The 144,179-nt window shown below is 44.9% G+C and overlaps 1 protein-coding gene across 1 annotated transcript; it reads left to right on the top strand.

The window, feature by feature from the left end:
• The first annotated feature begins 33,128 nt into the window (after positions 1 to 33,128).
• Positions 33,129 to 140,642, top strand: LOC129842283 (Fc receptor-like protein 5). Its single transcript, XM_055910767.1, has 9 exons — positions 33,129 to 33,183; positions 35,399 to 35,479; positions 35,611 to 35,691; positions 35,876 to 35,956; positions 36,193 to 36,273; positions 128,407 to 128,682; positions 128,845 to 129,149; positions 130,948 to 130,963; positions 140,365 to 140,642. The coding sequence occupies exons 1-9, from the start codon at positions 33,129 to 33,131 to the stop codon at positions 140,640 to 140,642; spliced, it is 1,254 nt and encodes a 417-aa protein (XP_055766742.1).
• The last annotated feature ends 3,537 nt before the right edge of the window (positions 140,643 to 144,179 follow it).

Here is a 144,179-nt window from a genome sequence, read left to right as displayed (position 1 = left end):
CAACACAACATAACAACATGGCAGCAACACAACAACATGGTAGCAACACAACATAACAACATGGCAGCAACACAACATAACAACATGGCAGCAACACAACATAACAACATGGCAGCAACACAACATAACAACATGGCAGCAACACAACAACATGGTAGAAACACAACATAACAACATGGTATCAACACAACATAACAACATGGTAGCAACACAACATAACAACATGGCAGCAACACAACATAACAACATGGCAGCAACACAACATAACAACATGGCAGCAACACAACATAACAACATGGCAGCAACACAACATAACAACATGGTAGCAACACAACATAACAACATGGCAGCAACACAACATAACAACATGGCAGCAACACAACATAACAACATGGCAGCAACACAACATAACAACATGGCAGCAACATAACATAACAACATGGCAGCAACACAACATAACAACATGGCAGCAACACAACATAACAACATGGCAGCAACACAACATAACAACATGGCAGCAACACAACATAACAACATGGCAGCAACACAACATAACAACATGGCAGCAACATAACATAACAACATGGTAGCAACACAACAACATGGTAGCAACACAACATAACAACATGGTAGCAACACAACATAACAACATGGCAGCAACACAACATAACAACATGGTAGCACCATAACATAACAACATGGCAGCAACACAACAACATGGTAGCAACACAACATAACAACATGGTAGCAACACAACATAACAACATGGCAGCAACACAACAACATGGTAGCAACACAACATAACAACATGGTAGCAACACAACATAACAACATGGCAGCAACACAACAACATGGTAGCAACACAACATAACAACATGGTAGCAACACAACATAACAACATGGCAGCAACACAACAACATGGTAGCAACACAACATAACAACATGGTAGCAACACAACATAACAACATGGTAGCAACACAACATAACAACATGGCAGCAACACAACATAACAACATGGCAGCAACACAACATAACAACATGGCAGCAACACAACATAACAACATGGCAGCAACATAACATAACAACATGGCAGCAACACAACATAACAACATGGCAGCAACACAACATAACAACATGGCAGCAACACAACATAACAACATGGCAGCAACACAACAACATGGTAGCAACACAACATAACAACATGGCAGCAACACAACATAACAACATGGCAGCAACACAACATAACAACATGGCAGCAACACAACATAACAACATGGCAGCAACATAACATAACAACATGGTAGCAACACAACAACATGGTAGCAACACAACATAACAACATGGTAGCAACACAACATAACAACATGGCAGCAACACAACATAACAACATGGTAGCACCATAACATAACAACATGGCAGCAACACAACAACATGGTAGCAACACAACATAACAACATGGTAGCAACACAACATAACAACATGGCAGCAACACAACAACATGGTATCAACACAACATAACAACATGGTAGCAACACAACATAACAACATGGCAGCAACACAACAACATGGTAGCAACACAACATAACAACATGGTAGCAACACAACATAACAACATGGTAGCAACACAACATAACAACATGGCAGCAACACAACATAACAACATGGCAGCAACACAACATAACAACATGGCAGCAACACAACATAACAACATGGCAGCAACACAACATAACACCATGGCAGCAACACAACATAACAACATGGCAGCAACACAACATAACAACATGGCAGTAACACAACAACATGGCAGCAACACAACATAACAACATGGCAGCACCACAACAACATGGTAGCAACACAACATAACAACATGGTAGCAACACAACATAACAACATGGCAGCAACACAACATAACAACATGGTAGCAACACAACAACATGGTAGCAACACAACATAACAACATGGCAGCAACACAACATAACAACATGGCAGCAACACAACATAACAACATGGCAGCAACACAACATGACAACATGGCAGCAACACAACATAACAACATGGTAGCACCATAACATAACAACATGGTAGCAACACAACATAACAACATGGCAGCAACACAACATAACAACATGGTAGCAACACAACAACATGGTAGCAACACAACATAACAACATGGTAGCAACACAACATAACAACATGGCAGCAACACAACATAACAACATGGTAGCAACACAACAACATGGTAGCAACACAACATAACAACATGGTAGCAACACAACATAACAACATGGTAGCAACACAACATAACAACATGGCAGCAACACAACATAACAACATGGTAGCAACACAACAACATGGCAGCAACACAACATAACAACATGGCAGCAACACAACAACATGGTAGCAACACAAGATAACAACATGGCAGCAACACAACATAACAACATGGCAGCAACATAACATAACAACATGGTAGCAACACAACAACATGGCAGCAACACAACATAACAACATGGCAGCAACACAACATAACAACATGGCAGCAACACAACATAACAACATGGTAGCAACACAACATAACAACATGGCAGCAACATAACATAACAACATGGCAGCAACACAACAACATGGTAGCAACACAACATAACAACATGGCAGCAACACAACATAACAACATGGCAGCAACACAACATAACAACATGGCAGCAACATAACATAACAACATGGCAGCAACACAACAACATGGCAGCAACATAACAACATGGCAGCAACACAACAACATGGTAGCAACACAACATAACAACATGGCAGCAACACAACATAACAACATGGCAGCAACACAACATAACAACATGGCAGCAACATAACATAACAACATGGCAGCAACACAACATAACAACATGGCAGCAACACAACAACATGGTAGCAACACAACATAACAACATGGTAGCAACACAACATAACAACATGGCAGCAACATAACATAACAACATGGCAGCAACACAACATAACAACATGGCAGCAACACAACATAACAACATGGTAGCAACACAACAACATGGCAGCATCACAACATAACAACATGGCAGCAACACAACATAACACCATGGCAGCAACACAACATAACAACATGGCAGCAACACAACATAACAACATGGCAGTAACACAACAACATGGCAGCAACACAACATAACAACATGGCAGCAACACAACAACATGGTAGCAACACAACATAACAACATGGTAGCAACACAACATAACAACATGGCAGCAACACAACATAACAACATGGCAGCAACACAACATAACAACATGGCAGCAACACAACAACATGGCAGCAACATAACATAACAACATGGCAGCAACACAACATAACAACATGGCAGCAACACAACATAACAACATGGCAGCAACACAACATAACAACATGGCAGCAACACAACATAACAACATGGCAGCAACACAACATAACAACATGGTAGCAACACAACATAACAACATGGTAGCAACACAACATAACAACATGGTAGCAACACAACATAACAACATGGTAGCAACACAACATAACAACATGGCAGCAACACAACATAACAACATGGTAGCAACACAACATAACAACATGGCAGCAACACAACATAACAACATGGCAGCAACACAACATAACAACATGGCAGCAACACAACAACATGGCAGCAACATAACATAACAACATGGCAGCAACACAACATAACAACATGGCAGCAACACAACATAACAACATGGCAGCAACACAACATAACAACATGGCAGCAACACAACATAACAACATGGCAGCAACACAACAACATGGCAGCAACACAACATAACAACATGGCAGCAACACAACATAACAACATGGTAGCAACACAACATAACAACATGGCAGCAACACAACATAACAACATGGCAGCAACACAACATAACAACATGGCAGCAACACAACAACATGGTAGCAACACAACATAACAACATGGTAGCAACACAACATAACAACATGGTAGCAACACAACATAACAACATGGTAGCAACACAACATAACAACATGGTAGCAACACAACATAACAACATGGTAGCAACACAACATAACAACATGGCAGCAACACAACATAACAACATGGTAGCAACACAACAACATGGTAGCAACACAACATAACAACATGGCAGCAACACAACATAACAACATGGCAGCAACACAACATAACAACATGGCAGCAACACAACATGACAACATGGCAGCAACACAACATAACAACATGGTAGCACCATAACATAACAACATGGTAGCAACACAACATAACAACATGGCAGCAACACAACATAACAACATGGTAGCAACACAACAACATGGTAGCAACACAACATAACAACATGGTAGCAACACAACATAACAACATGGCAGCAACACAACATAACAACATGGTAGCAACACAACAACATGGTAGCAACACAACATAACAACATGGTAGCAACACAACATAACAACATGGTAGCAACACAACACAACAACATGGCAGCAACACAACACAACAACATGGTAGCAACACAACAACATGGTAGCAACACAACATAACAACATGGTAGCAACATAACATAACAACATGGCAGCAACACAACATAACAACATGGTAGCAACACAACAACATGGTAGCAACACAACATAACAACATGGTAGCAACACAACATAACAACATGGCAGCAACACAACATAACAACATGGTAGCAACACAACATAACAACATGGCAGCAACACAACATAACAACATGGCATCAACAAAACATAACAACATGGTAGCAACACAACAACATGGTAGCAACACAACATAACAACATGGTAGCAACACAACATAACAACATGGTAGCAACACAACATAACAACATGGTAGCAACACAACATAACAACATGGTAGCAACATAACATAACAACATGGTAGCAACACAACATAACAACATGGTAGCAACATAACATAACAACATGGCAACAACACAACATAACAACATAGCAGCAACACAACATAACAACATGGTAGCAACATAACATAACAACATGGTAGCAACATAACATAACAACATGGCAGCAACACAACATAACAACATGGTAGCAACATAACATAACAACATGGTAGCAACACAACATAACAACATGGTAGCAACACAACATAACAACATGGTAGCAACATAACATAACAACATGGTAGCAACACAACATAACAACATGGTAGCAACATAACAACATGGTAGCAACACAACATAACAACATGGTAGCACCATAACAACATGGTAGCAACACAACATAACAACATGGCAGCAACACAACATAACAACATGGTAGCAACACAACATAACAACATGGCAGCACCACAACATAACAACATGGCAGCAACACAACATACCAACATGGCAGCAACATAACAACATGGCAGCAACACAACATAACAACATGGCAGCAACACAACATAACAACATGGTAGCAACACAACATAACAACATGGTAGCACCATAACAACATGGCAGCAACACAACATAACAACATGGCAGCAACACAACATAACAACATGGTAGCAACACAACATAACAACATGGCAGCAACACAACATAACAACATGGTAGCAACACAACATAACAACATGGCAGCAACACAACATAACAACATGGTAGCAACACAACATAACAACATGGTAGCAACACAACAACATGGCAGCAACACAACATAACAACATGGTAGCAACATAACATAACAACATGGCAGCAACACAACATAACAACATGGCAGCAACACAACATAACAACATGGCAGCAACACAACATAACAACATGGCAGCAACACAACAACATGGTAGCAACATAACAACATGGCAGCAACACAACATAACAACATGGCAGCAACACAACATGACAACATGGCAGCAACACAACATAACAACATGGTAGCAACACAACATAACAACATGGCAGCAACACAACAACATGGCAGCAACACAACATAACAACATGGTAGCAACACAACATAACAACATGGCAGCAACACAACATAACAACATGGCAGCAACACAACATAACAACATGGCAGCAACACAACATAACAACATGGTAGCAACACAACATAACAACATGGCAGCAACACAACAACATGGTAGCAACATAACAACATGGTAGCAACACAACATAACAACATGGTAGCAACACAACATAACAACATGGCAGCAACACAACAACATGGCAGCAACACAACATAACAACATGGCAGCAACACAACATAACAACATGGTAGCAACACAACATAACAACATGGTAGCAACACAACATAACAACATGGTAGCAACACAACATGACAACATGGCAGCAACACAACAACATGGTAGCAACACAACATAACAACATGGTAGCAACACAACATAACAACATGGCAGCAACACAACATAACAACATGGCAGCAACACAACATAACAACATGGCAGTAACACAACAACATGGCAGCAACACAACATAACAACATGGCAGCAACATAACAACATGGTAGCAACACAACATAACAACATGGTAGCAACACAACATAACAACATGGCAGCAACACAACATAACAACATGGCAGCAACATAACATAACAACATGGCAGCAACACAACATAACAACATGGCAGCAACACAACATAACAACATGGCAGCAACACAACATGACAACATGGCAGCAACACAACATAACAACATGGTAGCACCATAACATAACAACTTGGTAGCAACACAACATAACAACATGGCAGCAACACAACATAACAACATGGTAGCAACACAACAACATGGTAGCAACACAACATAACAACATGTTAGCAACACAACATGACAACATGGCAGCAACACAACATAACAACATGGTAGCAACACAACAACATGGTAGCAACACAACATAACAACATGGTAGCAACACAACATAACAACATGGCAGCAACACAACATAACAACATGGTAGCAACACAACAACATGGTAGCAACACAACATAACAACATGGTAGCAACATAACATAACAACATGGTAGCAACATAACATAACAACATGGCAGCAACACAACATAACAACATGGTAGCAACATAACATAACAACATGGCAGCAACACAACATAACAACATGGCAACAACACAACATAACAACATAGCAGCAACACAACATAACAACATGGTAGCAACACAACAACATGGTAGCAACACAACATAACAACATGGTAGCAACATAACATAACAACATGGTAGCAACATAACATAACAACATGGCAGCAACACAACATAACAACATGGTAGCAACATAACATAACAACATGGTAGCAACACAACATAACAACATGGTAGCAACACAACATAACAACATGGTAGCAACATAACATAACAACATGGTAGCAACACAACATAACAACATGGTAGCAACATAACAACATGGTAGCAACACAACATAACAACATGGTAGCACCATAACAACATGGTAGCAACACAACATAACAACATGGTAGCAACACAACAACATGGCAGCAACACAACATAACAACATGGCAGCAACACAACATAACAACATGGTAGCAACACAACATAACAACATGGCAGCACCACAACATAACAACATGGCAGCAACACAACATAACAACATGGCAGCAACATAACAACATGGCAGCAACACAACATAACAACATGGCAGCACCACAACATAACAACATGGCAGCAACACAACATAACAACATGGCAGCAACATAACATAACAACATGGCAGCAACACAACATAACAACATGGCAGCAACACAACATAACAACATGGTAGCAACATAACACAACAACATGGCAGCAACACAACATAACAACATGGCAGCAACATAACACAACAACATGGTAGCAACACAACATAACAACATGGCAGCAACACAACATAACAACATGGTAGCAACACAACATAACAACATGGTAGCAACACAACATAACAACATGGCAGCAACACAACAACATGGTAGCAACATAACAACATGGCAGCAACACAACATAACAACATGGCAGCAACACAACATAACAACATGGCAGCAACACAACATAACAACATGGTAGCAACACAACATAACAACATGGCAGCAACACAACAACATGGCAGCAACACAACATAACAACATGGCAGCAACACAACATAACAACATGGCAGCAACACAACATAACAACATGGCAGCAACATAACATAACAACATGGCAGCACCACAACATAACAACATGGTAGCACCACAACATAACAACATGGTAGCAACACAACATAACAACATGGCAGCAACACAACATAACAACATGGCAGCAACACAACATAACAACATGGCAGCAACATAACATAACAACATGGCAGCACCACAACATAACAACATGGCAGCAACACAACATAACAACATGGTAGCAACACAACAACATGGTAGCAACACAACATAACAACATGGCAGCAACACAACATAACAACATGGCAGCAACACAACATAACAACATGGTAGCAACACAACATAACAACATGGCAGCAACACAACAACATGGCAGCAACACAACATAACAACATGGCAGCAACACAACATAACAACATGGTAGCAACACAACATAACAACATGGTAGCAACACAACATAACAACATGGTAGCAACACAACATGACAACATGGCAGCAACACAACAACATGGTAACAACACACCATAACAACATGGCAGCAACACAACATAACAACATGGCAGCAACACAACATAACAACATGGCAGCAACATAGCAACATGGCAGCAACACAACATAACAACATGGCAGCAACACAACATAACAACATGGCAGCAACACAACATAACAACATGGCAGCAACACAACATAACAACATGGCAGCAACACAACACAACATCATGGCAGCAACATAACAACATGGCAGCAACACAACATAACAACATGGCAGCAACACAACATAACAACATGGCAGCAACATAACAACATGGCAGCAACACAACAACATGGCAGCAACACAACATAACAACATGGCAGCAACACAACACAACAACATGGCAGCAACACAACATAACAACATGGCAGCAACACAACATAACAACATGGCAGCAACACAACATAACAACATGGCAGCAACACAACAACATGGTAGCAACACAACATAACAACATGGCAGCAACATAACAACATGGTAGCAACACAACATAACAACATGGTAGCAACACAACATAACAACATGGCAGCAACACAACATAACAACATGGCAGCAACACAACATAACAACATGGTAGCAACACAACATAACAACATGGCAGCAACACAACATAACAACATGGTAGCAACACAACATAACAACATGGCAGCAACACAACATAACAACATGGCATCAACACAACAACATGGTAGAAACACAACATAACAACATGGCAGCAACATAACATAACAACATGGCAGCAACACAACATAACAACATGGCAGCAACACAACAACATGGCAGCAACATAACAACATGGTAGCAACACAACATAACAACATGGTAGCACCATAACACAACAACATGGTAGCAACACAACATAACAACATGGCAGCAACACAACATAACAACATGGCAGAAACACAACATAACAACATGGCAGCAACACAACACAACAACATGGCAGCAACATAACAACATGTCAGAAACACAACACAACAACATGGCAGCAACATAACAACATGGCAGCAACACAACAACATGGCAGAAACACAACACAACAACATGGTAGCACCATAACAACATGGCAGCAACACAACATAACAACATGGCAGCAACACAACATAACAACATGGTAGCACCATAACAACATGGCAGCAACACAACATAACAACATGGCAGCAACACAACATAACAACATGGCAGCAACACAACATAACAACATGGCAGGAACACAACATAACAACATGGCAGCAACACAACATAACAACATGGCAGCAACACAACAACATGGTAGCAACACAACATAACAACATGGCAGCAACACAACATAACAACATGGCAGCAACACAACATAACAACATGGTAGCACCACAACATAACAACATGGCAGCAACATAACAACATGGTAGCAACACAACATAACAACATGGTAGCACCACAACATAACAACATGGCAGCAACACAACATAACAACATGGTAGCAACATAACATAACAACATGGCAGCAACACAACATAACAACATGGCAGCAACACAACATAACAACATGGTAGCACCATAACAACATGGTAGCAACACAACATAACAACATGGCAGCAACACAACATAACAACATGGCAGCAACACAACATAACAACATGGCAGCAACACAACAACATGGTAGCAACACAACATAACAACATGGCAGCAACACAACATAACAACATGGTAGCAACACAACATAACAACATGGCAGCAACATAACAACATGGCAGCAACACAACATAACAACATGGCAGCAACACAACATAACAACATGGTAGCAACACAACATAACAACATGGCAGTAACACAACATAACAACATGGCAGCAACACAACATAACAACATGGCAGCAACACAACATAACAACATGGCAGCAACACAACATAACAACATGGCAGCAACACAACATAACAACATGGCAGCAACACAACATAACAACATGGCAGCAACACAACACAACAACATGGCAGCAACACAACATAACAACAGGGCAGCAACATAACATAACAACATGGCATCAACACAACATAACAACATGGTAGCACCATAACAACATGGCATCAACACAACATAACAACATGGTAGCAACACAACATAACAACATGGTAGCAACACAACAACATGGTAGCTCCATAACAACATGGTAGCAACACAACATAACAACATGTCAGCAACACAACATAACAACATGGCAGCAACACAACATAACAACATGGCAGCAACACAACAACATGGTAGCAACACAACATAACAACATGGCAGCAACACAACATAACAACATGGCAGCAACACAACATAACAACATGGCAGCAACATAACAACATGGCAGCAACACAACATAACAACATGGCAGCAACACAACATAACAACATGGCAGCAACACAACATAACAACATGGTAGCAACATAACATAACAACATGGCAGCAACACAACATAACAACATGGTAGCAACACAACATAACAACATGGCAGCAACACAACAACATGGTAGCAACACAACATAACAACATGGCAGCAACACAACATAACAACATGGCAGCAACACAACATAACAACATGGCAGCAACATAACAACATGGCAGCAACACAACATAACAACATGGCAGCAACACAACATAACAACATGGCAGCAACACAACATAACAACATGGTAGCAACATAACATAACAACATGGCAGCAACACAACATAACAACATGGTAGCAACACAACATAACAACATGGCAGCAACACAACATAACAACATGGTAGCAACACAACATAACAACATGGTAGCAACACAACATAACAACATGGTAGCAACACAACATAACAACATGGTAGCAACACAACATAACAACATGGTAGCACCATAACAACATAACAACATGGTAGCAACACAACAACATGGCAGCAACACAACATAACAACATGGCAGCAACACAACATGACAACATGGCAGCAACACAACATAACAACATGGTAGCAACACAACATAACAACATGGCAGCAACACAACATAACAACATGGCAGCAACATAACAACATGGCAGCAACATAACATAACAACATGGTAGCAACACAACATAACAACATGGTAGCAACACAACATAACAACAGGGCAGCAACACAACATAACAACATGGCATCAACACAACATAACAACAGGGCAGCAACATAACATAACAACATGGCATCAACACAACATAACAACATGGCAGCAACACAACATAACAACATGGCAGCAACACAACATAACAACATGGCAGCAACACAACATAACAACATGGCAGCAACATAACATAACAACATGGCAGCAACACAACATAACAACATGGTAGCAACACAACAACATGGTAGCAACACAACATAACAACATGGTAGCAACACAACATAACAACATGGCAGCAACACAACATAACAACATGGTAGCAACACAACATAACAACATGGCAGCAACACAACATAACAACATGGCATCAACAAAACATAACAACATGGTAGCAACACAACAACATGGTAGCAACACAACATAACAACATGGTAGCAACACAACATAACAACATGGTAGCAACACAACATAACAACATGGTAGCAACACAACATAACAACATGGTAGCAACATAACATAACAACATGGTAGCAACACAACATAACAACATGGTAGCAACATAACATAACAACATGGCAACAACACAACATAACAACATAGCAGCAACACAACATAACAACATGGTAGCAACATAACATAACAACATGGTAGCAACATAACATAACAACATGGCAGCAACACAACATAACAACATGGTAGCAACATAACATAACAACATGGTAGCAACACAACATAACAACATGGTAGCAACACAACATAACAACATGGTAGCAACATAACATAACAACATGGTAGCAACACAACATAACAACATGGTAGCAACATAACAACATGGTAGCAACACAACATAACAACATGGTAGCACCATAACAACATGGTAGCAACACAACATAACAACATGGCAGCAACACAACATAACAACATGGTAGCAACACAACATAACAACATGGCAGCACCACAACATAACAACATGGCAGCAACACAACATACCAACATGGCAGCAACATAACAACATGGCAGCAACACAACATAACAACATGGCAGCAACACAACATAACAACATGGTAGCAACACAACATAACAACATGGTAGCACCATAACAACATGGCAGCAACACAACATAACAACATGGCAGCAACACAACATAACAACATGGTAGCAACACAACATAACAACATGGCAGCAACACAACATAACAACATGGTAGCAACACAACATAACAACATGGCAGCAACACAACATAACAACATGGTAGCAACACAACATAACAACATGGTAGCAACACAACAACATGGCAGCAACACAACATAACAACATGGTAGCAACATAACATAACAACATGGCAGCAACACAACATAACAACATGGCAGCAACACAACATAACAACATGGCAGCAACACAACATAACAACATGGCAGCAACACAACAACATGGTAGCAACATAACAACATGGCAGCAACACAACATAACAACATGGCAGCAACACAACATGACAACATGGCAGCAACACAACATAACAACATGGTAGCAACACAACATAACAACATGGCAGCAACACAACAACATGGCAGCAACACAACATAACAACATGGTAGCAACACAACATAACAACATGGCAGCAACACAACATAACAACATGGCAGCAACACAACATAACAACATGGCAGCAACACAACATAACAACATGGTAGCAACACAACATAACAACATGGCAGCAACACAACAACATGGTAGCAACATAACAACATGGTAGCAACACAACATAACAACATGGTAGCAACACAACATAACAACATGGCAGCAACACAACAACATGGCAGCAACACAACATAACAACATGGCAGCAACACAACATAACAACATGGTAGCAACACAACATAACAACATGGTAGCAACACAACATAACAACATGGTAGCAACACAACATGACAACATGGCAGCAACACAACAACATGGTAGCAACACAACATAACAACATGGTAGCAACACAACATAACAACATGGCAGCAACACAACATAACAACATGGCAGCAACACAACATAACAACATGGCAGTAACACAACAACATGGCAGCAACACAACATAACAACATGGCAGCAACATAACAACATGGTAGCAACACAACATAACAACATGGTAGCAACACAACATAACAACATGGCAGCAACACAACATAACAACATGGCAGCAACACAACAACATGGTAGCAACACAACATAACAACATGGTAGCAACACAACATAACAACATGGCAGCAACACAACATAACAACATGGTAGCAACACAACATAACAACATGGCAGCAACACAACATAACAACATGGCAGCAACACAACATAACAACATGGTAGCAACACAACAACATGGTAGCTACACAACATAACAACATGGTAGCAACACAACATAACAACATGGTAGCAACACAACATAACAACATGGCAGCAACACAACATAACAACATGGCAGCAACATAACATAACAACATGGCAGCAACACAACATAACAACATGGCAGCAACACAACATAACAACATGGCAGCAACACAACATGACAACATGGCAGCAACACAACATAACAACATGGTAGCACCATAACATAACAACTTGGTAGCAACACAACATAACAACATGGCAGCAACACAACATAACAACATGGTAGCAACACAACAACATGGTAGCAACACAACATAACAACATGTTAGCAACACAACATGACAACATGGCAGCAACACAACATAACAACATGGTAGCAACACAACAACATGGTAGCAACACAACATAACAACATGGTAGCAACACAACATAACAACATGGCAGCAACACAACATAACAACATGGTAGCAACACAACAACATGGTAGCAACACAACATAACAACATGGTAGCAACATAACATAACAACATGGTAGCAACATAACATAACAACATGGCAGCAACACAACATAACAACATGGTAGCAACATAACATAACAACATGGCAGCAACACAACATAACAACATGGCAACAACACAACATAACAACATAGCAGCAACACAACATAACAACATGGTAGCAACACAACAACATGGTAGCAACACAACATAACAACATGGTAGCAACATAACATAACAACATGGTAGCAACATAACATAACAACATGGCAGCAACACAACATAACAACATGGTAGCAACATAACATAACAACATGGTAGCAACACAACATAACAACATGGTAGCAACACAACATAACAACATGGTAGCAACATAACATAACAACATGGTAGCAACACAACATAACAACATGGTAGCAACATAACAACATGGTAGCAACACAACATAACAACATGGTAGCACCATAACAACATGGTAGCAACACAACATAACAACATGGTAGCAACACAACAACATGGCAGCAACACAACATAACAACATGGCAGCAACACAACATAACAACATGGTAGCAACACAACATAACAACATGGCAGCACCACAACATAACAACATGGCAGCAACACAACATAACAACATGGCAGCAACATAACAACATGGCAGCAACACAACATAACAACATGGCAGCACCACAACAAAACAACATGGCAGCAACACAACATAACAACATGGCAGCAACATAACATAACAACATGGCAGCAACACAACATAACAACATGGCAGCAACACAACATAACAACATGGTAGCAACATAACACAACAACATGGCAGCAACACAACATAACAACATGGCAGCAACATAACACAACAACATGGTAGCAACACAACATAACAACATGGCAGCAACACAACATAACAACATGGTAGCAACACAACATAACAACATGGTAGCAACACAACATAACAACATGGCAGCAACACAACAACATGGTAGCAACATAACAACATGGCAGCAACACAACATAACAACATGGCAGCAACACAACATAACAACATGGCAGCAACACAACATAACAACATGGTAGCAACACAACATAACAACATGGCAGCAACACAACAACATGGCAGCAACACAACATAACAACATGGCAGCAACACAACATAACAACATGGCAGCAACACAACATAACAACATGGCAGCAACATAACATAACAACATGGCAGCACCACAACATAACAACATGGTAGCACCACAACATAACAACATGGTAGCAACACAACATAACAACATGGCAGCAACACAACATAACAACATGGCAGCAACACAACATAACAACATGGCAGCAACATAACATAACAACATGGCAGCACCACAACATAACAACATGGCAGCAACACAACATAACAACATGGTAGCAACACAACAACATGGTAGCAACACAACATAACAACATGGCAGCAACACAACATAACAACATGGCAGCAACACAACATAACAACATGGTAGCAACACAACATAACAACATGGCAGCAACACAACAACATGGCAGCAACACAACATAACAACATGGCAGCAACACAACATAACAACATGGTAGCAACACAACATAACAACATGGTAGCAACACAACATAACAACATGGTAGCAACACAACATGACAACATGGCAGCAACACAACAACATGGTAACAACACACCATAACAACATGGCAGCAACACAACATAACAACATGGCAGCAACACAACATAACAACATGGCAGCAACATAGCAACATGGCAGCAACACAACATAACAACATGGCAGCAACACAACATAACAACATGGCAGCAACACAACATAACAACATGGCAGCAACACAACATAACAACATGGCAGCAACACAACACAACATCATGGCAGCAACATAACAACATGGCAGCAACACAACATAACAACATGGCAGCAACACAACATAACAACATGGCAGCAACATAACAACATGGCAGCAACACAACAACATGGCAGCAACACAACATAACAACATGGCAGCAACACAACACAACAACATGGCAGCAACACAACATAACAACATGGCAGCAACACAACATAACAACATGGCAGCAACACAACATAACAACATGGCAGCAACACAACAACATGGTAGCAACACAACATAACAACATGGCAGCAACACAACAACATGGTAGCAACACAACATAACAACATGGTAGCAACACAACATAACAACATGGCAGCAACACAACATAACAACATGGCAGCAACACAACATAACAACATGGTAGCAACACAACATAACAACATGGCAGCAACACAACATAACAACATGGTAGCAACACAACATAACAACATGGCAGCAACACAACATAACAACATGGCATCAACACAACAACATGGTAGAAACACAACATAACAACATGGCAGCAACATAACATAACAACATGGCAGCAACACAACATAACAACATGGCAGCAACACAACAACATGGCAGCAACATAACAACATGGTAGCAACACAACATAACAACATGGTAGCACCATAACACAACAACATGGTAGCAACACAACATAACAACATGGCAGCAACACAACATAACAACATGGCAGAAACACAACATAACAACATGGCAGCAACACAACACAACAACATGGCAGCAACATAACAACATGTCAGAAACACAACACAACAACATGGCAGCAACATAACAACATGGCAGCAACACAACAACATGGCAGAAACACAACACAACAACATGGTAGCACCATAACAACATGGCAGCAACACAACATAACAACATGGCAGCAACACAACATAACAACATGGTAGCACCATAACAACATGGCAGCAACACAACATAACAACATGGCAGCAACACAACATAACAACATGGCAGCAACACAACATAACAACATGGCAGGAACACAACATAACAACATGGCAGCAACACAACATAACAACATGGCAGCAACACAACAACATGGTAGCAACACAACATAACAACATGGCAGCAACACAACATAACAACATGGCAGCAACACAACATAACAACATGGTAGCACCACAACATAACAACATGGCAGCAACATAACAACATGGTAGCAACACAACATAACAACATGGTAGCACCACAACATAACAACATGGCAGCAACACAACATAACAACATGGTAGCAACATAACATAACAACATGGCAGCAACACAACATAACAACATGGCAGCAACACAACATAACAACATGGTAGCACCATAACAACATGGTAGCAACACAACATAACAACATGGCAGCAACACAACATAACAACATGGCAGCAACACAACATAACAACATGGCAGCAACACAACAACATGGTAGCAACACAACATAACAACATGGCAGCAACACAACATAACAACATGGTAGCAACACAACATAACAACATGGCAGCAACATAACAACATGGCAGCAACACAACATAACAACATGGCAGCAACACAACATAACAACATGGTAGCAACACAACATAACAACATGGCAGTAACACAACATAACAACATGGCAGCAACACAACATAACAACATGGCAGCAACACAACATAACAACATGGCAGCAACACAACATAACAACATGGCAGCAACACAACATAACAACATGGCAGCAACACAACATAACAACATGGCAGCAACACAACACAACAACATGGCAGCAACACAACATAACAACAGGGCAGCAACATAACATAACAACATGGCATCAACACAACATAACAACATGGTAGCACCATAACAACATGGCATCAACACAACATAACAACATGGTAGCAACACAACATAACAACATGGTAGCAACACAACAACATGGTAGCTCCATAACAACATGGTAGCAACACAACATAACAACATGTCAGCAACACAACATAACAACATGGCAGCAACACAACATAACAACATGGCAGCAACACAACAACATGGTAGCAACACAACATAACAACATGGCAGCAACACAACATAACAACATGGCAGCAACACAACATAACAACATGGCAGCAACATAACAACATGGCAGCAACACAACATAACAACATGGCAGCAACACAACATAACAACATGGCAGCAACACAACATAACAACATGGTAGCAACATAACATAACAACATGGCAGCAACACAACATAACAACATGGTAGCAACACAACATAACAACATGGCAGCAACACAACAACATGGTAGCAACACAACATAACAACATGGCAGCAACACAACATAACAACATGGCAGCAACACAACATAACAACATGGCAGCAACATAACAACATGGCAGCAACACAACATAACAACATGGCAGCAACACAACATAACAACATGGCAGCAACACAACATAACAACATGGTAGCAACATAACATAACAACATGGCAGCAACACAACATAACAACATGGTAGCAACACAACATAACAACATGGCAGCAACACAACATAACAACATGGTAGCAACACAACATAACAACATGGTAGCAACACAACATAACAACATGGTAGCAACACAACATAACAACATGGTAGCAACACAACATAACAACATGGTAGCACCATAACAACATAACAACATGGTAGCAACACAACAACATGGCAGCAACACAACATAACAACATGGCAGCAACACAACATGACAACATGGCAGCAACACAACATAACAACATGGTAGCAACACAACATAACAACATGGCAGCAACACAACATAACAACATGGCAGCAACATAACAACATGGCAGCAACATAACATAACAACATGGTAGCAACACAACATAACAACATGGTAGCAACACAACATAACAACAGGGCAGCAACACAACATAACAACATGGCATCAACACAACATAACAACAGGGCAGCAACATAACATAACAACATGGCATCAACACAACATAACAACATGGCAGCAACACAACATAACAACATGGCAGCAACACAACATAACAACATGGCAGCAACACAACACAACAACATGGCAGCAACACAACATAACAACAGGGCAGCAACATAACATAACAACATGGCATCAACACAACATAACAACATGGTAGCACCATAACAACATGGCATCAACACAACATAACAACATGGTAGCAACACAACATAACAACATGGTAGCAACACAACAACATGGTAGCTCCATAACAACATGGTAGCAACACAACATAACAACATGTCAGCAACACAACATAACAACATGGCAGCAACACAACATAACAACATGGCAGCAACACAACAACATGGTAGCAACACAACATAACAACATGGCAGCAACACAACATAACAACATGGCAGCAACACAACATAACAACATGGCAGCAACATAACAACATGGCAGCAACACAACATAACAACATGGCAGCAACACAACATAACAACATGGCAGCAACACAACATAACAACATGGTAGCAACACAACATAACAACATGGCAGAAACACAACATAACAACATGGCAGCAACACAACATAACAACATGGCAGCAACACAACATAACAACATGGCAGCAACACAACACAACAACATGGCAGCACCATAACATAACAACATGGCAGCAACACAACATAACAACATGGCAGCAACACAACATAACAACATGGTAGCAACACAACATAACAACATGGTAGCAACACAACAACATGGCAGCAACACAACATAACAACATGGCAGCAACACAACACAACAACATGGCAGCAACACAACATAACAACATGGTAGCAACACAACATAACAACATGGCAGCAACACAACATAACAACATGGCAGGAACATAACATAACAACATGGCAGCAACACAACATAACAACATGGCAGCAACACACCATAACAACATGGCAGCAACATAACAACATGGTAGCAACACAACATAACAACATGGTAGCAACACAACACAACAACATGGCAGCAACACAACATAACAACATGGCAGCAACACAACATAACAACATGGCAGCAACACAACATAACAACATGGCAGCAACATAACAACATGGTAGCAACACAACATAACAACATGGTAGCAACACAACATAACAACATGGCAGCAACACAACATAACAACATGGCAGCAACATAACATAACAACATGGTAGCAACACAACAACATGGTAGCAACACAACATAACAACATGGCAGCAACATAACATAACAACATGGCAGCAACACAACAACATGGTAGCAACACAACATAACAACATGGTAGCAACACAACATAACAACATGGCAGCAACACAACAACATGGTAGCAACACAACATAACAACATGGTAGCAACACAACATGACAACATGGCAGCAACACAACATAACAACATGGCAGCAACACAACAACATGGTAGCAACACAACATAACAACATGGCAGCAACACAACATAACAACATGGTAGCAACACAACATAACAACATGGCATCAACACAACATAACAACATGGCAGCAACACAACATAACAACATGGCAGCAACATAACATAACAACATGGTAGCAACATAACATAACAACATGGCAGCAACATAACAACATGGTAGCAACATAACATAACAACATGGTAGGAACATAACAACATGGCAGCAACACAACAACATGGCAGCAACACAACATAACAACATGGCAGCAACACAACATAACAACATGGCAGCACCACAACATAACAACATGGCAGCAACACAACATAACAACATGGTAGCAACACAACATGACAACATGGCAGCAACACAACAACATGGTAGCAACACAGTATAACAACATGGTAGCAACACAACATAACAACATGGTAGCAACACAACATAACAACATGGCAGCAACACAACATAACAACATGGCAGCAACACAACATAACAACATGGCAGTAACACAACAACATGGCAGCAACACAACATGACAACATGGTAGCACCATAACAACATGGTAGCAACACAACACAACAACATGGCAGCACCACAACACAACAACATGGTAGCAACACAACATAACAACATGGCAGCAACACAACATAACAACATGGCAGCAACACAACAACATGGTAGCAACACAACATAACAACATGGTAGCAACACAACATAACAACATGGCAGCAACACAACATAACAACATGGCAGCAACACAACAACATGGTAGCAACACAACATAACAACATGGTAGCAACACAACATAACAACATGGCAGCAACACAACATAACAACATGGCAGCAACACAACATAACAACATGGTAGCAACACAACAACATGGTAGCAACACAACATAACAACATGGTAGCAACACAACATAACAACATGGTAGCAACACAACATAACAACATGGTAGCAACACAACATAACAACATGGCAGCAACACAACATAACAACATGGCAGCAACATAACAACATGGTAGCAACACACCATAACAACATGGCAGCAACACAACATAACAACATGGCAGCAACACAACAACATGGCAGCAACACAACATAACAACATGGCAGCAACACAACATGACAACATGGCAGCAACACAACATAACAACATGGTAGCACCATAACATAACAACATGGTAGCAACACAACATAACAACATGGCAGCAACACAACATAACAACATGGTAGCAACACAACAACATGGTAGCAACACAACATAACAACATGGTAGCAACACAACATAACAACATGGCAGCAACACAACATAACAACATGGTAGCAACACAACAACATGGTAGCAACACAACATAACAACATGGTAGCAACATAACATAACAACATGGTAGCAACACAACATAACAACATGGCAGCAACATAACAACATGGTAGCAACACAACAACATGGTAGCAACACAACATAACAACATGGTAGCAACACAACATAACAACATGGTAGCAACACAACATAACAACATGGTAGCAACACAACATAACAACATGGCAGCAACACAACAACATGGCAGCAACACAACATAACAACATGGCAGCAACACAACATGACAACATGGCAGCAACACAACATAACAACATGGTAGCACCATAACATAACAACATGGTAGCAACACAACATAACAACATGGCAGCAACACAACATAACAACATGGTAGCAACACAACAACATGGTAGCAACACAACATAACAACATGGTAGCAACACAACATAACAACATGGCAGCAACACAACATAACAACATGGTAGCAACACAACAACATGGTAGCAACACAACATAACAACATGGTAGCAACATAACATAACAACATGGTAGCAACACAACATAACAACATGGTAGCAACATAACATAACAACATGGCAGCAACACAACATAACAACATGGCAGCAACATAACATAACAACATGGTAGCAACACAACATAACAACATGGTAGCAACATAACATAACAACATGGCAGCAACACAACATAACAACATGGCAGCAACATAACATAACAACATGGTAGCAACATAACATAACAACATGGCAGCAACACAACATAACAACATGGCAACAACACAACATAACAACATGGCAGCAACACAACATAACAACATGGTAGCAACACAACAACATGGTAGCAACACAACATAACAACATGGTAGCAACATAACATAACAACATGGTAGCAACATAACACAACAACATGGCAGCAACACAACATAACAACATGGTAGCAACATAACATAACAACATGGTAGCAACACAACATAACAACATGGTAGCAACATAACAACATGGTAGCAACACAACATAACAACATGGTAGCACCATAACAACATGGTAGCAACACAACATAACAACATGGTAGCAACACAACAACATGGCAGCAACACAACATAACAACATGGCAGCAACACAACATAACAACATGGTAGCAACACAACATAACAACATGGCAGCACCACAACGTAACAACATGGCAGCAACACAACATAACAACATGGCAGCAACATAACAACATGGCAGCAACACAACATAACAACATGGCAGCAACACAACATAACAACATGGCAGCAACACAACATAACAACATGGCAGCAACACAACATAACAACATGGTAGCAACACAACATAACAACATGGCAGCAACACAACAACATGGTATCAACACAACATAACAACATGGTAGCAACACAACATAACAACATGGCAGCAACACAACATAACAACATGGCAGCAACATAACATAACAACATGGTAGCAACACAACAACATGGTAGCAACACAACATAACAACATGGCAGCAACATAACATAACAACATGGCAGCAACACAACAACATGGTAGCAACACAACATAACAACATGGTAGCAACACAACATAACAACATGGCAGCAACACAACAACATGGTAGCAACACAACATAACAACATGGTAGCAACACAACATGACAACATGGCAGCAACACAACATAACAACATGGCAGCAACACAACAACATGGTAGCAACACAACATAACAACATGGCAGCAACACAACATAACAACATGGTAGCAACACAACATAACAACATGGCATCAACACAACATAACAACATGGCAGCAACACAACATAACAACATGGCAGCAACATAACATAACAACATGGTAGCAACATAACATAACAACATGGCAGCAACATAACAACATGGTAGCAACATAACATAACAACATGGTAGGAACATAACAACATGGCAGCAACACAACAACATGGCAGCAACACAACATAACAACATGGCAGCAACACAACATAACAACATGGCAGCACCACAACATAACAACATGGCAGCAACACAACATAACAACATGGTAGCAACACAACATGACAACATGGCAGCAACACAACAACATGGTAGCAACACAGTATAACAACATGGTAGCAACACAACATAACAACATGGTAGCAACACAACATAACAACATGGCAGCAACACAACATAACAACATGGCAGCAACACAACATAACAACATGGCAGTAACACAACAACATGGCAGCAACACAACATGACAACATGGTAGCACCATAACAACATGGTAGCAACACAACACAACAACATGGCAGCACCACAACACAACAACATGGTAGCAACACAACATAACAACATGGCAGCAACACAACATAACAACATGGCAGCAACACAACAACATGGTAGCAGCACAACATAACAACATGGTAGCAACACAACATAACAACATGGCAGCAACACAACATAACAACATGGCAGCAACACAACAACATGGTAGCAACACAACATAACAACATGGTAGCAACACAACATAACAACATGGCAGCAACACAACATAACAACATGGCAGCAACACAACATAACAACATGGTAGCAACACAACAACATGGTAGCAACACAACATAACAACATGGTAGCAACACAACATAACAACATGGTAGCAACACAACATAACAACATGGTAGCAACACAACATAACAACATGGCAGCAACACAACATAACAACATGGCAGCAACATAACAACATGGTAGCAACACACCATAACAACATGGCAGCAACACAACATAACAACATGGCAGCAACACAACAACATGGCAGCAACACAACATAACAACATGGCAGCAACACAACATGACAACATGGCAGCAACACAACATAACAACATGGTAGCACCATAACATAACAACATGGTAGCAACACAACATAACAACATGGCAGCAACACAACATAACAACATGGTAGCAACACAACAACATGGTAGCAACACAACATAACAACATGGTAGCAACACAACATAACAACATGGCAGCAACACAACATAACAACATGGTAGCAACACAACAACATGGTAGCAACACAACATAACAACATGGTAGCAACATAACATAACAACATGGTAGCAACACAACATAACAACATGGCAGCAACATAACAACATGGTAGCAACACAACAACATGGTAGCAACACAACATAACAACATGGTAGCAACACAACATAACAACATGGTAGCAACACAACATAACAACATGGTAGCAACACAACATAACAACATGGCAGCAACACAACAACATGGCAGCAACACAACATAACAACATGGCAGCAACACAACATGACAACATGGCAGCAACACAACATAACAACATGGTAGCACCATAACATAACAACATGGTAGCAACACAACATAACAACATGGCAGCAACACAACATAACAACATGGTAGCAACACAACAACATGGTAGCAACACAACATAACAACATGGTAGCAACACAACATAACAACATGGCAGCAACACAACATAACAACATGGTAGCAACACAACAACATGGTAGCAACACAACATAACAACATGGTAGCAACATAACATAACAACATGGTAGCAACACAACATAACAACATGGTAGCAACATAACATAACAACATGGCAGCAACACAACATAACAACATGGCAGCAACATAACATAACAACATGGTAGCAACATAACATAACAACATGGCAGCAACACAACATAACAACATGGCAACAACACAACATAACAACATGGCAGCAACACAACATAACAACATGGTAGCAACACAACAACATGGTAGCAACACAACATAACAACATGGTAGCAACATAACATAACAACATGGTAGCAACATAACACAACAACATGGCAGCAACACAACATAACAACATGGTAGCAACATAACATAACAACATGGTAGCAACACAACATAACAACATGGTAGCAACATAACAACATGGTAGCAACACAACATAACAACATGGTAGCACCATAACAACATGGTAGCAACACAACATAACAACATGGTAGCAACACAACAACATGGCAGCAACACAACATAACAACATGGCAGCAACACAACATAACAACATGGTAGCAACACAACATAACAACATGGCAGCACCACAACGTAACAACATGGCAGCAACACAACATAACAACATGGCAGCAACATAACAACATGGCAGCAACACAACATAACAACATGGCAGCAACACAACATAACAACATGGCAGCAACACAACATAACAACATGGCAGCAACACAACATAACAACATGGTAGCAACACAACATAACAACATGGTAGCAACACAACATAACAACATGGTAGCAACATAACACAACAACATGGCAGCAACACAACATAACAACATGGCAGCAACATAACACAACAACATGGTAGCAACACAACATAACAACATGGCAGCAACACAACATAACAACATGGTAGCAACACAACATAACAACATGGTAGCAACACAACATAACAACATGGCAGCAACACAACAACATGGCAGCAACACAACATAACAACATGGCAGCAACACAACATAACAACATGGCAGCAACACAACATAACAACATGGTAGCAACACAACATAACAACATGGCAGCAACACAACAACATGGCAGCAACACAACATAACAACATGGCAGCAACACAACATAACAACATGGTAGCAACACAACAACATGGTAGCAACACAACATAACAACATGGCAGCAACACAACATAACAACATGGCAGCAACACAACATAACAACATGGTAGCAACACAACAACATGGCAGCAACACAACATAACAACATGGCAGCAACACAACATAACAACATGGTAGCAACACAACATAACAACATGGTAGCAACACAACATGACAACATGGCAGCAACACAACAACATGGTAGCAACACAACATAACAACATGGTAGCAACACAACATAACAACATGGCAGCAACACAACATAACAACATGGCAGCAACACAACATAACAACATGGCAGCAACACAACACAACAACATGGCAGCAACATAACAACATGGCAGCAACACAACATAACAACATGGTAGCAACACAACATAACAACATGGCAGCAACACAACAACATGGCAGCAACACAACAACATGGCAGCAACATAACATAACAACATGGTAGCAACACAACATAACAACATGGCAGCAACACAACATAACAACATGGTAGCAACACAACATAACAACATGGCAGCAACACAACACAACAACATGGCAGCAACACAACATAACAACATGGTAGCAACACAACATAACAATATGGTAGCAACACAACATAACAACATGGTAGCAACACAACATAACAACATGGCAGCAACATAACATAACAACATGGCAGCAACACAACATAACAACATGGCAGCAACACAACAACATGGCAGCAACACAACATAACAACATGGTAGCAACACAACATAACAACATGGCAGCAACACAACATAACAACATGGCAGCAACACAACATAACAACATGGTAGCAACACAACATAACAACATGGTAGCAACATAACAACATGGTAGCTCCATAACAACATGGCAGCAACACAACATAACAACATGGCAGCAACATAACATAACAACATGGCAGCAACACAACATAACAACATGGTAGCAACACAACATAACAACATGGCAGCAACACAACATAACAACATGGCAGCAACACAACAACATGGTAGCAACACAACATAACAACATGGCAGCAACACAACATAACAACATGGCAGCAACACAACATAACAACATGGTAGCAACACAACAACATGGCAGCAACACAACATAACAACATGGCAGCAACACAACATAACAACATGGCAGCAACACAACATAACAACATGGCAGCAACACAACATAACAACATGGTAGCAACACAACATAACAACATGGCAGCAACATAACATAACAACATGGCAGCAACACAACATAACAACATGGCAGCAACACAACATAACAACATGGTAGCAACACAACATAACAACATGGCAGCAACACAACATAACAACATGGCAGCAACACAACATAACAACATGGCAGCAACACAACATAACAACATGGTAGCAACACAACATAACAACATGGCAGCAACACAACATAACAACATGGCAGCAACACAACAACATGGCAGCAACACAACATAACAACATGGCAGCAACACAACAACATGGCAGCAACACAACATAACAACATGGCAGCAACACAACATAACAACATGGCAGCAACACAACAACATGGCAGCAACACAACATAACAACATAGCAGCAACACAACATAACAACATGGCAGCAACACAACATAACAACATGGTAGCAACACAACATAACAACATGGCAGCAACACAACATAACAACATGGTAGCAACACAACATAACAACATGGCAGCAACACAACATAACAACATGGTAGCAACACAACATAACAACATGGCAGCAACACAACATAACAACATGGCAGCAACACAACATAACAACATGGTAACATGGTAACATAACAATGGTACATGGTAACATAACAATAAAGTGATGATCCTAACTGGCCTAAGACCGGGAATTTTTACTAGGATTAAATGTCAGGAATTGTGAGTTTAAATGTGTTTGGCCCTGGTATTGATATGTAGTAAATAGCCCTGGTATTGATATGGAGTAAATAGCCCTGGTATTGATAAGGAGTAAATAGCCCTGGTATTGATATGGAGTAAATAGCCCTGGTATTGATATGGAGTAAATAGCCCTAGTATTGATAAGGAGTAAATAGCCCTGGTATTGATATGGAGTAAATAGCCCTGGTATTGATATGGAGTAAATAGCCCTGGTATTGATAAGGAGTAATTAGCCCTGGTATTGATGTGGGAGAGCTGGACATAAGGAGTAAATTGCCCTGGTATTGATAAAGAGTAAATAACCCTGGTATTGATGAGGGAGAGCTGGAGATAAGGAGTAAATTGCCCTGGTATTGATAAGGAGTTATTAGCCCTGGTATTGATGTGGGAGAGCTGGACATAAGGAGTAAATTGCCCTGGTATTGATAAGGAGTTATTAGCCCTGGTATTGATGTGGGAGAGCGGGACATATCAGTAAATAACCCTGGTATTGATAAGGATTAAATATCCCTGGTATTGATGAGGAGTAAAAAAACTGGTATTGATATGGGAGAGCTGGACATATCAGTAAATAGCCCTGGTATTGATATCGGAGAGCTGGATATAAGAAGGTTCCTCATTGGTGTAACGGTCCTGACCAGTTTTATGTTGTTTTTGTATGTGTAATTGGTCAGGGCGTTAGTTTTGGGTGGGCAGTCTATGTTATCTGTTTCTATGTTGGTTTTGGTTTGCCTGGTATGGCTCTTGATTAGAGGCAGGTGGTTTGCGTTTTCCTCTAATTAAGAGTCATATTTAGGTAGGGCATTCTCACTGTTTGTTTGTGGGTGATTGTCTTCCGTGTTTGTGTTATGTTTGCACCATACGGAACTGTATACGGTTTGTTCGGTTTATGTAGTCTGTTTCCTATTCGTGCGTTCTGCGTGTCTATGTAAGTTCTCATGTTTAGGTCAGTCTACGTCGTTTGTTATTTTGTATCATTTCAAGTGTAGTTCGTGTTCGTTTTTCGTCTTGTCATTAAATTCATTATGTGTTCAAACTTCGCTGCGCCTTGGTTCAATCCCTGCTCCTCTTCGGATGAAGAAGAGGAGGACAGCCTTTACAGAATCACCCACCACGAACACTGTGACAAGCAGCGGAGTCGACGGAGAAAGGGACGGGAAAACAAGGATTTCTGGACTTGGGAGCAGATAATGAATGGAGAAGGTCCCTGGGCTAAGGCAGGAGAAAATCGCCGTTCTCAGGAAGAGAGGGAGGCAGCTAAAGCCCAGGAGCGGTGGTTTGAGGAGGCAGCAAGGAGAGGTGGCTGGAAGCCCGAAAAGCCATGGGAGCAGCTGGAGGCACTGGGGAGTGCAGAGGCTACCGGAGCGAGGAACCGGAGCTATGAGGGAACGCGTCTGGCACGGAAGCCCGAAAAGCCCGTAAGTAATTCCCAAAAATTTCTTGGGGGGGGGCTAAGAGGTAGTGGGCCAAGGGCAGGTAGGAGACCTGCGCCCACTTCCCAGGCTTACCGTGGAGAGCGGGAGTACGGGCAGGCGCCGTGTTACGCAGTAGAGCGCACGGCGTCTCCTGTACGAGTGCATAGCCCAGTGCGGGTTATTCCACCTCCCCGCACTGGTAGGGCTAGATTGGGTATTGAGCCAGGTGTCATGAGGCCGGCTCAACGCGTCTGGTCTCCAGTGCGTCTCCTCGGGCCGGCATACATGGCACCTGCCTTACGCATGGTTTCTCCGGTTCGCCTACATAGCCCGGTGCGGGTTATTCCACCTCCCCGCACTGGTCGGGCAACCGGGAGTATTCAACCAGGTAAGGTTGGGCAGGCTCAATGCTCAAGAGTGCCAGTACGCCTCCACGGTCCGGTATTTCCGGCACCACCTCCCCGCCCCAGCCTAGTACCTACAGTGTCTACACTACGCACTAGGCTACCAGTGCGTATCCTGAGCCCTGTTCCTCCTCCACGCACTCTCCCTGTAGTGCGTGTATCTAGCCCGGTGCCTCCAGTTCCGGCCCCACGCACTAAGCTACCAGTGCGTCTCCAGAGCCCTGTACAAACTGTATCTTCTCCCCCTGCTAATCCTGATGTGCTTGTCCTCAGCCCGGCGTCACCAGTGCCGGTGCCGCGCATCAGTTGTGGAGTGGGCTTTGAGAATACAGTGTGCCCTGTTCCTGCTCCCCGCACTAGTAGGAAGGTGCTTATCCTTAGCCCGGTGCCTCCAGTTCCGGCACCACGCACCAGGTCTACAGTGCGCCGTATCCGGCCTGAGCCATCCGTCTCCCCAGCGCCATCTGAGCCATCCGTCTCCCCAGCGCCATCTGAGCCATCCGTCTCCCCAGCGCCATCTGAGCCATCCGTCTCCCCAGCGCCATCTGAGCCATCCGTCTCCCCAGCGCCGTCTGAGCCATCCGTCTGCCATGAGCCTGCAAAGCCGCCCGTCTGCCATGAGCCTGCAAAGCCGCCCGTCTGCCATGAGCCTACAGAGCCGTCCGCCAGACAGGAGCCGCTAGAGCCGTCCGCCAGACAGGAGCCGCTAGAGCCGTCAGCCAGACAGGATCTGCCAGAGCCGCCAACCAGACAGGATCTGCCAGAGCCGCCAACCAGACAGGATCTGCCAGAGCCGCCAACCAGACAGGATCTGCCAGAGCCGCCAACCAGACAGGATCTGCCAGAGCCGCCAACCAGACAGGATCTGCCAGAGCCGCCAGCGAGCCATGAGCAGCCAGAGCCGTCAGAGAGCCATGAGCAGCCAGAGCCGTCAGAGAGCCATGAGCAGCCAGAGCCGTCAGAGAGCCATGAGCAGCCAGAGCCGTCAGAGAGCCATGAGCAGCCAGAGCCGTCAGAGAGCCATGAGCAGCCAGAGCCGTCAGAGAGCCATGAGCGTCGAGAGCCGTCAGCCTGCCATGAGCGTCGAGAGCCGTCAGCCTGCCATGAGCGTCGAGAGCCGTCAGCCTGCCATGAGCGTCGAGAGCCGTCAGCCTGCCATGAGCGTCGAGAGCCGTCAGCCTGCCATGAGCGTCGAGAGCCGTCAGCCTGCCATGAGCGTCGAGAGCCGTCAGCCTGCCATGAGCGTCGAGAGCCGTCAGCCTGCCATGAGCGTCGAGAGCTGTCAGCCTGCATAGACCTGCCAGAGTCCCTCAGCCAGGATCTGCCAGAGTTTATCAGCCGGGACCTGCCCCTTGTCCCGGTGTTCCCCCTTGTCCCGGTGTTGCCCCTTATCCTGGTGCTGCCCCTTGTCCCGGTACTGCCCCTTGTCCCGGTACTGCCCCTTGTCCCGGTACTGCCCCTTGTCCCGGTGCTGCCCCTTGTCCCGGTGCTGCCCCTTGTCCCGGTGCTGCCCCTTGTCCCGGTGCTGCCCTTTGTCCCGGTGCTGCCCCTTCTCCTGGTGCTGGATGTTTATTTAGGGGATGTGAGTTTTAGGGTGGGCATTGGGAGGGGAAGAAGAAGACGGGGAGTGACTATGGTGGTGTGGGGACAGCGTCCAGAGCCGGAGCCACCACCGTGGTCACCTGCCCACCCAGACCCTCCCCTGGACTTTGTGATGGTGCGCCCGGAGTTCGCACCTTGAGGGGGGGGTTATGTAACGGTCCTGACCAGTTTTATGTTGTTTTTGTATGTGTAATTGGTCAGGGCGTTAGTTTTGGGTGGGCAGTCTATGTTATCTGTTTCTATGTTGGTTTTGGTTTGCCTGGTATGGCTCTTGATTAGAGGCAGGTGGTTTGCGTTTTCCTCTAATTAAGAGTCATATTTAGGTAGGGCATTCTCACTGTTTGTTTGTGGGTGATTGTCTTCCGTGTTTGTGTTATGTTTGCACCATACGGAACTGTATACGGTTTGTTCGGTTTATGTAGTCTGTTTCCTATTCGTGCGTTCTGCGTGTCTATGTAAGTTCTCATGTTTAGGTCAGTCTACGTCGTTTGTTATTTTGTATCATTTCAAGTGTAGTTCGTGTTCGTTTTTCGTCTTGTCATTAAATTCATTATGTGTTCAAACTTCGCTGCGCCTTGGTTCAATCCCTGCTCCTCTTCGGATGAAGAAGAGGAGGACAGCCTTTACAATTGGAAATAATATGATACGATACAGTATTCAGTAGTAAATCATCTGATGTGATTTAAATTTCTAAATGTTACTGTATTGGATAAGTAAATACATGGCCACACTGATGAACTACTTCTGTGTTGAACAGGTGATCGTGTTGAAGAAGAGTGAGGCTGAGATCACCTGATCACCATAACAACCATCAGAATGGAACTCATGGCATTCTAATATAGAACTGTGAGTCACAATGCTGTATGTTGTTACATTGTAGCTCCACCTGCTGGAACAATAGTGGCATTTGATCAAATGTGATCTATTAACTGATACATGTATTATTCTGATTGGAATGTGTTTTAATATAATGTGTGTTGTATTATTCATTCAGCAGCTTTAACATCAGTCATATACTGGTCATATACTGTATAGCATTATGGTTGATACATTGTAAATGCCTTAACTTTTCATGTCTATACAGATCAACTGATAGGTGTTGAGGTTCAGGCCTTATTGTCACAGGTTCAGTATAATGTTATACCGTTACATGTTACAGAGATAGAAAACATACAGGAGAGGAGAATTATATTATTATAATTATTATCTTTATTTTCCAATTGTGGTCTCTATAGTAGTAGAGACAAATTATTATTTGATTTAATCATTAAACTAATGTAGGCCTATTGATTTATTTTGGTTGTTTTGTGCAAAACCATTATTTTGTCATTTAATCATCACGGAAAGATATAGATTTTGTCTTTGTATCATATAGAATTAAATAAATGATATTCCTCAAGCATGTAGCCTGTTTTTTAATCTGTTGTCCCTGGCCTTAGTTATCTTTGTTTTCATTATTATTTTAGTTAGGTCAGGGTGTGACATGGGGAAGTTTGTGTTTTTTTGTATTGTCTAGGGGGTTGTATGGTTTAGGGGGTTTAGTAGAGTAGATGGTTTAGTGTTCAGTGTAGGTGTCTAGGAAAGTCTATGGTTGCCTGAATTGGTTCTCAATTAGAGACAGCTGGTTATTGTTGTCTCTGATTGGGAGCCATATTTAAGGCAGCCATAGGCTTTAGCTGTTTGTGGGTAATTGTCTATGTGTAGTGTTTGTGTCAGCACTATCTGTCTATATAGCTTCACGGTCGTCAGTTTTGTTATTTTGTTTAGTTCGTTTATAGTTGTTCGTTTCTTGTTTGTTTTTTCTCTCTTCTTAAAATAAAGAAGATGTATTTTGCACACGCTGCACCTTGGTCCAATCTCTCACAGCAAGACGATCGTGACAGAATTACCCACCAATCTAGGACCAAGCGGCGTGTCAAGCGGCAACAGGACCCACCTACACAGGATTCATGGACATGGGAGGAGATACTGGATGGTAAGGGACCTTGGGCACAACCGGGAGAATATCGCCTCCCCCGTGAAGAGCTGGAGGCAGCTAAAGCCGAGATGAGGCGATATGAGGAGGCAGCACGGAAGCAAGGCTGGAAGCCCGTGAGTACAACCCAAACATTTCTTAAAGGGAGTGTGGCGAAGTCAGGTAGGAGACCTGCGCCTACTCCCTGTACTTACCGTGGAGAGCGAGAGTACGGGCAGACACCGTGTTACGCAGTAGAGCGCATGGTGTCTCCTGTATGCGTGCATAGCCCGGTTCGGTACATTCCAGCTCCACGTATTGGCCGGGCTAGATTGAGCGTTGAGCCGGATGTCATGAAGCCGGCCCAACGCATCTGTATGCACTGTTCCTTCTCCCCGTACTCGCCCTGATGTGCGTGCCCTCAGCCCGGTACCACCAGTGCCGGTACCACGCACCGGCCTATAGTGCGCTTTGAGAGTTCAGTGTGCCCTGTTGTTCGCCGCACTAGCCTGAAGGTGCGTGTCCTTAGCCCGGTACCTCCAGTTCCGGCACCACGCACCAGGCCTACAGTGCGTCTCAGCCGGCCAGAGTCTGCCGTCTGCCCAACGCCGTCTGAACTGTCCGTCTGTATTGAGCCTTCAAAGCTGCCCGTCTGCCATGAGCCTACAGAGCCGTCCGCCAGACAGGAGCCGCTAGAGCCTTCCGCCAGACAGGAGCCGCTAGAGCCTTCCGCCAGACAGGAGCCGCTAGAGCCTTCCGCCAGACAGGAGCCGCTAGAGCCTTCCGCCAGACCGGATCAGCTAGAGCCTTCCGCCAGACCGGATCAGTGACACCTGTTTTTAATTTTTTCTGAATGACATCAAACCCACTCTGTTTGTAATCCCCCTACAGCCCCCAGGGCCTTGAGTATCTTCTAAATACTCCATTCCAGGTTCCCCCTACAGCCCCCAGGTCCTTGAGTATCTTCTAAATGCTCCATTCCAGGTTCCCCCTACAGACCCCAGGGCCTTGAGTATCTTCTAAATGCTCCATTCCAGGTTCCCCCTACAGCCCCCAGGGCCTTGAGTATCTTCTAAATGCTCCATTCCAGGTTCCCCCTACAGCCCCCAGGGCCTTGAGTATCTTCTAAATGCTCCATTCCAGGTTCCCCCTACAGACCCCAGGGCCTTGAGTATCTTCTAAATACTCCATTCCAGGTTCCCCCTACAGCCCCCAGGGCCTTGAGTATCTTCTAAATACTCCATTCCAGGTTCCCCCTACAGCCCCCAGGGCCTTGAGTATCTTCTAAATACTCCATTCCAGGTTCCCCCTACAGCCCCCAGGGCCTTGAGTATCTTCTAAATGCTCCATTCCAGGTTCCCCCTACAGCCCACAGGGCCTTGAGTATCTTCTAAATACTCCATTCCAGGTTCCCCCTACAGCCCCCAGGGCCTTGAGTATCTTCTAAATGCTCCATTCCAGGTTTCCCCTACAGCCCCCAGGGCCTTGAGTATCTTCTAAATGCTCCATTCCAGGTTCCCCCTACAGCCCCCAGGGCCTTGAGTATCTTCTAAATGCTCCATTCCAGGTTCCCCCTACAGCCCCCAGGGCCTTGAGTATCTTCTAAATGCTCCATTCCAGGTTCCCCCTACAGACCCCAGGGCCTTGAGTATCTTCTAAATGCTCCATTCCAGGTTCCGCCTAAGCCCCCAGGGCCTTGAGTATCTTCTAAATACTCCATTCCAGGTTTCCCCTACAGCCCCCAGGTCCTTGAGTATCTTCTAAATACTCCATTCCAGGTGCCCCCTACAGCCCCCAGGGCCTTGAGTATCTTCTAAATACTCCATTCCAGGTTTCCCCTACAGCCCCCAGGTCCTTGAGTATCTTCTAAATGCTCCATTCCAGGTGCCCCCTACAGCCCCCAGGGCCTTGGGTATCTTCTAAATACTCCATTCCAGGTGCCCCCTACAGCCCCCAGGGCCTTGAGTATCTTCTAAATGCTCCATTCCAGGTTTCCCCTACAGCCCCCAGGTCCTTGAGTATCTTCTAAATGCTCCATTCCAGGTTTCCCCTACAGCCCCCAGGGCCTTTAATATCTTCTAAATACTCCATTCCAGGTTTCCCCTACAGCCCTCAGTCATTTCTGCCATACTGCTCAACTATCTAGTCACATGTATTTTATATGATCAATGTTCTTGGCACATCCCAAGTTGTTGTAAATGTAAATATTTATTACAGCTTTGTTGTCCAGTGGTGATTTTAGCAGTAAATCTCAAGGCCATTTTTCTTTGATTCATGCCACTACACAACACAATACATGAATTGCACTAACTTTGACAAACGGTGCCCACAAACTGTTAGGGTCGACATAAAGCTGTCCCAACAGCAGAGCCTTTTCAGCACCATGGAGTGACTCCTTACACACCGCTACCCCTGAGCCTCAGTGGAGCCTTGTCCTCCAGCAAAACAGTTCATTCAGCCTCATTTACTGCCTTTTTAAAAACATAGCTGATATGGCTGAATTGTTTAACAAATGTGGTTTCTACTGACAATTGAGATGAACAAACTATGGCATAAGGGAACAATGGAAGCTCTTACTATATTTGATGATGGCATTTCTCTAACAGTTTATAGGCTACATGTGCACCACCAAATCAGAACTGTAGGCTAAACTATGAGGGGGAAAGAGACCAAATTGTTTGGGTGAGGAACATGGGCTACTAACAGCTTACTACCCAACATACACGTAGGATGACTTTCTTAGCTACAGCATTCAAAACATTTTTGGAGGTGGCACGGTGGTCCTTCTTGTGGGCAAATGTTCTAATCAAACTTTGTCATCAAAGTCTGTCATTCTCTGGATTTATGGTGCTTTCAAGACAACTGGGAACTCTGAAGAAAACAAGGTTGAATACCACCCCTTGTCACAACACAACAATCAACACTGTTTCCATAAACACTGAGCAGACACTGTTGTCGGTGTCAGGAGAGGAGAGGAGAATGGCTGCCGTTTTATGGTCCCCTAACCACCATCATTAAGTTTGCTGACGACACAACGGTGGTAGGCCTGATCACCGACAACGATGAGACAGCCTATAGGGAGGAGGTCAGAGAACTGGCAGTGTGGTGCCAGGACAACAACCTCTCCCTCAACGATGAGACAGGCTATAGGGAGGAGGTCAGAGACCTGGCCGTGTGGTGCCAGGACAACATCCTCTCCCTCAACGATGAGACAGCCTATAGGGAGGAGGGTCAGAGACCTGACAACAATGAGGCAGCCTATAGGGAGGAGGTCAGAGACCTGGCAACGATGAGACAGCCTACAGGGAGGAGGTCAGAGACCTGCAGTGTGGTGCCAGGACAACAACCTCTCCCTCAATGTGAGCAAGACAAATGAGCTGATCGTGGACTATGAGAAAAGGAGGACCGAACAGGCCCCCATTAACATCGATGGGGCTGAAGTGCAGCGGGTGGAGAGTTTCAAGATCCTTGGTATCCACATCACCAACAAAACTGTCTGGTCCAAACACACCAAGACAGTCTTCAAGAGGGCACGACAATAGCTTTTCCCACTCAGGAGACTGAAAAGATTTGGCATGGTTCCCCAGATCCTGAAAAAGTTCTACAGCTTAACCATCGAGAGCATCCTGACCGGTTGCATCACCGCCTGGAATGGTACCGCCTTGTGGCCTACGACCACAAGGTTCAAGCTTCCTGCCATCCAGGACCTATATACCAGCCGCTGTCAGAGGAAGGCCCAAAAAATGGTCAGAGACTCCAGTCATCAAGTCATAGACTGTTCTCCCTGCTACCACACGGCAAGCAGTACCGGAGCGCCAAGTCTGGGTCCAAAAGGCTCCTTAACTTCTCTACTACCATTCAGATTTCTTTTTTTTTAGGTTTAATTGGGACTCCAGATTTCTAAGGGACCTTCCTGCAGTTCCTATCGCCTCCACTGGATGTCAACAGTCTTTAGATATTGGTTGAGGTTTTTCCTTTGAGAAATGAAGAAGTAGCCATGTTCAGAATGAGGCTCCAGTGAAGTGTACTGTTTGTTAGAGGCGCGTGACCAGAAAGCATGCTACACATGGTTTTCCTCCGGTATTGAACACAGATCATCCCGTCTTCAATTTCATCGATTATTTACGTAAAAAAAAAAATACCTAAAGTTGTATTACAAAAGTAGTTTGAAATCTTTGGACAAAGCTTACAGGTAACTTTTGAGATATTTTGTAGTCACGTTGTGCAAGTTGGAACCGGTATTTTTCTGGATCAAACGCGCCAAATGAATTGACATTTTGGATATATATTGACGTAAAAAATCGAACAAAAGGACCATTTGTGATGTTTATAGGACATATTGGAGTGCTAACAGAAGAAGCTCGTCAAAGGTAAGGCATGAATTATATCTATATTTCTGCGTTTTGTGTCGCGCCGGGAGTTTTGAAATATGATGGTCTGTGATTGTTAGCTGGGGTGCTATCCTCAGATAATAGCATATTGACTTGGTAGCAGCACCACCTGTATATAGCCTCGTTATTGTTATGTAATTTCTATTGTGTTACTTTATATTTTCTTTTTTACTTTAGTTTATTTTGTAAATATTTTCTTAACTATTTCTTGAACTACATTGTTGGTTAGGGGCTTGTCAGTAAACATTTCACAGTAAAAGTCTACACCTGTTGCATTCAGCACATGATAAATAAAATGTTTTTATTTTTTATTTTTTTTATTTCACCTTTATTTAACCAGGTAGGCTAGTTGAGAACAAGTTCTCATTTGCAACTGCGACCTGGCCAAGATAAAGCATAGCAGTCTGAACAGACAACACCACAGAGTTACACATGGAGTAAACAATAAACAAGTCAATAACATGGTAGAAAAAAAAAGAGAATCTATATACAATGTGTGCAAAGGCATGAGGTAGGCAATAAATCGAATAATTACAATTTAGCAGATTAACACTGGAGTGATAAATCATCAGATGATCATGTGCAAGAAGAGATACTGGTGTGCAAAAGAGCAGAAAATTAAATAAATAAAAGCAGTATGGGGGGTGAGGTAGGTAAATTGGGTGGGTAGTTTACAGATGGACTATGTACAGCTGCAGCGATCGGTTAGCTGCTCGGATAGCAGATTTTTAAAGTTGTTGAGGGAGATAAAAGTCTCCAACTTCAGAGATTTTTGCAATTCGTTCCAGTCGCAGGCAGCAGAGAACTGGAAGGAAAGGCGTCCAAATGAGGTTTTGGCTTTAGGGATGATCAGTGAGATACACCTGCTGGAGCGCGTGCTACGGGTGGGTGTAGCCATCGTGACCAGTGAACTGAGATAAGGCGGCACTTTACCTAGCATAGACTTGTAGATGACCTGGAGCCAGTGGGTCTGACGACGAACATGTAGCGAGGGCCAGCCGACTAGGGCATACAGGTCGCAGTGGTGGGTCGTATAAGGTGCTTTAGTAACAAAACGGATGGCACTGTGATAAACTGCATCCAGTTTGCTGAGTAGAGTATTGGAAGCTATTTTGTAGATGACATCGCCGAAGTCGAGGATCGGTAGGATAGTCAGTTTTACTAGGGTAAGTTTGGCGGCGTGAGTGAAGGAGGCTTTGTTGCGGAATAGAAAGCCGACTCTAGATTTGATTTTGGATTGGAGATGTTTGATATGAGTCTGGAAGGAGAGTTTGCAGTCTAGCCAGACACCTAGGTACTTATAGATGTCCACATATTCTAGGTCGGAACCGTCCAGGGTGGTGATGCTAGTCGGGCGTGCGGGTGCAGGCAGCGAACGGTTGAAAAGCATGCATTTGGTTTTACTAGCGTTTAAGAGCAGTTGGAGGCCACGGAAGGAGTGTTGTATGGCATTGAAGCTCGTTTGGAGGTTAGATAGCACAGTGTCCAAGGAAGGGCCGGAAGTATACAGAATGGTGTCGTCTGCATAGAGGTGGATCAGGGAATCGCCCGCAGCAAGAGCAACATCATTGATGTATACAGAGAAAAGAGTCGGCCCGAGAATTGAACCCTGTGGTACCCCCATAGAGACTGCCAGAGGACCGGACAACATGCCCTACGATTTGACACACTGAACTCTGTCTGCAAAGTAGTTGGTGAACCAGGCAAGGCAGTCATTAGAAAAACCGAGGCTACTGAGTCTGCCGATAAGAATATGGTGATTGACAGAGTCGAAAGCCTTGTCCAGGTCGATGAAGACGGCTGCACAGTAATGTCTTTTATCGATGGCGGTTATGACATCGTTTAGTACCTTGAGCGTGGCTGAGGTGCACCCGTGACCGGCTCGGAAACCGGATTGCACAGCGGAGAAGGTACGGTGGGATTCGAGATGGTCAGTGATCTGTTTGTTGACTTGGCTTTCGAAGACCTTAGATAGGCAGGGCAGGATGGATATAGGTCTGTAACAGTTTGGGTCCAGGGTGTCTCCCCCTTTGAAGAGGGGGATGACCGCGGCAGCTTTCCAATCCTTGGGGATCTCAGATGATACGAAGGAGAGGTTGAACAGGCTGGTAATAGGGGGTGCGACAATGGCGGCGGACAGTTTCAGAAATAGCGGGTCCAGATTGTCAAGCCCAGCTGATTTGTATGGCTCCAGGTTTTCCAGCTCTTTCAGAACATCTGCTATCTGGATATGGGTAAAGGAGAAGCTGGGGAGGCTTGGGCGAGTAGCAGCGGGGGGGGCGGGGCTGTTAGCCAAGGTTGGAGTCGCCAGGAGGAAGGCATGGCCAGCCATTGAGAAATGTTTGTTGAAGTTTTCGATTATCACGGACTTATCAGTGGTGACCGTGTTACCTAGCCTCAGTGAAGTGGGCAGCTGGGAGGAGGTGCTCTTGTTTTCCATGGACTTTACAGTATCCCAGAACTTTTTGGAGTTAGAGCTACAGGATGCAAATTTCTGCTTGAAAAAGCTGGCCTTTGCTTTCCTGACTGACTGCGTGTATTGGTTCCTGACTTCCCTGAACAGTTGCATATCGCGGGGGCTCTTCGATGCTATTGCAGTTCGCCACAGGATGTTTTTGTGCTGGTCGAGGGCAGTCAGGTCTGGAGTGAACCAAGGGCTATATCTGTTCTTGGTTCTGCATTTTTTGAACGGAGCATGCTTGTCTAATATGGTGAGGAAGTAACTTTTAAAGAATGACCAGGCATCCTCAACTGACGGGATGAGGTCAATATCCTTCCAGGGTACCCAGGCCAGGTCGATTAGAAAGGCCTGCTCGCAGAAGTGTTTTAGGGAGCGTTTGACAGTGATGAGGGGTGGTCGTTTGGCCGCGGACCCGTGGCGGATACAGGCAATGAGGCAGTGATCGCTGAGATCTTGATTGAAGACAGCAGAGGTGTATTTGGAGGGCAAGTTGGTCAGGATAATGTCTATTAGGGTGCCCATGTTTACGGATTTAGGGTTGTACCTGGTGGGTTCCTTGATGATTTGAGTGAGATTGAGGGCATCAAGCTTAGATTGTAGGACTGCCGGGTTGTTAAGCATATCCCAGTTTAGGTCACCTAACAGAACAAACTCTGAAGCTAGATGGGGAGCGATCAATTCACAGATGGTGTCCAGGGCACATCTGGGAGCTGAGGGGGGTCGGTAGCAGGCGGCAACAGTGAGAGATTGACACAGTAAAATTAGAAGTTCGAACTGTTTGGGCATAGACTTGGAAAGTATGACAGAACTTTGCAGGCTATCTCTGAGGTAGATTGCAACTCCTCCCCCTTTGGCAGTTCTATCTTGACGGAAAGTGTTATAGTTGGGTATGGAAATCTCAGAAGTTTTGGTGGCCTTCCTAAGCCAGGATTCGGAAACGGCAAGGACATCAGGGTTGGCAGAGTGTGCTAAAGCGGTGAGTAAGGCAAACTTAGGGAGGAGGCTTCTGATGTTGACATGCATAAGGCCAAGGCTTTTTCGATCACAGAAGTCAACAAATGAGGGTGACTGGGGACATGCAGGGCCTGGGTTTACCTCCACATCACCCGAGGAACAGAGGAGTAGTAGGATGAGGGTGCGGCTAAAAGCTATCAAAACTGGTCGCCTAGAGCGTTGGGGACAAGGAATAAAAGGAGCAGATTTATGGGCGTGGTAGAATAGATTCTGGGCATAATGTGCAGACCAGGGTATGGTGGGGCACGGGTACAGCGGAGGCAAGCCCAGGCACTGGGTGATGATAAGAGAGGTTGTATCTCTGGACATGCTGGTCTCAATGGGTGAGGTCACCGCATGTGTGGGGGGTGGGACAAAGGAGGTATCAGAGGTACGGAGAGTGGAACTACGGGGTCCATTGCAAACCAAAACAATGATAACTAGCCTGAACAACAGTATACAAGGCATATTGATATTTGAGAGAGACATACAACATCAACAGCAGGTAAAAATGGCGACGACCAGGCAGACAGGGTCGGATTAACTACACACAGATCCTGAGTTAAAGCACAGAGCCGACAGATAAAACACAAATAAACGGAATGGAGTACCGTGAATTAATGGACAGTCAAGCAGGCATCAGCTATGTAGCCAAGTGATCATAGTGTCCAGGGGGCAGCCGTAGATGGAGCAGTGAGGCCTCCGCTGAGCTAGCACCCGTTTAAAGTTAGTAGCCCGGGGGGGTGGTCTGCTCAGACGGAGGGGTCTGCTCAGACGGAGGCCGGTTGAGGGCACAGCGGATGGGGTATTTGTCTGCAGACCAGACGTGGTCGCGTCGACAGAGAATCCAAGCCGGATGGCGGTGGCGAAAGAGAGGTTGTGAGTTGTAGAATTTGATAGCATGGCTTCAGAATTGGAGGTGGAGTAATCTGATCCTAGATCTGTGGTTAGGGACAACTTCTATTTAAAGTATCATCCATGTCTGCAGCCAGGGAATGAAATAGATGTATCACAGTGTACAGCATTACACCATTACAACATATGGAGCACTGCCATCTAGTGGACAGATTAGGATACAACACATGGAGCACTGCCACCTAGTGGACAAATCAGGATACACCACATGGAGCACTGGCATCTAGTGATTAAATCAGGATACAACACATAGAACCACTAGGTCTTGGAAGCTATATTAGGTGTTGGTGTCTATACTGGTGTTGCTCAAGATAAACACACACAATGACATTATAGTAAAATACAATTTCCAATTTTACATAAACAATTAGAATATAAAACACATTGAAGCCTTTACATCATTCATCATGGACATAACACTACAACTTTCCTTCTGTTAGTAGTAATGAAGCCTTTACATCATTCATCATGGACATAACACTACAACTCTCCTTCTGTTAGAAGAAATGAAGCCTTTACTACTGATACTGTCAGCTGGTTCCAGTCAGTGGTGTCTGTATGTTCTCATGATTAACTTCTACTGCCTCAGAAACCCGGGTCCGTGAGCACCCCCCCCCCCCCCCACATCAGTAAAAAAGCTGACTAGCGTAGCCTAGCATAGCGTCATAAGTAAATACTAGCATCTAAATATCATTCAATCACAAGTCCAAGACACCAGATGAAAGATCCACATCTTGTGAATCCAGCCATCATTTCTTATTTTTAAAATGTTTTACAGGGAAGACACAATATGTAAATCTATTAGCTAACCACGTTAGCAAAAGACACCATTTTTCTCTGTCCACCATTTTTTATCTCCACCAGTAGCTATCACCAATTCGACCAAATAAAGATATTGATAGCCACTAACCAAGAAAAAACCTCATCAGATGACAGTCTGATAACATATTTACTGTATAGCATAGGTTTTGTTAGAAAAATGTGCATATTTCAGGTAGAAATCATAGTTTACAATTGCACCCACCATCACAACTTGACTAGAAAAAATACAGAGAGCAACGTGTTTACCTAATTACTAATCATAAAACATTTCTTAAAAATACACAGCATACAGTGATTGAAAGACACAGATCCTGTGAATCCAGACAATATTTCAGATTTTCTAAGTGTCTTACAGCGAAAACACAATAAATCGTTATATTAGCATACCACATGTGCAAACATAACCCCAGCATTAATTCAAGGCAAAAAGAGCGATAGCATTATCACCACCAAAGTATATAAATTTTTTCACTAACCTTCTCAGAATTCTTCCGATGACACTCCTGTAACATCATATTACAACATACATATAGAGTTTGTTCGAAAATGTGCATATTTAGCCACAAAAAAATCGTGGTTATACAATGAGAATAGTAGCCAAACTGGACAGAAAAAGTCGGGCGCCATCTTGGACAGTGATCTAGTCTAATGAATAAATAATCATACACTTGACTAAAAAATACAGGGTGGACAGCAATTGAGTTGAAAGACAAATTAGTTCTTAATGCAATCGCTGAATTACATTTTTTAAATTATCCTTACTGTGCAATACAGGGTTGGCCAAGCGAAGCTACCCAAAAGAAAATGGCGGCATATGCGTTTAACATTTTTCTACAGAATAACGATTTATCATCATAAATAGTTCTTACTATGAGCTGTTCTTCCATCAGAATCTTGGCCAATGTATCCTTTCTCCGGTCTAATCGTCTTTTGGTAGAAAGATGTCCTCTTGTCCTGTCGAAATGGCCACTAACGTTCGGCATGTACTGGAAAAGTGTCCAACTCTTGGGAGTGCGTCACAAAGAAATACCAGAAAATCGCACTAAACGGATATAAATTGCTATAAAACGGTTTAAATTAACTACCTTATGATGTCTTTCACACCTATAACGAATAAAAATATGACCGGGGATATAGAAGTGCCTAAACCAAAGCTTGGAAGGAGGCCAGTCCGACGTCCATCGTGCGTCAGGCGCAGGAAGGAAAAGAAATGGACTTCCGCCCTTTGGTGTTTTATACAGTCCCAGATTGCGCAATCGACTCCATTCAAATTGTCACCACTTACTGACATCTAGAGGAAGGCGTAGGCAGTGTTTGTATCCCCATAGCATTTACAGGGACCTTAAAACCGACCCCAGATCAGGGGCCAAGATTTCTGAAATCTCACTCCCTCTCAGGAAAAGTGCTGTAGAATGAGTTCTGTTTCACTCAGAGACATAATTCCAACAGATTTGGAAACTAGAGAGTGTTTCATATCCAATAATAATAATAATATGCATATTGTACGAGCAAGAATTGAGCACTAGGCAGTTTAATTTGGCAACGTCAAGAAAAAAAAAGTGCTAACAGCTCCCCCTATTGAGTAGAGGTTAACTAACTCTTGTAGTTGATAGTTCCAGTCAGTGGTGTCTGTACGTTCTCATGATAAACTAACTCTTGTTGTTGATAGTTCCAGTGGTGTCTGTATGTTCTCATGATAAACTAACTCTTGTTGTTGACAGTTCCAGTCAGTGGTGTCTGTATGTTCTCATGATAAACTAACTCTTGTTGTTGATAGTTCCAGTCAGTGGTGTCTGTATGTTCTCATGATAAACTAACTTTAACTCTGTTGTGGAAACTTCACACCTCTCTGTTGCTGATGCTGTTGATGGTGGTCAAGGCTGCAGATTCTAAAGATAAGTGTGTTGGTGTGAAAAGGGAAGGATTGCATACAGAATACGTAGAGACTAAAATAGGAGGGGGGGGGGGGCAGAAAGGAGGTACATCTGTGTTGCTGTCTACATGTCTGCATGTCTGGGTCTGTGTAGTTCTGCCTGTTTGTGTCTGTGTTTGTTTGTTTGTTTCTCTGTCTGTGTGTGTGTCTGTTTCCGGTGTGGCTCAGTTGGTAGAGAATGGCCCTTGCAGGGCCAGGGTTGTGGGTTTGATTCCCACGGGGGATCAGTACAGGAAAAGTACAATAATTAATCAACTCACTACTGTAAGTTGCTCTGGACAAGAGTTAAATGACCTAAAACTACATGTGTGACAGAGGAACAGAGGTGTTTAACAATGGGTGATGTTGTTCACGTACAGCTGTAACCTCAAACAGACACAGATCTACTGCTCTGATACGTCTATGTGTGGGGTGGAGACAGCCTCTTTTTTTACTAATGCTTTCGATTGTAAGGACATTTGGCTTTGTGACTTTGGATATTTTGAGCATCATGTTATACTGTTTAAATGTCAGCCACCAGAGCATCATGTTGTACTGTTTAAATGTCAGCTACCAGACCAGAGCATCATGTTATACTGTTTAAATGTCAGCCACCAGACCAGAGCATCATGTTATACTGTTTAAATGTCAGCTACCAGACCAGAGCATCATGTTATACTGTTTAAATGTCAACCACCAGAGCATCATGTTATACTGTTTAAATGTCAGCCACCAGACCAGAGCATCATGTTATACTGTTTAAATGTCAGCCACCAGAGAATCATGTTATACTGTTTAAATGTCAGCCACCAGACCAGAGCATCATGTTATACTGTTTAAATGTCAGCCACCAGAGAATCATGTTATACTGTTTAAATGTCAGCCACCAGACCAGAGCATCATGCTATACTGTTTAAATGTCAGCCACCAGACCAGAGCATCATGTTATACTGTTTAAATGTCAGCTACCAGACCAGAGCATCATGTTATACTGTTTAAATGTCAGCCACCAGACCAGAGCATCATGTTATACTGTTTAAATGTCAGCCACCAGAGCATCATGTTATACTGTTTAAATGTCAGCTACCAGACCAGAGCACCATGTTATACTGTTTAAATGTCAGCCACCAGACCATCATGTTATACTGTTTAAATGTCAGCCACCAGACCAGAGCATCATGTTATACTGTTTAAATGTCAGCCACCAGACCAGAGCATCATGTTATACTGTTTAAATGTCAGCCACCAGAACAGAGCATCATGTTATACTGTTTAAATGTCAGCCACCAGAGCATCATGTTATACTGTTTAAATGTCAGCCTCCAGACCAGAGCATCATGTTATACTGTTTAAATGTCAGCCACCAGAGTATCATGTTATGCTGTTTAAATGTCAGCCACCAGACCAGAGCATCATGTTATACTGTTTAAATGTCAGCCACCAGACCAGAGCATCATATTATACTGTTTAAATGTCAGCCAACAGACCAGAGCATCATGTTATACTGTTTAAATGTCAGCCACCAGACCAGAGCATCATGTTATACTGTTTAAATGTCAGCCACCAGAGCATCATGTTATACTGTTTATATGTCAGCCACCAGACCAGAGCATCATGTTATACTGTTTAAATGTCAGCCACCAGAGCATCATGTTATACTGTTTAAATGTCAGCCACCAGACCAGAGCATCATGTTATACTGTTTAAATGTCAGCCACCAGAGCATCATGTTATACTGTTTAAATGTCAGCCACCAGACCAGAGCATCATGTTAAACTGTTTATATGTCAGCCACCAGACCAGAGCATCATGTTATACTGTTTAAATGTCAGACACCAGAGCATCATGTTATACTGTTTAATAGTAGGCCACCAGACCAGCAATGTCAGTCACCAGACCAGAGCATATCTCCCTATCTCCCTCTCTCTCTCTCTCTCTCTCTAGGTTATGTTGTGAAGGGTAGTGTCCTCTCTGTCTGTCTCTCTCTCTTTCTTTCTCTCTCTCTGTCTCTCTCCCTCTCTCCATCTCTCTGTCTCTTTCTCTCTCTCTCATCTATCTATCTAGGTTATGTTGTGAAGGGTAATCTCCTCTCTGTCTGTCTCTCTCTCTCCCTCTCTCTCCCTCTCTCTCCCTCTCTCTCCCTCTGTCTCTCTCTGTCTCTCTCCCTCTCTCCATCTCTCTCTATCTCTCTCTCGCTCTCTTCTCTCTGTCCCTCTCTTCTATACATCCCTTTCTAACTATTTCTCAAACTTTCTCATTCTATTCCTCTCTCTCTCTCTCTCTCTCTCTATCTCTCTCTCTCGCTGTCTCTCTTCTCTCTAGGCCCCCTCATTCTGTCACACACATCTTTCACACCTCTCAGTCCATCTCAAGAGGAAGTATAGATGGGTAGAGAGGAGAGGTGGGGGGGGGGGGGGGGGGGGGTGGACAGGCTACAAGTCACTAGAGTTTAGGTACAGTTAGTGATCGACACGTTGAGATGGAACGTACCTGTCTTCTACTCTGTGAGTTGAATATTATCTAAAAAAACGTAATATATATAGGGTTCAATGTCTAGATATCATGATAATATCTGTATACTTTAATATCTGTATGGTTTAGTAAATGTATAGATTAATATATATATGGTGTGATATCTGAATAGTTAAAAATGTGTATGGTTTAATATCTATATGGTTTAATATCTATAAGGTTTAATATCTGTACAGTTTAAAATTTGAATTGTTTAATATCTATACTGTTTAATATCTGTATAGTTTAATATCTGTATGGTGTGATATCTGCATTGTTAAACATTTGGTTTAACCTGTCTCGCCCCCCCGTTCCGCTAGCGGAACTCCTCCCACATTCCACAGAGCGCGAAATTCAACAAATATTTTTTTTGAAATATTTAACTTTCACACATTAACAAGTCCAATACAGCTAATGAAAGATACACATCTTGTGAATCCAGCCAACATGTCCGATTTAAAAAAAATGTTTTACAGGGAAAACACAATATATATTTATGTTAGCTCACCAACAAATAGAAAAAAAGCACAGACATTTTTCACAGCACAGGTAGCATGCACAAAATCAACCAAACAAACCAAAGAAACCAAGAAACAACTCCCTCAGATGACAGTTTTATAACATGTTATACAATAAATCTATGTTTTGTTCGAAAAATGTGCATATTTGAGCTATAAATCAGTTTTACATTACTGCTACCATCATAGCTACAGTCAGAAATAGCACGGGAGTAGCCAGAGTAAATACAGACACCAACGTCAACTACCTAATTACTCATCATAAAACATTTCAGAGAAATATATGGTGGATAGCAAATGAAAGACAAAGATCTTGTGAATACAGCCAATATTTCCGATTTTTGAAGTGTTTTACAGCAAAAACACAATATATCGTTATATTAGCTTACTACAATAGCTATCACACAACAGCATTGATTCAAGGCAAACGGTAGCGATAGCACAGTTCGACAGATATATGAAATAGCATCCCAAATTGGGTCCTTATCTTTGTTGATCTTCCATCAGAATGTTGTACAAGGGGTCCTTTGTTCAGAACCGTCTTTGTTTGGATCCAGAACGAACTATTTCCCTCTTGAATTAGCAAGCACACTGGCCGTGCGGCGCTAACCTCTCCTTCTTGAAAAAATTCCTCCAACGCATCACGTCTAAATTCCCGAATAAATTTCAATAATATAATTAAACTATATTGAAAAAACATACTTTAGGATGATATTGTGACATGTATCAAATAAAATCGAAGCCGGAGATCGTCATACACCTTCCCCTGGGTCTCCTCATCTGAGGAGGTGGAATTAGACAGCCGTTACATATATGTATAGTTTAATATCTATATGGTTTAAAATCTGTATAGTTTAACTTCTTAGTGATCCCTTCTCGAGCCAATCCCGTAATCCGGTTAATCTACCCAGTGAAATAGCAGCGCGCCAAAATAAAAAAAACTGAAATACTCCCGGGTGGCGCAGTGGTCTCTGGGTTCGCGGCCAACCGGGAGGTCTGTGGGGCAATGCACAATTGGCATAGCGTCGTCCGGGTTAGGGAGGGTTTGGCCGGTAGGGATATCCTTGTCTCAGTATGTAAAATGTAATAAAAATGTATGCACTCTACTGTAAGTCGCTCTGGATAAGAGCGTCTGCTAAATGACTAAAATGTAAATGTACTCATAATTATTATTCACAAATCATACAAGTGTTATACATCGGTTTAAAGATTAACTTCTTGTTAATCCTGCCACAGTGTCAGATTTCAAAAATGCTTCACGGCGAAAGCAAACCATGTGATTATCTGAGGACTGCGCCCAGCATACCAACACATGAAAATCAGATTTCAACCCGCCTGGCGCGACACAAAAGTCTGAAATGAAGATTTAATTCATGCCTTACCTTCGAAGATCTGTAAAGTTTCACATCTGTATGATTAAATATCTATATAGTTTAGTGTCTATATAGTTTAAAATATGTATGGTTTAATATCTGTATAGATTCATATCTGTATGATTAAATATCTATTTAGTTTAGTATCTATATAGTTTAATATATGGATGGTTTAACATCTATATAGATTAATATCTATATGGTTTAATATCTGTATGGTTTAATATCTGTATGGTTTAAAATCAACAACATTTAATATATATATATCTATATATATATGGTTTAATATCTGTATAGTTTAATGTCTGTATTGTTTAATATCAACACTAATATATATATATGGTTTAATATCTGTATTGTTTAATATCTGTATGGTTTAATATCTGAATGGTTTAATATCTGTATGGTTTAAAATCAACAACATTTAATATATGTATATATATATATATATATATATATATATATATATATATATATATATATGGTTTAATATCTGTATAGTTTAAAATCAACAACATTTAATATATATATATATATATATATATATATATGGTTTAATATCTGTATAGTTAATTATCTATATTGTTTATTAAATGTATAGTTAAATATCTGTATAGTTTAATGTCTGTATGGTTTAATATCAACACTAATATATATATATATATAGTTTAATATCTGTATATTTTAATATCTGTATGGTTTATTAAATGTATAGTTAAATATCTGTATAGTTTAATGTCTGTATGGTTTAATATAAACACTATTAAATATACAGTTTAATATCTGTATAGTTTAATATCTGTATGGTTTAGTATCTATATAGTTTAATATCTGTATGGTTTAGTATCTATATAGTTTAATATCTGTATGGTTTAATATCTATGTAGTTTAATATCTGTAAAGTTTCACATCTGTATGATTAAATATCTATATAGTTTAGTGTCTATATAGTTTAAAATTTGCATGGTTTAATATCTGTATATATTAATATATGTATGATTAAATATATATTTAGTTTAGTATCTATATAGTTTAATATATGGATAGTTTAACATCTATATAGTTTAATATCTATATAGTTTAATATCTATATAGTTTAATATCTATATAGTTTAATATCTATATAGTTTAATATCTATATAGTTTAATATCTATATAGTTTAATATCTATATTGTTTAGTATCTATATAGTTTAATATATATATAGAGTCATATCTATATGGTTTAATATCTATATAGTTTCATATCACATATTGTAATATCAATATGGTTCAATATATATGTATAAAGGATTTTATCAACATGGTTTAATTTCTATATGGTTTGAAATCTATATAGTTTAATATCTATATATTTTAATATCTATATAGTTGTGTATATCCTCTTAAAAGGGTGGTTCTGGTAAGCTAACATAGATAATTGTTTTTAATAGTCTACCATGGATCATTTGAATTTCAGGACCTCTGTCTGTATAATTATTTAAATAAACAGTATTTGATTAAATGTACTACTACACCTGTGCATTGAAAAATGTGCAACTAACACATTCAGAAATTGCAAGAAATATAGTAAAAAAATGGATCATATGGAATAAGGTTTTGGAGAATCTCTACCATATCTACGAGATAAAACGAAAGCTAAGGAAATATATTTGTAAATTCCACTCCTTTGTATGGGGTACCTTCAGACAAGTCCCTTGATACTTGTGGTGGTCGTAGAGTCTCACCTTTCCATAGTGGGGTCATATTAGTTTGTATCTGAGAGTCTCCTCTTTCCATAGTGGAGTTATATTAGTTTGTATCTGAGAGTCTCCTCTTTCCATAGTGGGGTCATATGAGTTTGTAGCTGAGAGTCTCCCCTTTCCATAGTGGGGTCATATTAGTTTGTATCTGAGAGTCTCCTCTTTCCATAGTGGGGTCATATTAGTTTGTAGCTGAGTCTCCTCTTTCCATAGTGGGGTCATATTAGTTTGTATCTGAGTCTCCTCTTTCCATAGTGGGGTCATATTAGTTTGTAGCTGAGTCTCCTCTTTCCATAGTGGGGTCATATTAGTTTGTATCTGAGTCTCCTCTTTCCATAGTGGGGTCATATTAGTTTGTAGCTGAGTCTCCTCTTTCCATAGTGGGGTCATATTAGTTTGTAGCTGAGTCTCCTCTTTCCATAGTGGGGTCATATTAGTTTGTAGCTGAGAGTCTCCTCTTTCCATAGTGGGGTCATATTAGTTTGTAGCTGAGTCTCCTCTTTCCATAGTGGGGTCATATTAGTTTGTAGCTGAGAGTCTCCTCTTTCCATAGTGGGGTCATATTAGTTTGTAGCTGAGTCTCCTCTTTCCATAGTGGGGTCATATTAGTTTGTAGCTGAGTCTCCTCTTTCCATAGTGGGGTCATAATATTAGTTTGTATCTGAGTCTCCTCTTTCCATAATGGGGTTATATTAGTTTGTATCTGAGAGTCTCCTCTTTCCATAGTGGGGTCATATTAGTTTGTAGTTGAGAGTCTCCTCTTTCCATAGTGGGGTCATATTAGTTTGTATCTGAGTCTCCTCTTTCCATAGTGGGGTCATATTAGTTTGTATCTGAGTCTCCTCTTTTCATAGTGGGGTCATAATAGTTTGATCCGAGTCTCCTCTTTCCATAGTGGGGTCATATTAGTTTGTATCTGAGTCTCCTCTTTCCATAGTGGGGTCATATTAGTTTGTATCTGAGAGTCTCCTTTTTCCATAGTGGGGTCATATTAGTTTGTAGCTGAGTCTCCTCTTTCCATAGTGGGGTCATATTAGTTTGTAGCTGAGTCTCCTCTTTCCATAGTGGGGTCATATTAGTTTGTAGCTGAGTCTCCTCTTTCCATAGTGGGGTCATATTAGTTTGTAGCTGAGTCTCCTCTTTCCATAGTGGGGTCATATTAGTTTGTAGCTGAGTCTCCTCTTTCCATAGTGGGGTCATATTAGTTTGTAGCTGAGTCTCATCTTTCCATAGTGGGGTCATATTAGTTTGTATCTGAGTCTCCTCTTTCCAAAGTGGGGTCATATTAGTTTGTAGCTGAGTCTCCTCTTTCCATAGTGGGGTCATATTAGTTTGTATCTGAGAGTCTCCCCTTTCCATAGTGGGGTCATATTAGTTTGTAGCTGAGAGTCTACTCTTTTCAATAGTGGGGTCATATTAGTTTGTAACTGAGAGTCTCCTCTTTTCATAGTGGGGAAATATTAGTTTGTAGCTGAGTCTCCTCTTTTCATAGTGGGGTCATATTAGTTTGTATCTGAGAGTCTCCCCTTTCCATAGTGGGGTCATATTAGTTTGTAGCTGAGAGTCTACTCTTTCCATAGTGGGGTCATATTAGTTTGTATCTGAGAGTCTCCTTTTTCCATAGTGGGGTCATATTAGTTTGTAGCTGAGTCTCCTCTTTCCATAGTGGGGTCATATTAGTTTGTAGCTGAGAGTCTCCCCTTTCCATAGTGGGGTCATATTAGTTTGTAGCTGAGTCTCCTCTTTCCATAGTGGGGTCATATTAGTTTGTATCTGAGAGTCTCCTCTTTCCATAGTGGGGTCATATTAGTTTGTATCTGAGAGTCTCCTCTTTCCATAGTGGGGTCATATTAGTTTGTAGCTGAGAGTCTCCTCTTTCCATAGTGGGGTCATATTAGTTTGTAGCTGAGAGTCTCCTCTTTCCATAGTGGGGTCATATTAGTTTGTAGCTGAGAGTCTCCTCTTTCCATAGTGGGGTCATATTAGTTTGTAGCTGAGAGTCTCCTCTTTCCATAGTGGGGTCATATTAGTTTGTAGCTGAGAGTCTCCTCTTTCCATAGTGGGGTCATATTAGTTTATAGCTGAGTCTCCTCTTTCCATAGTGGGGTCATATTAGTTTGTAGCTGAGAGACTCCTCTTTCCATAGTGGGGTCATATTAGTTTGTAGTTGAGAGTCTCCTCTTTCCATAGTGGGGTCATATTAGTTTGTATCTGAGTCTCCTCTTTCCATAGTGGGGTCATATTAGTTTGTATCTGAGTCTCCTCTTTTCATAGTGGGGTCATAATAGTTTGTAGCTGAGTCTCCTCTTTCCATAGTGGGGTCATATTAGTTTGTATCTGAGTCTCCTCTTTCCATAGTGGGGTCATATTAGTTTGTAGCTGAGAGTCTCCTCTTTCCATAGTGGGGTCATATTAGTTTGTATCTGAGTCTCCTCTTTCCATAGTGGGGTCATATTAGTTTGTAGCTGAGTCTCCTCTTTCCATAGTGGGGTCATAATATTAGTTTGTATCTGAGTCTCCTCTTTCCATAGTGGGGTCATATTAGTTTGTAGCTGAGAGTCTCCTCTTTCCATAGTGGGGTCATATTAGTTTGTAGCTGAGTCTCCTCTTTCCATAGTGGGGTCATATTAGTTTGTATCTGAGAGTCTCCTCTTTCCATAGTGGAGTCATATTAGTTTGTAGCTGAGAGTCTCCTCTTTCCATAGTGGGGTCATATTAGTTTGTAGCTGAGTCTCCTCTTTCCATAGTGGGGTCATATTAGTTTGTATCTGAGAGTCTCCTCTTTCCATAGTGGGGTCATATTAGTTTGTAGTTGAGAGTCTCCTCTTTCCATAGTGGGGTCATATTAGTTTGTAGCTGAGAGTCTCCTCTTTCCATAGTGGGGTCATATTAGTTTGTATCTGAGTCTCCTCTTTTCATAGTGGGGTCATAATAGTTTGATCCGAGTCTCCTCTTTCCATAGTGGGGTCATATTAGTTTGTATCTGAGAGACTCCTCTTTCCATAGTGGGGTCATATTAGTTTGTAGCTGAGAGTCTCCTCTTTCCATAGTGGGGTCATATTAGTTTGTAGCTGAGAGTCTCCCCTTTCTATAGTGGGGTCATATTAGTTTGTAGCTGAGAGTCTCCTCTTTCCATAGTGGGGTCATATTAGTTTGTAGCTGAGAGTCTCCCCTTTCCATAGTGGGGTCATATTAGTTTGTATCTGAGAGTCTCCTCTTTCCATAGTGGGGACATATTAGTTTGTAGCTGAGTCTCCTCTTTCCATAGTGGGGTCATTTAAGTTTGTAGCTGAGTCTCCTCTTTCCATAGTGGGGTCATATTAGTTTGTAGCTGAGTCTCATCTTTCCATAGTGGGGTCATATTAGTTTGTAGCTGAGAGTCTCCCCTTTCCATAGTTGGGTCATATTAGTTTGTAGCTGAGTCTCCTCTTTCCATAGTGGGGTCATATTAGTTTGTAGCTGAGTCTCCTCTTTCCATAGTGGGGTCATATTAGTTTGTAGCTGAGTCTCCTCTTTCCATAGTGGGGTCATATTAGTTTGTATCTGAGTCTCCTCTTTCCATAGTGGGGTCATATTAGTTTGTAGCTGAGTCTCCTCTTTCCATAGTGGGGTCATATTAGTTTGTATCTGAGTCTCCTCTTTCCATAGTGGGGTCATATTAGTTTGTGTCTGAGAGTCTCCTCTTTCCATAGTGGGGTCATAAAGTTTGTAGCTGAGAGTCTCCTCTTTCCATAGTGGGGTCATATTAGTTTGTAGCTGAGAGTCTCCTCTTTCCATAGTGGGGTCATATTAGTTTGTAGCTGACTCTCCTCTTTCCATAGTGGTGTCATATTAGTTTGTATCTGAGTCTCCTCTTTCCATAGTGGGGTCATATTAGTTTGTATCTGAGAGTCTCCTTTTTCCATAGTGGGGTCATATTAGTTTGTAGCTGAGTCTCCTCTTTCCATAGTGGGGTCATATTAGTTTGTAGCTGAGAGTCTCCTCTTTCCATAGTGGGGTCATATTAGTTTGTATCTGAGAGTCTCCTCTTTCCATAGTGGGGTCATATTAGTTTGTATCTGAGAGTCTCCCCTTTCCATAGTGGGGTCATATTAGTTTGTAGCTGAGAGTCTCCTCTTTCCATAGTGGGGTCATATTAGTTTGTATCTGAGAGTCTCCTCTTTCCATAGTGGGGTCATATTAGTTTGTATCTGAGTCTCCTCTTTCCATAGTGGGGTCATATTAGTTTGTAGCTGAGAGTCTCCTCTTTCCATAGTGGGGTCATATTAGTTTGTAGCTGAGAGTCTCCTCTTTCCATAGTGGGGTCATATTAGTTTGTAGCTGAGAGTCTCCTCTTTCCATAGTGGGGTCATATTAGTTTGTAGCTGAGTCTCCTCTTTCCATAGTGGGGTCATATTAGTTTGTAGCTGAGTCTCCTCTTTCCATAGTGGGGTCATATTAGTTTGTAGCTGAGAGTCTCCTCTTTCCATAGTGGGGTCATATTAGTTTGTAGCTGAGAGTCTCCTCTTTCCATAGTGGGGTCATATTAGTTTGTAACTGAGAGTCTCCTCTTTCCATAGTGGGGTCATATTAGTTTGTAGCTGAGTCTCCTCTTTCCATAGTGGGGTCATATTAGTTTGTAGCTGAGAGACTCCTCTTTCCATAGTGGGGTCATATTAGTTTGTAGCTGAGAGTCTCCTCTTTCCATAGTGGGGTCATATTAGTTTGTAGCTGAGTCTCCTCTTTCCATAGTGGGGTCATATTAGTTTGTAGCTGAGTCTCCTCTTTCCATAGTGGGGTCATATTAGTTTGTAGCCCCTTTCCATAGTGGGGTCATATTAGTTTGTAGCTGAGAGTCTCCCTTTTCCATAGTGGGGTCATATTAGTTTGTATCTGAGAGTCTCCTCTTTCCATAGTGGGGTCATATTAGTTTGTATCTGAGAGTCTCCTCTTTCCATAGTGGGGTCATATTAGTTTGTAGCTGAGAGTCTCCTCTTTCCATAGTGGGGTCATATTAGTTTGTATCTGAGAGTCTCCTCTTTCCATAGTGGGGTCATATTAGTTTGTAGCTGAGTCTCCTCTTTCCATAGTGGGGTCATATTAGTTTGTAGCTGAGAGTCTCCTCTTTCCATAGTGGGGTCATATTAGTTTGTAGCTGAGTCTCCTCTTTCCATAGTGGGGTCATATTAGTTTGTAGCTTAGAGTCTCCTCTTTCCATAGTGGGGTCATATTAGTTTGTAGCTGAGAGTCTCCTCTTTCCATAGTGGGGTCATATTAGTTTGTATCTGAGAGTCTCCTCTTTCCATAGTGGGGTCATATTAGTTTGTAGCTGAGTCTCCTCTTTTCATAGTGGGGTCATATTAGTTTGTAGCTGAGTCTCCTCTTTCCATAGTGGGGTCATATTAGTTTGTAGCTGAGAGTCTCCTCTTTCCATAGTGGGGTCATATTAGTTTGTAGCTGAGAGTCTCCTCTTTCCATAGTGGGGTCATATTAGTTTGTAGCTGAGAGACTCCTTTTTCCATAGTGGGGTCATATTAGTTTGTAGCTGAGAGTCTCCTCTTTCCATAGTGGGGTCATATTAGTTTGTAGCTGAGAGTCTCCTCTTTCCATAGTGGGGTCATATTAGTTTGTATCTGAGTCTCCTCTTTCCATAGTGGGGTCATATTAGTTTATAGCTGAGTCTCCTCTTTCCATAGTGGGGTCATATTAGTTTGTAGCTGAGTCTCCTCTTTCCATAGTGGGGTCATGTTAGTTTGTAGCTGAGTCTCCTCTTTCCATAGTGGGGTCATATTAGTTTGTAGCTGAGTCTCCTCTTTCCATAGTGGGGTCATATTAGTTTGTAGCTGAGTCTCCACTTTCCATAGTGGGGTCATAATATTAGTTTGTATCTGAGTCTCCTCTTTCCATAGTGGGGTCATATTAGTTTGTAGCTGAGAGTCTCCTCTTTCCATAGTGGGGTCATATTAGTTTGTATCTGAGTCTCCTCTTTTCATAGTGGGGTCATATTAGTTTGTATCTGAGTCTCCTCTTTCCATAGTGGGGTCATATTAGTTTGTATCTGAGTCTCCTCTTTCCATAGTGGGGTCATATTAGTTTGTATCTGAGAGTCTCCTCTTTCCATAGTGGGGACATATTAGTTTGTAGCTGACTCTCCTCTTTTCATAGTGGGGTCATATTAGTTTGTATCTGAGAGTCTCCTCTTTCCATAGTGGGGTCATATTAGTTTGTATCTGAGTCTCCTCTTTCCATAGTGGGGTCATATTAGTTTGTATCTGAGAGTCTCCTCTTTCCATAGTGGGGTCATATTAGTTTGTATCTGAGTCTCCTCTTTCCATAGTGGGGTCATATTAGTTTGTATCTGAGAGTCTCCTCTTTCCATAGTGGGGTCATATTAGTTTGTATCTGAGTCTCCTCTTTCCATAGTGGGGTCATATTAGTTTGTATCTGAGAGTCTCCTCTTTCCATAGTGGGGTCATATTAGTTTGTATCTGAGTCTCCTCTTTCCATAGTGGGGTCATATTAGTTTGTATCTGAGTCTCCTCTTTCCATAGTGGGGTCATATTAGTTTGTAGTTGAGAGTCTCCTCTTTCCATAGTGGGGTCATATTAGTTTGTAGCTGAGTCTCCCCTTTCCATAGTGGGGTCATGTTAGTTTGTAGCTGAGTCTCCTCTTTCCATAGTGGGGTCATATTAGTTTGTAGTTGAGAGTCTCCTCTTTCCATAGTGGGGTCATATTAGTTTGTAGTTGAGAGTCTCCTCTTTCCATATTGGGGTCATATTAGTTTGTAGCTGAGAGTCTCCTCTTTCCATAGTGGGGTCATATTAGTTTGTATCTGAGAGTCTCCTCTTTCCATAGTGGGGTCATATTAGTTTGTATCTGAGTCTCCTCTTTCCATAGTGGGGTCATATTAGTTTGTATCTGAGTCTCCTCTTTTCATAGTGGGGTCATAATAGTTTGATCCGAGTCTCCTCTTTCCATAGTGGGGTCATATTAGTTTGTATCTGAGTCTCCTCTTTCCATAGTGGGGTCATATTAGTTTGTAGCTGAGAGTCTCCTCTTTCCATAGTGGGGTCATATTAGTTTGTATCTGAGAGTCTCCTCTTTCCATAGTGGGGTCATATTAGTTTGTAGCTGAGAGTCTCCTCTTTCCATAGTGTGGTCATATTAGTTTGTAGCTGAGTCTCATCTTTCCATAGTGGGGTCATATTAGTTTGTATCTGAGTCTCCTCTTTCCATAGTGGGGTCATATTAGTTTGTAGCTGAGTCTCCTCTTTCCATAGTGGGGTCATATTAGTTTGTAGCTGAGTCTCCTCTTTTCATAGTGGGGTCATATTAGTTTGTAGCTGAGAGTCTCCTCTTTCCATAGTGGGGAAATATTAGTTTGTAGCTGAGTCTCCTCTTTTCATAGTGGGGTCATATTAGTTTGTAGCTGAGAGTCTCCTCTTTCCATAGTGGGGTCATATTAGTTTGTAGCTGAGTCTCATCTTTCCATAGTGGGGTCATATTAGTTTGTATCTGAGAGTCTCCTCTTTCCATAGTGGGGTCATATTAGTTTGTATCTGAGAGTCTCCCCTTTCCATAGTGGGGTCATATTAGTTTGTAGCTGAGAGTCTCCTCTTTCCATAGTGGGGTCATATTAGTTTGTATCTGAGAGTCTCCTCTTTCCATAGTGGGGTCATATTAGTTTGTAGCTGAGTCTCCCCTTTCCATAGTGGGGTCATATTAGTTTGTATCTGAGTCTCCTCTTTCCATAGTGGGGTCATATTAGTTTGTATCTGAGTCTCCTCTTTCCATAGTGGGGTCATATTAGTTTGTAGCTGAGTCTCATCTTTCCATAGTGGGGTCATATTAGTTTGTATCTGAGTCTCCTCTTTCCATAGTGGGGAAATATTAGTTTGTAGCTGAGTCTCCTCTTTTCATAGTGGGGTCATATTAGTTTGTAGCTGAGAGTCTCCTCTTTCCATAGTGGGGTCATATTAGTTTGTATCTGAGAGTCTCCTCTTTCCATAGTGGGGTCATATTAGTTTGTATCTGAGAGTCTCCCCTTTCCATAGTGGGGTCATATTAGTTTGTATCTGAGTCTCCTCTTTCCATAGTGGGGTCATATTAGTTTGTATCTGAGAGTCTCCTCTTTCCATAGTGGGGTCATATTAGTTTGTAGCTGAGAGTCTCCTCTTTCCATAGTGGGGTCATATTAGTTTGTAGCTGAGTCTCCTCTTTCCATAGTGGGGTCATATTAGTTTGTAGCTGAGAGTCTCCTCTTTCCATAGTGGGGTCATATTAGTTTGTAGCTGAGAGTCTCCTCTTTCCATAGTGGGGTCATATTAGTTTGTAGCTGAGTCTCCTCTTTCCATAGTGGGGTCATATTAGTTTGTAGCTGAGTCTCCTCTTTCCATAGTGGGGTCATATTAGTTTGTAGCTGAGAGTCTCCTCTTTCCATAGTGGGGTCATATTAGTTTGTAGCTGAGTCTCCTCTTTCCATAGTGGGGTCATATTAGTTTGTATCTGAGAGTCTCCCCTTTCCATAGTGGGGTCATATTAGTTTGTAGCTGAGTCTCCTCTTTCCATAGTGGGGTCATATTAGTTTGTAGCTGAGAGTCTCCTCTTTCCATAGTGGGGTCATATTAGTTTGTAGCTGAGTCTCCTCTTTCCATAGTGGGGTCATATTAGTTTGTAGCTGAGAGTCTCCTCTTTCCATAGTGGGGTCATATTAGTTTGTAGCTGAGTCTCCCCTTTCCATAGTGGGGTCATATTAGTTTGTAGCTGAGAGTCTCCTCTTTCCATAGTGGGGTCATATTAGTTTGTATCTGAGAGTCTCCTCTTTCCATAGTGGGGTCATATTAGTTTGTAGCTGAGTCTCCTCTTTCCATAGTGGGGTCATATTAGTTTGTAGCTGAGAGTCTCCTCTTTCCATAGTGGGGTCATATTAGTTTGTAGCTGACTCTCCTCTTTCCATAGTGGGGTCATATTAGTTTGTAGCTGAGTCTCCCCTTTCCATAGTGGGGTCATATTAGTTTGTAGCTGAGTCTCCCCTTTCCATAGTGGGGTCATATTAGTTTGTAGCTGAGAGACTCCTCTTTCCATAGTGGGGTCATATTAGTTTGTAGCTGAGAGTCTCCTCTTTCCATAGTGGGGTCATATTAGTTTGTAGCTGAGTCTCCTCTTTCCATAGTGGGGTCATATTAGTTTGTAGCTGAGTCTCCTCTTTCCATAGTGGGGTCATATTAGTTTGTATCTGAGTCTCCTCTTTCCATAGTGGGGTCATATTAGTTTGTACCTGAGAGTCTCCTCTTTCCATAGTGGGGTCATATTAGTTTGTAGCTGAGTCTCATCTTTCCATAGTGGGGTCATGTTAGTTTGTAGCTGAGTCTCCTCTTTCCATAGTGGGGTCATATTAGTTTGTAGCTGAGAGTCTCCTCTTTCCATAGTGGGGAAATATTAGTTTGTAGCTGAGTCTCCTCTTTCCATAGTGGGGTCATATTAGTTTGTATCTGAAAGTCTCCCCTTTCCATAGTGGGGTCATATTAGTTTGTAGCTGAGAGTCTACTCTTTCCATAGTGGGGTCATATTAGTTTGTATCTGAGAGTCTCCTTTTTCCATAGTGGGGTCATATTAGTTTGTATCTGAGAGTCTCCTCTTTCCATAGTGGGGTCATATTAGTTTGTAGCTGAGTCTCCTCTTTCCATAGTGGGGTCATATTAGTTTGTAGCTGAGAGACTCCTCTTTCCATAGTGGGGTCATATTAGTTTGTAGCTGAGAGTCTCCTCTTTCCATAGTGGGGTCATATTAGTTTATAGCTGAGTCTCCCCTTTCCATAGTGGGGTCATATTAGTTTGTATCTGAGTCTCCTCTTTCCATAGTGGGGTCATATTAGTTTGTATCTGAGAGTCTCCTCTTTCCATAGTGGGGTCATATTAGTTTGTATCTGAGTCTCCTCTTTCCATAGTGGGGTCATATTAGTTTGTAGCTGAGTCTCCTCTTTCCATAGTGGGGTCATATTAGTTTGTAGCTGAGTCTCCTCTTTCCATAGTGGGGTCATATTAGTTTGTAGCTGAGTCTCCTCTTTCCATAGTGGGGTCATATTAGTTTGTAGCTGAGTCTCCTCTTTCCATAGTGGGGTCATATTAGTTTGTATCTGAGAGTCTCCTCTTTCCATAGTGGGGTCATATTAGTTTGTATCTGAGTCTCCTCTTTCCATAGTGGGGTCATATTAGTTTGTAGCTGAGAGTCTCCTCTTTCCATAGTGGGGTCATATTAGTTTGTATCTGAGAGGCTCCTCTTTCCATAGTGGGGTCATATTAGTTTGTAGCTGAGTCTCCTCTTTCCATAGTGGGGTCATATTAGTTTGTAGCTGAGTCTCCTCTTTCCATAGTGGGGTCATATTAGTTTGTAGCTGAGTCTCCTCTTTCCATAGTGGGGTCATATTAGTTTGTAGCTGACTCTCCTCTTTCCATAGTGGGGTCATATTAGTTTGTAGCTGAGTCTCTTTCCATAGTGGGGTCATATTAGTTTGTATCTGAGTCTCCTCTTTCCATAGTGGGGTCATATTAGTTTGTATCTGAGAGTCTCCCCTTTCCATAGTGGGGTCATATTAGTTTGTATCTGAGAGTCTCCTCTTTCCATAGTGGGGTCATATTAGTTTGTAGCTGAGTCTCTTTCCATAGTGGGGTCATATTAGTTTGTATCTGAGAGTCTCCTCTTTCCATAGTGGGGTCATATTAGTTTGTAGCTGAGTCTCCTCTTTCCATAGTGGGGTCATATTAGTTTGTAGCTGAGTCTCCTCTTTCCATAGTGGGGTCATAATAGTTTGTATCTGAGTCTCCTCTTTCCATAGTGGGGTCATATTAGTTTGTATCTGAGTCTCCTCTTTCCATAGTGGGGTCATATTAGTTTGTAGCTGAGAGTCTCCTCTTTCCATAGTGGGGTCATAATAGTTTGTAGCTGAGTCTCCTCTTTCCATAGTGGGGTCATATTAGTTTGTAGCTGAGTCTCCTCTTTCCATAGTGGGGTCATATTAGTTTGTAGCTGAGTCTCCTCTTTCCATAGTGGGGTCATATTAGTTTGTAGCTGAGAGTCTCCTCTTTCCATAGTGGGGTCATAATAGTTTGTAGCTGAGTCTCCTCTTTCCATAGTGGGGTCATATTAGTTTGTAGCTGAGTCTCCTCTTTCCATAGTGGGGTCATATTAGTTTGTAGTTGAGAGTCTCCTCTTTCCATAGTGGGGTCATATTAGTTTGTAGCTGAGTCTCCCCTTTCCATAGTGGGGTCATATTAGTTTGTAGCTGAGTCTCCCCTTTCCATAGTGGGGTCATATTAGTTTGTAACTGAGTCTCCTCTTTCCATAGTGGGGTCATATTAGTTTGTAGCTGAGAGTCTCCTCTTTCCATAGTGGGGTCATAATAGTTTGTAGCTGAGTCTCCTCTTTCCATAGTGGGGTCATATTAGTTTGTAGCTGAGTCTCCTCTTTCCATAGTGGGGTCATATTAGTTTGTAGCTGAGTCTCCTCTTTCCATAGTGGGGTCATATTAGTTTGTATCTGAGTCTCCTCTTTCCATAGTGGGGTCATATTAGTTTGTAGCTGAGTCTCCTCTTTCCATAGTGGGGTCATATTAGTTTGTATCTGAGTCTCCTCTTTCCATAGTGGGGTCATATTAGTTTGTATCTGAGTCTCCTCTTTCCATAGTGGGGTCATATTAGTTTGTAGCTGAGTCTCTTTCCATAGTGGAGTCATATTAGTTTGTAGCTGAGAGTCTCCCCTTTCCATAGTGGGGTCATATTAGTTTGTATCTGAGTCTCCTCTTTCCATAGTGGGGTCATATTAGTTTGTAGCTGAGAGTCTCCCCTTTCCATAGTGGGGTCATATTAGTTTGTAGCTGAGAGTCTCCCCTTTCCATAGTGGGGTCATATTAGTTTGTATCTGAGAGTCTCCCCTTTCCATAGTGGGGTCATATTAGTTTGTAGCTGAGTCTCCTCTTTCCATAGTGGGGTCATATTAGTTTGTAGCTGAGTCTCCTCTTTCCATAGTGGGGTCATATTAGTTTGTATCTGAGAGTCTCCTCTTTCCATAGTGGGGTCATATTAGTTTGTATCTGAGTCTCCTCTTTCCATAGTGGGGTCATATTAGTTTGTATCTGAGTCTCCCCTTTCCATAGTGGGGTCATATTAGTTTGTAGCTGAGAGTCTCCTCTTTCCATAGTGGGGTCATATTAGTTTGTATCTGAGTCTCCTCTTTCCATAGTGGGGTCATATTAGTTTGTAGCTGAGTCTCCTCTTTCCATAGTGGGGTCATATTAGTTTGTATCTGAGAGTCTCCTCTTTCCATAGTGGGGTCATATTAGTTTGTATCTGAGTCTCCTCTTTCCATAGTGGGGTCATATTAGTTTGTATCTGAGTCTCCCCTTTCCATAGTGGGGTCATATTAGTTTGTAGCTGAGAGTCTCCTCTTTCCATAGTGGGGTCATATTAGTTTGTATCTGAGTCTCCTCTTTCCATAGTGGGGTCATATTAGTTTGTAGCTGAGTCTCCTCTTTCCATAGTGGGGTCATATTAGTTTGTAGCTGAGTCTCCTCTTTCCATAGTGGGGTCATATTAGTTTGTAGCTGAGTCTCCTCTTTCCATAGTGGGGTCATATTAGTTTGTAGCTGAGTCTCCTCTTTCCATAGTGGGGTCATATTAGTTTGTAGCTGAGTCTCCTCTTTCCATAGTGGGGTCATATTAGTTTGTAGCTGAGTCTCCCCTTTCCATAGTGGGGTCATATTAGTTTGTAGCTGAGTCTCCTCTTTCCATAGTGGGGTCATATTAGTTTGTAGCTGAGTCTCCTCTTTCCATAGTGGGGTCATATTAGTTTGTATCTGAGTCTCCTCTTTCCATAGTGGGGTCATATTAGTTTGTATCTGAGTCTCCTCTTTCCATAGTGGGGTCATAATAGTTTGATCCGAGTCTCCTCTTTCCATAGTGGGGTCATATTAGTTTGTAGTTGAGTCTCCCCTTTTCCATAGTGGGGTCATATTAGTTTGTATCTGAGAGTCTCCCCTTTCCATAGTGGGGTCATATTAGTTTGTAGCTGAGTCTCCCCTTTCCATAGTGGGGTCATATTAGTTTGTAGCTGAGAGTCTCCTCTTTCCATAGTGGGGTCATATTAGTTTGTATCTGAGTCTCCTCTTTCCATAGTGGGGTCATATTAGTTTGTAGCTGAGTCTCCTCTTTCCATAGTGGGGTCATATTAGTTTGTAGCTGAGTCTCCTCTTTCCATAGTGGGGTCATATTAGTTTGTAGCTGAGTCTCCCTTTTCCATAGTGGGGTCATAATAGTTTGTAGTCGTGACATAGTGATAGTTCGCTCTGTGTGTTTCAGTGTTTACATCATGTACCATAGTGATAGTTCTCTCTGTGTGTTTCAGTGTTTCCATCATGTACCATAGTGATAGTTCTCTCTGTGTGTTTCAGTGTTTACATCATGTACCATAGTGATAGTTCTCTCTGTGTGTTTCAGTGCTGTTGAGTACACTGGTATACTCTAGCCTCGGACAAGGTGGAGGTGAGTACATTTCTCTATATTCATCACCTGTTCTGATCTGGGATCAGTTCCCCCTGTCTGTCCATGTATGTTATTCATAGTACAGACCCTGTATCTCAGACTGCTGATCTGGGATCAGGTCCCCTGTCTGTCCATGTATGTTATTCATAGTACAGACCCTGTATCTCAGAGTGGGATCAGGTCCCCTGTCTGTCCATGTATGTTATTCATAGTACAGACCCTGTATCTCAGAGTGGGATCAGGTCCCCTGTCTGTCCATGTATGTTATTCATAGTACAGACCCTGTATCTCAGAGTGGGATCAGGTCCCCCCTGTCTGTCCATGTATGTTATTCATAGTACAGACCCTGTATCTCAGAGTGGGATCAGGTCCCCTGTCTGCCCATGTATGTTATTCATAGTACAGACCCTGTATCTCAGAGTGGGATCAGGTCCCCCTGTCTGTCCATGTATGTTATTCATAGTACAGACCCTGTATCTCAGAGTGGGATCAGGTCCCCTGTCTGTCCATGTATGTTATTCATAGTACAGACCCTGTATCTCAGAGTGGGATCAGGTCCCCCCTGTCTGTCCATGTATGTTATTCATAGTACAGACCCTGTATCTCAGAGTGGGATCAGGTCCCCTGTCTGTCCATGTATGTTATTCATAGTACAGACCCTGTATCTCAGAGTGGGATCAGGTCCCCCCTGTCTGTCCATGTATGTTATTCATAGTACAGGCCCTGTATCTCAGAGTGCTGATCTGGGATCAGTTCCCCCTGTCTGTCCATGTATGTTATTCATAGTACAGGCCCTGTATCTCAGAGTGGGATCAGGTCCCCCCTGTCTGTCCATGTATGTTATTCATAGTACAGACCCTGTATCTCAGAGTGCTGATCTGGGATCAGGTCCCCCCCGTCTGTCCATATGGTGGAAAATAAGTATTTGGTCACCTGCAAACAAGCAAGATTTCTGGCTCTCACAGACCTGTAACTTCTTCTTTAAGAGGCTCCTCTGTCCTCCACTCGTTACCTGTATTATTGGCACCTGTTTGAACTTGTTATCAGTATAATAGACACCTGTCCACAACCTCAAACAGTCACACTCCAAGACCAAAAAGCTGTCAAAGGACACCAGAAACAAAATTGTAGACCTGCACCAGGCCGGGAAGACTGATTCTGCAATAAGTAAGTAGCTTGGTTTGAAGAAATCAACTGTGGGAGCAATTATTAGGAAATGGAAGACATACAAGACCACTGATAATCTCCCTCGATCTGGGGCTCCACGCAAGATCTCACCCCGTGGGGTCAAAATGATCACAAGAACGCTGAGCAAAAATCCCAGAACCACACGGGGGGACCTAGTGAATGACCTGCAGAGAGCTGGGACCAAAGTAACAAAGCCTACCATCAGTAACACACTACGCCGCCAGGGACTCAAATCCTGCAGTGCCAGACGTGTCCCCCTGCTTAAGCCAGTACATGTCCAGGCCCGTCTGATGTTTGCTAGAGAGCATTTGGATGATCCAGAAGAAGATTGGGAGAATGTCATATGGTCAGATGAAACCAAAATAGAACTTTTTGGTAAAAAGTCAACTCGTCGTGTTTGGAGGACAAAGAATGCTGAGTTGCATCCAAAGAACACCATACCTACTGTGAAGCATGGGGGAAGAACCATCATGCTTTGGGGCTGTTTTTCTGCAAAGGGACCAGGACGACTGATCCGTGTAAAGGAAAGAATGAATGGGGCCATGTATCGTGAGATTTTGAGTGAAAACCTCCTTCCATCAGCAAGGGCATTGAAACGTGGCTGGGTCTTTCAGCATGACAATGATCCCAAACACACCGCCCGGGCAACGAAGGAGTGGCTTCGTAAGAAGCATTTGAAGGGCCTAGCCAGTCTCCAGATCTCAACCCCATAGAAAATCTTTGGAGGGAGTTGAAAGTCCGTCTTGCCCAGCAACAGCCCCAAAACATCACTGCTCTAGAGGAGATCTGCATGGAGGAATGGGCCAAAATACCAGCAACAGTGTGTGAAAACCTTGTGAAGACTTACAGAAAACGTTTGACCTCTGTCATTGCCAACAAAGGGTATATAACAAAGTATTGAGAAACTTTTGTTATTGACCAAATACTTATTTTCCACCATAATTTGCAAATAAATTCATTAAAAATCCTACAATGTGATTTTCTGGATTTTTTTTTTCTCCTTTTTGTCTGTCATAGTTGAAGTGTACCTATGATGAAAACTACACAAATATGCACATTTTATGAACAAAACGTAGATTTATTGTGTAACATGTTATAGGATGATATGTGTTATAGTCATCTGAGGTAGTTTTTTCTAGGTTGTTTAGGTTGGTTCTAGGTTATTTAGGTTGGCTTGTGCATGCTACTTGAATCATACTAGTGCTGCTCCTACTTGTCTGTCCTCTTTTGTATTTGGTGGTGAGCTAACATAAATATATGTGGTGTTTTCTCTGTAAAACATTTAAAAAATCGGACATGTTGGCTGGATTGACAAGATGTTTATCTTTCAAATGCTGTATTGGACTTGTTAATGTGTGAAAGTTAAATATTTAAAAAAAAATTGATTTTGAATTTCATGCCCTGCACTGAGCTGGATGTTGTCATAATTGTACCGGTGTCGGGCTGCAGCCAGAACAGGTTTAAGTGGGAGAACTTGCACAATTGGTGGCTGACTAAATACTTTTTTGCCCCACTGTATATATATATATAATATATTTTATATTTTATAACTGGTCCTAAGACATCACTTTATTGTGTATCTGGTGTTGTTTTCCGTATGTGCGTGTGTGTGTGTGTGTGTGTGTGTGTGTGTGTGTGTGTGTGTGTGTGTGTGTGTGTGTGTGTGTGTGTGTGTGTGTGTGTGTGTGTGTGTGTGTGTGTGTGTGTGTGTGTGTGTGTGTGTGTGTGTGTGTGTGTGTGTGTGTGTGTCATACTCTGGACCTGCACAACATATTAATCATTGTTGAGAGGAACGGGAGATTCGATATATGCCGATAGTTTTTTATATTTTCTGGGTCAAGGTTTGGGGTTTTCAAGAGAGGCTATATTTCTGCTACTTTTAGTGAGTTTGGTACACATCCGGTGGATAGAGAGCCATTTACTATGTTCAACATAGGAGGGCCAAGCACAGGAAGCAGCTCTTTCAGTAGTTTAGTTGGAATAATGTCCAGTATGCAGCTTGAAGGTTTAGAGGCCATGATTATTTTCATCAATGTGTCAAGAGATATAGTATTAAAAAACTTTAGTGTCTCCCTTGATCCTTAGTCCTGGCAGAGTTGTGCAGACTCAGGACAGCTGAGCTTTGGAGGAATACGCAGATTTAAAGAGGAGTCCGTAATTTGCTTTCGAATGATCATGATCTTTTCCTCAAAGTTCATGAATTTATCACTGCTGAAGTGAAAGCCATCCTCACTTGGGGAATGCTGCTTTCTAGTTAGCTTTGCGATAGTATCAAAAATAAATTTTGGTTTGTTGTTTTTTTCCTCAATTAAGTTGGAAAAGTAGTATGATCGAGCATCAGTGAGGGCTCCTCGATACTGCACGGTACTGTCTTTCCAAGATAGTTGGAAGACTTCCAGTTTGGTGTGGCGCCATTTCCGTTCCAATTTTCTGGAAGCTTGCTTCAGAGCTCGGGTATTTTCTGTATACCAGGGAGCTAGTTTCTTATGACAAATGTTTTTGGTTTTTAGGGGTGCGACTGTATCTCGGGTATTGCGCAAGGTTAAATTGAGTTCCTCAGTTAGGTGGTTAACTTATTTTTGTACCCTGACGTCCTTGGGTAGGTGGAGGGTTTCTGGAAGGGCATCTAGGAATCTTTGGGATGTCCGAGAATTTATAATTCAAATTCAAATCAAATGTTATTGGTCACATTCACATGGTTAGCAGATGTTATTGGTCACATGGTTAGCAGATGTTATTGGTCACATGGTTAGCAGATGTTATTGGTCACATGGTTAGCAGATGTTATTGGTTATCAGATGTTATTGGTCACATACACATGGTTAGCAGATGTTAATGGTCACATACACATGGTTAGCAGATGTTAATGGTCACATGGTTAGCAGATGTTATTGGTCACATACACATGGTTAGCAGATGTTATTGGTCACATGGTTAGCAGATGTTAATGGTCACATACACATGGTTAGCAGATGTTATTGGTCACATACACATGGTTAGCAGATGTTAATGGTCACATACACATGGTTAGCAGATGTTATTGGTTATCAGATGTTAATGGTCACATGGTTAGCAGATGTTATTGGTCACATACACATGGTTAGCAGATGTTAATGGTCACATACACATGGTTAGCAGATGTTATTGGTTATCAGATGTTAATGGTCACATACACATGGTTAGCAGATGTTATTGGTCACATGGTTAGCAGATGTTATTGGTCACATGGTTAGCAGATGTTATTGGTCACATGGTTAGCAGATGTTAATGGTCACATACACATGGTTAGCAGATGTTATTGGTTATCAGATGTTAATGGTCACATACACATGGTTAGCAGATGTTATTGGTCACATACACATGGTTAGCAGATGTTATTGGTCACATGGTTAGCAGATGTTAATGGTCACATACACATGGTTAGCAGATGTTAATGGTCACATACACATGGTTAGCAGATGTTAATGGTCACATGATTAGCAGATGTTATTGGTCACATACACATGGTTAGCAGATGTTAATGCGAGTGTAGTGAAATGTTTGTGCTTCTAGTTCCGACCATGCAGTAATATCTAACAAGTAATCTAACAATTTCGCAAAAACTACCTTTTACACAAAAGTGTAAAGGAATGGATAAGAATAGGTACATATAATGGATGAGTGATGGCCGAACGACATAGACAATATGCAGTAGATGGTGTAGAAAACAGTATATACATATGAGATGCGTAACGTAGGCCCTCACCTCCTCCCTGTAGTCTCGTTGTTATTGATAATCAAGCTGCATCTGCGAATAGCTGCACTGTTTGTATTCCATGATTAAAAGATCAATCAATCTAATACAGTTGTGGTCCGATAGTCCAGGATTATGAGGAAAAACATTAAGATCCACAACATTTATTCCACGGGACAAAACTAGGTCCAGAGTATGACTGTGACAGTGAGTAGGTCCAGAGACATGTTGGACAAAACCCACTGAGTCGATGATGGCTCCGAAAGACTTTTGGAGTGGGTCTGTGGACTTTTCCATATGAATATTAAAATCACCAAAAATTGGAATATTATCTGCTATGACTACAAGGTCCGATAGGAATTCAGGGAACTCAGAGAGGAACGCTGTATATGGCCCAGGAGGCCTGTAAACAGTAGCTATAAAAAGTGATTGAGTAGGCTGCATAGATTTCATGACTAGAATCTCAAAAGATGACAACGTTGGGTTTATTTTGTAAATTGAAATGTGCTATCGTAAATCTTAGCAACACCTCCGCCTTTGCGGGATGCACGGGGGATATGGTCACTAGTGTAACCAGGAGGTGAGGCCTAGTTTAACACAGTAAATTAATAAGGATCAAGCCATTTTTCAGTCAGGCCAAACACATCAAGATTATGATCAGCGATTGACCACTGCAACACAACAATCAGCACAAGTAATTATATAGCCAATCAAATTTTTTAAATGTTATTGAATTGACTTTAGTAGGAGCTTGACTTCCTGTAGCCTGTTGGACATGCTGCTTATGCATCAAAGTTAAAGTAACGGCTGCATAAAACACTCAGGGTTTTACTTTTTTGAAGCCTCCTTTCATCATGGATGAATGAGACCTCTAGGGGACAACATACCCAACTGATGTGTTCACCTGTTCACCACTTCTCTGTCTTCTTTAATGCAGAACTGGACCTAAGTCAGAACCATAGAGAATGATAGAGGCCTGCCATGTAACAGAGAAAACCCATTGGGCCTGTCCTGTAGACACCATGTAACAGACACCATGTAACAGACACCATGTAACAGACACCATGTAACAGACACAACCCACTGGGCCTGTCCTGTAGACACCATGTAACAGACACAACCCACTGGGCCTGTCCTGTAGACACCATGTAACAGACAAAACCAATTGGGTCTGTCCTGTAGACACCATGTAACAGACACCATGTAACAGACACCATGTAACAGACACAACCCATTGGGCCTGTCCTGTAGACACCATGTAACAGACAAAACCCACTGGGCCTGTCCTCCAGACACCATGTAACAGACACCATGTAACAGACACCATGTAACAGACACCATGTAACAGACACCATGTAACAGACACCATGTAACAGGCACAACCCATTGGGCCTGTCCTCCAGACACCATGTAACAGACACAACCCATTGGGCCTGTCCTGTAGACACCTTGTAACAGACACAACCCATTGGGCCTGTCCTCCAGACATCATGTAACAGACACAATCCACTGGACCTGTCCTCCAGACACCATGTAACAGACAAAACCCACTGGGCCTGTCCTGTAGACACCATGTAACAGACACCATGTAACAGACACCATGTAACAGACACCATGTAACAGACACCATGTAACAGACACAACCCATTGGGCCTGTCCTGTAGACACCATGTAACAGACACAATCCACTGGACCTGTCCTCCAGACACCATGTAACAGACAAAACCCACTGGGCCTGTCCTGTAGACACCATGTAACAGACACAAACCACTGGACCTGTCCTGTAGACACCATGTAACAGACACCATGTAACAGACTCAACCCACTGGGCCTGTCCTGTAGACACCATGAAACAGACACCATGAAACAGACACCATGAAACAGACACCATGTAACAGACACCATGTAACAGACACCATGTAACAGACACCATGTAACAGACACAACCCACTGGACCTGTCCTGTAGACACCATGTAACAGACACAACCCACTGGGCCTGTCCTGTAGACACCATGTAACAGACACCATGTAACAGACTCAACCCACTGGACCTGTCCTGTAGACACCATGTAACAGACACCATGTAACAGACACCTTGTAACAGACACAACCCACTGATTCTGTCCTGTAGACACCATGTAACAGACACAACCCACTGGGCCTGTCCTGTAGACACCATGTAACAGACACAACCCACTGGGCCTGTCCTGTAGACACCATGTAACAGACACCATGAAACAGACACCATGTAACAGACACCATGTAACAGACACCATGTAACAGACACAACCCACTGGGCCTGTCCTGTAGACACCATGTAACAGACACCATGTAACAGACACCTTGTAACAGACACAACCCACTTGGCCTGTCCTGTAGACACCATGTAACAGACACCATGAAACAGACACCATGTAACAGACACAACCCACTGGGCCTGTCCTGTAGACACCATGTAACAGACAAAACCCACTGGTCCTGTCGTGTAGACACCATGTAAAAGACACCATGAAACAGACACAACCCACTGGGCCTGTCCTGTAGACACCATGTAACAGACACCATGAAACAGACACCATGTAACAGACACCATGTAACAGACACCATGTAACAGACACAACCCACTGGGCCTGTCCTGTAGACACCATGTAACAGACACCATGTAACAGACACAACCCACTGGACCTGTCCTGTAGACACCATGTAACAGACACAACCCACTGGGCCTGTCCTGTAGACACCATGTAACAGACACAACCCACTGGACCTGTCCTGTAGACACCATGTAACAGACACAACCCACTGGGCCTGTCCTGTAGACACCATGTAACAGACACAACCCACTGGACCTGTCCTGTAGACACCATGTAACAGACACAACCCACTGGGCCTGTCCTGTAGACACCATGTAACAGACACAACCCACTGGGCCTGTCCTCTAGACACCATGTAACAGACACCATGTAACAGACACAACCCACTGGGCCTGTCCTCCAGACACCATGTAACAGACACCATGTAACAGACACCATGTAACAGACACAACCCACTGGACCTGTCCTGTAATATCCATGTAACAGACACAACCCATTGGGCCTGTCCTCCAGACACCATGTAACAGACACCATGTAACAGACACAACCCACTGGGCCTGTCCTGTAGTATCCATGTAACAGACACCATGTAACAGACACAACCCATTGGGCCTGTCCTCCAGACACCATGTAACAGACACCATGTAACAGACACAACCCACTGGACCTGTCCTGTAGACACCATGTAACAGACACAACCCACTGGGCCTGTCCTGTAGACACCATGTAACAGACACAACCCATTGGGCCTGTCCTGTAGACACCATGTAACAGACAACATGTAACAGACACCATGTAACAGACACAACCCACTGGGCCTGTCCTGTAGACACCATGTAACAGACACAACCCACTGGGCCTGTCCTGTAGACACCATGTAACAGACACCATGAAACAGACACCATGTAACAGACACCATGTAACAGACAAAACCCACTGGGCCTGTCCTGTAGACACCATGTAACAGACACCATGTAACAGACACCATGTAACAGACACCATGTAATAGACACCATGTAACAGACACCATGTAACAGACACAACCCACTGGACCTGTCCTGTAGACACCATGTAACAGACAAAACCCACTGGGCCTGTCCTGTAGACACCATGTAACAGACACCATGTAACAGACTCAATCCACTGGACCTGTCCTCCAGACACCATGTAACAGACACAACCCACTGGACCTGTCCTGTAGACACCATGTAACAGACACCATGTAACAGACACCTTGTAACAGACACAACCCACTGGGCCTGTCCTGTAGACACCATGTAACAGACACAACCCACTGGGCCTGTCCTGTAGACACCATGTAACAGACACAACCCACTGGGCCTGTCCTGTAGACACCATGTAACAGACACCATGAAACAGACACCATGTAACAGACACCATGTAACAGACACCATGTAACAGACACAACCCACTGGGCCTGTCCTGTAGACACCATGTAACAGACACCATGTAACAGACACCTTGTAACAGACACAACCCACTTGGCCTGTCCTGTAGACACCATGTAACAGACACAACCCACTGGGCCTGTCCTGTAGACACCATGTAACAGACAAAACCCACTGGTCCTGTCGTGTAGACACCATGTAAAAGACACCATGTAACAGACACAACCCACTGGGCCTGTCCTGTAGACACCATGTAACAGACACCATGAAACAGACACCATGTAACAGACACCATGTAACAGACACCATGTAACAGACACAACCCACTGGGCCTGTCCTGTAGACACCATGTAACAGACACCATGTAACAGACACAACCCACTGGACCTGTCCTGTAGACACCATGTAACAGACACAACCCACTGGGCCTGTCCTGTAGACACCATGTAACAGACACAACCCACTGGACCTGTCCTGTAGACACCATGTAACAGACACAACCCACTGGGCCTGTCCTGTAGACACCATGTAACAGACACAACCCACTGGACCTGTCCTGTAGACACCATGTAACAGACACAACCCACTGGGCCTGTCCTGTAGACACCATGTAACAGACACAACCCACTGGGCCTGTCCTGTAGACACCATGTAACAGACACCATGTAACAGACACAACCCACTGGGCCTGTCTTCCAGACACAATGTAACAGACACCATGTAACAGACACCATGTAACAGACACAACCCACTGGACCTGTCCTGTAATATCCATGTAACAGACACAACCCATTGGGCCTGTCCTCCAGACACCATGTAACAGACACCATGTAACAGACACAACCCACTGGGCCTGTCCTGTAGTATCCATGTAACAGACACCATGTAACAGACACAACCCATTGGGCCTGTCCTCCAGACACCATGTAACAGACACCATGTAACAGACACAACCCACTGGACCTGTCCTGTAGACACCATGTAACAGACACAACCCACTGGGCCTGTCCTGTAGACACCATGTAACAGACACAACCCATTGGGCCTGTCCTGTAGACACCATGTAACAGACAACATGTAACAGACACCATGTAACAGACACAACCCACTGGGCCTGTCCTGTAGACACCATGTAACAGACACCATGAAACAGACACCATGTAACAGACACCATGTAACAGACAAAACCCACTGGGCCTGTCCTGTAGACACCATGTAACAGACACCATGTAACAGACACCATGTAACAGACACCATGTAACAGACACCATGTAACAGACACCATGTAACAGACACAACCCACTGGACCTGTCCTGTAGACACCATGTAACAGACAAAACCCACTGGGCCTGTCCTGTAGACACCATGTAACAGACACCATGTAACAGACTCAACCCACTGGACCTGTCCTCCAGACACCATGTAACAGACACAACCCACTGGACCTGTCCTGTAGACACCATATAACAGACACCATGTAACAGACACCTTGTAACAGACACAACCCACTGGGCCTGTCCTGTAGACACCATGTAACAGACAAAACACACTGGTCCTGTCCTGTAGACACCATGTAACAGACACCATGTAACAGACACAACCCACTGGGCCTGTCCTGTAGTATCCATGTAACAGACACCATGTAACAGACACAACCCATTGGGCCTGTCCTCCAGACACCATGTAACAGACACCATGTAACAGACACAACCCACTGGACCTGTCCTGTAGACACCATGTAACAGACACAACCCACTGGGCCTGTCCTGTAGACACCATGTAACAGACACAACCCATTGGGCCTGTCCTGTAGACACCATGTAACAGACAACATGTAACAGACACCATGTAACAGACACAACCCACTGGGCCTGTCCTGTAGACACCATGTAACAGACACAACCCACTGGGCCTGTCCTGTAGACACCATGTAACAGACACCATGAAACAGACACCATGTAACAGACACCATGTAACAGACAAAACCCACTGGGCCTGTCCTGTAGACACCATGTAACAGACACCATGTAACAGACACCATGTAACAGACACCATGTAATAGACACCATGTAACAGACACCATGTAACAGACACAACCCACTGGACCTGTCCTGTAGACACCATGTAACAGACAAAACCCACTGGGCCTGTCCTGTAGACACCATGTAACAGACACCATGTAACAGACTCAATCCACTGGACCTGTCCTCCAGACACCATGTAACAGACACAACCCACTGGACCTGTCCTGTAGACACCATGTAACAGACACCATGTAACAGACACCTTGTAACAGACACAACCCACTGGGCCTGTCCTGTAGACACCATGTAACAGACACAACCCACTGGGCCTGTCCTGTAGACACCATGTAACAGACACAACCCACTGGGCCTGTCCTGTAGACACCATGTAACAGACACCATGAAACAGACACCATGTAACAGACACCATGTAACAGACACCATGTAACAGACACAACCCACTGGGCCTGTCCTGTAGACACCATGTAACAGACACCATGTAACAGACACCTTGTAACAGACACAACCCACTTGGCCTGTCCTGTAGACACCATGTAACAGACACAACCCACTGGGCCTGTCCTGTAGACACCATGTAACAGACAAAACCCACTGGTCCTGTCGTGTAGACACCATGTAAAAGACACCATGTAACAGACACAACCCACTGGGCCTGTCCTGTAGACACCATGTAACAGACACCATGAAACAGACACCATGTAACAGACACCATGTAACAGACACCATGTAACAGACACAACCCACTGGGCCTGTCCTGTAGACACCATGTAACAGACACCATGTAACAGACACAACCCACTGGACCTGTCCTGTAGACACCATGTAACAGACACAACCCACTGGGCCTGTCCTGTAGACACCATGTAACAGACACAACCCACTGGACCTGTCCTGTAGACACCATGTAACAGACACAACCCACTGGGCCTGTCCTGTAGACACCATGTAACAGACACAACCCACTGGACCTGTCCTGTAGACACCATGTAACAGACACAACCCACTGGGCCTGTCCTGTAGACACCATGTAACAGACACAACCCACTGGGCCTGTCCTGTAGACACCATGTAACAGACACCATGTAACAGACACAACCCACTGGGCCTGTCTTCCAGACACAATGTAACAGACACCATGTAACAGACACCATGTAACAGACACAACCCACTGGACCTGTCCTGTAATATCCATGTAACAGACACAACCCATTGGGCCTGTCCTCCAGACACCATGTAACAGACACCATGTAACAGACACAACCCACTGGGCCTGTCCTGTAGTATCCATGTAACAGACACCATGTAACAGACACAACCCATTGGGCCTGTCCTCCAGACACCATGTAACAGACACCATGTAACAGACACAACCCACTGGACCTGTCCTGTAGACACCATGTAACAGACACAACCCACTGGGCCTGTCCTGTAGACACCATGTAACAGACACAACCCATTGGGCCTGTCCTGTAGACACCATGTAACAGACAACATGTAACAGACACCATGTAACAGACACAACCCACTGGGCCTGTCCTGTAGACACCATGTAACAGACACCATGAAACAGACACCATGTAACAGACACCATGTAACAGACAAAACCCACTGGGCCTGTCCTGTAGACACCATGTAACAGACACCATGTAACAGACACCATGTAACAGACACCATGTAACAGACACCATGTAACAGACACCATGTAACAGACACAACCCACTGGACCTGTTCTGTAGACACCATGTAACAGACAAAACCCACTGGGCCTGTCCTGTAGACACCATGTAACAGACACCATGTAACAGACTCAACCCACTGGACCTGTCCTCCAGACACCATGTAACAGACACAACCCACTGGACCTGTCCTGTAGACACCATATAACAGACACCATGTAACAGACACCTTGTAACAGACACAACCCACTGGGCCTGTCCTGTAGACACCATGTAACAGACAAAACACACTGGTCCTGTCCTGTAGACACCATGTAACAGACACCATGTAACAGACACAACCCACTGGGCCTGTCCTGTAGACACCATGAAACAGACACCATGAAACAGACACCATGTAACAGACACCATGTAACAGACACCATGTAACAGACACAACCCACTGGGCCTGTCCTGTAGACACCATGTAACAGACACCATGTAACAGACACCTTGTAACAGACACAACCCACTGGGCCTGTCCTGTAGACACCATGAAACAGACACCATGAAACAGACACCATGTAACAGACACCATGTAACAGACACCATGTAACAGACACAACACACTGGGCCTGTCCTGTAGACACCATGTAACAGACACCATGTAACAGACACCTTGTAACAGACACAACCCACTGGGCCTGTCCTGTAGACACCATGTAACAGACACAACCCACTGGGCCTGTCCTGTAGACACCATGTAACAGACACCATGTAACAGACACCTTGTAACAGACTCAACCCACTGGGCCTGTCCTGTAGACACCATGTAACAGACACCATGAAAGAGACACCATGTAACAGACAAAACCCACTGGGTCTGTCCTGTAGACACCATGTAACAGACACCATGAAACAGACACCATGTAACACACACCATGTAACAGACACCATGTAACAGACACAACCCACTGGGCCTGTCCTGTAGACACCATGTAACAGACACAACCCACTGGGGCTGTCCTGTAGACACCATGTAACAGACACAACCCACTGGACCTGTCCTGTAGACACCATGTAACAGACACAACCCATTGGGCCTGTCCTGTAGACACCATGTAACAGACACCTTGTAACAGACACAACCCACTGGGCCTGTCCTGTAGTATCCATGTAACAGACACAACCCACTGGGCCTGTCCTGTAGACACCATGTAACAGACACCATGTAACAGACACAACCCACTGGGCCTGTCCTGTAGACACCATGTAACAGACACAACCCACTGGGCCTGTCCTGTAGACACCATGTAACAGACACCATGAAACAGACACCATGTAACAGACACCATGAAACAGACAAAACCCACTGGGCCTGTCCTGTAGACACCATGTAACAGACACCATGAAAGAGACACCATGTCACAGACACAACCCACTGAACCTGTCCTGTAGACACCATGTAACAGACACAACCCACCTGACCTGTCCTCCAGACACCATGTAACAGACACCATGTAACAGACACCATGTAACAGACACCATGTAACAGACACAACCCACTGGACCTGTCCTGTAGACACCTTGTAACAGACAAAACCCACTGGGCCTGTCCTGTAGACACCATGTAACAGACACCATGTAACAGACTCAACCCACTGGACCTGTCCTCCAGACACCATGTAACAGACACAACCCACTGGACCTGTCCTGTAGACACCATGTAACAGACACCATGTAACAGACTCAACCCACTGGGCCTGTCCTGTAGACACCATGTAACAGACACCATGTAACAGACACCTTGTAACAGACACAACCCACTGGGCCTGTCCTGTAGACACCATGTAACAGACACAACCCACTGGGCCTGTCCTGTAGACACCATGTAACAGACACCATGTAACAGACACAACCCACTGGGCCTGTCCTGTAGAAACCATGAAACAGACACCATGAAACAGACACCATGTAACAGACACCATGTAACAGACACCATGTAACAGACACAACCCACTGGGCCTGTCCTGTAGACACCATGTAACAGACACAATGTAACAGACACCTTGTAACAGACACAACCCACTGGGCCTGTCCTGTAGACACCATGTAACAGACACAACCCACTGGGCCTGTCCTGTAGACACCATGTAACAGACACCATGTAACAGACACCTTGTAACAGACTCAACCCACTGGGCCTGTCCTGTAGACACCTTGTAACAGACAAAACCCACTGGGCCTGTCCTGTAGACACCATGTAACAGACACCATGTAACAGACTCAACCCACTGGACCTGTCCTCCAGACACCATGTAACAGACACAACCCACTGGACCTGTCCTGTAGACACCATGTAACAGACACCATGTAACAGACTCAACCCACTGGGCCTGTCCTGTAGACACCATGTAACAGACACCATGTAACAGACACCTTGTAACAGACACAACCCACTGGGCCTGTCCTGAAGACACCATGTAACAGACAAAACCCACTGGGCCTGTCCTGTAGACACCATGTAACAGACAAAACCCACTGGTCCTGTCCTGTAGACACCATGTAACAGACACCATGTAACAGACACAACCCACTGGGCCTGTCCTGTAGAAACCATGAAACAGACACCATGAAACAGACACCATGTAACAGACACCATGTAACAGACACCATGTAACAGACACAACCCACTGGGCCTGTCCTGTAGACACCATGTAACAGACACCATGTAACAGACACCTTGTAACAGACACAACCCACTGGGCCTGTCCTGTAGACACCATGTAACAGACACAACCCACTGGGCCTGTCCTGTAGACACCATGTAACAGACACCATGTAACAGACACCTTGTAACAGACTCAACCCACTGGGCCTGTCCTGTAGACACCATGTAACAGACACCATGTAACAGACACCATGTAACAGACAAAACCCACTGGTCCTGTATTGTAGACACCATGTAACATACACCATGTAACAGACACAACCCACTGGGCCTGTCCTGTAGACACCATGTAACAGACACCATGAAACAGACACCATGAAACAGACACCATGTAACAGACACCATGTAACAGACACCATGTAACAGACACCATGTAACAGACACCATGTAACAGACACAACCCACTGGACCTGTCCTGTAGACACCATGTAACAGACAAAACCCACTGGGCCTGTCCTGTAGACACCATGTAACAGACACCATGTAACAGACTCCACCCACTGGACCTGTCCTCCAGACACCATGTAACAGACACAACCCACTGGACCTGTCCTGTAGACACCATGTAACAGACACCATGTAACAGACTCAACCCACTGGGCCTGTCCTGTAGACACCATGTAACAGACACAACCCACTGGGCCTGTCCTGTAGACACCATGTAACAGACACCATGTAACAGACACCTTGTAACAGACACAACCCACTGGGCCTGTCCTGTAGACACCATGTAACAGACACAACCCACTGGGCCTGTCCTGTAGACACCATGTAACAGACAAAACCCACTGGGCCTGTCCTGTAGACACCATGTAACAGACACCATGTAACAGACACAACCCACTGGGCCTGTCCTGTAGACACCATGAAACAGACACCATGTAACAGACACCATGTAACAGACACCATGTAACAGACACAACCCACTGGGCCTGTCCTGTAGACACCATGTAACAGACACCATGTAACAGACACCTTGTAACAGACACAACCCACTGGGCCTGTCCTGTAGACACCATGTAACAGACACAACCCACTGGGCCTGTCCTGTAGACACCATGTAACAGACACCATGTAACAGACACCTTGTAACAGACTCAACCCACTGGGCCTGTCCTGTAGACACCATGTAACAGACACCATGTAACAGACACCATGTAACAGACAAAACCCACTGGTCCTGTCGTGTAGACACCATGTAACACACACCATGTAACAGACACAACCCACTGGGTCTGTCCTGTAGACACCATGTAACAGACACCATGAAACAGACACCATGTAACAGACACCATCTAACAGACACCATGTAACAGACACAACCCACTGGGCCTGTCGTGTAGACACCATGTAACAGACACAACCCACTGGGCCTGTCCTGTAGACACCATGTAACAGACAAAACCCACTGGACCTGTCCTGTAGACACCATGTAACAGACACAACCCATTGGGCCTGTCCTGTAGACACCATGTAACAGACACCTTGTAACAGACACAACCCACTGGGCCTGTCCTGTAGTATCCATGTTACAGACACCATGTAACAGACACCATGTAACAGACACAACCCACTGGGCCTGTCCTGTAGACACCATGTAACAGACACCATGAAACAGACACCATGTAACAGACACCATGAAACAGACAAAACCCACTGGGCCTGTCCTGTAGACACCATGAAAGAGACACCATGTAACAGACACCATGTAACAGACACCATGTCACAGACACAACCCACTGAACCTGTCCTGTAGACACCATGTAACAGACACCATGTAACAGACACCATGTAACAGACACCATGTAACAGACACCATGTAACAGACACAACCCACTGGACCTGTCCTGTAGACACCTTGTAACAGACAAAACCCACTGGGCCTGTCCTGTAGACACCATGTAACAGACACCATGTAACAGACTCAACCCACTGGACCTGTCCTCCAGACACCATGTAACAGACACAACCCACTGGACCTGTCCTGTAGACACCATGTAACAGACACCATGTAACAGACACCTTGTAACAGACACAACCCACTGGGCCTGTCCTGTAGACACCATGTAACAGACACAACCCACTGGGCCTGTCCTGTAGACACCATGTAACAGACAAAACCCACTGGTCCTGTCCTGTAGACACCATGTAACAGACACCATGTAACAGACTCAACCCACTGGGCCTGTCCTGTAGACACCATGTAACAGACACCATGTAACAGACACCTTGTAACAGACACAACCCACTGGGCCTGTCCTGTAGACACCATGTAACAGACACAACCCACTGGGCCTGTCCTGTAGACACCATGTAACAGACAAAACCCACTGGTCCTGTCCTGTAGACACCATGTAACAGACACCATGTAACAGACACAACCCACTGGGCCTGTCCTGCAGACACCATGAAACAGACACCATGTAACAGACACCATGTAACAGACACCATGTAACAGACACCATGTAACAGACCCAACCCACTGGGCCTGTCCTGTAGACACCATGTAACAGACACCATGTAACAGACACCTTGTAACAGACACAACCCACCTGGGCCTGTCCTGTAGACACCATGTAACAGACACAACCCACTGGGCCTGTCCTGTAGACACCATGTATCAGACACCATGTAACAGACACCTTGTAACAGACTCAACCCACTGGGCCTGTCCTGTAGACACCATGTTACAGACACCATGTAACAGACACCATGTAACAGACAAAACCCACTGGTCCTGTCGTGTAGACACCATGTAACATACACCATGTAACAGACACAACCCACTGGGCCTGTCCTGTAGACACCATGTAACAGACACCATGTAACAGACACCATGTAACAGACACCATGTAACAGACACCATGTAACAGACACAACCCACTGGGCCTGTCCTGTAGACACCATGTAACAGACAAAACCCACTGGGCCTGTCCTGTAGACACCATGTAACAGACACAACCCACTGGGCCTGTCCTGTAGACACCATATAAAAGACACAACCCACTGGGCCTGTCCTGTAGACACCATGTAACAGACACAACCCACTGGACCTGTCCTGTAGACACCATGTAACAGACAAAACCCACTGGGCCTGTCCTGTAGACACCATGTAACAGACACCATATAACAGACACAACCCACTGGACCTGTCCTGTAGACACCATGTAACAGACACAACCCACTGGACCTGTCCTGTAGACACCATATAACAGACACAACCCACTGGACCTGTCCTGTAGACACCATGTAACAGACACCATGTAACAGACTCAACCCACTGGACCTGTCCTCCAGACACCATGTAACAGACACAACCCACTGGACCTGTCCTGTAGACACCATGTAACAGACACCATGTAACAGACTCAACCCACTGGGCCTGTCCTGTAGACACCATGTAACAGACACCATGTAACAGACACCTTGTAACAGACACAACCCACTGGGCCTGTCCTGTAGACACCATGTAACAGACACAACCCACTGGGCCTGTCCTGTAGACACCATGTAACAGACAAAACCCACTGGTCCTGTCCTGTAGACACCATGTAACAGACACCATGTAACAGACACAACCCACTGGGCCTGTCCTGTAGACACCATGTAACAGACACCATGAAACAGACACCATGTAACAGACACAACCCACTGGGCCTGTCCTGTAGACACCATGTAACAGACACAACCCACTGGACCTGTCCTGTAGACACCATGTAACAGACACAACCCATTGGGCCTGTCCTGTAGACACCATGTAACAGACACCTTGTAACAGACACAACCCACTGGGCCTGTCCTGTAGTATCCATGTAACAGACACAACCCACTGGGCCTGTCCTGTAGACACCATGTAACAGACACAACCCACTGGGCCTGTCCTGTAGACACCATGTAACAGACACAACCCATTGGGCCTGTCCTGTAGACACCATGTAACAGACACCTTGTAACAGACACAACCCACTGGGCCTGTCCTGTAGTATCCATGTAACAGACACAACCCACTGGGCCTGTCCTGTAGACACCATGTAACAGACACAACCCACTGGGCCTGTCCTGTAGACACCATGTAACAGACACCATGAAACAGACACCATGTAACAGACACCATGAAACAGACAAAACCCACTGGGCCTGTCCTGTAGACACCATGTAACAGACACCATGTAACAGACACCTTGTAACAGACTCAACCCACTGGGCCTGTCCTGTAGACACCATGTAACAGACACCATGTAACAGACACCATGTAACAGACAAAACCCACTGGTCCTGTCGTGTAGACACCATGTAACATACACCATGTAACAGACACAACCCACTGGGCCTGTCCTGTAGACACCATGTAACAGACACCATGAAACAGACACCATGTAACAGACACCATGTAACAGACACCATGTAACAGACACAACCCACTGGGCCTGTCCTGTAGACACCATGTAACAGACACCATGTAACAGACACCATGTAACAGACACCATGTAACAGACACAACCCACTGGACCTGTCCTGTAGACACCATGTAACAGACAAAACCCACTGGGCCTGTCCTGTAGACACCATGTAACAGACACCATGTAACAGACTCAACCCACTGGACCTGTCCTCCAGACACCATGTAACAGACACAACCCACTGGACCTGTCCTGTAGACACCATGTAACAGACACCATGTAACAGACTCAACCCACTGGGCCTGTCCTGTAGACACCATGTAACAGACACCATGTAACAGACACCTTGTAACAGACACAACCCACTGGGCCTGTCCTGTAGACACCATGTAACAGACACAACCCACTGGGCCTGTCCTGTAGACACCATGTAACAGACAAAACCCACTGGTCCTGTCCTGTAGACACCATGTAACAGACACCATGTAACAGACACAACCCACTGGGCCTGTCCTGTAGACACCATGTAACAGACACCATGAAACAGACACCATGTAACAGACACCATGTAACAGACACCATGTAACAGACACAACCCACTGGGCCTGTCCTGTAGACACCATGTAACAGACACCATGTAACAGACACCATGTAACAGACACAACCCACTGGGCCTGTCCTGTAGACACCATGTAACAGACACAACCCACTGGGCCTGTCCTGTAGACACCATGTAACAGACACAACCCACTGGACCTGTCCTGTAGACACCATGTAACAGACAAAACCCACTGGGCCTGTCCTGTAGACACCATGTAACAGACACCATATAACAGACACAACCCACTGGACCTGTCCTGTAGACACCATGTAACAGACACAACCCACTGGACCTGTCCTGTAGACACCATATAACAGACACAACCCACTGGACCTGTCCTGTAGACACCATGTAACAGACACCATGTAACAGACTCAACCCACTGGACCTGTCCTCCAGACACCATGTAACAGACACAACCCACTGGACCTGTCCTGTAGACACCATGTAACAGACACCATGTAACAGACTCGACCCACTGGGCCTGTCCTGTAGACACCATGTAACAGACACCATGTAACAGACACCTTGTAACAGACACAACCCACTGGGCCTGTCCTGTAGACACCATGTAACAGACACAACCCACTGGGCCTGTCCTGTAGACACCATGTAACAGACAAAACCCACTGGTCCTGTCCTGTAGACACCATGTAACAGACACCATGTAACAGACACAACCCACTGGGCCTGTCCTGTAGACACCATGTAACAGACACCATGAAACAGACACCATGTAACAGACACAACCCACTGGGCCTGTCCTGTAGACACCATGTAACAGACACAACCCACTGGGCCTGTCCTGTAGACACCATGTAACAGACAAAACCCACTGGACCTGTCCTGTAGACACCATGTAACAGACACAACCCATTGGGCCTGTCCTGTAGACACCATGTAACAGACACCTTGTAACAGACACAACCCACTGGGCCTGTCCTGTAGTATCCATGTTACAGACACAACCCACTGGGCCTGTCCTGTAGACACCATGTAACAGACACCATGTAACAGACACCATGTAACAGACACAACCCACTGGGCCTGTCCTGTAGACACCATGTAACAGACACAACCCACTGGGCCTGTCCTGTAGACACCATGTAACAGACACCATGAAACAGACACCATGTAACAGACACCATGAAACAGACAAAACCCACTGGGCCTGTCCTGTGGACACCATGTAACAGACACCATGTAACAGACACCTTGTAACAGACTCAACCCACTGGGCCGGTCCTGTAGACACCATGTAACAGACACCATGTAATAGACACCATGTAACAGACAAAACCCACTGGTCCTGTCGTGTAGACACCATGTAACATACACCATGTAACAGACACAACCCACTGGGCCTGTCCTGTAGACACCATGTAACAGACACCATGTAACAGACACCTTGTAACAGACTCAACCCACTGGGCCTGTCCTGTAGACACCATGTAACAGACACCATGTAATAGACACCATGTAACAGACAAAACCCACTGGTCCTGTCGTGTAGACACCATGAAACAGACACCATGTAACAGACACCATGTAACAGACACCATGTAACAGACACCTTGTAACAGACACAATGTAACAGACACCATGTAACAGACACAACCCACTGGACCTGTCCTGTAGACACCATGTAACAGACAAAACCCACTGGGCCTGTCCTGTAGACACCATGTAACAGACACCATGTAACAGACTCAACCCACTGGACCTGTCCTCCAGACACCATGTAACAGACACAACCCACTGGACCTGTCCTGTAGACACCATGTAACAGACACCATGTAACAGACTCAACCCACTGGGCCTGTCCTGTAGACACCATGTAACAGACACAACCCACTGGGCCTGTCCTGTAGACACCATGTAACAGACAAAACCCACTGGTCCTGTCCTGTAGACACCATGTAACAGACACCATGTAACAGACACAACCCACTGGGCCTGTCCTGTAGACACCATGTAACAGACACCATGAAACAGACACCATGTAACAGACACCATGTAACAGACACCATGTAACAGACACAACCCACTGGGCCTGTCCTGTAGACACCATGTAACAGACACCATGTAACAGACACCATGTAACAGACACAACCCACTGGGCCTGTCCTGTAGACACCATGTAACAGACACAACCCACTGGGCCTGTCCTGTAGACACCATCTAACAGACACCATGTAACAGACACAACCCACTGGGCCTGTCCTGTAGACACCATGTAACAGACACAACCCACTGGGCCTGTCCTGTAGACACCATGTAACAGACAAAACCCACTGGACCTGTCCTGTAGACACCATGTAACAGACACAACCCATTGGGCCTGTCCTGTAGACACCATGTAACAGACACCTTGTAACAGACACAACCCACTGGGCCTGTCCTGTAGTATCCATGTAACAGACACAACCCACTGGGCCTGTCCTGTAGACACCATGTAACAGACACCATGTAACAGACACCATGTAACAGACACAACCCACTGGGCCTGTCCTGTAGACACCATGTAACAGACAAAACCCACTGGGCCTGTCCTGTAGACACCATGAAAGAGACACCATGAAAGAGACACCATGTAACAGACACCATGTAACAGACACCATGTCACAGACACAACCCACTGAACCTGTCCTGTAGACACCATGTAACAGACACCATGTAACAGACACCATGTAACAGACACCATGTAACAGACACCATGTAACAGACACAACCCACTGGACCTGTCCTGTAGACACCTTGTAACAGACAAAACCCACTGGGCCTGTCCTGTAGACACCATGTAACAGACACCATGTAACAGACTCAACCCACTGGACCTGTCCTCCAGACACCATGTAACAGACACAACCCACTGGACCTGTCCTGTAGACACCATGTAACAGACACCATGTAACAGACTCAACCCACTGGGCCTGTCCTGTAGACACCATGTAACAGACACCATGTAACAGACACCTTGTAACAGACACAACCCACAGGGCCTGTCCTGTAGACACCATGTAACAGACACAACCCACTGGGCCTGTCCTGTAGACACCATGTAACAGACAAAACCCACTGGTCCTGTCCTGTAGACACCATGTAACAGACACCATGTAACAGACACAACCCACTGGGCCTGTCCTGTAGAAACCATGTAACAGACACCATGAAACAGACACCATGTAACAGACACCATGTAACAGACACCATGTAACAGACACAACCCACTGGGCCTGTCCTGTAGACACCATGTAACAGACACCATGTAACAGACACCTTGTAACAGACACAACCCACTGGGCCTGTCCTGTAGACACCATGTAACAGACAAAACCCACTGGGCCTGTCCTGTAGACACCATGTAACAGACACCATGTAACAGACACCTTGTAACAGACTCAACCCACTGGGCCTGTCCTGTAGACACCATGTAACAGACACCATGTAACAGACACCATGTAACAGACAAAACCCACTGGTCCTGTCGTGTAGACACCATGTAACATACACCATGTAACAGACACAACCCACTGGGCCTGTCCTGTAGACACCATGTAACAGACACCATGTAACAGACACCATGTAACAGACACCATGTAACAGACACCATGTAACAGACACAACCCACTGGACCTGTCCTGTAGACACCATGTAACAGACAAAACCCACTGGGCCTGTCCTGTAGACACCATGTAACAGACACAACCCACTGGGCCTGTCCTGTAGACACCATATAACAGACACAACCCACTGGGCCTGTCCTGTAGACACCATGTAACAGACACAACCCACTGGACCTGTCCTGTAGACACCATGTAACAGACAAAACCCACTGGGCCTGTCCTGTAGACACCATGTAACAGACACCATATAACAGACACAACCCACTGGACCTGTCCTGTAGACACCATGTAACAGACACAACCCACTGGACCTGTCCTGTAGACACCATATAACAGACACAACCCACTGGACCTGTCCTGTAGACACCATGTAACAGACACCATGTAACAGACTCAACCCACTGGACCTGTCCTCCAGACACCATGTAACAGACACAACCCACTGGACCTGTCCTGTAGACACCATGTAACAGACACCATGTAACAGACTCAACCCACTGGGCCTGTCCTGTAGACACCATGTAACAGACACCATGTAACAGACACCTTGTAACAGACACAACCCACTGGGCCTGTCCTGTAGACACCATGTAACAGACACAACCCACTGGGCCTGTCCTGTAGACACCATGTAACAGACAAAACCCACTGGTCCTGTCCTGTAGACACCATGTAACAGACACCATGTAACAGACACAACCCACTGGGCCTGTCATGTAGACACCATGTAACAGACACCATGAAACAGACACCATGTAACAGACACAACCCACTGGGCCTGTCCTGTAGACACCATGTAACAGACACAACCCACTGGGCCTGTCCTGTAGACACCATGTAACAGACAAAACCCACTGGACCTGTCCTGTAGACACCATGTAACAGACACCTTGTAACAGACACAACCCACTGGGCCTGTCCTGTAGTATCCATGTAACAGACACAACCCACTGGGCCTGTCCTGTAGACACCATGTAACAGACACCATGTAACAGACACCATGTAACAGACACAACCCACTGGGTCTGTCCTGTAGACACCATGTAACAGACACAACCCACTGGGCCTGTCCTGTAGACACCATGTAACAGACACCATGTAACAGACTCAACCCACTGGACCTGTCCTCCAGACACCATGAAACAGACACCATGTAACAGACACCATGAAACAGACAAAACCCACTGGGCCTGTCCTGTAGACACCATGTAACAGACACCATGTAACAGACACCTTGTAACAGACTCAACCCACTGGGCCTGTCGTGTAGACACCATGTAACATACACCATGTAACAGACACAACCCACTGGGCCTGTCCTGTAGACACCATGTAACAGACACCATGAAACAGACACCATGTAAAAGACACCATGTAACAGACACCATGTAACAGACACCATGTAACAGACACCATGTAACAGACACCATGTAACAGACACAACCCACTGGACCTGTCCTGTAGACACCATGTAACAGACAAAACCCACTGGGCCTGTCCTGTAGACACCATGTAACAGATACCATGTAACAGACTCAACCCACTGGACCTGTCCTCCAGACACCATGTAACAGACACAACCCACTGGACATGTCCTGTAGACACCATGTAACAGACACCATGTAACAGACTCAACCCACTGGGCCTGTCCTGTAGACACCATGTAACAGACACCATGTAACAGACACCTTGTAACAGACACAACCCACTGGGCCTGTCCTGTAGACACCATGTAACAGACACAACCCACTGGGCCTGTCCTGTAGACACCATGTAACAGACAAAACCCACTGGTCCTGTCCTGTAGACACCATGTAACAGACACCATGTAACAGACACAACCCACTGGGCCTGTCCTGTAGACACCATGTAACAGACACCATGAAACAGACACCATGTAACAGACACCATGTAACAGACACCATGTAACAGACACAACCCACTGGGCCTGTCCTGTAGACACCATGTAACAGACACCATGTAACAGACACCATGTAACAGACACAACCCACTGGGCCTGTCCTGTAGACACCATGTAACAGACACAACCCACTGGGCCTGTCCTGTAGACACCATGTAACAGACACCATGTAACAGACACAACCCACTGGGTCTGTCCTGTAGACACCATGTAACAGACACCATGTAACAGACACCATGTAACAGACAAAACCCACTGGTCCTGTCGTGTAGACACCATGTAACACACACCATGTAACAGACACAACCCACTGGGTCTGTCCTGTAGACACCATGTAACAGACACCATGAAACAGACACCATGTAACAGACACCATCTAACAGACACCATGTAACAGACACAACCCACTGGGCCTGTCCTGTAGACACCATGTAACAGACACAACCCACTGGGCCTGTCCTGTAGACACCATGTAACAGACAAAACCCACTGGACCTGTCCTGTAGTCACCATGTAACAGACACAACCCATTGGGCCTGTCCTGTAGACACCATGTAACAGACACCTTGTAACAGACACAACCCACTGGGCCTGTCCTGTAGTATCCATGTAACAGACACAACCCACTGGGCCTGTCCTGTAGACACCATGTAACAGACACCATGTAACAGACACCATGTAACAGACACAACCCACTGGGCCTGTCCTGTAGACACCATGTAACAGACACAACCCACTGGGCCTGTCCTGTAGACACCATGTAACAGACACCATGAAACAGACACCATGTAACAGACACCATGAAACAGACAAAACCCACTGGGCCTGTCCTGTAGTAACCATGAAAGAGACACCATGAAAGAGACACCATGTAACAGACACCATGTAACAGACACCATGTCACAGACACAACCCACTGAACCTGTCCTGTAGACACCATGTAACAGACACCATGTAACAGACACCATGTAACAGACACCATGTAACAGACACCATGTAACAGACACAACCCACTGGACCTGTCCTGTAGACACCATGTAACAGACACCATGTAACAGACTCAACCCACTGGGCCTGTCCTGTAGACACCATGTAACAGACACCATGTAACAGACACCTTGTAACAGACACAACCCACTGGGCCTGTCCTGTAGACACCATGTAACAGACACAACCCACTGGGCCTGTCCTGTAGACACCATGTAACAGACAAAACCCACTGGTCCTGTCCTGTAGACACCATGTAACAGACACCATGTAACAGACACAACCCACTGGGCCTGTCCTGTAGAAACCATGAAACAGACACCATGAAACAGACACCATGTAACAGACACCATGTAACAGACACCATGTAACAGACACAACCCACTGGGCCTGTCCTGTAGACACCATGTAACAGACACCATGTAACAGACACCTTGTAACAGACACAACCCACTGGGCCTGTCCTGTAGACACCATGTAACAGACACAACCCACTGGGCCTGTCCTGTAGACACCATGTAACAGACACCATGTAACAGACACCTTGTAACAGACTCAACCCACTGGGCCTGTCCTGTAGACACCATGTAACAGACACCATGTAACAGACACCATGTAACAGACAAAACCCACTGGTCCTGTCGTGTAGACACCATGTAACATACACCATGTAACAGACACAACCCACTGGGCCTGTCCTGTAGACACCATGTAACAGACACCATGTAACAGACACCATGTAACAGACACCATGTAACAGACACCATGTAACAGACACCATGTAACAGACACAACCCACTGGACCTGTCCTGTAGACACCATGTAACAGACAAAACCCACTGGGCCTGTCCTGTAGACACCATGTAACAGACAAAACCCACTGGGCCTGTCCTGTAGACACCATGTAACAGACACCATGTAACAGACTCAACCCACTGGACCTGTCCTCCAGACACCATGTAACAGACACAACCCACTGGACCTGTCCTGTAGACACCATGTAACAGACACCATGTAACAGACTCAACCCACTGGGCCTGTCCTGTAGACACCATGTAACAGACACCATGTAACAGACACCTTGTAACAGACACAACCCACTGGGCCTGTCCTGTAGACACCATGTAACAGACACAACCCACTGGGCCTGTCCTGTAGACACCATGTAACAGACAAAACCCACTGGTCCTGTCCTGTAGACACCATGTAACAGACACCATGTAACAGACACAACCCACTGGGCCTGTCCTGTAGACACCATGTAACAGACACCATGAAACAGACACCATGTAACAGACACAACCCACTGGGCCTGTCCTGTAGACACCATGTAACAGACACAACCCACTGGGCCTGTCCTGTAGACACCATGTAACAGACAAAACCCACTGGACCTGTCCTGTAGACACCATGTAACAGACACAACCCATTGGGCCTGTCCTGTAGACACCATGTAACAGACACCTTGTAACAGACACAACCCACTGGGCCTGTCCTGTAGTATCCATGTAACAGACACAACCCACTGGGCCTGTCCTGTAGACACCATGTAACAGACACCATGTAACAGACACCATGTAACAGACACAACCCACTGGGCCTGTCCTGTAGACACCATGTAACAGACACAACCCACTGGGCCTGTCCTGTAGACACCATGTAAAAGACACCATGAAACAGACACCATGTAACAGACACCATGAAACAGACAAAACCCACTGGGCCTGTCCTGTAGACACCATGAAAGAGACACCATGAAAGAGACACCATGTAAAAGACACCATGTAACAGACACCATGTCACAGACACAACCCACTGAACCTGTCCTGTAGACACCATGTAACAGACGCCATGTAACAGACACCATGTAACAGACACCATGTAACAGACACCATGTAACAGACACCATGTAACAGACACAACCCACTGGACCTGTCCTGTAGACACCATGTAACAGACACCATGTAACAGACTCAACCCACTGGACCTGTCCTCCAGACACCATGTAACAGACACAACCCACTGGACCTGTCCTGTAGACACCATGTAACAGACACCATGTAACAGACTCAACCCACTGGGCCTGTCCTGTAGACACCATGTAACAGACACCATGTAACAGACACCTTGTAACAGACACAACCCACTGGGCCTGTCCTGTAGACACCATGTAACAGACACAACCCACTGGGCCTGTCCTGTAGACACCATGTAACAGACAAAACCCACTGGTCCTGTCCTGTAGACACCATGTAACAGACACCATGTAACAGACACAACCCACTGGGCCTGTCCTGTAGAAACCATGAAACAGACACCATGAAACAGACACCATGTAACAGACACCATGTAACAGACACCATGTAACAGACACAACCCACTGGGCCTGTCCTGTAGACACCATGTAACAGACACCATGTAACAGACACCTTGTAACAGACACAACCCACTGGGCCTGTCCTGTAGACACCATGTAACAGACACAACCCACTGGGCCTGTCCTGTAGACACCATGTAACAGACACCATGTAACAGACAAAACCCACTGGTCCTGTCGTGTAGACACCATGTAACATACACCAAGTAACAGACACAACCCACTGGGCCTGTCCTGTAGACACCATGAAACAGACACCATGAAACAGACACCATGTAACAGACACCATGTAACAGACACCATGTAAAAGACACCATGTAACAGACACCATGTAACAGACACAACCCACTGGGCCTGTCCTGTAGACACCATATAACAGACACAACCCACTGGGCCTGTCCTGTAGACACCATGTAACAGACACAACCCACTGGACCTGTCCTGTAGACACCATGTAACAGACAAAACCCACTGGGCCTGTCCTGTAGACACCATGTAACAGACACCATGTAACAGACACAACCCACTGGACCTGTCCTGTAGACACCATGTAACAGACACAACCCACTGGACCTGTCCTGTAGACACCATGTAACAGACACAACCCACTGGACCTGTCCTGTAGACACCATGTAACAGACACCATGTAACAGACTCAACCCACTGGGCCTGTCCTGTAGACACCATGTAACAGACACCATGTAACAGACACCTTGTAACAGACTCAACCCACTGGGCCTGTCCTGTAGACACCATGTAACAGACACCATGTAACAGACACCATGTAACAGACAAAACCCACTGGTCCTGTCGTGTAGACACCATGTAACAGACACCATGTAACAGACACCATGTAACAGACACCATGTAACAGACACCATGTAACAGACACCATGTAACAGACACAACCCACTGGGCCTGTCCTGTAGACACCATGTAACAGACACCATGTAACAGACACCATGTAACAGACACAACCCACTGGGCCTGTCCTGTAGACACCATGTAACAGACACCATGAAACAGACACCATGTAACAGACACCATGTAACAGACACAACCCACTGGGCCTGTCCTGTAGACACCATGTAACAGACACCATGTAACAGACACCTTGTAACAGACACAGCCCACTGGGCCTGTCCTGTAGACACCATGTAACAGACACAACCCACTGGGCCTGTCCTGTAGACACCATGTAACAGACACCATGTAACAGACACCTTGTAACAGACTCAACCCACTGGGCCTGTCCTGTAGACACCATGTAACAGACACCATGTAACAGACACCATGTAACAGACAAAACCCACTGGACCTGTCGTGTAGACACCATGTAACATACACCATGTAACAGACACAACCCACTGGGCCTGTCCTGTAGACACCATGTAACAGACACCATGTAACAGACACCATGCAACAGACACCATGTAACAGACACCATGTAACAGACACAACCCACTGGGCCTGTCCTGTAGACACTATGTAACAGACACAACCCATTGGGCCTGTCCTGTAGACACCATGTAACAGACACCATGTAACAGACACCATGTAACAGACACAACTCACTGGGCCTGTCCTGTAGACAACATGTAACAGACACAACCCACTGGGCCTGTCCTGCAGACACCATGTAACAGACACAACCCACTGGACCTGTCCTGTGGTATCCATGTAACAGACACAACCCACTGGGCCTGTCCTGTAGTATCCATGTAACAGACACAACCCACTGGGCCTGTCCTGTAGACACCATGTAACAGACACCATGTAACAGACACCATGTAACAGACACAACCCACTGGGCCTGTCCTGTAGACACCATGTAACAGACACAACCCACTGGGCCTGTCCTGTAGACACCATGTAACAGACTCAACCCACTGGGCCTGTCCTGTAGACACCATGTAACAGACACCATGTAACAGACACCATGTAACAGACACCATGAAACAGACACCATGTAACAGACACCATGTAACAGACACCATGTAACAGACACAACCCATTGGGCCTGTCCTGTAGACACCATGTAACAGACACAACCCACTGGGCCTGTCCTGTAGACACCATGTAACAGACACAATGTAACAGACACAACCCACTGGACCTGTCCTGTAGACACCATGTAACAGACACCATGTAACGGACACAACCCATTGGGCCTGTCCTCCAGACACCATGTAACAGACACCTTGTAACAGACACAACCCATTGGGCCTGTCCTGTAGACACCATGTAACAGACACAACCCACTGGGCCTGTCCTGTAGACACCATGTAACAGACACCATGTAACAGACACCATGTAACAGACACCATGTAACAGACACCATGTAACAGACACAACCCACTGGGCCTGTCCTGTAGACACCATGTAACAGACACAACCCACTGGGCCTGTCCTGTAGACACCATGTAACAGACTCAACCCACTGGGCCTGTCCTGTAGACACCATGTAACAGACACCATGTAACAGACACCATGTAACAGACACCATGTAACAGACACCATGTAACAGACACCATGTAACAGACACAACCCATTGGGCCTGTCCTGTAGACACCATGTAACAGACACAACCCACTGGGCCTGTCCTGTAGACACCATGTAACAGACACCATGTAACGGACACAACCCATTGGGCCTGTCCTCCAGACACCATGTAACAGACACCTTGTAACAGACACAACCCATTGGGCCTGTCCTGTAGACACCATGTAACAGACACAATCCACTGGACCTGTCCTCCAGACACCATGTAACAGACACAACCCATTGGGCCTGTCCTGTAGACACCATGTAACAGACACCATGAAACAGACACCATGTAACAGACACCATGTAACAGACACCATGTAACAGACAAAACCCATTGGGCCTGTCCTGTAGACACCATGTAACAGACACCATGTAACAGACACAACCCACTGGACCTGTCCTCCAGACACCATGTAACAGACACAACCCACTGGACCTGTCCTGTAGACACCATGTAACAGACACCATGTAACAGACACAACCCACTGGACCTGTCCTGTAGACACCATGTAACAGACACCATGTAACAGACACAACCCACTGGACCTGTCCTGTAGACACCATGTAACAGACACCATGTAACAGACACAACCCACTGGGCCTGTCCTGTAGACACCATGTAACAGACACCATGTAACAGACACAACCCACTGGGCCTGTCCTGTAGACACCATGTAACAGACACCATGTAACAGACACCATGTAACAGATCCAACCCCCCACTGTGCTTGTCCTCCAGACACCATGTAACAGACACCATGAAACAGACTCAACCCACTGGACCTGTCCTGTAGACACCATGTAACAGACACCATGTAACAGACACCATGTAACAGACACCATGTAACAGATATAACCCACTGGGCCTGTCCTGTAGATACCATGTAACAGACACAACCCACTGGACCTGTCGTGTAGACACCATGTAACAGACACAACCCACTGGACCTGTCCTGTAGACACCATGTAACAGACACCATGTAACAGACACAACCCACTGGGCCTGTCCTGTAGACACCATGTAACAGACACAACCCACTGGGCCTGTCCTGTAGACACCATGTAACAGACACAACCCACTGGGCCTGTCCTGTAGACACCATGTAACAGACACCATGTAACAGACACAACCCACTGGGCCTGTCCTGTAGACACCATGTAACAGACACCATGTAACAGACACAACCCACTGGGCCTGTCCTGTAGACATCATGTAACAGACACCATGTAACAGACACCTTGTAACAGACACAACCCACTGGGCCTGTCCTGTAGACACCATGTAACAGACACCATGTAACAGACACAACCCACTGGGCCTGTCCTGTAGACACCATGTAACAGACACCATGTAACAGACCCAACCCACTGGGCCTGTCCTCCAGACACAATGTAACAGACACCATGAAACAGACTCAACCCACTGGACCTGTCCTGTAGACACCATGTAACAGAACCATGTAACAGACTCAACCCACTGGACCTGTCCTCCAGACACCATGTAACAGACAAAACCCATTGGGCCTGTCCTGTAGACACCATGTAACAGACACCATGTAACAGACACAACCCACTGGACCTGTCCTGTAGACACCATGTAACAGACACCATGTAACAGACACCATGTAACAGACACAACCCACTTGGCCTGTCCTGTAGACACCATGTAACAGACACCATGAAACAGACACAACCCACTAGACCTGTCCTGTAGACATCATGTAACAGACACCATGTAACAGACACCATGTAACAGACACAACCCACTGGGCCTGTCCTGTAGACACCATGTAACAGACACAACCCACTGGGCCTGTCCTGTAGACACCATGTAACAGACACAACCCACTGGGCATGTCCTGCAGACACCATGTAATAGACACAACCCACTGGACCTGTCCTGTAGACACCATGTAACAGACACAACCAACTGGGCCTGTCCTGTAGACACCATGTAACAGACACAACCCACTGGGCCTGTCCTCCAGACACTGTGTAACAGACACCATGTAACAGACTCAACCCACTGGGCCTGTCCTGTAGACACCATGTAACAGACACCATGTAACAGACACCATGTAACAGACACAACCCACTGGGCCTGTCCTGTAGACACCATGTAACAGACACAACCCACTGGACCTGTCCTACAGACACCATGTAACAGACACAACCCACTGGACCTGTCCTGTAGACACCATGTAACAGACACCATGTAACAGACACCTTGTAACAGACTCAACCCACTGGGGCTGTCCTGTAGACACCATGTAACAGACACAACCCACTGGGCCTGTCCTGTAGACACCATGTAACAGACACAACCCACTGGGCCTGTCCTGTAGACACCATGTAACAGACACCATGTAACAGACACAACCCACTGGGCCTGTCCTGTAGACACCATGTAACAGACACCATGTAACAGACACAACCCACTGGGCCTGTCCTGTAGACACCATGTAACAGACACCATGTAACAGACACAACCAACTGGGCCTGTCCTGCAGACACAATGTAACAGACACAACCCATTGGGCCTGTCCTGTAGACACCATGTAACAGACACAACCCACTGGACCTGTCCTGTAGACACCATGTAACAGACACCATGTAACAGACACCATGTAACAGACACCATGTAACAGACACAACCCACTGGGCCTGTCCTGTAGACACCATGTAACAGACACAACCCACTGGACCTGTCCTGTAGACACCATGTAACAGACACAACCCACTGGGCCTGTCCTGTAGACACCATGTAACAGACACAATGTAACAGACACAACCCACTGGACCTGTCCTGTAGACACAATGTAACAGACACAAACCACTGGGCCTGTCCTGTAGACACCATGTAACAGACACCATGAAACAGACACCATGTAACAGACACCATGTAACAGACACCATGTAACAGACAAAACCCATTGGGCCTGTCCTGTAGACACCATGTAACAGACACCATGTAACAGACACAACCCACTGGACCTGTCCTCCAGACACCATGTAACAGACACAACCCACTGGACCTGTCCTGTAGACACCATGTAACAGACACAACCCACTGGACCTGTCCTGTAGACACCATGTAACAGATACCATGAAACAGACACCATGTAACAGACACCATGTAACATACACCATGTAACAGACACAACCCACTGGGCCTGTCCTGTAGACACTATGTAACAGACACCATGAAACAGACACCATGTAACAGACACCATGTAACAGACACCATGTAACAGACAAAACCCATTGGGCCTGTCCTGTAGACACCATGTAACAGACACCATGTAACAGACACAACCCACTGGACCTGTCCTGTAGACACCATGTAACAGACACCATGTAACAGACACCATGTAACAGACACCATGTAACCGATACAACCCACTGGGCCTGTCCTGTAGACACCATGTAACAGACACCATGTAACAGACACCATGTAACAGACACAACCCACTGGGCCTGTCCTGTAGACACCATGTAACAGACACCATGTAACAGACTCAACCCACTGGGCCTGTCCTGTAGACACCATGTAACAGACACCATGTAACAGACACCATGTAACAGACACAACCCACTGGGCCTGTCCTGTAGACACCATGTAACAGACACAACCCACTGGACCTGTCCTACAGACACCATGTAACAGACACAACCCACTGGACCTGTCCTGTAGACACCATGTAACAGACACCATGTAACAGACACCTTGTAACAGACTCAACCCACTGGGGCTGTCCTGTAGACACCATGTAACAGACACAACCCACTGGGCCTGTCCTGTAGACACCATGTAACAGACACCATGTAACAGACACCATGTAACAGACACAACCCACTGGGCCTGTCCTGTAGACACCATGTAACAGACACAACCCACTGGGCCTGTCCTGTAGACACCATGTAACAGACACCATGAAACAGACACCATGTAACAGACACCATGAAACAGACAAAACCCACTGGGCCTGTCCTGTAGACACCATGAAAGAGACACCATGTAACAGACACCATGTAACAGACACCATGTCACAGACACAACCCACTGAACCTGTCCTGTAGACACCATGTAACAGACACCATGTAACAGACACCATGTAACAGACACCATGTAACAGACACCATGTAACAGACACAACCCACTGGACCTGTCCTGTAGACACCTTGTAACAGACAAAACCCACTGGGCCTGTCCTGTAGACACCATGTAACAGACACCATGTAACAGACTCAACCCACTGGACCTGTCCTCCAGACACCATGTAACAGACACAACCCACTGGACCTGTCCTGTAGACACCATGTAACAGACACCATGTAACAGACTCAACCCACTGGGCCTGTCCTGTAGACACCATGTAACAGACACCATGTAACAGACACCTTGTAACAGACACAACCCACTGGGCCTGTCGTGTAGACACCATGTAACAGACACAACCCACTGGGCCTGTCCTGTAGACACCATGTAACAGACAAAACCCACTGGTCCTGTCCTGTAGACACCATGTAACAGACACCATGTAACAGACACAACCCACTGGGCCTGTCCTGTAGAAACCATGTAACAGACACCATGAAACAGACACCATGTAACAGACACCATGTAACAGACACCATGTAACAGACACAACCCACTGGGCCTGTCCTGTAGACACCATGTAACAGACACCATGTAACAGACACCTTGTAACAGACACAACCCACTGGGCCTGTCCTGTAGACACCATGTAACAGACACAACCCACTGGGCCTGTCCTGTAGACACCATGTAACAGACACCATGTAACAGACACCTTGTAACAGACTCAACCCACTGGGCCTGTCCTGTAGACACCATGTAACAGACACCATGTAACAGACACCATGTAACAGACAAAACCCACTGGTCCTGTCGTGTAGACACCATGTAACATACACCATGTAACAGACACAACCCACTGGGCCTGTCCTGTAGACACCATGTAACAGACACCATGTAACAGACACCATGTAACAGACACCATGTAACAGACACCATGTAACAGACACCATGTAACAGACACAACCCACTGGACCTGTCCTGTAGACACCATGTAACAGACAAAACCCACTGGGCCTGTCCTGTAGACACCATGTAACAGACACAACCCACTGGGCCTGTCCTGTAGACACCATATAACAGACACAACCCACTGGGCCTGTCCTGTAGACACCATGTAACAGACACAACCCACTGGACCTGTCCTGTAGACACCATGTAACAGACAAAACCCACTGGGCCTGTCCTGTAGACACCATGTAACAGACACCATGTAACAGACTCAACCCACTGGACCTGTCCTCCAGACACCATGTAACAGACACAACCCACTGGACCTGTCCTGTAGACACCATGTAACAGACACCATGTAACAGACTCAACCCACTGGGCCTGTCCTGTAGACACCATGTAACAGACACCATGTAACAGACACCTTGTAACAGACACAACCCACTGGGCCTGTCCTGTAGACACCATGTAACAGACACAACCCACTGGGCCTGTCCTGTAGACACCATGTAACAGACAAAACCCACTGGTCCTGTCCTGTAGACACCATGTAACAGACACCATGTAACAGACACAACCCACTGGGCCTGTCCTGTAGACACCATGTAACAGACACCATGAAACAGACACCATGTAACAGACACAACCCACTGGGCCTGTCCTGTAGACACCATGTAACAGACACAACCCACTGGGCCTGTCCTGTAGACACCATGTAACAGACAAAACCCACTGGACCTGTCCTGTAGACACCATGTAACAGACACAACCCATTGGGCCTGTCCTGTAGACACCATGTAACAGACACCTTGTAACAGACACAACCCACTGGGCCTGTCCTGTAGTATCCATGTAACAGACACAACCCACTGGGCCTGTCCTGTAGACACCATGTAACAGACACCATGTAACAGACACCATGTAACAGACACAACCCACTGGGCCTGTCCTGTAGACACCATGTAACAGACACAACCCACTGGGCCTGTCCTGTAGACACCATGTAAAAGACACCATGAAACAGACACCATGTAACAGACACCATGTAACAGACACCATGTCACAGACACAACCCACTGAACCTGTCCTGTAGACACCATGTAACAGACGCCATGTAACAGACACCATGTAACAGACACCATGTAACAGACACCATGTAACAGACACCATGTAACAGACACAACCCACTGGACCTGTCCTGTAGACACCATGTAACAGACACCATGTAACAGACTCAACCCACTGGACCTGTCCTCCAGACACCATGTAACAGACACAACCCACTGGACCTGTCCTGTAGACACCATGTAACAGACACCATGTAACAGACTCAACCCACTGGGCCTGTCCTGTAGACACCATGTAACAGACACCATGTAACAGACACCTTGTAACAGACACAACCCACTGGGCCTGTCCTGTAGACACCATGTAACAGACACAACCCACTGGGCCTGTCCTGTAGACACCATGTAACAGACAAAACCCACTGGTCCTGTCCTGTAGACACCATGTAACAGACACCATGTAACAGACACAACCCACTGGGCCTGTCCTGTAGAAACCATGAAACAGACACCATGTAACAGACACCATGTAACAGACACAACCCACTGGGCCTGTCCTGTAGACACCATGTAACAGACACCATGTAACAGTAACCTTGTAACAGACACAACCCACTGGGCCTGTCCTGTAGACACCATGTAACAGACACAACCCACTGGGCCTGTCCTGTAGACACCATGTAACAGACACCATGTAACAGACAAAACCCACTGGTCCTGTCGTGTAGACACCATGTAACATACACCATGTAACAGACACAACCCACTGGGCCTGTCCTGTAGACACCATGAAACAGACACCATGTAACAGACACCATGTAACAGACACCATGTAACAGACACCATGTAAAAGACACCATGTAACAGACACCATGTAACAGACACAACCCACTGGACCTGTCCTGTAGACACAATGTAACAGACAAAACCCACTGGGCCTGTCCTGTAGACACCATGTAACAGACACAACCCACTGGGCCTGTCCTGTAGACACCATATAACAGACACAACCCACTGGGCCTGTCCTGTAGACACCATGTAACAGACACAACCCACTGGACCTGTCCTGTAGACACCATGTAACAGACAAAACCCACTGGGCCTGTCCTGTAGACACCATGTAACAGACACCATGTAACAGACACAACCCACTGGACCTGTCCTGTAGACACCATGTAACAGACACAACCCACTGGACCTGTCCTGTAGACACCATGTAACAGACACAACCCACTGGACCTGTCCTGTAGACACCATGTAACAGACACCATGTAACAGACTCAACCCACTGGGCCTGTCCTGTAGACACCATGTAACAGACACCATGTAACAGACACCTTGTAACAGACTCAACCCACTGGGCCTGTCCTGTAGACACCATGTAACAGACACCATGTAACAGACACCATGTAACAGACACCATGTAACAGACACCATGTAACAGACACCATGTAACAGACACAACCCACTGGGCCTGTCCTGTAGACACCATGTAACAGACACCATGAAACAGACACCATGTAACAGACACCATGTAACAGACACCATGTAACAGACACAACCCACTGGGCCTGTCCTGTAGACACCATGTAACAGACACCATGTAACAGACACCTTGTAACAGACACAGCCCACTGGGCCTGTCCTGTAGACACCATGTAACAGACACAACCCACTGGGCCTGTCAAGTAGACACCATGTAACAGACACCATGTAACAGACACCTTGTAACAGACTCAACCCACTGGGCCTGTCCTGTAGACACCATGTAACAGACACCATGTAACAGACACCATGTAACAGACAAAACCCACTGGACCTGTCGTGTAGACACCATGTAACATACACCATGTAACAGACACAACCCACTGGGCCTGTCCTGTAGACACCATGTAACAGACACCATGTAACAGACACCATGTAACAGACACCATGTAACAGACACCATGTAACAGACACAACCCACTGGGCCTGTCCTGTAGACACTATGTAACAGACACAACCCATTGGGCCTGTCCTGTAGACACCATGTAACAGACACCATGTAACAGACACCATGTAACAGACACAACTCACTGGGCCTGTCCTGTAGACAACATGTAACAGACACAACCCACTGGGCCTGTCCTGCAGACACCATGTAACAGACACAACCCACTGGACCTGTCCTGTGGTATCCATGTAACAGACACAACCCACTGGGCCTGTCCTGTAGTATCCATGTAACAGACACAACCCACTGGGCCTGTCCTGTAGACACCATGTAACAGACACCATGTAACAGACACCATGTAACAGACACAACCCACTGGGCCTGTCCTGTAGACACCATGTAACAGACACAACCCACTGGGCCTGTCCTGTAGACACCATGTAACAGACTCAACCCACTGGGCCTGTCCTGTAGACACCATGTAACAGACACCATGTAACAGACACCATGTAACAGACACCATGAAACAGACACCATGTAACAGACACCATGTAACAGACACCATGTAACAGACACACCCCATTGGGCCTGTCCTGTAGACACCATGTAACAGACACAACCCACTGGGCCTGTCCTGTAGACACCATGTAACAGACACAATGTAACAGACACAACCCACTGGACCTGTCCTGTAGACACCATGTAACAGACACCATGTAACGGACACAACCCATTGGGCCTGTCCTCCAGACACCATGTAACAGACACCTTGTAACAGACACAACCCATTGGGCCTGTCCTGTAGACACCATGTAACAGACACAACCCACTGGGCCTGTCCTGTAGACACCATGTAACAGACACCATGTAACAGACACCATGTAACAGACACCATGTAACAGACACCATGTAACAGACACAACCCACTGGGCCTGTCCTGTAGACACCATGTAACAGACACAACCCACTGGGCCTGTCCTGTAGACACCATGTAACAGACTCAACCCACTGGGCCTGTCCTGTAGACACCATGTAACAGACACCATGTAACAGACACCATGTAACAGACACCATGTAACAGACACCATGTAACAGACACCATGTAACAGACACAACCCATTGGGCCTGTCCTGTAGACACCATGTAACAGACACAACCCACTGGGCCTGTCCTGTAGACACCATGTAACAGACACCATGTAACGGACACAACCCATTGGGCCTGTCCTCCAGACACCATGTAACAGACACCTTGTAACAGACACAACCCATTGGGCCTGTCCTGTAGACACCATGTAACAGACACAATCCACTGGACCTGTCCTCCAGACACCATGTAACAGACACAACCCATTGGGCCTGTCCTGTAGACACCATGTAACAGACACCATGAAACAGACACCATGTAACAGACACCATGTAACAGACACCATGTAACAGACAAAACCCATTGGGCCTGTCCTGTAGACACCATGTAACAGACACCATGTAACAGACACAACCCACTGGACCTGTCCTCCAGACACCATGTAACAGACACAACCCACTGGACCTGTCCTGTAGACACCATGTAACAGACACCATGTAACAGACACAACCCACTGGACCTGTCCTGTAGACACATGTAACAGACACCATGTAACAGACACCATGTAACAGACACAACCCACTGGACCTGTCCTGTAGACACCATGTAACAGACACCATGTAACAGACACAACCCACTGGGCCTGTCCTGTAGACACCATGTAACAGACACCATGTAACAGACACAACCCACTGGGCCTGTCCTGTAGACACCATGTAACAGACACCATGTAACAGACACCATGTAACAGATCCAACCCCCCACTGTGCTTGTCCTCCAGACACCATGTAACAGACACCATGAAACAGACTCAACCCACTGGACCTGTCCTGTAGACACCATGTAACAGACACCATGTAACAGACACCATGTAACAGACACCATGTAACAGATATAACCCACTGGGCCTGTCCTGTAGATACCATGTAACAGACACAACCCACTGGACCTGTCGTGTAGACACCATGTAACAGACACAACCCACTGGACCTGTCCTGTAGACACCATGTAACAGACACCATGTAACAGACACAACCCACTGGGCCTGTCCTGTAGGCACCATGTAACAGACACAACCCACTGGGCCTGTCCTGTAGACACCATGTAACAGACACAACCCACTGGGCCTGTCCTGTAGACACCATGTAACAGACACCATGTAACAGACACAACCCACTGGGCCTGTCCTGTAGACACCATGTAACAGACACAACCCACTGGGCCTGTCCTGTAGACACCTTGTAACAGACACCATGTAACAGACACCATGTAACAGACACCATGTAACAGACTCAACCCACTGGACCTGTCCTGTAGACACCATGTAACAGACAAAACCCATTGAGCCTGTCCTGTAGACACCATGTAACAGACACCATGAAACAGACACCATGTAACAGACACAACCCACTGGGCCTGTCCTGTAGACACCATGTAACAGACACCATGTAACAGACACAACCCACTGGGCCTGTCCTGTAGACACCATGTAACAGACACCATGTAACAGACACAACCAACTGGGCCTGTCCTGCAGACACATTGTAACAGACACAACCCATTGGGCCTGTCCTGTAGACACCATGTAACAGACACAACCCACTGGACCTGTCCTGTAGACACCATGTAACAGACACCATGTAACAGACACCATGTAACAGACACCATGTAACAGACACAACCCACTGGGCCTGTCCTGTAGACACCATGTAACAGACACAACCCACTGGACCTGTCCTGTAGACACCATGTAACAGACACAACCCACTGGGCCTGTCCTGTAGACACCATGTAACAGACACAATGTAACAGACACAACCCACTGGACCTGTCCTGTAGACACAATGTAACAGACACAAACCACTGGGCCTGTCCTGTAGACACCATGAAACAGACACCATGAAACAGACACCATGTAACAGACACCATGTAACAGACACCATGTAACAGACAAAACCCATTGGGCCTGTCCTGTAGACACCATGTAACAGACACCGTGTAACAGACACAACCCACTGGACCTGTCCTCCAGACACCATGTAACAGACACAACCCACTGGACCTGTCCTGTAGACACCATGTAACAGACACAACCCACTGGACCTGTCCTGTAGACACCATGTAACAGATACCATGTAACAGACACCATGTAACATACACCATGTAACAGACACAACCCACTGGGCCTGTCCTGTAGACACCATGTAACAGACACCATGAAACAGACACCATGTAACAGACACCATGTAACAGACACCATGTAACAGACAAAACCCATTGGGCCTGTCCTGTAGACACCATGTAACAGACACCATGTAACAGACACAACCCACTGGACCTGTCCTGTAGACACCATGTAACAGACACCATGTAACAGACACCATGTAACAGACACCATGTAACAGATACAACCCACTGGGCCTGTCCTGTAGACACCATGTAACAGACACCATGTAACAGACACCATGTAACAGACACAACCCACTGGGCCTGTCCTGTAGACACCATGTAACAGACACCATGTAACAGACACCTTGTAACAGACACAACCCACTGGGCCTGTCCTGTAGACACCATGTAACAGACACCATGTAACAGACACAACCCACTGGGCCTGTCCTGTAGACACCATGTAACAGACACCATGTAACAGACACAACCCACTGGGCCTGTCCTGTAGACATCATGTAACAGACACCATGTAACAGACACCTTGTAACAGACACAACCCACTGGGCCTGTCCTGTAGACACCATGTAACAGACACCATGTAACAGACACAACCCACTGGGCCTGTCCTGTAGACACCATGTAACAGACACCATGTAACAGACCCAACCCACTGGGCCTGTCCTCCAGACACAATGTAACAGACACCATGAAACAGACTCAACCCACTGGACCTGTCCTGTAGACACCATGTAACAGAACCATGTAACAGACTCAACCCACTGGACCTGTCCTCCAGACACCATGTAACAGACAAAACCCATTGGGCCTGTCCTGTAGACACCATGTAACAGACACCATGTAACAGACACAACCCACTGGACCTGTCCTGTAGACACCATGTAACAGACACCATGTAACAGACACCATGTAACAGACACAACCCACTTGGCCTGTCCTGTAGACACCATGTAACAGACACCATGAAACAGACACAACCCACTAGACCTGTCCTGTAGACATCATGTAACAGACACCATGTAACAGACACCATGTAACAGACACAACCCACTGGGCCTGTCCTGTAGACACCATGTAACAGACACAACCCACTGGGCCTGTCCTGTAGACACCATGTAACAGACACAACCCACTGGGCATGTCCTGCAGACACCATGTAATAGACACAACCCACTGGACCTGTCCTGTAGACACCATGTAACAGACACAACCAACTGGGCCTGTCCTGTAGACACCATGTAACAGACACAACCCACTGGGCCTGTCCTCCAGACACTGTGTAACAGACACCATGTAACAGACTCAACCCACTGGGCCTGTCCTGTAGACACCATGTAACAGACACCATGTAACAGACACCATGTAACAGACAAAACCCACTGGGCCTGTCCTGTAGACACCATGTAACAGACACAACCCACTGGACCTGTCCTACAGACACCATGTAACAGACACAACCCACTGGACCTGTCCTGTAGACACCATGTAACAGACACCATGTAACAGACACCTTGTAACAGACTCAACCCACTGGGGCTGTCCTGTAGACACCATGTAACAGACACAACCCACTGGGCCTGTCCTGTAGACACCATGTAACAGACACAACCCACTGGGCCTGTCCTGTAGACACCATGTAACAGACACCATGTAACAGACACAACCCACTGGGCCTGTCCTGTAGACACCATGTAACAGACACCATGTAACAGACACAACCCACTGGGCCTGTCCTGTAGACACCATGTAACAGACACCATGTAACAGACACAACCAACTGGGCCTGTCCTGCAGACACAATGTAACAGACACAACCCATTGGGCCTGTCCTGTAGACACCATGTAACAGACACAACCCACTGGACCTGTCCTGTAGACACCATGTAACAGACACCATGTAACAGACACCATGTAACAGACACCATGTAACAGACACAACCCACTGGGCCTGTCCTGTAGACACCATGTAACAGACACAACCCACTGGACCTGTCCTGTAGACACCATGTAACAGACACAACCCACTGGGCCTGTCCTGTAGACACCATGTAACAGACACAATGTAACAGACACAACCCACTGGACCTGTCCTGTAGACACAATGTAACAGACACAAACCACTGGGCCTGTCCTGTAGACACCATGTAACAGACACCATGAAACAGACACCATGTAACAGACACCATGTAACAGACACCATGTAACAGACAAAACCCATTGGGCCTGTCCTGTAGACACCATGTAACAGACACCATGTAACAGACACAACCCACTGGACCTGTCCTCCAGACACCATGTAACAGACACAACCCACTGGACCTGTCCTGTAGACACCATGTAACAGACACAACCCACTGGACCTGTCCTGTAGACACCATGTAACAGATACCATGAAACAGACACCATGTAACAGACACCATGTAACATACACCATGTAACAGACACAACCCACTGGGCCTGTCCTGTAGACACTATGTAACAGACACCATGAAACAGACACCATGTAACAGACACCATGTAACAGACACCATGTAACAGACAAAACCCATTGGGCCTGTCCTGTAGACACCATGTAACAGACACCATGTAACAGACACAACCCACTGGACCTGTCCTGTAGACACCATGTAACAGACACCATGTAACAGACACCATGTAACAGACACCATGTAACCGATACAACCCACTGGGCCTGTCCTGTAGACACCATGTAACAGACACCATGTAACAGACACCATGTAACAGACACAACCCACTGGGCCTGTCCTGTAGACACCATGTAACAGACACCATGTAACAGACTCAACCCACTGGGCCTGTCCTGTAGACACCATGTAACAGACACCATGTAACAGACACCATGTAACAGACACAACCCACTGGGCCTGTCCTGTAGACACCATGTAACAGACACAACCCACTGGACCTGTCCTACAGACACCATGTAACAGACACAACCCACTGGACCTGTCCTGTAGACACCATGTAACAGACACCATGTAACAGACACCTTGTAACAGACTCAACCCACTGGGGCTGTCCTGTAGACACCATGTAACAGACACAACCCACTGGGCCTGTCCTGTAGACACCATGTAACAGACACAACCCACTGGGCCTGTCCTGTAGACACCATGTAACAGACACCATGTAACAGACACAACCCACTGGGCCTGTCCTGTAGACACCATGTAACAGACACCATGTAACAGACACAACCGACTGGGCCTGTCCTGTAGACACCATGTAACAGACACCATGTAACAGACACAACCAACTGGGCCTGTCCTGCAGACACAATGTAACAGACACAACCCATTGGGCCTGTCCTGTAGACACCATGTAACAGACACAACCCACTGGACCTGTCCTGTAGACACCATGTAACAGACACCATGTAACAGACACCATGTAACAGACACCATGTAACAGACACAACCCACTGGGCCTGTCCTGTAGACACCATGTAACAGACACAACCCACTGGACCTGTCCTGTAGACACCATGTAACAGACACAACCCACTGGGCCTGTCCTGTAGACACCATGTAACAGACACAATGTAACAGACACAACCCACTGGACCTGTCCTGTAGACACAATGTAACAGACACAAACCACTGGGCCTGTCCTGTAGACACCATGAAACAGACACCATGAAACAGACACCATGTAACAGACACCATGTAACAGACACCATGTAACAAACAAAACCCATTGGGCCTGTCCTGTAGACACCATGTAACAGACACCATGTAACAGACACAACCCACTGGACCTGTCCTCCAGACACCATGTAACAGACACAACCCACTGGACCTGTCCTGTAGACACCATGTAACAGACACAACCCACTGGACCTGTCCTGTAGACACCATGTAACAGATACCATGAAACAGACACCATGTAACAGACACCATGTAACATACACCATGTAACAGACACAACCCACTGGGCCTGTCCTGTAGACACCATGTAACAGACACCATGTAACAGACACCATGTAACAGACACCATGTAACAGACACCATGTAACAGACAAAACCCATTGGGCCTGTCCTGTAGACACCATGTAACAGACACCATGTAACAGACACAACCCACTGGACCTGTCCTGTAGACACCATGTAACAGACACCATGTAACGGACACCATGTAACAGACACCATGTAACAGATACAACCCACTGGGCCTGTCCTGTAGACACCATGTAACAGACACCATGTAACAGACACCATGTAACAGACACAACCCACTGGGCCTGTCCTGTAGACACCATGTAACAGACACCATGTAACAGACACCTTGTAACAGACACAACCCACTGGGCCTGTCCTGTAGACACCATGTAACAGACACCATGTAACAGACACAACCCACTGGGCCTGTCCTGTAGACACCATGTAACAGACACCATGTAACAGACACAACCCACTGGGCCTGTCCTGTAGACACCATGTAACAGACACCATGTAACAGACACCTTGTAACAGACACAACCTACTGGGCCTGTCCTGTAGACACCATGTAACAGACACCATGTACCAGACACAACCCACTGGGCCTGTCCTGTAGACACCATGTAACAGACACCATGTAACAGAACCAACCCACTGGGCCTGTCCTCCAGACACAATGTAACAGACACCATGAAACAGACTCAACCCACTGGACCTGTCCTGTAGACACCATGTAACAGACACCATGTAACAGACTCAACCCACTGGACCTGTCCTCCAGACACCATGTAACAGACAAAACCCATTGGGCCTGTCCTGTAGACACCATGTAACAGACACCATGAAACAGACACAACCCACTAGACCTGTCCTGTAGACACCATGTAACAGACACCATGAAACAGACACAACCCACTAGACCTGTCCTGTAGACATCATGTAACAGACAACATGTAACAGACACCATGTAACAGACACAACCCACTGGGCCTGTCCTGTAGACACCATGTAACAGACACAACCCACTGGGCCTGTCCTGTAGACACCATGTAACAGACACAACCCACTGGGCATGTCCTGCAGACACCATGTAATAGACACAACCCACTGGACCTGTCCTGTAGACACCATGTAACAGACACAACCCACTGGGCCTGTCCTGTAGACACCATGTAACAGACACAACCCACTGGGCCTGTCCTCCAGACACTGTGTAACAGACACCATGTAACAGACTCAACCCACTGGGCCTGTCCTGTAGACACCATGTAACAGACACCATGTAACAGACACCATGTAACAGACACAACCCACTGGGCCTGTCCTGTAGACACCATGTAACTGACACAACCCACTGGACCTGTCCTACAGACACCATGTAACAGACACAACCCACTAGACCTGTCCTGTAGACACCATGTAACAGACACCATGTAACAGACACCTTGTAACAGACTCAACCCACTGGGGCTGTCCTGTAGACACCATGTAACAGACACAACCCACTGGGCCTGTCCTGTAGACACCATGTAACAGACACAACCCACTGGGCCTGTCCTGTAGACACCATGTAACAGACACCATGTAACAGACACAACCCACTGGGCCTGTCCTGTAGACACCATGTAACAGACAAAACCCATTGGGCCTGTCCTGTAGACACCATGTAACAGACACAACCCACTGGGCCTGTCCTGTAGACACCATGTAACAGACACAACCCACTGGGCCTGTCCTCCAGACACCATGTAACAGACACCATGTAACAAACACAACCCACTGGGCCTGTCCTGTAGACACCATGTAACAGACACAACCCACTGGGCCTGTCCTCCAGACACCATGTAACAGACACCATGTAACAGACACAACCCATTGGGCCTGTCCTCCAGACACCATGTAACAGACACAAACCACTGGGCCTGTCCTGTAGACACCATGAAACAGACACCATGAAACAGACACCATGTAACAGACACCATGTAACAGACACCATGTAACAGACACAACGCACTGGGCCTGTCCTGTAGACACCATGTAACAGACACCATGAAACAGACACCATGTAACATACACCATGTAACAGACACCATGTAACAGACACAACCCACTGGACCTGTCCTCCAGACACCATGTAACAGACACAACCCACTGGACCTGTCCTGTAGACACCATGTAACAGACACAACCCACTGGACCTTTCCTGTAGACACCATGTAACAGACACCATGAAACAGACACCATGTAACAGACACCATGTAACATACACCATGTAACAGACACAACCCACTGGGCCTGTCCTGTAGACAACATGTAACAGACACCATGAAACAGACACCATGTAACAGACACCATGTAACAGACACCATGTAACAGACACAACCCACTGGGCCTGTCCTGTAGACACCATGTAACAGACACCATGTAACAGACACCATGTAACAGACACCTTGTAACAGACACAACCCACTGGGCCTGTCCTGTAGACACCATGTAACAGACACAACCCACTGGGCCTGTCCTGTAGACACCATGTAACAGACACCATGTAACAGACACCTTGTAACAGACTCAACCCACTGGGCCTGTCCTGTAGACACCATGTAACAGACACCATGTAACAGACACCATGTAACAGACAAAACCCACTGGTCCTGTCGTGTAGACACCATGTAACATACACCATGTAACAGACACAACCCACTGGGCCTGTCCTGTAGACACCATGTAACAGACACCATGTAACAGACACCATGTAACAGACACCATGTAACAGACACCATGTAACAGACACCATGTAACAGACACAACCCACTGGACCTGTCCTGTAGACACCATGTAACAGACAAAACCCACTGGGCCTGTCCTGTAGACACCATGTAACAGACACCATGTAACAGACTCAACCCACTGGACCTGTCCTACAGACACCATGTAACAGACACAACCCACTGGACCTGTCCTGTAGACACCATGTAACAGACACCATGTAACAGACTCAACCCACTGGGCCTGTCCTGTAGACACCATGTAACAGACACCATGTAACAGACACCTTGTAACAGACACAACCCACTGGGAATGTCCTGTAGACACCATGTAACAGACACATCCCACTGGGCCTGTCCTGTAGACACCATGTAAGAGACAAAACCCACTGGTCCTGTCCTGTAGACACCATGTAACAGACACCATGTAACAGACACAACCCACTGGGCCTGTCCTGTAGACACCATGTAACAGACACCATGTAACAGACACCATGTAACAGACACCATGTAACAGACACAACCCACTGGACCTGTCCTGTAGACACCATGTAACAGACACAACCCACTGGGCCTGTCCTGTAGACACCATGTAACAGACACAACCCACTGGACCTGTCCTGTAGTATCCATGTAACAGACACAACCCACTTGGCCTGTCCTGTAGTATCCATGTAACAGACACAACCCACTGGGCCTGTCCTGTAGACACCATGTAACAGACACCATGAAACAGACACCATGTAACAGACACCATGTAACAGACACAACCCATTGGGCCTGTCCTGTAGACACCATTTAACAGACACAACCCACTGGGCCTGTCCTGTAGACACCATGTAACAGACACAATGTAACAGACACAACCCACTGGACCTGTCCTGTAGACACCATGTAACAGACACCATGTAACGGACACAACCCATTGGGCCTGTCCTCCAGACACCATGTAACAGACACCTTGTAACAGACACAACCCATTGGGCCTGTCCTGTAGACACCATGTAACAGACACAATCCACTGGACCTGTCCTCCAGACACCATGTAACAGACAAAACCCACTGGGCCTGTCCTGTAGACACCATGTAACAGACACCATGAAACAGACACCATGTAACAGAAACAACCCATTGGGCCTGTCCTGTAGACACCATGTAACAGACACCATGAAACAGACACCATGTAACAGACACCATGTAACAGACAAAACCCATTGGGCCTGTCCTGTAGACACCATGTAACAGACACCATGTAACAGACACAACCCACTGGACCTGTCCTCCAGACACCATGTAACAGACCCAACCCCCCACTGGGCCTGTCCTCCAGACACCATGTAACAGACACCATGAAACAGACTCAACCCACTGGACCTGTCCTGTAGACACCATGTAACAGACATAATGTAACAGACCCAACCCCCCACTGGGCCTGTCCTCCAGACACCATGTAACAGACACCATGTAACAGATACAACCCACTGGGCCTGTCCTGTAGACACCATGTAACAGACACAACCCACTGGTCCTGTCCTGTAGACACCATGTAACAGACACAACCCACTGGACCTGTCCTGTAGACACCATGTAACAGACACCATGTAACAGACACAACCCATTGGGCCTGTCCTGTAGACACCATGTAACAGACACAACCCACTGGGCCTGTCCTGTAGACACCATGTAACAGATACAACCCACTGGGCCTGTCCTGTAGACACCATGTAACAGACACCATGTAACAGACACAACCCACTGGGCCTGTCCTGTAGACACCATGTAACAGACACAACCCACTGGGCCTGTCCTGTTGACACCTTGTAACAGACACCATGTAACAGACACCATGTAACAGACACCATGTAACAGACTCAACCCACTGGACCTGTCCTGTAGACACCATGTAACAGACAAAACCCATTGGGCCTGTCCTGTAGACACCATGTAACAGACACCATGAAACAGACACCATGTAACAGACACCATGTAACAGACACCATGTAACAGACACAACCCACTGGGCCTGTCCTGTAGACACCATGTAACAGACACCATGTAACAGACACAACCCACTGGGCCTGTCCTGCAGACACAATGTAACAGACACAACCCATTGGGCCTGTCCTGTAGACACCATGTAACAGACACAACCCACTGGACCTGTCCTGTAGACACCATGTAACAGACACCATGTAACAGACACCATGTAACAGACACCATGTAACAGACACAACCCACTGGGCCTGTCCTGTAGACACCATGTAACAGACACCATGTAACAGACACCTTGTAACAGACACAACCGACTGGGCCTGTCCTGTAGACACCAAGTAACAGACACAACCCACTGGACCTGTCCTGTAGACACCATGTAACAGACACAACCCACTGGGCCTGACCTGTAGACACCATGTAACAGACACAATGTAACAGACACAACCCACTGGACCTGTCCTGTAGACACCATGTAACAGACACAACCCATTGGGCCTGTCCTCCAGACACCATGTAACAGACACAAACCACTGGGCCTGTCCTGTAGACACCATGTAACAGACACCATGAAACAGACACCATGTAACAGACACCATGTAACAGACACCATGTAACAGACACAACCCACTGGACCTGTCCTCCAGACACCATGTAACAGACACAACCCACTGGACCTGTCCTGTAGACACCATGTAACAGACACAACCCACTGGACCTGTCCTGTAGACACCATGTAACAGACACCATGAAACAGACACCATGTAACAGACACCATGTAACATACACCATGTAACAGACACAACCCACTGGGCCTGTCCTGTAGAAACCATGTAACAGACACCATGAAACAGACACCATGTAACAGACACCATGTAACAGACACCATGTAACAGACACCATGTAACAGACACCATGTAACAGACACAACCCATTGGGCCTGTCCTGTAGACACCATTTAACAGACACAACCCACTGGGCCTGTCCTGTAGACACCATGTAACAGACACAATGTAACAGACACAACCCACTGGACCTGTCCTGTAGACACCATGTAACAGACACCATGTAACGGACACAACCCATTGGGCCTGTCCTGTAGACACCATGTAACAGACACAATCCACTGGACCTGTCCTCCAGACACCATGTAACAGACAAAACCCACTGGGCCTGTCCTGTAGACACCATGTAACAGACACCATGAAACATACACCATGTAACAGACACAACCCATTGGGCCTGTCCTGTAGACACCATGTAACAGACACCATGAAACAGACACCATGTAACAGACACCATGTAACAGACAAAACCCATTGGGCCTGTCCTGTAGACACCATGTAACAGACACCATGTAACAGACACAACCCACTGGACCTGTCCTCCAGACACCATGTAACAGACCCAACCCCCCACTGGGCCTGTCCTCCAGACACCATGTAACAGACACCATGAAACAGACTCAACCCACTGGACCTGTCCTGTAGACACCATGTAACAGACACCATGTAACAGACACCATGTAACAGACACCATGTAACAGATACAACCCACTGGGCCTGTCCTGTAGACACCATGTAACAGACACAACCCACTGGTCCTGTCCTGTAGACACCATGTAACAGACACAACCCACTGGACCTGTCCTGTAGACACCATGTAACAGACACCATGTAACAGACACAACCCACTGGGCCTGTCCTGTAGACACCATGTAACAGACACAACCCACTGGGCCTGTCCTGTAGACACCATGTAACAGACACAACCCACTGGGCCTGTCCTGTAGACACCATGTAACAGACACCATGTAACAGACACAACCCACTGGGCCTGTCCTGTAGACACCATGTAACAGACACAACCCACTGGGCCTGTCCTGTTGACACCTTGTAACAGACACCATGTAACAGACACCATGTAACAGACACCATGTAACAGACTCAACCCACTGGACCTGTCCTGTAGACACCATGTAACAGACAAAACCCATTGGGCCTGTCCTGTAGACACCATGTAACAGACACCATGAAACAGACACCATGTAACAGACACCATGTAACAGACACCATGTAACAGACACAACCCACTGGGCCTGTCCTGTAGACACCATGTAACAGACACCATGTAACAGACACAACCCACTGGGCCTGTCCTGTAGACACCATGTAACAGACACCATGTAACAGACACAACCCACTGGGCCTGTCCTGTTGACACCTTGTAACAGACACCATGTAACAGACACCATGTAACAGACACCATGTAACAGACTCAACCCACTGGACCTGTCCTGTAGACACCATGTAACAGACAAAACCCATTGGGCCTGTCCTGTAGACACCATGTAACAGACACCATGTAACAGACACCATGTAACAGACACCATGTAACAGACACCATGTAACAGACACAACCCACTGGGCCTGTCCTGTAGACACCATGTAACAGACACCATGTAACAGACACAACCCACTGGGCCTGTCCTGTAGACACCATGTAACAGACACCATGTAACAGACACAACCCACTGGGCCTGTCCTGCAGACACAATGTAACAGACACAACCCATTGGGCCTGTCCTGTAGACACCATGTAACAGACACAACCCACTGGACCTGTCCTGTAGACACCATGTAACAGACACCATGTAACAGACACCATGTAACAGACACCATGTAACAGACACAACCCACTGGGCCTGTCCTGTAGACACCATGTAACAGACACCATGTAACAGACACCTTGTAACAGACACAACCCACTGGGCCTGTCCTGTAGACACCAAGTAACAGACACAACCCACTGGACCTGTCCTGTAGACACCATGTAACAGACACAACCCACTGGGCCTGTCCTGTAGACACCATGTAACAGACACAATGTAACAGACACAACCCACTGGACCTGTCCTGTAGACACCATGTAACAGACACAACCCATTGGGCCTGTCCTCCAGACACCATGTAACAGACACAAACCACTGGGCCTGTCCTGTAGACACCATGTAACAGACACCATGAAACAGACACCATGTAACAGACACCATGTAACAGACACCATGTAACAGACACAACCCACTGGACCTGTCCTCCAGACACCATGTAACAGACACAACCCACTGGACCTGTCCTGTAGACACCATGTAACAGACACAACCCACTGGACCTGTCCTGTAGACACCATGTAACAGACACCATGAAACAGACACCATGTAACAGACACCATGTAACATACACCATGTAACAGACACAACCCACTGGGCCTGTCCTGTAGAAACCATGTAACAGACACCATGAAACAGACACCATGTAACAGACACCATGTAACAGACACCATGTAACAGACAAAACCCATTGGGCCTGTCCTGTAGACACCATGTAACAGACACCATGTAACAGACACAACCCACTGGACCTGTCCTGTAGACACCATGTAACAGACACCATGTAACAGACACCATGTAACAGACACCATGTAACAGATACAACCCACTGGGCCTGTCCTGTAGACACCATGTAACAGACACCATGTACCAGACACCTTGTAACAGACACAACCCACTGGGCCTGTCCTGTAGACACCATGTAACAGACACCATGTAACAGACACAACCCACTGGGCCTGTCCTGTAGACACCATGTAACAGACACCATGTAACAGACCCAACCCACTGGGCCTGTCCTCCAGACACAATGTAACAGACACCATGTAACAGACTCAACCCACTGGGCCTGTCCTGTAGACACCATGTAACAGACACCATGTAACAGACTCAACCCACTGGACCTGTCCTCCAGACACCATGTAACAGACAAAACCCATTGGGCCTGTCCTGTAGACACCATGTAACAGACACCATGAAACAGACACCATGTAACAGACACCATGTAACAGACACCATGTAACAGACACAACCCACTGGGCCTGTCCTGTAGACACCATGTAACAGACACCATGTAACAGACGCCATGTAACAGACACAACCCACTTGGCCTGTCCTGTAGACACCATGTAACAGACACCATGAAACAGACACAACCCACTAGACCTGTCCTGTAGACACCATGTAACAGACACCATGTAACAGACACCATGTAACAGACATCATGTAACAGACACAACCCACTGGGCCTGTCCTGTAGACACCATGTAACAGACACAACCCACTGGGCCTGTCCTGTAGACACCATGTAACAGACACAACCCACTGGGCCTGTCCTGCAGACACCATGTAATAGACACAACCCACTGGACCTGTACTGTAGACACCATGTAACAGACACAACCCACTGGGCCTGTCCTGTAGACACCATGTAACAGACACAACCCACTGGTCCTGTCCTCCAGACACCATGTAACAGACACCATGTAACAGACTCAACCCACTGGGCCTGTCCTGTAGACACCATGTAACAGACACCATGTAACAGACACCATGTAACAGACACAACCCACTGGGCCTGTCCTGTAGACACCATGTAACAGACACAACCCACTGGACCTGTCCTACAGACACCATGTAACAGACACAACCCACTGGACCTGTCCTGTAGACACCATGTAACAGACACCATGTAACAGACACCTTGTAACAGACTCAACCCACTGGGCCTGTCCTGTAGACACCATGTAACAGACACAACCCACTGGGCCTGTCCTGTAGACACCATGTAACAGACACAACCCACTGGGCCTGTCCTGTAGACACCATGTAACAGACACCATGTAACAGACACAACCCACTGGGCCTGTCCTGTAGACACCATGTAACAGACACCATATAACAGACACCTTGTAACAGACACAACCCACTGGGCCTGTCCTGTAGACACCATGTAACAGACACCATGTAACAGACACAACCCACTGGGCCTGTCCTGTAGACACCATGTAACAGACACCATGTAACAGACCCAATCCACTGGGCCTGTCCTCCAGACACAATGTAACAGACACAATGAAACAGACTCAACCCACTGGACCTGTCCTGTAGACACCATGTAACAGACACCATGTAACAGACTCAACCCACTGGACCTGTCCTCCAGACACCATGTAACAGACAAAACCCATTGGGCCTGTCCTGTAGACACCATGTAACAGACACCATGTAACAGACACCATGTAACAGACACCATGTAACAGACACAACCCACTGGGCCTGTCCTGTAGACACCATGTAACAGACACCATGTAACAGACACCATGTAACAGACACAACCCACTTGGCCTGTCCTGTAGACACCATGTAACAGACACCATGAAACAGACACAACCCACTAGACCTGTCCTGTAGACACCATGTAACAGACACCATGTAACAGACACCATGTAACAGACACCATGTAACAGACACAACCCACTGGGCCTGTCCTGTAGACACCATGTAACAGACACAACCCAATGGGCCTGTCCTGTAGACACCATGTAACAGACACAACCCACTGGGCCTGTCCTGCAAACACCATGTAATAGACACAACCCACTGGACCTGTCCTGTAGACACCATGTAACAGACACAACCCACTGGGCCTGTCCTGTAGACACCACGTAACAGACACAACCCACTGGGCCTGTCCTCCAGACACCATGTAACAGACACCATGTAACAGACTCAACCCACTGGGCCTGTCCTGTAGACACCATGTAACAGACACCATGTAAAAGACACCATGTAACAGACACAACCCACTGGGCCTGTCCTGTAGACACCATGTAACAGACACAACCCACTGGACCTGTCCTACAGACACCATGTAACAGACACAACCCACTGGACCTGTCCTGTAGACACCATGTAACAGACACCATGTAACAGACACCTTGTAACAGACTCAACCCACTGGGCCTGTCCTGTAGACACCATTTAACAGACACAACCCACTGGGCCTGTCCTGTAGACACCATGTAACAGACACAACCCACTGGGCCTGTCCTGTAGACACCATGTACAGACACAACCCACTGGGCCTGTCCTGTAGACACCATGTAACAGACACCATGTAACAGACACAACCCACTGGGCCTGTCCTGTAGACACCATGTAACAGACAAAACCCATTGGGCCTGTCCTGTAGACACCATGTAACAGACACAACCCACTGGGCCTGTCCTGTAGACACCATGTAACCGACACAACCCACTGGGCCTGTCCTCCAGACACCATGTAACAGACACCATGTAACAGACACAACCCACTGGGCCTGTCCTGTAGACACCATGTAACAGACACAACCCACTGGGCCTGTCCTGTAGACACCATGTAACAGACACCATGTAACAGACACAACCCACTGGTCCTGTCCTCCAGACACCATGTAACAGACACCATGTAACAGACACCATGTAACAGACACCATGTAACAGACACCATGTAACAGACACCATGTAACAGATACAACCAACTGGGCCTGTCCTGTAGACACCATGTAACAGACACCATGTAACAGACACCATGTAACAGACACCATGTAACAGACACAACCCACTGGGCCTGTCCTGTAGACACCATGTAACAGACACCATGTAACAGACACCTTGTAACAGACACAACCCACTGGGCCTGTCCTGTAGACACCATGTAACAGACACCATGTAACAGACACAACCCACTGGGCCTGTCCTGTAGACACCATGTAACAGACACAACCCACTGGGCCTGTCCTGTAGACACCATGTAACAGACACAACCCACTGGGCCTGTCCTGTAGACACCATGTAACAGACACAACCCACTGGGCCTGTCCTCCAGACACCATGTAACAGACACCATGTAACAGACTCAACCCACTGGGCCTGTCCTGTAGACACCATGTAACAGACACCATGTAACAGACACCATGTAACAGACACCATGTAACAGACACCATGTAACAGACACCATGTAACAGACACAACCCACTGGACCTGTCCTACAGACACCATGTAACAGACACAACCCACTGGACCTGTCCTGTAGACACCATGTAACAGACACCATGTAACAGACACCTTGTAACAGACTCAACCCACTGGGCCTGTCCTGTAGACACCATGTAACAGACACAACCCACTGGGCCTGTCCTGTAGACACCATGTAACAGACACAACCCACTGGGCCTGTCCTGTAGACACCATGTACAGACACAACCCACTGGGCCTGTCCTGTAGACACCATGTAACAGACACCATGTAACAGACACAACCCACTGGGCCTGTCCTGTAGACACCATGTAACAGACAAAACCCATTGGGCCTGTCCTGTAGACACCATGTAACAGACACAACCCACTGGGCCTGTCCTGTAGACACCATGTAACAGACACAACCCACTGGGCCTGTCCTCCAGACACCATGTTACAGACACCATGTAACAGACACAACCCACTGGGCCTGTCCTGTAGACACCATGTAACAGACACAACCCACTGGGCCTGTCCTGTAGACACCATGTAACAGACACCATGTAACAGACACAACCCACTGGGCCTGTCCTCCAGACACCATGTAACAGACACCATGTAACAGACACCATGTAACAGACACAACCCACTGGGCCTGTCCTGTAGACACCATGTAACATAAATGAGTGAAGGATGCTTTGTTGTGAAATAGGAAGCCGATTCAAGATATAATTTGGATTTGAGATGCTTCTTGTGAGTCTGGAAGGAGAGTTTACAGTCTAACCAGACACCTAGGTATTTGTAGTTGTCCACATATTCTAAGTCAGAACTGTCCAGAGTAGTGATGTTAGTCGGGCGGGTGGTTGTGGGCAGTGATCGGTTGAAGAGCATGCATTTTGTTCTACTAGCATTTAAGAGCAGTTGGAGGCCACGGAAAGAGTGTTGTATGGCATTGAAGCTCGTTTGGAGGTTAGATAGCACAGTGTCCAAAGAAGGGCCAGATGTATACAGAATGGTGTCGTCTGTGTAGAGGTGGATCAGAGAATCACCCGCAGCAAGAGCAACATAATCGATGTATACAGAGAAGAGAGTCAGCCAGAGAATTGAACCCTGTGGCACCCCCATAGAGACCGCCAGAGGTCCGGACAACAGGCCCTCCGATTTGACACACTGAACTCTATCTGAGAAGTAGTTGGTGAACCAGGCGAGGCAGTCATTTGAGAAACCAAGGCTATTGAGTCTGCCGATAAGAATGCGGTGATTGACAGAGAGGGTCCAGATTGTCTAGCCCAGCTGATTTGTACGGATCCAGGTTTTGCAGCTCTTTCAGGACATCAGCTATCTGGTTTTGGGTGAAGGAGTGGAGGGGGCTTGGGAAAGTTGCTGCGGGGGGTGCAGAGCTGTTGGCCGGGGTTGGGGTAGCCAGGTGGATATTCTCTTGTTTGTCTGGAAGAGCGTTACCTAAATTAACCAGCCAGTTAGCTTGGGTGCTTGACTGCCTTGTGGCAAGAAAAATATTTTCCATTATGAATCAGAAAGCTAGGCCCAACCCTGTTCCTTAGCGTATTTTGGCGGTTGAATAATCCTTGTGAGAATCAAGGACAGTGGATATTAGATAACGTATTAAAATGGGCAGTATACATGGTCAAGAGCACAAATTATGTTTAAAATAGTCAAACTTTGTATCACACCGCATTCAAACAATCGCTAATGGGTTTAGATTTGGGGTTCTGTGTTGATACAATATGTAAGGTAGTGTATTTGTAATTGGCGTAAAAATACGAAGACTCTCACATGCCAAACATCGCCACATTAGTAAACTATGTGGTAGAACAGGGTCACTAGGAATTACATGTTAAAGTAAAACCGGCGAAACAAGAGAACATATTTGGAGTTTAGAGAACCTGTCAGCGATTGGGTGCAGAGATGTAGCGGAGTCAGGTGACCCTAACCCTAACCCTAACCCTAACCTGTCAGCGATTGGGTGCAGAGATGTAGCAGAGTCAGGTGACCCTAACCCTAACCCTAACCCTAACCCTAACCCTAACCTGTCAGCGATTGGGTGCAGAGATGTAGCGGAGTCAGGTGACCCTAACCCTAACCCTAACCCTAACCCTAACCCAAACCCTAACCCTAACCTAAGAAATCAGGCACAGGACACAGGTTTGAGCAACACAACTGAGTTTACTCACAAAAAAGCAAGCAATATTCCAATAAGGAAAATACAGACAGAATAACAAAACACACGAACCACTAAGACCCCAACAATCACGGACAGAACAGAAAGGTATGCCAGAGGGTTAAATAAGGAACATGATATGGGAATTGAAACCAGGTGTGTGTAATACAGACGAAACAAAATGAAAACTGAAACATGGATCGGTGGTGACTAGAAAGCTGGTGACGTCGACCGCCGAACACCACCCGAACAAGGAGAAGGGCTTCGGCGGAAGTCGTGACAGAACCATGCGACCGTAGTAGTTTCAAACTCGTGAGTCTTTTATTTAGTTTCATTCTAAAATAGATTTATTGAATTGAGGAAAGGGAGGAAGAGATAAGATAATTAAAGTGGCCTCCCTGTGAAAAGTATAAGTTTTGTTTGTTTTGACTATAATTGAAATGTTAAAAAATCACCTGGTAACATTAACAGAAAGACAGAGGTAGAATATGGTTGAGATTGTAGAGAGCTTTCTGAGTTTAATAATAATATGCATATATTAGCATCTGGGACAGAGTAGGAGGCAGTTCACTATGGGCACGCAATTATTCCAAAAGTGAAAATGCTGCCCCCTATATCAAAGAAGTTAAGGGAAGAGATGTACAGTAGACTAGTGAAGGTAACAAAAGTAAATTGGAAAGTAAGAATTTTGAATTGTTTGGATTGATTAAGAATTGGCTGATGTATTTTCTACATTACAGGTTAATTACAGATTGGCAGTCAGAATCCTTGGCAGTCAGAATCCTTGGCAGTCAGAATCCTTGGGAGTAAGAATCCTTGACAGTCAGAATCCTTGGCAGTCAGAATCCTTGACAGTCAGAATCCTTGACAGTCAGAATCCTTGACAGTCAGAATCCTTGGGAGTCAGAATCCTTGGGAGTCAGAATCCTTGGCAGTCAGAATCCTTGGAAGTCAGAATCCTTGGAAGTCAGAATCCTTGACAGTCAGAATCCTTGGGAGTCAGAATCCTTGACAGTCAGAATCCTTGGCAGTCAGAATCCTTGGCAGTCAGAATCCTTGACAGTCAGAATCCTTGACAGTCAGAATCCTTGACAGTCAGAATCCTTGACAGTCAGAATCCTTGACAGTCAGAATCCTTGGGAGTAAGAATCCTTGACAGTCAGAATCCTTGACAGTCAGAATCCTTGGGAGTCAGAATCCTTGACAGTCAGAATCCTTGACAGTCAGAATCCTTGACAGTCAGAATCCTTGGGAGTCAGAATCCTTGGCAGTCAGAATCCTTGGCAGTCAGAATCCTTGGGAGTCAGAATCCTTGGCAGTCAGAATCCTTGGCAGTCAGAATCCTTGGCAGTCAGAATCCTTGGCAGTCAGAATCCTTGGCAGTCAGAATCCTTGGCAGTCAGAATCCTTGGCAGTCAGAATCCTTGGGAGTGAGAATCCTTCGCAGTAAGAGTACATAATACTGGGGATTCTGGCGCCCCTATGGGGGGGGGGTACTGTTACACTTGCTCCCGCTCTTCTTCCCCCTGGCGCTCGAGGGCGCCAGGACCCCCAGCATTAAGCACTCAAGCCACCATCAGTACGCACACCTGCCTTCCCCCCGTCACGCAGCGATCATTGGCCTCACGTGAACTCCATTACTTGAGTCATTACATTCCCTATATCTGTCTGTTCCCAAGCTCTGTTCCCTGTTTCGGGATTAATTGTCTCATGTCCGTGTTACCCGTGTTCTGACGCTGTTCCTGTCTTGTTTCCTTGTCTGTTCCCAAATAAATGTCTGACTCCCCGTACCTGCTTCTCCTGTCTGGCGTCGGTCCTCACAGAATTTTATTTTGTGGAGGGTAGTATCTTGTATATCCTTGTAAAAACAAAACGTTTATCTAACTCTAAATCTATTATTTTGCAAAAAAAAAGCTGAAAGATTCAGGAGCTCATCTTCATCACATTCTCTCTCTCTCTCTCTCTAAGATATCTCTCTTCCAGCCTCTCTGAGTTTCAGTCCTGACAGATCTCAATTCTTTGAATTTGAGCCTGTCTCTCTGAGCTGTGAGGTTCAGGGGAACTCTACTGGATGGAGAGTGGTGAGGAACACAACGAGAGGAATCCTTTCAGAGTGTAATACTGACTGGGGAAACCAACATGGGTCTTCATGCATCGTGTCACTAATACCGTCACACAGTGGAGTGTACTGGTGTGAGTCTGGGTCTGGAGAACAGAGCAATACTGTCAACATCACAGTACATGGTATGTCCACAAACACCATCTACTAACATTATAGTGTTTAGTGGTTCATCTGGTTTCAGATAGCTGATGTTATGTTTATATATGATTTTATATATTATATACAGCTGGAGCTGTGATCCTGGAGAGACCTGTTTATATATAATGTTTATATATTATATACAGATGGAGCTGTGATCCTGGAGAGTCCTGCCCTTCCTGTGACTGAGGGAGATTCTGTGACTCTGCGCTGCAGATATCAGGGAACTCCCTCTGGCCTCACAGCTGTTTTCTACAAAGATGGATCCCTCATCAGGGCTGAGACTACAGGAGAGATGACCATCCCTGCAGTGTCCAAGTCAGATGAAGGACTCTACAAGTGTTCCAACTCTAAAGGAGAATCACCAGAGAGCTGGATGACTGTGACAGGTGAGAATATGAGAAACCTTGACATTCAGATAATCTGGTTCTTCTTTACACTGTTAAGTGGTGCTGAAACCTGCATTATAAACTGGGTGGTTCTTCTTTACACTGTTAAGTGGTGCTGAAACCTGCATTATAAACTGGGTGGTTCTTCTTTACACTGTTAAGTGGTGCTGAAACCTGCATTATAAACTGGGTGGTTCTTCTTTACACTGTTAAGTGGTGCTGAAACCTGCATTATAAACTGGGTGGTTCTTCTTTACACTGTTAAGTGGTGCTGAAACCTGCATTATAAACTGGGTGGTTCTTCTTTACACTGTTAAGTGGTGCTGAAACCTGCATTATAAACTGGGTGGTTCTTCTTTACACTGTTAAGTGGTGCTGAAACCTGCATTATAAACTGGGTGGTTCTTCTTTACACTGTTAAGTGGTGCTGAAACCTGCATTATAAACTGGGTGGTTCTTCTTTACACTGTTAAGTGGTGCTGAAACCTGCATTATAAACTGGGTGGTTCTTCTTTACACTGTTAAGTGGTGCTGAAACCTGCATTATAAACTGGGTGGTTCTTCTTTACACTGTTAAGTGGTGCTGAAACCTGCATTATAAACTGGGTGGTCCTTCTTTACACTGTTAAGTGGTGCTGAAACCTGCATTATAAACTGGGTGGTTCTTCTTTACACTGTTAAGTGGTGCTGAAACCTGCATTATAAACTGGGTGGTTCTTCTTTACACTGTTAAGTGGGGCTGAAACCTGCATTATAAACTGGGTGGTCCTTCTTTACACTGTTAAGTGGTGCTGAAACCTGCATTATAAACTGGGTGGTTCTTCTTTACACTGTTAAGTGGTGCTGAAACCTGCATTATAAACTGGGTGGTTCTTTACACTGTTAAGTGGTGCTGAAACCTGCATTATAAACTGGGTGGTTCTTCTTTACACTGTTAAGTGGTGCTGAAACCTGCATTATAAACTGGGTGGTCCTTCTTTACACTGTTAAGTGGTGCTGAAACCTGCATTATAAACTGGGTGGTTCTTCTTTACACTGTTAAGTGGTGCTGAAACCTGCATTATAAACTGGGTGGTCCTTCTTTACACTGTTAAGTGGTGCTGAAACCTGCATTATAAACTGGGTGGTTCTTCTTTACACTGTTAAGTGGTGCTGAAACCTGCATTATAAACTGGGTGGTTCTTCTTTACACTGTTAAGTGGTGCTGAAACCTGCATTATAAACTGGGTGGTTCTTCTTTACACTGTTAAGTGGTGCTGAAACCTGCATTATAAACTGGGTGGGTCCAGCCCTGAATGCTGATTGGCTGGAAGCAGTGGTATATCAGACCATCTACCACAGGTATGACAAAACATAAATGTTTATGCTAAAGGATTCAGGAGCTCTCTCTCTCTGTTGTATTTACAATGGTGTTTGTTCTTCACTGGTTGCCCTTTTCTTGTGGCAACAGATCACAAATCTTGCTGCTGTGATGGCACACTGTGGAATTTCACCCAGTAGATATGCGAGTTCATCAAAATGTGATTTTTTTTTCAAAGTCTTTGTGGGTCTGTGTAATCTGAGGGAAAAATGCGTGTCTAATATGGTCATAGATTTGTCAGGAGGTTAGGAAGTGCAGCTCAGTTTCCACCTCACTTTGTGGGCAGTGTGCATATAGGCTGTCTTGTCTTGAGAGCCAGGTCTGTTTTCTTTGTTAATTCTTTCCAATGTGCCAAGTAATTATCTTTTTGTTTTCTCATGATTCGGTTGGGTGTAATTGTGCTGTTGTCCTGGGGCTCTGTGGGGTGTGTTTGTGTTTGTGAACAGAGCACCAGGATCAGCTTGCTTAGGGAGCTCTTCTCCAGGTTGATTTATCTGTAGATGATGGCTTTGTTATGTAAGGTTTGGGAATTGCTTCCTTTTAAGGTGGTTGTAGAATTTAATGGCTTTTTTCTGGATTTTGGAAATTAACAGGTATAGGCCTAAGTCTGCATGCATTATTTAGTGTTTTATGTTGTACACAGAGGATCATTTTGTAGAATTCTGCATACAGAGTCTCAATTTGGTGTTTGTCCCATTTTGTGAATTATTGGTAGGTGAGCAGACCTCACAACCACAAAGGATTCTATAACTGATTCAAGTATTTTTAGCCAAATCCTAATTGGTATGTCAAATTTGCTGTTCCTTTTGATGGCATTGTCTCTCAGATTGTTCACTGCTTTGTGGAACTTACCTGTGGCGCTGATGTTTAGGCCGAGGTGTGTTGTGCGCTCTGGGGCAGTGGTTCCCAAACGTTTTATAGGACCGTACCCCTTCAAACATTCAACCTCCAGCTGTGTACCCCCTCTAGCACCAGGGTCAGCACACTCTCAAATATTGTTTTTTGCCATCATTGTAAGTCTGCCACACACACACCATACGATACATTTATTAACTTCTTATGGCTGCAAGCCCGAGGCCGCCCACAATATGACAACAGCCAGCTCAAGTGCAGGGCGCGAAATTCAAAAGATATTTTTTAGAAATATTTAACTTTCACACATTAACAAGTCCAATACAGCAAATGAAAGGTACACATCTTGTGAATCCAGCCAACATGTCCGATTTTTAAAATGTTTTACAGCGAAAACAGCACGTATATTTATGTTAGCTCACCACCAAATACAAAAAAGGACAGACATTTTTCACAGCACAGGTAGCATGCACAAAGCCAACCTAACTAACCAAGAACCAACCAAACTAACCAAGAAACAACTTCATCAGATGACAGTCTTATAACATGTTATACAATAAATCTATGTTTTGTTCGAAAAATGTGCATATTTGAGCTATAAATCATAGTTTACATTGCAGCTACAATCAGAAATTGCACCGAAAGCAGACATAATAATTACAGACACCAACGTGAAATACCTAAATACTCATCATAAAACATTTCTGAAAAATACATGGTGTACAGCAAATGAAAGACAGGCATCTTGTGATTCCAGCCAATATTTCCGATTTATTAAGTGTTTTACAGCGAAAACACAATATAGCGTTATATTAGCTTACCACAATAGCCAGAAACACAAGCCATTTCCCAGCAGCAAAAGTTAGCGATCGTAACAAACCAGTAAAAGATATATAATTTTTGACTAACCTTGATATTCTTCATCAGATGACAGTCCTATAACATCAGGTTATACATACACTTATGTTTTGTTCGAAAATGTGCATATTTAGAGCTGAAATCAATGGTTAGACATTCTGCTAACGTAGCTACTTTTTCCACAACGTCCAGATATTTTTCTGACACTTTTTCTGACACACATATTCTGACCAAATAGCTATTCATAAACATAACAAAAAAATACATGTTGTATAGGAAATGATAGATCCACTAGTTCTTAATGAAATCGCAGTGTTAGAATTCTAAAAAATAACTTCATTACGACATCCAGCTTCAGTATAGCTAGAGTACCCAAAAGTTGGGCGCCGACGACTACTTCACATGTACGACAGATATATGAAATAGCATCATAAAATGTTTCTTACTTTTGCTGATCTTTCATCAGAATGTTGGACAAGGGGTCCTTTGTCGGGAACAATCGTTGTTTGGTTTTAGAACGGCCACTTTCCCTCTTGAATTAGCAAGCACACTTGCCAAGTGGCACGGATCTCTCCATCGTCAACAAAGTCAGAGAACGGAACACGGCAAAACTCCCGAAAAAATTTCAATAATCTGATTAAACTATATTGAAAAAACATACTTTACGATGATATGGTCACATGTATCAAATAAAATCAAAGCCGGAGATAGTAGTCGCCTATAACGACAGCTTTTCAAAAGGCAAATCCATGTCCCTCTTCGCGCCTTCCTGAAAACAGGAAATGGAGGACACGTCATTCCATGAGCTGTAATTCGACTCCAGATCAAGTTACACAGTCCATTTCTTCTCTCACTCCTTTTCGACATCTAGTGGAAGACGTATGAAGTGCATCTAAACTAATAAATAACATGGACTTTAATAGGCAGCCCCTGGAACAGTGCCTCAATTTCAGACTTTCCACTTCCTGTCAGGAAGTTTGCTGCAGAATGAGTTCTGTTTCACTCACAGATATAATTCAAACGGTTTTAGAAACTAGAGAGTGTTTTCTATCCAATAGTAATAATAATATGCATATTGTACGAGCAAGAATTGAGTACGAGGCCGTTTGAAATGGGCACCTTTTATCTGGCTACTCAATACTGCCCCTGCAGCCATAAAAAGTTAAACATAAGAATGAGTGTGAGTTTTTGTAACAACCTGGCTTGTGGGAAGTGACAAAGAGCTCTTATAGGACCAGGGCACAAATAAAAATATAATAATAATCAATAATGTCGCTCTTTATTTAACCATCTTACATATAAAACCACTATTTGTTCATTGAAAAATGTGAATAACTCACCACATTTCAAATACTTTACGTCAGTACTTTGCCCCTTGATAGCCAGCGCACTTCTGTATGTTGTAAAAGTGTTACATGGTCGTTGCCCTTATCATTGTATAATGCAGAAAATACACGAGAGTTCAGGGGCCTTGCTTTAACAAAGTTAACCATTTTCACAGTAGTGTCAAGTCTTTCAAGTTCAGGCATTCCCTTAGCAGCAAGAGCCTCTCGGTTGATGCTGCAGTGTACCCAAGTGGCATCGGGAGCAACTGCTTGCTCGTGCGTTACCACTCCACTATGTCTCCCTGTCATGGCTTTTGCACCATCAGTACAGATACCAACACATCTTGTCCACCAAAGTCCATTTGACGTCACAAAGCCGTCCAGTACTTTAAAAAATATCCTCTCCTGTTGTCCTGGTTTCCAGTGGTTTGCAGAAGAGGATGTCTTCTTTAATTGACCCCCCATAAACGTAACGGACATATACCAGGAGCTGTGCCAGGCCCGCCATGTCTGTTTACTCATCCAGCTGTAACCCATAGAATTCACTGGCTTGTATGCGAAGCAGTAATTGTTTCAAAACATTTCCTGCCATGTCACTGATGCGTCGTGAAACTGTGTTTGATGAAGGTATTGTCTGTATAGTTTTTTGGACCTTTTCCCCCCAGCATTGTCCCAGCCATATCCGTGGCAGCAGGAAGAATTACGTCCTCCACAATAGTATTGTGTTTGCCTGTCCTAGCCATTCGGTAGCTCACCATATAAGACGCTTTTAGCCACTTCTAATTAATGTTATCTATTGATTTTATGAATTTGTCTTACTACTTGAAAGTCATCTTTATTCTCACTCAAAAAACTCCTTATTTTTGAAATTGGAATATTTTGTTTCTAAATGTCTGTGCATGAGTGAAGGTTTCATCGAGTTGTGAGATATACTTTAGCACATATAACACACTGTGGCTGAGGAAAGGCACTACTCCCAATATAAGTGAACCCCAAATCAATCATCACATCTTCACATAAAAATGTGATTCAGAATTAAATAACGTTATGATATATATTTTTTTAACGTTATTATTTATTTCTGAATGTAAAGGCAGTCAATGTTGTTCTCCTCCTCAAACGAGGAGGAGCATGGATAGGACCAAGATGCGGATTGAGGGAAATAAGCCATCTTTTAATGAACACAGCAAAACAAGACACTACAAAAACTACAAAACAACAAACGTGACTAACCTTCAACTGTCCTGTGTGGACACAGGAACAAACACCCACAAAACACCAGTGAAACCCTGGCTGCCTTTGTATGACTCTCAATTAGAGACAAACAATACACACCTGTCTCTAATTGAGAATCATACCAGGCCGAACACAAAACCCCACATAGAAATACAAACATAGACAAACCCACCCAACTCACGCCCTGACCAACTAAAATGAATACAAAACAAAGGAAAACAGGTCAGGAACGTGACAGAACCCCCCCCTTAAGGTGCGAACTCCGGGCGCACCAGCACAAAGTCTAGGGGAGGGTCTGGGTGGGCGTCTGTCCACGGTGGCGGCTCTGGCGCTGGTCGTGGTCCCCACCCCACCATAATCAATCCCCGCTTCTTTATCCACCTCCCAATGACCACCCTCCCTCTAACACCGCCTAAATGAGCGACCAGCACCGGGACAAGGGGCAGCACCGGGACAAGGGGCAGCACCGGGACAAGGGGCAGCACCGGGACAAGGGGCAGCACCGGGACAAGGGGCAGCACCGGGACAAGGGGCAGCACCGGGACAAGGGGCAACACCGGGATAAGGGGCGGCAGGTCCTGGCTGAGGGACTCCGGCAGGTCCTGGCTGAGGGACTCCGGCAGGTCCGGGCTGAGTGGCAGCTCCGGACTGTAGGGCAGCTCCGGACTGTAGGGCAGCTCCGGACTGTAGGGCAGCTCCGGACTGTAGGGCAGCTCCTGACTGGCGGGCAGCTCCTGACTGGCGGGCGTCTCTGGCAGCTCCTGACTGGCGGGCGTCTCTGGCAGCTCCTGACTGGCGGGCGTCTCTGGCAGCTCCTGACTGGCGGGCGTCTCTGGCAGCTCCTGACTGGCGGGCGTCTCTGGCAGCTCCTGACTGGCGGGCGTCTCTGGCAGCTCCTGACTGGCGGGCGTCTCTGGCAGCTCCTGACTGACGGACGGCTCTAGCGGCTCCTGACTGACGGACGGCTCTACTGGCTCGGGACAGACGGGCGGCTCTAATGGCTCGTGGCAGACGGCTGACTCAGATGGCGCTGGGCAGACAGATGGCTCAGACGGCGCTGGGCAGACAGATGGCTCAGACGGCGCTGGGCAGACAGATGGCTCAGACGGCGCTGGGCAGACAGATGGCTCAGACGGCGCTGGGCAGACAGATGGCTCAGACGGCGCTGGGCAGACAGATGGCTCAGACGGCGCTGGGCAGACAGATGGCTCAGACGGCGCTGGGCAGACGGGCCGTTCAGGCACCGCTGGGCAGACGGCAGACTCTGGCCGGCTGAGACGCACTATAGGCCTGGTGCGTGGTACCGGAACTGGAGGTACCGGGCTGAGGGCACGCACCTCAGGGCGAGTGCGGGGAACAGGAACAGGGCACACTGGACTCTCGTGGCGCACTCTAGGCCTGGTGCGTGGTACCGGAACTGGAGGTACCGGGCTGAGGGCACGCACCTCAGGGCGAGTGCGGGGAGAAGGAACAGTGCGTCCAGGGCTCTGGAGACGCACAGGAGGCTTGGTGCGTGGTGCCGGAACTGGAGGCACCGGGCTGGAGACACGCACCATAGGGAGAGTACGTGGAAGAGGAACAGGGCTCTGGAGATGCACTGGAAGCCTGGTGCGTGGTGTAGGCACTGGTGGTACTGAGCTGGGGTGGGAAGGTGGCGCCGGATATACCGGACCGTGAAGGAGGACACGTGCTCTTGAGCACCGAGCCTCCCCAACCTTACCAGGTTGAATGGACCCCGTAGCCCTGCCAGTGCGGCGAGGTGGAATAGCCCGCACTGGGCTATGCAGGCGAACCGGGGACACCACCTGTAAGGCTGGTGCCATGTACACCGGCCCGAGGAGACGTACGCCATGTACACCGGCCCGAGGAGATGTACTGGAGACCAGATACGTTGGGCCGGCTTCATGGCACTCGGCTCGATGCCCAACCTAGCCCTCCCAGTGCGGCAAGGTGGAATAGCCCGCACTGGGCTAAGCACGCGTACTGGGGACACCGTGCGCTTTACCGCATAACACGGTGTCTGACCAGTACGACGCCCTCTCACTCCACGGCAAGCCCGGGGAGTTGGCTCAGGTATCCTACCCGGCTTCGCCACACTCCCCTTTAGCCCCCCCCCCCCCCCCCCCAAGAAATTTTTGGGTGAGCCTCTCGGGCTTCCAGCCTCTCATACGTGCTGCCTCCTCATACCAGCGCTCCTGGGCTGTGGCTGCCTCCTTCTCCTCCCGAGAGCGGCGATTCTCTCCCACCTTAGCCCAGGGTCCTTCTCCATTTAAAATTTGCTCCCAACTCCATTCCTCTTCTCTCCATTGCCTTAGTTCTTTTTCTCTCTCCTCAATCCGCTTGGTCCTGTTGTGGTGGGTGTTTCTGTAAAGGCAGTCAATGTTGTTCTCCTCCTCAAACGAGGAGGAGCATGGATAGGACCAAGATGCGGATTGAGGGAAATAAGCCATCTTTTAATGAACACAGCAAAACAAGACACTACAAAAACTACAAAACAACAAACGTGACTAACCTTCAACTGTCCTGTGTGGACACAGGAACAAACACCCACAAAACACCAGTGAAACCCTGGCTGCCTTTGTATGACTCTCAATTAGAGACAAACAATACACACCTGTCTCTAATTGAGAATCATACCAGGCCGAACACAAAACCCCACATAGAAATACAAACATAGACAAACCCACCCAACTCACGCCCTGACCAACTAAAATGAATACAAAACAAAGGAAAACAGGTCAGGAACGTGACACTGAATCACATTTTTATGTGAAGATGAAAAGTATTCAGTTGAAGTCGGAAGTTTACATCCACTGACACACTTTTATTACTCCATCAGTTTTTGACTCCATCAGTAGCTATCACAAATTCGGCCAAATAAAGATATAAATAGCCACTAACCAAGAAACAACCTCATCAGATGACAGTCTGATAACATATTTATTGTATAGCATATGTTTTTTTTCGAAAAATGTGCATATTTCAGGTATAAATCATAGTTTACATTGCAGCTACATTCAGAAATTGCACCGAAAGCAGCCATAATATTTACAGACACCAACGTCAAATACCTAATTACTCATCATAAAACATTTCTGAAAAATACATAGTGTACAGCAAATGAAAGACAGGCATCTTGTGATGCCAGACAATATTTCCGATTTATTAAGTGTTTTACAGCGAAAACAAAATGTTGCGTTATATTAGCTTAGCACAATAGCCAGAAACACTTGGACGCCGGCGACTACGACAGATATATGAAATAACATCATAAATTGGTTCTTACTTTTGCTGATCTTTCATCAGAATGTTGAACAAGGTGTCCTTTGTCCAGATGAGTTGTTGTTTGGATTCAGAATGGCAACTTTCTCTCTCCATTTAGCAAGCGCACTAGCCGGGTTGCACGGATCTCTCCATGTAAACAAACGGAAGAGAACGGAACACGGCAAAACTCCCCAAAAAATTTCAATAATCTGATGAAACTATATTGAAAAAACATACTTTACGATGATATGGTGACATGTATCAAATAAAATCAAAGCCGGAAATAATAGTCGCCTATAACGTCAGCAAAACAAAAGGCAATCCCACTGTCCAAATGGCGTTCTTCAGAGTACCGGAACTGGGGTACACGTCATTCCAAGAGGATTTATTCCATCCCAGATCGAGATAATCACCTCATTTCTTCTCTCACAGCCTTCTTGACACCCAGAGGAAAGTGTATGACGTGTATGTATACTAATAGGTCTTGTGCCCATGTATAGGCATGAAGAAGAACAGAGCATCGATTTCAGACTTTCCACTTCCTGGTCAGGAAAAGTGCTGCAGAATGAGTTCTGTTTCACTCAGAGAAATAATTCAAACGGTTTTAGAAACTAGAGAGTGTTTTCTATCCAATAGTAATAATAATATGCATATTGTACGAGCAAGAATTGAGTACGAGGCCGTTTGAAATGGGTACGATTTAACTGGCTACTCAATACTGCCCCTTGCAGCCATAAGAAGTTAAAACTAGTTTTCAACCACTCCACAGATGTCTTGTTAACAAACTATAGTTTTGGCAAGTCGGTTAGGACATCTACTTTGTGCGTGACACAATTCATTTTTCCAACAATTGTTTAGACAGATAATTTCACTTATAATTCATTGTATGACAATTCCAGTGGGTCAGACGTTTACATACACTAAGTTGACTCTGCCTTTAAACAGCTTGGACAATTCCAGAAAATGATGTCATGGCTTTAGAAGCTTCTGATTGGCTAATTGACATCATTTGAGTCAATTGGAGGTGTACCTGTGGATGTATGTCAAGACCTACCTTCAAACTCAGTGCCTCTTTGCTTGACATCATGGGAAAATCAAAAGAAATCAGCCAAGACATCAGATAAAAAATTGTAGACCTCCACAAGTCTGGTTCATCCTTGGGAGCAATTTCCAAACGCCTGAAGGTACCACGTTCATCTGTACAAACAATAGTATGCAAGTATAAACACCATGGGACCACGCAGCCGTCAAACCACTCAGGAAGGAGATGCGTTCCTTCTCCTAGAGATGAACGTACTTTGGTGCGAAAAGTGCAAATCAATCCCAGAACAACAGCAAAGGACCTTGTGAAGATGCTGGAGAAAACAGGTACAAAAGTATCTATATCCACAGTAAAACGAGTCCTATATCGACATAACCTGAAAGGCCGCTCAGCAAGGAAGTTTATATATTATATAAAAGCTGGTGCTGTGATCTTGGAGAGACCTGTTTATATATGATGTTTATATATTATATACAGCTGGAGCTGTGATCCTGGAAAGACCTGTTTATATATTATATACAGCTGGAGCTGTGATCCTGGAGAGGCCTGTTTATATGTTATATACAGCTGGAGCTGTGATCCTGGAGAGACCTGTTAATATATGATGTTTATATATTATATACAGCTGGAGCTGTGATCCTGGAGAGACCTGTTTATATATTATATACAGCTGGAGCTGTGATCCTGGAGAGGCCTGTTTATATATTATATACAGCTGGAGCTGTGATCCTGGAGAGACCTGTTTATATATGATGTTTATATGTTATATACAGCTGGAGCTGTGATCCTGGAGAGACCTGTTAATATATGATGTTTATATATTATATACAGCTGGAGCTGTGATCCTGGAGAGACCTGTTTATATATGATGTTTATATAGTATATACAGCTGGAGCTGTGATCCTGGAAAGACCTGTTTATATATGATGTTTATATATTATATACAGATGGAGCTGTGATCCTGGAGAGACCTGTTTATATATGATGTTTATATATTATATACAGCTGGTGCTGTGATCCTGGAGAGACCTGTTTATATATTATATACAGCTGGAGCTGTGATCCTGGAGAGACCTGTTTATATGTGATGTTTATATATTATATACAGCTGGTGCTGTGATCCTGGAGAGACCTGTTTATATATGATGTTTATATATTATATACAGCTGGAGCTGTGATCCTGGAGAGACCTGTTTATATATGATGTTTATATATTATATACAGCTGGAGCTGTGATCCTGGAGAGACCTGTTTATATATAATGTTTATAGATTATATACAGCTGGAGCTGTGATCCTGGAGAGACCTGTTTATATATAATGTTTATATATTATATACAGCTGGAGCTGTGATCCTGGAGAGTCCTGCCCTTCCTGTGACTGAGGGAGATTCTGTGACTCTGCGCTGCAGATATCAGAGAATTCCCTCTGACCTCACAGCTGATTTCTACAAAGATGGATCCCTCATCAGGACTGAGACTACAGGAGAGATAACCATCCCTGCAGTATCCAAGTCAGATGAAGGACTCTACAAGTGTTCCAACTCGAAAGGAGAATCACCAGAGAGCTGGATGACAGTGACAGGTGAGAATATGACAAACCATAAGAAAAGCCCTTAGCCGTGGTGTATTGCCCATATACCACACCCCCTCGGGGCTTATTACTTAACTTCTACTTGGTACTCATCCCGGATCCTCATCAGTAAAAAAGCTGACTAGCATAGCCTAGCATAGCGCCACAAGTAAATACTAGCATCTAAATATTATGAAATCACAAGTCCAAGACACCAGATGAAAGATACACATCTTGTGAATCCAGCCATCATTTCCGATTTTTTAAATGTTTTACAGCAAAAACACTATGTATTTCTATTAGCTAACCACGATAGCAAAAGACTCAACAGCATATTTTCACAATTTTTTTACCGCATAGGTAGCTATCACAAATTCAACCAAATAAAGATATAAATATTCACTAACCAAGAAACAACTTCATCAGATAGATGACAGTCTGATAACATATTTATTGTATAGCATATGTTTTGTTCGAAAAACGTGCATATTTGAGGTATAAATCATAGTTTTACATTGCAGCCACCATCACAAATCTCACCAAAGCAGCTAGAATAACTACAGAGACCAACGTGAAATACCTAAATACTCATCATAAAACATTTATGAAAAATACATGGTGTACAGCAAATGAAAGACAAACATCTAGTGAATCCAGCCAATATTTCAGATTTTTTAAGTGTTTTACAGCGAAAACACAATATAGCATTATATTAGCTTACTACAATAGCCTACCACACAACCGCATTCATTCAAGGCAACGTTAGCGATAGCGAATAAACCAGCAAAATATATTACTTTTTTCACTAACCTTCTCAAACTTCATCAGATGACAGTCCTATAACATCATATTACACAATACATATATGGTTTGTTCGAAAATGTGCATATTTAGCGGCACAAATCGTGGTTTTACAATGTGAATACGTAGTGAAAAAGCAGAAATATTGTCCGGAGAAATCTTGTAGAGGCACCTAATCTAAACAAATAACTAATCATAAACTTTACTAATAAATATATGTTGGACAGCAAATTAAAGATACACTAGTTCTTAATGCAACCGCTGTGTTAGATTTAAAAAAAATAACTTTAGTACAACATACAGTTTACGTTATAGCGAGACAGCGCCCAAAATCAGGGCGGAATAAACGTCTAAACATTTTCGACAGAAATACGAAATAACATCATAAATGGTTCCTACTATTTGATGAGATTCCATCAGAATCTTGTACAAGGTGTCCTTTGTCCAGAATAATCGTTGTTCGGTTGTAGAATGTCGTCTTCATCTGTCGAATTAGCTAGCAAACGACATGCGGAACAGAAGTGTCCAACTCACCACAACGCATAACAAAGAAAATACCGAAAATCGCAATGAACTGATATAAACTGATATAAGTCGGTTAAAAATAACTAGTTTATGATGTTTTTAAGACATATATCAAATAAAATCAGAGCCGGATATATCTAACGTCTATAACGAAAGCTTTTCAGAACGCAATCCTGAGGTCTGTCTCGCGCCAAGACGAACGGTGAAAAGACTAGACGTTCCAAGAGGTCTTGTTCGGCCTCAGATAGAGCTATACACCCCATTCCAACTCTCACTGCCTACTGACATCTAGTGGAAGGTGTATGCAGTGCATGTAGACCCATAGATTCCATGCAAATTAATAGGATGACCCTGGAACAGAGCCCCCGATTTCAGATTTCTCACTTCCTGACAGGAAGTTTGCTGCAAAATGAGTTCTGTTTTACTCACAGATATAATTCAAACGGTTTTAGAAACTAGAGAATGTTTTCTATCCAATAGTAATAATAATATGCATATTGTACGAGCAAGAATTGAGTACGAGGCAGTTTAATTTGGGAACGATTTTTTACAAAGTGGAAACAGCGCCCCCTATTAAGAAGAAGTTTAATGGTTACTGACGTGGTAGTTACAAGTATTTAAAATGTATTTGCTGTAACTAACCATGAAAATATCAAATCAATTGTATTAGTCACATGCGCTGAATACAACAGGTGTAGGTAGACCTTACAGTGAAATGCTGAATACAACAGGTGTAGTAGACCTCACAGTGAAATGCTGAATACAACAGGTGTAGTAGACCTCACAGTGAAATGCTGAATACAACAGGTGTAGTAGACCTCACAGTGAAATGCTGAATACAACAGGTGTAGTAGACCTTACAGTGAAATGCTGAATACAACAGGTGTAGTAGACCTCACAGTGAAATGCTGAATACAACATGTGTAGGTAGACCTTACAGTGAAATGCTGAATACAACAGGTGTAGTAGACCTTACAGTGAAATGCTGAATAAAACAGGTGTAGGTAGACCTTACAGTGAAATGCTGAATACAACAGGTGTAGTAGACCTCACAGTGAAATGCTGAATACAACAGGTGTAGTAGACCTTACAGTGAAATGCTGAATACAACAGGTGTAGTAGACCTCACAGTGAAATGCTGAATACAACAGGTGTAGTAGACCTTACAGTGAAATGCTGAATACAACAGGTGTAGTAGACCTCACAGTGAAATGCTGAATACAACAGGTGTAGTAGACCTTACAGTGAAATGCTGAATACAACAGGTGTAGTAGACCTCACAGTGAAATGCTGAATACAACAGGTGTAGTAGACCTTACAGTGAAATGCTGAATACAACAGGTGTAGTAGACCTTACAGTGAAATGCTGAATACAACAGGTGTAGTAGACCTCACAGTGAAATGCTGAATACAACAGGTGTAGTAGACCTCACAGTGAAATGCTGAATACAACAGGTGTAGGTAGACCTTACAGTGAAATGCTGAATACAACAGGTGTAGTAGACCTTACCGTGAAATGCTGAATACAACAGGTGTAGTAGACCTCACAGTGAAATGCTGAATACAACAGGTGTAGTAGACCTTACAGTGAAATGCTGAATACAACAGGTGTAGGTAGACCTTACAGTGAAATGCTGAATACAACAGGTGTAGTAGACCTCACAGTGAAATGCTGAATACAACAGGTGTAGTAGACCTCACAGTGAAATGCTGAATACAACAGGTGTAGTAGACCTTACAGTGAAATGCTGAATACAACAGGTGTAGTAGACCTAACAGTGAAATGCTGAATACAACAGGTGTAGGTAGACCTTACAGTGAAATGCTGAATACAACAGGTGTAGGTAGACCTTACAGTGAAATGCTGAATACAACAGGTGTAGTAGACCTTACAGTGAAATGCTGAATACAACAGGTGTAGTAGACCTCACAGTGAAATGCTGAATACAACAGGTGTAGTAGACCTCACAGTGAAATGCTGAATACAACAGGTGTAGTAGACCTTACAGTGAAATGCTGAATACAACAGGTGTAGGTAGACCTTACAGTGAAATGCTGAATACAACAGGTGTAGTAGACCTCACAGTGAAATGCTGAATACAACAGGTGTAGGTAGACCTTACAGTGAAATGCTGAATACAACAGGTGTAGTAGACCTTACAGTGAAATGCTGAATACAACAGGTGTAGTAGACCTCACAGTGAAATGCTGAATACAACAGGTGTAGTAGACCTTACAGTGAAATGCTGAATACAACA

The sequence above is a fragment of the Salvelinus fontinalis genome, unplaced genomic scaffold, assembly GCF_029448725.1.
Source record: "Salvelinus fontinalis isolate EN_2023a unplaced genomic scaffold, ASM2944872v1 scaffold_0029, whole genome shotgun sequence".
In the NCBI taxonomy this organism is placed as follows: domain Eukaryota; kingdom Metazoa; phylum Chordata; class Actinopteri; order Salmoniformes; family Salmonidae; genus Salvelinus; species Salvelinus fontinalis.
Note: the sequence above shows the minus strand (reverse complement) of the source record. Positions and strands in the feature narration are given on the sequence as shown.

What these genes read in the sequence shown, in the direction of transcription:
- LOC129842283 (XM_055910767.1), top strand. Translation starts at nt 33,129, where the DNA reads ATGGCCACACTGATGAACTACTTCTGTGTTGAACAGGTGATCGTGTTG. An exon ending in TACAGCCCCCAGGGCCTTGA is followed by an intron (nt 35,480 to 35,610) that starts GTATCTTCTAAA and finishes ACTCCATTCCAG; the next exon opens with GTTCCCCCTACAGCCCCCAG. An exon ending in TGTCAACATCACAGTACATG is followed by an intron (nt 128,683 to 128,844) that starts GTATGTCCACAA and finishes TATTATATACAG; the next exon opens with ATGGAGCTGTGATCCTGGAG.